A 121,896-nucleotide genomic window follows, 5' to 3' on the forward strand; every position below is an offset into this window, starting at 1 on the left:
CACTAAGTAACCTACTGTTCACACACTATTTTGCCAGTTACTTTGGTTGTGTTTGATACAATGAAAATAGTTACAAATATAGTCACAACACAGTTTAATCTTGTGTTGAATAAATCTTTGTGTCTGAACGAATCGGTTTAGTAAATGATTCCGTTATTCACTCATAAAGAAATGTATTTGTCGGCACTCATTGGCTTAACAATGTAAATTACAGAAAGAGTCACTGAAAAATCCCCACCTCTATTCCTGTGTGACGGTCTAGAACACATTAACACAAACAAAGTGACAAAAAGTGAGGCACTCTTGGAATGCTGGCTGACCAATCAAATTCACTGCAAACATTTTAATTAATAATACAAGTAGATAGTCCCAACTTTAAATTCTTCTTACGTGAGCCTGTTCATAGCAACATTTCAAAAACTACAGCATTAATTGTTAATTAATTTGATCAGGTAATGATTATTCTGTGTAGTCTCTCTCATCTCACTCTGCTTTCTATTCATTCTCACAAAATAATATACGGTAATTAAAATAATTATTAAGTGATTCAGCTTTATTTTAAATATTTTGTATCACACTAGTGCTCGAAAGATTAATTTTACTGTGACCTAATGGGATAATCCAATTTCTGAGCATTGATACTGTGTTGCTGGCTGGGAGCAACAGGGTGTCATAAAATCAGCCCACCCTTTCCAAAGACACATTACTAAGGACCATGTGATTAGATTTGCCAATTTAATGAACAAATTAGTCAGTGGTGTGTACTTTCATTCTCATTCCTGGCATTTACGAATAATTCCAAAATGATATCCTACATTACCATCATTTGCCACAAGTGCTGAAGTCAGAGGACATTAACATTTATTAATTTGTGCCTTCATTGAGTAAAAAGTGTGGATTACTGTAAACACACACACAAAACACACTAACATTCCGGGCTAATGAGTGCTTCTCTGTGAAAGGGGAAGACACTGTAGGTTGTTTATTCCTTTAGCTGACATTTTTCTAAATGCCACGTATCCACATGGTTTTGGCAATGACTAATCTGCAATATGTTAATATCAACGTCCATATCATCGTACAAATTAGCCATTAAATATCATGTGCCTCATAATTAGGGCCTGTTGCACATATTGGGTCATCTTGGGGAAAAGACCATGAATGAATAATGGTGTAATGAATAATTCCTTCCTTTTATTATCCAGCTGTGGATTACAATATCCTCCGTACATTAGACACAAAGTTGCTTAATTAATGATGTGGTTGCTTCTGACTAAATTGTCTATTGTGGATATAGTTACTGTATGCATTATACCTTAGATTGTCTTTATAATTAGAATAATTATCTTGGGTATGACTAAAATAGTGGGGTATAACTTAACTAATGCCAGGAAAATGCCATTTCATACTGTCTACTTCAGCACCATACAGCCAGGATTTGACTATTTTCGGAAGCCACAGGTGCAATGCCACACACAGAGCCTCGAAAAACCATTACCTTTCCACACAGTCCCAGCGCCCACCCTTCCTGCCCCCAACAATAAAGCCTGGCTAAATGAACCAATCATCTCTACTGGAGGCATCAGTCAGAGAATGATAACCGCCACGTATATCACTATCCCCCATATGGTTAAAGTAGTCAAACCCAAACCAATCGCTGCTTGCCAATTTGTCACGGTGAAGCAAGACATGATTAAATAGTTCCGTGGATCGCTTGGAAGCTGAAAGTGTCTTTGAACACTCAGACGGTCATCTCCTCCAGAGATTGAAGGTGGTGGTAACAGCTGCTGGAAGCACCTTGTTTCATTCCAGTATATATATATATATATATATATATATATATATATATATATATAGATATACTGTATATTGTTTTTTTTTCTGTAGCTGCAGGCACACAGTGTTTTTTTTTTTTTTTTTTTTTTTTTTTTGGAATGCATTTATAAAGACAAATACAGGCAGTAGTTCACACCAAACCAAAATATGTCTTAAGATTAAACAGAAACTACTTGATATAAATCTAGCTTTAAACGTTATTTTAAAGTGTTATTTCATTGCGAGCAGCAGCAGCACTGATTTTGGCTGATGTTTTGTGACTGTAATAGGTGTGTAAGCACTGACAAGGTCCATTCATCTGAAAAAGAAAACATTGTCAATTTCCCTCAAATTTAGAGGACATCAAAGTTCAGTGCTAACATGCTTTTTGCCTGTGACCTTCACAGTTTGTGTGTATCATCTCCAACCCTCCAGCTCATCAAATTTTCTCTGACTGTCAAGAACATGATTAAAATGGCTCTTGGAGGACTGCAGACTAGGACGAGTTCAATCTAGATTTGACATATTTTTTCATGCCAAAAATGCAAAACTCGAATGAAATCTATTAGAAATAAATCATAAAAAGATTGACTGCAAATTAATATGATTGTCCCATAGCACAAAGCCTTGAAAATGAATGCAGTCAGGCTAATCGTGCTGAATGAATTACGCAGCATAGTAATAAGGGAACTAGCATCGAGAATACTGTATGGAAATTTCCATTTGTTTTTTGAGCTTCTTACAGATGGATTCCACTGTGCAATGTTCACACATTATCCCATACTGGTTTATGGGGATCCAAATCAATAGGAAGTGCTAGACAGCAAACAGGGACTCCAATATTTCCACTGACTTCATCATTATTACTCTGATTGCTACTTCAGCGCTTGGCCTGAAAATTCACAGATTCTCAGTGAGTGTATTTATTTTTAATACTAGAGTATGGCTGTGAGAAAGGAGTTGATGATCTTCAGATAATGGTCTTTAGATCCTTGGCTCGAATGAAATAAGCTTTTTCAATGTGATCTCTCTTTTTTATTTTCTGGAATTATATCTGATAATATGCCGTAGTTAAAATACGGATGTACAAGCTCATTTCATACATACTGAATAGCATAAGGTGCATTTAAATCTTGGCAAGGTGCACAGAAGCGCATCAGCATATCTTTAAAGTGATAATATTGCAATTTCCTAATAAAGTGCTGCCTGCACTTTTTTTTTTCTAATGTTCTAAAAGACCGTTTAACCCATGTTGGAAATTAAAAGCTTTTATTAACCTTTAGTCTATAGTGAATTCAAGTTTAATTGATGAGCACAGAAATATATTGGTGTGTTACAGTATGTATGTCATTGTATGCTTTATTACAATTAATGAAGAAAATGCAAAAATGAAAATGAGACCACAGGATGTGATATTCAACATAGCCCTGAAGTGATGAAAAAGTCTTAATGAGTGCTAGAACTGCCGATCAGCTCTCCACAATAATTGTGCATGCTGTAAAAGTGTTTGCGGATAAATTTATATGCACTATAACTACCTTCGATAATGACGAAATTAGCCACTCTCATGTTTACTTTTATTTCAGAACCCTGCAGACTATAATCATAATATATATTGTACAACAAAGCATACAGTATATGTTTAATGAAAATGTCCTTTTAGTGAACCGTGAGTCATTTCTTTCTCTAAATTATATTCAGCCAGAATCAAACATAGTTTTCTAAAGAGAGAGTCAATGCAGAAGCAATTGTCACACACCTACACACACCAAGAAAATACCGTAATGTTACTGTGAATAAAGGATAAACAACCCTGTACAGAACATTTAAACTAAGAACCTTGTATTAGTAAGATGTTGCTGTTTCAGTCTTTTTCTTTCTTGCACTTTATAAATCACTTGTCAGGGACAATTTCTGTGCCACTGAACTAAAAAAAAATTGCACAATTAATCAGTGGCAGCTATATAAAATGGTCAAATTAACTTTGGTAATTACAGGTCAGTTGACATACAGTAGAACACTGTGGTTCTTTTACTTTTAGTGCACAAATATTTTTCATAAAAACATCTTTCTTCCAAACAGTTTAAAGCATTTTGTGGCCATAGCGACAATCTGATTATTAACATTCGACTATTGTTTCATGTTGACCCTTTGCGATCTCTTGCACTGTGTTTAGCCATGTAGTGGTATGGGAAATACTTTGACAAGAACTAGTTATATAATTTTGTGTTGTTCGCAAACAGAGTTTTACCATGACCTTAATTTCTTAAAATTTCAGATTAACAATACAGTCACTTTGCTGTTACCAAAACTTCTGCTCTATATCTATAACTCACAGGTATGAATGTATAAATCTCAGGCAGCATTTTAAGGAGTAGTTCACCCAAAAATTTCAATTTGCAGAAACATATTTAGAGAAATGTAGAATTCACTTGTTCACCAATGGATCATCAGCAGTGAATGGGTGCCATCAGAATGAGACTTCAAACAGCTGATAAAAACATTACAATAATACACAAGTAAACAAATAAACCATATGACTCCAGTCCATCAGTTGATGTGAAGTGGCATGTTTCTTTAGATCCCTGTTGGACTGTTTTTGCTTGTAAATGGAGCTTGATCTATGCATATTGCAACTTTTCACTGGAGAAAGCAATTCAGTATTATGCTAGTATTTTAAGTTTAAAATGTCTTAATGATGGATTTGTTTATTACAAATACAAAGCTTTTTCTCAAGATGTTAACTGATGGACTCTCATTCTGAAGGCACCCATTCATTAGGATCCTTTAGTGAGCAAGTGATGTTAAATATTCCCCAAATCTGTTCCAAATGAAGAAACTGTACATCTTGATTAGCCTGAGGGGGAGTAAAATCAGTTGTTTTGCATGCTAAGTATATTTTTGTATTGAGCTAAATAATTGTGACAACCATCCCAAGTGGTGCCAGAACAAATGGCTTTGAATGAGCTCTTCCATTGAAGATTGCTTCAGACAATCCATGGACTACATTGTGCCACTACAGCCGCCCTCCTTCTCCGCTTGGCTCTGCCATTCATGTAAATACCATCACCTTGAGGTCCTTTCATCAGGGCAGAGTGTTACATCAGTGTTGAGATACCCAACTCTAGTAGGGATGTAGGGATGTAGGGAAGTAGGGATGCATCTGCTGACACTAAGTGCAATGATTAAAGATTTACCTCTTGTCATCTGAGAGATATGGCCCCTTAAAAAGCCTTACTTAACGCTTTAGACCAGATAAATAGATTAAGTGTGGTGGAGCTTAGAAGTTCAGCATATTATTGAAAACCAGTTTGCTGGATCACAGGGTAAATTGGGGAACATGCTTCATATCAGAGATTCCTGGGTGTCAAATAGGCTGTGTATAGGATTAAGATTTGCTTCAGCAGATTTTCATTTCCAAAACATATGTCAGTACTTAAGCCTGGTGTAAATAGAAACTGTGGACTGGTTTTATCAGTTTTGGAACAGACTTCATGTTTACAATTCTGTAAGCAGTTCAGTTGCATACGCTGGTCACAGGCAGTTAAAACATTGCTATCACCTAGACATAATGGAAAATGTAAACAATCATAAGCAAATCCTAGCACAAAAACAAAAACTATGAGACAAAACTATGGAGGAAATGGAAACTGGGGAATGAACTCAAGAAGAATGTGCTCGAATGAGAGGCATTTAGTTCAGTGCTATAGGTTGTGTTAAAGCATCTGCGGCTTAGAGGTGTTTTAATGTGTTCAGTGCCCGTGGAGAGTCAGGGAGTCTTCCATCTGTTTCTACTCCAGTTTAAGGCCAGAGACGGTAAATCATCTTCTCTCCTGACCATTCACATCTGTTGCTCATATTCATTGTTGAATAGGCACAGCATCATAGACATTCAGGGGCACTGCTGGCAAATTGGGTGCCCTAAGCAGAATTGCTTATATATATATATATATATATATATATATATATATATATATATATATATATATGTATACAGTACAGACCAAAAGTTTGGACACACCTTCTCATTCAAAGAGTTTTCTTTATTTTCATGACTATGAAAATTGTAGATTCTGATTGTTTTGTTTCTTTACACGTCAATGTATCATCACAAACTATCCCTTTAATTTGTCCAATTTTGAAATAGTCATTAAATATTAAAATACAAATATTAAATATTATGTAAGGCAGGGAACTGTTTTGCCAGAACAACCCAATTTGAAATAACCTTTAATTTATTATTTCAACAATTGCAACAGGTCATGCTTGTTAACAGTTTTCTAATATTGATTAATGAAAAAAATTCAAATTCAAAATAAAGTTTATTTAAAAATTATTTATTTAAATGATTTAATTAATTACTAGCTTTTCACTATTTCACTAACACCCTGCAGTTCCCTCACAAACCCCAGTTTGGGAAACAATATTTTTTCTAGCAATTTAACATGATACTGTATTAAAAAAAATGATGTGCAGAAATTAGCATTAACCTAGATTAATGTGAAGTTTAGTTCCTTTGCTAGTCCATAATACCTAATACGTTAACTAATTTTAATGAGTTACTGTATATCTTATTGTAAAGGTTTTTTACTATCATTTCTTATAGGAGAAAAAAAAAATGGGTCTATATATGACAGAATGTGGATTTGTACCATTATATTGTGATTATAGAGTACAATAGTTCCATTATGTTGAAAGAAAAGGCCTTTATCTGCGTTAACTGTCGGTAGCAGTAATTTGTCCATATGTTTTAGATATCTTTTCAAATCAAGAGTAACAACCATGGCGGTCTATTACAGCATGTAAACATAATGGTTCTCCCTCTCTCATGAAATACTGAGAGTGAATAGCTGAAATAGAACTCAGAATGTACTGATACAAGGCTAATTATGCACCTCTACTCAGGGTGCCTGTGTCCAAGACTAATGTAATGTGTTATTTAAATTAGGTTAGGAAGTTACATAAGGGCAATCAAATAGCAAAGCCATCAAACAAATGAGTTCTCAAGGACTTAGCAGTACCTCGGTGATTAACTGGAATAAAATATGACAAATCAAAGTCTTTCCATTTGCAACACTCTATTTCATGCATTTTTTTCCTTTTTATTTTATATTAATACAGAGTTGTCAAGTTCTGTTATTAGTGGAGAGTTGTTACATGCTCGTATCCTAAACAGATGTGACATGACAAGCAATAAAAGTTATCTTTAATCTGAGTTTTTGTTTTGTGGGGGTTCATACAGATGTGCAGCGACCAAAGTCATTCATTTTCAGTGGAGGATGTGATTTCTGGTGATATGTACAACAGTGACTCCAGAAGCTTATGCTATTTGGAGACTATCATTGAAAGTGTCAGACAGTGGAGCTCACATGATCCATCTCCTGCGAGATGCTGCAGTCAAGTACAAGATGGAGGGAAAGTTCATTTCACTATTCTGTATGATGTCTCTCTGTATGATGTGTCTCTTCCCACATGCAGGGAGATAATGGTGCATGGTAAACCGTGTGGGAAACTGTCAGCATCCTTGGTGAGTTTCATTGGAGCGCTGATAAGTGTTCACCTTGTTCATGATATGATGCATTATGCACTGCTGCAATTTATTTACAAAAGGTTTTCCTTGCAGAATGTTCATTTGTAGCAACAAGAAAATGTATTTTTTTACCAATATATCTGACTAGTGGCCAACTATACTGTGACCACGTTTGTATTTCTGTGGCATTGCGCTATAGCCCCGCCCACTAAGAAATCTTATTGGTCCATAATTACCACTTCACATTAAATACATTTTGATTGTCACACAGCAGTTGCACGTTCAAGTTGGACAGAAAAATGGCTTGTACCTGGAATCTTATCGCATGTCTGTCGAAGTGGTATAAAGAAATCGTTAAATTTTGAAAATGTTACATTTACCCAAAATATTAGAAACATGCACATTCCCTTTGTCAGTGATTCTCAAAGGGACTGTCTGTTTTAAATGAGATTAAACTTGACTCTTCCAAACAAAAAAGACTTTTACGCCCTTGCAGGCTTTTCTGGTTGCATTGATAACAAGAAAACAAATTTAATTCATTTCATTCAGGCTAACTGATATCCACTCTTGACTTTGACTGACATCCACATAAAAACTGTAAATTAGTCAGTTCTATAAATATGTCCATCATTTATTATATAGATGAATGATAATGAATCAAAGCATGCACTCAAACCTAGTTTTACTGCCAAGGCAGAGAAGAATTATTAGGCTTGCTTTAATACAAAAGTTATTTGGTTGGATGCAGTGCAGGTGAGGATATAATATTGCTTTTTGAAAAGACCCAGTGCAATGCAAATTATTTTTTGTTAAACATGATTTGTCTGTTCCTTCTGTTTTTTACTTTATCCATCTGCACAGATACAAAGTTGATTCCAGCATATTTTCATTGAATGGTGAGCTCTATTTTGTTTGTGACAGAAAATATCACAATTTTATGCGATTACTAACAGTTTTCGATTTTTGCATGCATAGAAATGACTAAGAAAAATAAGAATATTTATTTTAAGCAATACTCCTGTCAGGAGTATCTCAAACTGCAAAGTGCAGCCCTCAATTTGTCTCTGGATAACTCACTTTAAAAGACTCAATTACTAAATCCACTACAGTCAGCAAAATGAAAATGAGGATCTTAGCATCTCAGTCTCACCTATAAGAAAATGTATTACAAAATGCAGGGCAAAAGTGTTGAGTTTGAAAGGAAAAGCCATAAAAGCCATGGAAAGCCATGCATTTTGTCATAAACAAATTAAAGCTGTTTAAAAATAATGTTTTCTTTTAGGGTTTTAAGTGAATAACTGTCATGTTTGTTTAGTTTGTGCAGGTGTTAATTCGGCAGCTTCATGTGGTGTGTTTGTGACTTACATAATACAAAGCGAGTAAGATAAGATTCCAGCCGCTGTGATTTAAACCACAGATGTTCTGTTCTTGGTTGCACCATTGACGAGCAGATCAGATCAGATGTAAAAGTGAATTTTGCATAATAGGTGCCCTTGAAAGAGTTTGAAATCATAAGCAACCTGGCAAGATTAGCAGGTTAATTCCTCGGTCCACACGTTCCACCTGTCACGTGTTTTAATAAGCTCATCATTAGTCATTAAGTTATTGATGATTCTTGCTCAGAGATATTCATAAAGTTAAAGTGTGTAATTCTGTCCAACTAACATCACCAAATAGATACATACAAATGATTTTATAAAACAATATTGATATGATTGTGATATTGTTATTTATGCATATTTAGCATAAATATTTTTATAATTTTTATAAAAATTCACAATTGTACAACTAGGCCTATGTGATCAGATTTACATTCATATATTCAGATATACCTGAATATGTAGTTTTTTTATTTATTTATTTATTTAAGTTGAACTCATCTTGTTGTTTTTCTCAGAACTATTTTAGTTTCAGAAATTGTGTCCAGAAAATATGCTCCTCTTTTCCAGTTAAATATTTACTTTCTCAGAGTAGCGAACATCCTTTATAGTCATACTAATAGCAATGCCTTGGATGTTTTACTGACAGTAGTGACTTTTTGATACTTACAAATGTGACCCTGGACCACAAAACCAGTCTTAAGTGCCATTTTTTCAAAATTGAGATTTAGACATCATCTAAAAGCTGAATAAATTATATGTACATTGATGTATGATTTGTTAGGATAGGACAATAATTGGCTATGATACAACTGTGAAGTTGAATGAGGTTCTTAGCGAAGTTTTTTATATATTTATTGTAGGAAATTTACATAATATATTAATGGAACATGATATTTATTTAATACATCCTAATGATTTTCGACATAACTGAAAAATTGATTTTTTTTTTTTTTTTTTTTTTTGGGTGGGGGGGGTGTTATTGCTAAAAATCCCCCCCAGCGACTTGGTTTTGTGCTCCAGGGTCACAAATATAAGTAAGCCTAAAGCTCAAATGAAACAATTTAAAGTGGAAAGTGCAGACTAAGCCAGTATATATAACTTAATACAGAGTTTTAAAGAGCTGTACCTTTGTTTACTCCAAATGTTTGTTCGTCATCAGTCTAAAACTATCAATAGCATTTCTCACGGTTAAAGATAGATTTACATGTGAAATTGGCTTTTCAATAATATGAGTCTTTGCCAGAGGAGTTATTATGTATATTGAAGTAATTAAGAGGGTATTTTCTGTAAAAAAAAAAAAAAAAAAAAAAAAACTTGTATTAGACATTTAGCAGCATTGATAGAAGCCCAGTGAGAATTCATAGCATGTAAAGCAGAAGAAATCTGCATGTTTAACTGACATCCACACAGCCCAAGGATATGGCAACCTTGGTAAAGAGTCCATTTGCCAGGATGGAGAGAGACTTGTGAAAGTCAAACACCTACTTCTGAGACAAAGGTGCGTGCCAGCTGACATGAAAAATCTGGTGCCTGGCCTAAGGGCAGGGTGGGGTGTTGATAGTGAAGGCAGTGAGAGTTTGGATTTCTTCCTGGATCCCGCAGCGCTCGGCATGAGGAGCCATAACTACAAGGGCTTGGACATTCGCTGTGACCTCTGGACACTGCTCATGTAGAAAGAAATATTTATTATTTTGACTCTCATCAGTGTGGTACACCATGTAGAATATGACGGATATTTCAAAGACTTCAGATAAGTATTTTCATCATTCTGCCTTTCATTTCATCAAAAAAATTATGCTTTGATTATGAGTTATAAATCGTTTAAAACCCATGCAAAATTATTATGAAAAATGTATATATTTTTAAATGTTATTTTATATTTTTATTTAACATATATATGTTGAAAATATATATTTTTTTAAACCTTCATATGATAAAATGTACTTTTAGGGCAAGAAATTACATTTCCAAGTATTTGGGTGAATAATATAGATATATTTACATTGAATATATTTATCCTATCAAAATTTATTTATGTAAATATACACTATAATAACTTCAATTTTAACAATATTTTTTTAACTATTTTGAAATATTTAATTATTTTTGGATCAGTTTGGGTCGGATTATATATGTTTGTCTATTTGAGTTATAATGACTGTAGAGTCATTTAAAAATATAAAATTATGTTATTTCCAAACCTATTAATCTTAAAATAAAGATGTAATCTGTGTAGAAGCTGGAAGCGTGCCGTCCTGCAGTGTGAAGTTCTCCGAGTATAAAGTAGTAAGTCAAGAGGCAGGTGAGATAAAAGTCAATAAAGTCATTATTCTATTTTGAACTACATCCCTAATTAAAACGACCAAATTACCCCTCTACTCATTCTCAGGTGACATTAAATTAAGAGTGTATTGCAGTAAAAGTTAATACTCTGCTTTAACAAAAAGAGAGAGAGAGAGAGAGAAGATTTGAATGCTCAAATGCCTGCATTAAAATTATTAACTCAGTTTCTGGGCTAATCTAGCTATGTGGATACATTGACCCATAGCCTCTATACTGTATTTTGTGTTTGTACAAATATAATTAACACTCATATTGATTTGCAGTGCCATCTACTTTTTAAGACATGTTTGGGGAAAACATGTCAATTGGATTTAGTAAAACATTTAAAGTTAATAGTTTGTGATTGCACTCTGAGGGCCCTTGGAGATAAAGTCTCAACGTTGTTATTTTCTTTCATTTTTATGTGACAGACCACCTTTACAAACCTACATGATGGTGAAAAAGAGTTGCTATTCATATTGCTGCAATGCACTTTCATACAATAACAATAACACTAAGGAAGTGGGAGAAAATACTTTTGCATTATGGCTGCCTAGATAATTTCTGAGATCTGCTTTTTCTGGTTCTATGAATATTTAATCACATTATGAATTGGGAAAAGAAATACAATTACCAAAGTAAATACACCTGTCCCACCATGCAAGAAATTGCAAAAATCCCACAGCGCACAGCTTTCTTCCCTCAAGGTAAGGAGCGGGAGACGATTGCGCTAACTTTGAGATTTGCAATACTGTAATCCTTGACTCTATTTATTCGTTTTCCAGCATGCCGGTTTAAAGATTCTCCGTTGAGACTGAATCAGTGTTAGCCCTCAAATATTTATTGACTCGCTTTGCTTGCTCTATGAAATCTAATACAATTAGACAGACCTTGGGGCCAGACTGTACCTGTATTTGTCTCTCAGACCTACATTTTGTCTTGAACATCAAGGAATCTAATAAAGAAACATGATTCATAGAGCTCTCTTAATAACAATGCCTATAAGACTTTAATTGCAATCAGTTCAATTAAAAATTCTCCATCTGAATGCATTTATTTATTAGTTTAGTGAAAGATGCTTGTTAATCTTGCCTTGTCATTTCTTTCATCTGATGTAAAATTGTAATATTCAGCCTTGTGTGTGTGAACTGGACAAATGAAAAACACTTCTATCACTGCTCATGAGATTCATAATCGCATAAGAGATTAACAATGATAATAATAATAATGCATTTTATTTATAATGCGCTTTTCTTAGACCCAAAGCACTACAGCAAATATAGTACAAAATACATCCAGAACGGAGAAACCGAGGAGGCATGTATGGAGTAACTAAATCACATATGTATGAAGGAGCAGTTCCTTGCACAGCTTTGAATGTTAAAGTAAGAATTTTAAAATAAATTTGAGCCTGGACCGGAAGCCAACTGAAATATGAATTATGTTTATTTTCCTCTCCTGCATACGGTAGAGGAACACAGCAAAATGTATTCTGTGGTTAATAGGTTCACTTTTGTTGGCCAGAGATGAGCTCTTCATCTTCCTATACTTGCCCTTAATTATATGACCAGCTGACACCATCCCAGTCCTATAGAAACAGTATTCTCTCGTAGTGGTCTCTGCTGGCAGTGTGTGTGGGTGTCTTTTGTGAATCTTTGACAGAAGCAGCCTTGGCAATAGAAAAGAAAAGAGGAGAAGAGAAGAGGAGGCTCTTGTGCTATGTAGTTGAATAGGAGAGCAAAGCTTCATCCTGAGCAAATGAAACTCCGTTTGCAATCAGAAAACAATGTGTTTAATATTCACGTTTCAATAAATTTGAGAGAAATTAACAGTTCAGAGAGGAACTTAAGTTAGCATTCTTTCATGAGAGGCATGATAATGTCTGGCATTGGCAAACATGTGTTTGCAGATGGCAAGTAGCTGAAGGATTTCTCTGAAACTGCGTGGCTGTGTCTGTCTGTGTTCCCATTAATTAACAACACAAACATGTGGTTTACATAACCAACAGTGGAAATAATGATGATGAGCTTGATAGAACTGAAAAATATTATTATTGTGCATTAAGGTGAAAACCTTGGTTGAAAAGGAAGTGTTAGGTTCATAGTTATGCTTTATTTGTCTGATTGGAAACAAGAAATAAGTAAATCAACCTTTTTTGTTTTTTGTTTAACTGGAAGTGTATGTCACCCTACTGTATCTCCTTGATTTCATCTTCTGTACTGGCTGAGTGTTTCACATTGTTGTGTGTGTGTGTGTGTGTTGGCTTTTTCAGTGTCATTTCTGTTCTCTGAAGTGTTGTTTGTTTTATTTTTATAGCTCAGAAAGCCTTCCTATGCTGTCCCGAGTGCTGCTGGGTTGGAATGCCTCTCAATGGGAGCTCCACTCTTCTGTTGAAACAGATTTACAGATGAGTTATGCAAGATGAAAATGCCAGTGAAACTGTAAAGATTTAGTCAAGCTGGTTGCAAAAACCTGGCTGACACTGGCTGTACAAATATTAGCCTAAAACACTAATTTGTCACCATTTTATTGATTGAGCACCGTGAAGAGACCTTTATTATTTATTGTAATTTCCAGTATGGGCCACCACAAGCTTTCACATTCATCTTCTAGTAAAAGAAATATTAAGTGCTCATCAGGTCTTATTTTTCAAGTCAGGGTCAAATTTCTCCAAACGTCTTGGGTCAAACTCGAAACGATATAAGGCAAGGGTCTTCAACCGGGGGTTTGCAGGGGTGCTGCAGGTTGTATACACACAGTGTATACAAAGGTTTTCATTATGCAATGTAGATAACTATTTTAATTTTAATAGAAAGTTGTGAGATCGCGAAGGGGTCCTTGCCCTGAAAAACGTTGAAGACCCCTGATATATGGTATGCAAGCACCTCAAATCTTTGCTTACATCTTGAGATCAACTGGAAATTCTGCCATTGCTGTAAGAGAAGTGTTATAACAGAAGCTATAGGTTATAAACATCACAGATATTATCCATTATCCACAGACTCCAAGTGCAGACCTCAATAAAATAACTGCTATCATATTATGCAGAATGTTTTTCACAATGATTTTGTTGGTCAACATTCATATCATCAGAAAAGTACACTGTTATACAATTAATTATTAAATATAGTTCCAAATTCCAAAGTTACTTAAAAGCAAAAAGCAAAGGAAAGCAGAGTGTATTCTCCTGAGCTTAACTCTGTTTTAGTTAACCTGAAACCCTCATAGACATTTCCAGATGTGACTGTGTTACCTACTGATAATAGTATAGCAGAATAACAGTAACTTTAGTCTTTAAATGACCTTGAAAGAAGAGACAGAACAGAAATAGAAATAATCTGGGACACTAATAATGTTCACATCAGCATCATCTCCTTTCACCTATGAATGTCAGGACATCTGCTTTGTGTAGAGAAATAAGTTATTCCATCCCATCTAAAAGAGGAGCCCTCCCTCTTGATCAGGTTCCCAAATTACTAGTGGAAAGAAAGTTTGGCTCTTTAGATCCCAGTGAGAGGAACTTCTGGGTGGAAGAAGCTTTCCAAAGAAGATTACCTTCACTCCAGCTACAGTTATGGAGAATAGCCCTTACTTCAGCAGTGAACAAGGGCTTTGCAGAGATGTGAGTATTACATGTGAGCTTTTTATGTGACAGAAATCTAGAAAGTAAAAGTCTAGTCTAGGAGTCTCAAAATCTTAATATGCATATGAATGATGATTCTCTCTGTAATGTATACATCTAAAATAATTAACTAAATTATCTTTTCTGTATTTAAAAAAAATGCTTAAATGCTGTATTTAAAAAAAATGCTTAAAAGGTTCGGTAAAGAGGATTTGACAAGTGGAAGATCTCAAATTGATCCTTAATTTGTGTTAAACTGCTCTTTTCTAAGGTTGTGACGTGAATGTCAGGTGGGGTAAAATGATCATTATTTCTGACTGCAAGTCTTTTTGGATGTTTAAATGTTTTCTGTGTTCCTTGCTTTCACCCTGTGCCTTTTCTCCAGCTGAGCGTTGCGCTGCACGGCTGTATGGCTAGACGTTTACTACTGTGCAAATTATTCCACATGACTTACAATTAAGTAATCGAGATCATTTTCTCAGCATCGTTGAGATTTTGTTTCAAAAATAATGTAATAACAGAGAATTATTAATTTACCCTTTCAGAGCAGCAGAGCTGGTGAAGATAAATATAGATTTGAGCAATTGTACAACAGTCTGCAATTTATTTTAAGAAGAGAGATCTCCATCGCAATCATTGAAGTGAAATAACAGACATTACGGGGGATTGTTCCCGTTTTATCCATTCAGATACAGGCTCTGTTTTTCTTCCTTTTCTCTTATTCTCTCTCTCCCTCCACCTTTCTTTCAACTTCTTTCCCTTTGCTCTCTCATCTCTCCGTCTCTTTTCTGGCACCCTCCCTCCAGCTCTACCTCTCTCTTTCTCCTCTTCACCCTTCCTCACTCACTTTCATCAGCAGGGGGCCCTCGGCTCCCTTTATCACCATAGACTCAGACTCGATCCCGCTACAGCAGAATTGCCTGGCTGGTTCTTAACCTTAAACCGGTTTAATACTGTTTTGCTGGCAGCCGTCGGTATATTTTCAGAGCCATTTGTATTCTGAGCAGATGGAAATTTGTCCTCCAGTCAAGTTTCCACTGCTTATGCAGCCTCTGGATTTCAGCTCTGTCTCTTTTCACATTTTTGCTTCATGCAAGGGAAAATTCATCATTACAGGAATTTCAGGCTTCTCTAATTGTTTGTCCTCCTGTTTCCCATCATGCGTAGTGAGAGGGTTTAAACCTTGATGTTTTCAACAGGGTGCTCATGACAAACTCAATGTGTCTTATTCAGCGCATTTATGTGAGCATATTTTTTTCAAGAATATATATATATATGTATTAATAAATTGTTCAGAAAAAATATCTACAATGACATGGTCTATTTCCTGTCTTAAACTGTGTGATAAAGTCACTACCAATGGCAATATTGAGGGTGGGCTTCTGGGATTTAAACCCTGAATGTTTTTTATCACCTTGTCACAAATTAAATTATTCAGAGCTGCAGACTGCTATATAAATCAGATGTGGTCTCACAAGCCACATTTTGACTGTTTTGCATAAAGTCTGCCTCATTTTGTTATTCATTCTGTCACAAAGTGAAATAAATGATGGCGCCACTTTCCGTTCTACAGACCTCACCAAAGTAATCAGAAAAAAAAACTGTGTTGACTTTGGTCCGGCCAGATGTTTTGGCAAAGTAGAAAACTTTAATTACTCAGAAGTGTTAATAATAATAACCTGCTAACTTGTAAAGAACACTTGCCGACTCATGTGCTTCGAACTATAAAAAGCCAAAAGGAAGAAATAAATTGTCACTCACATTTTAAAAGTACAATACATACAGTTGAACCTCTGAACTTCAGGAGGTTATTGGGACGTTTTCAGTTGTATATTTAAAGATTTATTTCATTTTAATGAGAACTAACACCAACATTTCAACATTATTATTATAATAAAGTGCATTCTTCAGTATTTCATCAAAGCATGAAACCATGCATTCATAGACGCCTAGGTTATAAGCTTTAAAAATCCACTGCCCCCTGGTCACCACTGCTATTTCTGTTCTTTAAGCTTCTCTTCTTCGGTAAGAGACGTTGGCTAATTGAAGCTTGTTCCTCCATATTCGATAATTGTGATTGGCCGTGTCCTGAGAGATAGTGGAGCACTACACTGAGAATAGTAAGCATTTAGACTCTCCCTCCTGGAACTCAGCCGGAACAAAAGGCTCTTTTTATTAATTTGCAGCCATAAGCTGCGGGAATTTAATCAGACAAACTTTTAATTTCAATAAATGTGACCTTTTGTTCTGATCTCGGAAGAATTCAAATTGCCTATGTGATTATTTCTTTCTTAATTCAGCAATTGTGGTGCATAAAATATGAAATGTGTAAAACCTGTACATGTAATCACAGCATTTAAATATAGAAATGCATGATAAAATGACTGTTTTCTATAGGTTGAGCTGGGGAAAGAGAAGGAAAGAAAGGCCAGGTATCGTGCTTACCAGTGTGCCGCCATCATTCTGAGTGTAGTATTCCTGATATTGGCTTTCTGTATCTTCAGTCTGAGATATATATGGAGCCCAAGCCCTGGGAAGGTAAGAAAAAAATCTAAATCTATTGTGGAGACCAAGAGATATTATTGAGCATGGTGCATGGCTGTGGATTAATTAGGAAATGATTAGAATAACAATTGTGGAATGGAAATGAAAGACACAGAAACATCTGCACACACTGTTTAGTATTCTTGGAACTGACTGAATCCAGTCTTGATTTCCTTGGCATAAACAATAACATCACAGAGTTGGAAAAAATGGTAGATTGAATACATCGTTTTTTTTATAAGATTGCAACAATAACCGGAACTGCAAAACATAGATATTATTCATTATAGTTTCTCAGTTCTTGTTGATACCCGGAAATTGGCAGCGTGTAAGTAATTGTCAATACCACAGTGTCAACAGACATGCAAACCTTATATACTATGTTATGCATAAATTTTTCCACAGGTTGTAACTCGTTTAACAGCCAATACTTTTAACGTGTTTGCGGTGGCTCCGGTCAATTTTTTGCATCAGATATTTCATGCTCCTGCTTGAGGAATCATCACTTTGAGCTGTTGAAGCAGTGAAGATTCTCACAGGGCATGTAATGGGCTTAATGGCACTGGAAGCTGGAGTTCGAGAGCAAGTGATCACACTCAAACTGCTGTGGTTGGCTAACTAAAGGCCTGTGTATTCGCTGATATCCAGCAATAAGCAGAATAATGGTGCTTCAAAACACAATAATAGGCCCAACTGTTAGGGCGTCTCTTCTCAACAGCAGTCGGGGGGAAAATAAGGGAAGCAATGTGTGTGTGTGTGTGTGTTTTACACACACACACACACACACACACACACACACTATGCCTCAAGTGCTGACATCCACAATGAAACCTGAATGTGCAACTATTGCAGCTTCAAGTATCACAATTCGGTAGCTTAGATATGAATATTTTAAACCAACACTGCATATTTCATAAGCTCCGCCTCCCCTTATTTAAACTAAATTTCTCACTTGTTTCTCGCTTTCCTAATTTTTCTAGGTAAGACATCAATTATTCCCATGCTCTTAAAAGGTACAGCTTCTGACAAACTAATTATAAGTCAATACATCAATAGAGCAGGAGATTGGCTTTGTCAGTACCTCCATGTGGCAGCAAGAAGAGGCAAAGCGGTCTCCTGTGGAAAGGTAAAGTGCTGTTGAAAGGTAATTTGCTCACCATATTGTATTTCAATATGACATAGTAACCGCTTGGAAACTTCTTTTAATTACTTACAAACATATGTTGTTACAGAAGCCCAGGGAATAGTTAGCCATCATTCTCTACGCTACTATGTGTTTAAGATGGGCGCACCTGCATCTTAACTGTGCAACTGCATGTTGTCCAACATCACCATCATGTTTTCCAGGTCCTAATTATTGTTCTACTGGTTCCTATGGGATTAGATGCCTGTCGTATCACCTAATATAGCCAAATTTAAAGCAAATGCCTTAAAATGACAAAAAATATCCGCTGCAGTAAGCTGATGTCATCTATTTTTCTGACCTTTCTGAATGTCTCTTAAGGAACCGTGGTTGACAGACACACATGCAGCACCCAAGCCGTCTTCTTTCAGACTACCTTATCAGGCCCGAACCACGGGTGTCTGTCATACTGGCCACAGTTTTGGTTAACATCATGAATAGATCACACGAACAGCGACGAAGAGGTGCTGTGAAATTGCTTTCGTGCGCACATGTCTGTCAGGCTCACGAGATGCCCCCCATAATTCAAGCTGAAATTACTTCACTCACCTTGTTGCTATGTTGTGTTTGCAAGGCAGCCTTGCAAAATGTGCCCCCAACCGGCTCTTTAGGACTTCTGTGTCCTGATGTGTATCTAATGAACACAGTTGCACCTGCTCTCCAGTAATAGTGGCAGGTGGCAGGCAAGGAACGACCCCCGGGTTGGGCTGTCATGTCGGTTTCCTTGCAGGAAGCAGACTGGATAGACTCCAGTAAGGCTTGATGGCAGTGTTGTTTGCTTTATGAAAGCAGTCCTAAAATAGGCCAAATCTTTGTTTGCCCCTTTTCTCTCTCTGTGTCGAAAATCCTCAGGTCTTCAGGTCTTGAGGGGAAATAATTACAGCAATGAAGCAGACCAGCCAATCCGAGCAGCTGCTTCTAGAATTCCCTCCAGACGGGTGGTGCTTTCGGGTCTGCAATATTCTTTTATTTCACTCATCAGACTCATTTATTCACTTACGAGCTCGTGTTTTTACCGAGCTGATGCAATAGACTCTGACCTCCACCTGGCTGAAGCAAACTGTTCCCTTGTAAAGCAGAGGCAGGGGAACATGACACATCCGCTCTACCCAGTCAGGGGCTCTCAGGTGGACTGTAAACGCCTGTAGAACTGTTTTATATGTTTTCAGGTGCTCCTTAAGATTCCGGTGAATTATTATGAACAGACAAATGAGAGCCTGTGCAAAAATAATAAGTTTGTAGCCATTTTTTTATGTTTATATCAGGAACAATAACCTCACAGAGAAAGACAAAATTAAAATAAATAAATAAACAGAACAACTGAAATAAATCCTATTTGCATAATTATTAATTCATAAACAAAAAGCCATGTAGTGGATTCTGTCAACAGCTTCACTCCAAACAACAAACATGGCTGTGTGCTATTCACAAATCGAGGATGCAGAATTGACCTATTGGTAAGCCCCGCCCCCCTTACTTACTGTTGCGAACTCAGACATACAAACAGAGTTTGACAGCTGTCACTGCGAAAACCTATATATTTTTTATAAATTTTGGACACAGAAGGACCACCATTTAAGTGGGACTTAAATATGCTATTGAGGGATATATACAAGATTTTAAAATAAACATTGTTGGTATTAATTTGGAATCAAGGATTTACAGATCACAATGCAAGTGGGAGTAGTCTAATGTTCATCACTGTTCATATATCGCAGGGTACGATTAAATTAGTTTACATTTAACCAGTTTAACATGAAGAGACAGTGAAATGTAGACCTTCGTCTATGTGTTTTTGCCCTACACTGTACATGATGTGAGAACAGTTCTCTATTTAGGTTTGTAATAGCATTAAATAACTAACATTGCACGTTAACTAGTTTTAGCTTGCTGAAACGCAAGATGGCTAACGTTCTGCTTAAGCAGATGAAAATTGTAACTTAATGAGAGCGTGACAACCAGAAAATTTACGTTTTTGTCTTCATTGGGATTGGGGTTGAATGCTTAGGGATATTTTTCTCTGTTTTGTTTGGGTTTAGGAAATGTAATAACATAAATTATAATGCCTATCCTCTCAGGATACCTGGAATCAGTGTTACAAGTACCACAGGCACATCGTTTTTCCATTTTTATAACATAAACACCATCAAACCAATGAAAGCTTCAGATCCTCCTATGTTTCTCTATGACACTGAAATCTAAAGATGTCCAAGTTCTGCTCCCCATGCAACTGATACTCGACTGCCATTGGCTCATCTGCGTTTGAGGGGAGGGGCTTACAGATAAGTCAGTTGTGATTTAAATTTGAACATAATGAACATAATTCATTAATTCATGACAAAGCCTTTAGTTTGAAGATTTAAAAGCTTTTCAGAGAGAAATTAATTTCCTTGAATGGATTACTCTGATTATCTTTGAACTACAATAATTCAAATTCAGTAAATTACTCTTATTGTTATTCAATTCAAATTAATCTTCAAAATTTAAGTATAATAACAATTAAATAATGATTTGGGTCACCATTATTAATTTTATTACATATCCTGTGTATAATTCAGTAGACATTTTCCCATATTTATTATGATTCACATCTATTTCACATATGCCAAAAAGAAAAAAAGAGGGGAGAATAATTGCATGATGTCACCGGTCATTCGTTGCTCTGGCAACAGTCGGATTGGAATCTACACATAGATAACCAGCCACTCCATAGCAAAGTTATATTAGCATCAGTAAATTTTGGGAAATCTCAGATAGATAGACAAATACAGATTCACAATGATGTACTTGGTCTTTGCAAGCAGCACGCATTAAATATTCTCTACTTCATTATGGATGTGCTGCCCATTTTCCTTACCCTCCATTGTTTCTTCCTCTTATCCATCAAAACGTCGACCCCTGAAAATCGGAGGACAGAACAGAGATCAGTTCTCTTTCTCTTGCACAATTTAGATTCTGATTGAGCTTTCACATCCTGTTTCGATTCTACACAGGGTGCCAAAAACTAGTCCTGCCACACAGCTCTCTCACATAAGAGTAGATTTCATCAGATTAATTTTCTGAAACTGTTCTTAACACTATCCAGATCCACAGAATGTGCCTAATTATTTCAAATGGATTAATGGTAAAAATTGTCAGCCAGATATGGAGTTAAATTCACAGTCATTGAGGTGTGAATAATAGTCTAGGTGAATTTCCCATTATGTTATGAGATCAGTCTCTGAATTTTAACAATTTAACAAGTTTAAAAACTCAGTCACCCATCAATGTGATGATATTACTGGACTGATCCAGTTGTTTTTTGTTTTGTTTTTTTGCTTCAGTGTGCCACTTATCAAAAGTAGATTCCCAGCATACCCCAGCAGATGTGCTTCTGTTAGTCAGTCAGTGTTAATAGCCCTTTGGGAGACCTGGCTTGATTCAGTGATAAAATATTAAACTCAAAGATGATTGGCATCTCCTAGGGAGCTGAAAGATTTCCAATGAGAGAGGCAATGCATGCAAAATATTGACCTGCGTACTAGTTGGGGGCTGGAATGTTGTTAAGCATCATGTCTTTTAAATTATCAGCATCAAAATCATAGCATAATATCATTGGCAAAATAACGGAATTTTCATGACCTGCTGAAAGCAGGATATTTGTATGGTACCGAGAAAAACAAAACAGACATCATCAAAGACGACAGTGGACCCAGTCTGTAAATAAAGCATCACATAGCTAGCCTTTTCAATTGAAATGGTAGCAATCCAACAGACACCTTGAAATTGATCAGTGTTCAACATATTCGGTGTGCCACAGCGACTGTCAATCACAAAACTTCTTAAATTTATTTTTAATGTTTTAAGAAACTGGAATATGTTCATATTGTTTCGAAGACACAACCACAATGTTAAACAATGGTAACACTTTATAATAACTTTCATTAATAAATCATTAGCACACATTATATAATACTTAATGGATCATTAGCAGTGTTGGGAAGTAAGTTACATGTAAATTAGTTATGTAATTTAATTACAAAATAAATATAACTGTAATCTGTTACAGTTACTGAAATTTGTTATTAAATCACAAATGTTAACAATTACAAAGGGGATCGCATCTGAATATTTTCATACACATGCAATCTTTTTTGCTATCTTAGTGAAGACTTCAATTGATTTTATATACAGTAAGGTTAATGATATTTTCTAGCTATCCCCCTACCTCTAAACCTACCCCTCACAGAAACATATTCTGAACACTAGATTTGAATGAACTCAACTCATATGTAAGCCTTTTTAACTAGAGGAGCAGTAAAATGTCATGAACTTTCACTATATAAATTACATTTAGTCCTCACAAATACAGAGTTATGGCATGAAACTCTAGATGGTGCAATGCGATAGGTCGAACTAAATCTGACCTAATAACATCATTATCATATGGCACAGCTGATTGGTTCTCTCTGTATTGGTATTCAATGAGCTCGCTGCTCACTGTTCACATATATGACTAGGGCCTAACATAGCAGTTGCAGCTTGCTTCAGAAACCCTCCACCTTCCCCAGCTCCACCTGTATAGATCTGGTATGAGATGATTCATGTATGCTATATGGTGGCTATTTCATGTATATTTGCAGCAGCACCACCATATTAAGAAAAATATACACCTTAAACAAAGACATATGTAATCAAATATAAACAAAACATTAAAGATGGAGTGAGGGAATAAAACAGTGAAGCTATCCATTCAACTCTTAAAAAGATACATAAGCAAGCGGCCCCATATTCAATTTTCCTATTTTTTTTTTTTGAAGCATCATTCTTATTAAAGTGAATACTTTTGATGGCGGCAAGACCAAATACACTGTTATCTACATTTCCATGCCAGTCCCTCCAAGAGTTGTCATGACAGAAGTAGTTATACCAGTACACACACATGCATTGACTGTTCTAAAATATAACACAACAATGTTTAAGAAGTTTAGGACACAGAATAGGACACATGTGTATTAAATAACTTTATTTGATAGCTTCATTTTTCAAGATGTACTATTTTTTTTTCCAAGGCAATGTTAGATGCCAGTGTTTCCTGACATATTTGCTATGCAAAGATTTGATTATAAAAACAGTATCATAGCTGTTAAAATAAATCTAGTTTATCTCAAAGTAAAAATATGTGCTAAAGTCTGATTTTGTTCTGGCTGTGCTTTACAATTTTATTTTTATCATCTTACTTTATGAGGATTTTATTGAAAAAAAAATAAAAGGATTACACCACAACATATTAACAAAGCATTTGACAATTTTTTGAAGAAAACAGTCTGAAAAGTCTAACTGTTTAAGTTGAATCAGTATATATAAATGTTTAAATAATTAAAAATATATATATATATTTTGCATGTTCTTCTAATTATTAAATGTTAGACGCTATTTTATTCAAATGAATGAATATGAAAAAGAAATTATTAAATGAAAAATATATTTTCATCACAAGGCAAAAAAAAAAAATTAGACTAAACAAAAAAACAGCAAACTTTAGGTCACTAGACAAATCTTTTTTTTTTAACCACTGACCACTAGCCTAGACAGGAAATAGAATCATGCAAAAGGTGTGGCATCTTGTCAAAACCTTGAACTTGCTTCAGAAAACACAAATAGACAAATAATAACATAGTATCATTTTTGCATCCTAATAAGCTATATAAAGTAGTCAAAATGCACAAAAAGCTTAATTAGCCCATTATCAATTTAATTAAACATGTCAATCTTTGATCTCACTCCTCACCACTGAGCTTTCAGGGGAATGGGGAATTCGATTTGTGGAACAGCATGGATGAGGTACATTGAATAGCACCAATGACCTTGCAGATATTTTCAAAAGCTGTTGAAATGTGAAATGATTTTCATCAGCGATGTGGAGCTCATTCATCTAATGACACAGCCAAAGTCTGTAAGAAAAGTAAACACAAGGTGTTGATTCACTCGTGCTCAACCTAGGTCTATAATTTTGCTTTCTGCTTATAGAGGCATTGATGGCACAACGCAAAATCAAGTCAATTTAGCTCTTGAAAGAAAGTAATAAAAAAATAAAAAAAACTCAGACAGTGTCGCTATTTGCAGTAAACAGATGTATTCTACATGAAAAATTTACAGCTGAATAAAACTCTCCAGAAAGCTTGGCTGAGAGTATTAGCTTATTTTCAAGAAACTTTAAACACACTTTGAAACTCTTCATCACTTAATAACTGGGCACATCATTTACAGATTTTAATGGGGCAAAATGATGAAACATTAAAATATAATTGATTGCATTGGGAACGTGAAAAATAGCTGCATGCATGTGTTATGTGAAAGAGCGACATTCAGAGAGCTCTCTGCTTCCTTGTCCACTTGAAATCCCCAGTAAATGCAAGACTGTGTTTGCATTTACACACCAAAGGTTAACACAATTTTGCCGCTGATAACTTTTTTTGTTGACACAATCCTCCAAACTCTGAATCTACTTGCTCTGCATGATACAAAAAAATACTGGAAAAATTAGCTACCGACAGAGGCACGCGCCAATAGCGAGGGAGAAATAGCAAGAGCAAAAATACTTGATCATCATCATTGGAGAGATATGTTCTTAAACTTCATTCAGGGAGGCCTGTGATATACGTCATGCATTGCATAGTCAGTATATGAGAAATCACAGCTATTACAAAAAAGGTAAAACATACGAATAAAAGGGAGTGACATTTATGGATGCATCATACTTACTGGGTTGTGTACTTGATCATGCTGCATAGTAATGCTACATATACCATGTTTTACTAAAAACATGCATCAATAAGGAAATGACTTTAATTTAGTATAATTTTGGTAATATTAACTCTAGAAACTTATATTTTTATAGCAATAGCAGATTCTTACAGATTTGCTTATCAGTTTTGTTTATCTAATCGTGGTAATGAGGGAATGCTTTTACAAGTGACCTTAGTACAAGATAAAATATAGTTAATATGCAAGAAAGTAGAAAAACTTTGAAGGCTCCTCAGTTGGCTACATTAGGAGCTTATGATAATAACTTGTAACTAATACCTTGACATATTCTGTCACAGGATTTAGATTTTTATTCTGTCCACTACTAAGCTAATCCTTCGGATCACAACTTTTGGTGCATTGGCGTTTAAAGCTTTAGTTGGAAAACTTGGCAAGCTTTGGTTCCCATGCTTTTTATGTAGATCTATGTCTTGAGCTGGGCTTTAGAGACCAAAATAAACTGGTGCCCCTCCGTTCACCCAAGGCAAAAGCACATGCAGAGACCAGAATGTTGTTACTATGTGAGCAATACATGATGACTCCCATCACTGGGGCTTTGCAGCAGCAGTAATGCCTGAAAAACACTTTAACAACAGAGCGATGCTAAAGCTCTTTCTGGTCTCAACGCTTGCCTCAGGTCTCCCTGCTTGCCACATTGCAGGATGGAGTGTCAGATAAGTAATATTCTGCTTTCAAGACAAGAGCTCCTGTGAGATCTTCTATGAATGAACCGAGGCTTCGAAAATAAATGTTTTTAGGAGGGAAATGGTTGTCTAAACACAATTTTCCATTGTCTGCCCCTAAAAGTTCAAGATTGTTCTGTTAGATTTAGTCAAGCTTGTGTGAACTATACATAGCAGAGTTATTTTGCATTTGTTATGCACCTTTTCATACACATTAGTGAACTAAAATGGTCATTCACTCAGAAAACCTCTAGTTTCTGGACCCTCCTCAAATGAAATAGCTCCTTAATAGTTCTCCCCAGCCAAGCTACATTTCTCTTCTCATTAGCAGCTAATGCGGTTAATCAAATTATCCCGTGCATCTGAAAGCTTGAAAACACAGTGTTTGCACTCACAAGCAGTCTGAATGCCACTTAGGAGTATTGAATGTCTTCAGTCAATTTAGTCATTTTTAGTGAGTATGAGTAACAATCGGGGTCATCACATTCTCTCCCACAGCAGGGGAGGTTATTTCCTCTGTGGCTACATGGTTCTGAATCCACCTCTTCGATGGGCATTTAGCTCCATATTTTTCATGTGAAATCTGTTTTACATTCACAAAGAAATACCAGAGTGTGCCAGCATTTTGAACAGTGTTTGATGAATTTTTCATGCAGTATCCTGTACCCTATTATGACGGAAGATTGGACTGCATTCTTACACTGCAAGGCCATTCAGAGGAACAATCAATTACAGGAATCATTGTGTTTTTCACTCAAATAGCAGTCACTCAAATCCCGCAAAGGAATAATAGAAAGAAGAGGAGGGGAAAAAAACTGTGATACTCCCCAGTATTCTTGGGAAAGGTCTTTTGTCACCTTTTGGAGGTTTTATTTATAAACTCCACATCAGTTGTTTCCACCCTTCAGCACAGAGATATCAATCACGTTTGCGAGAGCAGAAGCTTGGGAGTGTTGCATCACCCAATGTCCTGAAAATGTTCTTTCGTCCTGTTGAAAGGGCTTTATATATTTCCTATGGGACAACTGTTGGAAACTTCAGTGCAAAGAAAAATATATGTTTCTCTCCTTGCAAAGAGTAACTATCTCCTAAAAAAACTTTCAAATATGCAAGCTGATCTCTTTCAACCTATGTGATGCCCAAATATAACACAAAAATGCATGATTCATGTTTCTGATATCACTTTTTTTTGCCAGCTCTGTGAGTTAACCCAACCAGAAGGGTATTAAACGACACTTGCTTGTTAATTTTCAACAGATCATAAAAGCAAACAATGATTGAAAATGCAATGTCCCAGTCCCTGAGCCTGCTGTACAACTGCGTGCTGACATAGGGAGAAAACGCAATTGCTCCCAATGCTCCGCGGTTACCCTCCCTCCTGAACATAGCTCTATTACCCACACAGTAGCTCGGATCAAAGTGATTTATTGCCAGTGAGAGCTCAAATTGTTTAAAATGGTTGGTGAGATTAGTCAAGTATGCATTGGCTGTGAAGAAAGGCCCAAGCAAATTAAAAGCAGCTGCAATTGCGAGTCAACCACAGCAAGGTGGTCATATTTGGCAAACGACATAGACTTGCAGGGGATCCAGGCAGAGAAACTGGGTCATTGTGCTCCCCTCATGGAGAGACCCTCGCCTGTGAAGGAATTCTCAGTGAACCTCTGGAGTATAAATATAAAGGAATGAGATTGCAGAGTTACTGAAATTCCTTCTCTATAATTGCTTGCAATTATGCATTTAAAATTCCACTGAGAGTCCAGATCTTGATATAAAGAGGCATTTTTAGTCAACTGAACAATTTCTGGTGCCTAGGATGTGAAGTATGGCATGTGAGTTATTACATTTGTATTGTTGCATCAAAGTGCACACAGCATTAAGAAATATGTTCTGCATTATTGCATCACTCTACGTCCACTAATGTGATTTTTGCTGCGATGAGTGCCTGCCCACTCTCTATTGTTTATTTTTTGTGGTGCACATTAAACATAGCTGCTTATAGACAAGCAGTGATTCATACCCCTTCTGTTCTGCATCAAAAATGTCCGCAAGGGAGCTCACTGCTATTTTTAATATGTAGCTGAGGCTTTCTGGTGAAGTAAAAGTTTTAACTGATTTTAACTCTGCTGTTGACAGAGCTATAATAAGAACTGAAAGAGGCACAAAAGAGCCCTAGAAAACAAGATGCTCTTGGCCTCGGTTCCTTATGTAAACGATTGTAATTAAACATCCCATAATAACAAGCTTGTACATTTCCACGGCATGTGTTCTAAAATCTCATCTGAGGTTGCTATTATTTTCAGATGTTCCTTTGATGCTGTTTCTTTCATTTTAACAAACGTGACCTTTGTGGGTTAGCGTAGCTGCTAGATTACAAAGATATTGAGACCTCAAAATTTAGACAGATGTATACCAAGTTCTGGAGGTCTTTCAAAAGCTATAAACTATAACCTGACAGTGATTTGGATGGTGCAAAAGCCCAAACTCCTTGAGGAACAAATGCCACTGTAAAGCAATATTGGCTAGTGAACCATCGTTCTTCCCATTTTCAAAACAGACGACTGTTCGGGAAAGCAATCACATGTCTTCATCGGACATCTCCAGATGCTGTTCTAAATGCATCTGGCAGCCCTGAAAGCATTCCCTTTGTATTCATCTTAACTGTAATGGTCATACAGCCTGACAAGCCTTGTCATCGCTGTCTGCTTCCATAATTCCTTTGTCTCAGAACAGCAAAAAAATGTAATAAATATTTGCGTTTGTCCCCACACTAAACACAAACATAGTGAGCGGTCTGCGGGTAATACCTGATATCTGATGCTTTTGAAGGGAGAAATAAATGGAACAGGAAAACCATTTGCATTTCATAGAGATGAACCTGTGATGGAAATGAACCGGCTGTTATCTTCACCATTCAGGGCAGATAAAATGGAGTCAGCCCAGATCAGAGCAGTAATGAAGAGCCCATCAATGGGCGAATTGTTATCTTTAGTGCACGTTGAAATGAGAATATCATTTAATTCCTAGAATAATAACTACACAGTAGCTCACACAGTGGCTTGTGACATGCATTGAGCACATGTGAATGCCATCTGCACCGCTGTCTCCAACTGATCTGGAGAAGTTATTTCCTGAGGGGATCTTCATTTTACAGCATATACCCAGGAGGTTTTTTTCTTCTTCTTTCTTTCTCTTTTTTTTTTTTTTTTAGAAAATCCAGCTTTCATTATAAAGACTAGTGTCCTTGCATCTTTTCTATTTCTATGAGATGAAAGCCAAGCTGTCGATCAAATAAAGGGTGTCTTTAATTTTCCTAATGGCAGAAGTTGTAAAAGTGGCAGTGTTGCTGTGGGTGCTGCTGTGACAGTTCCAGCTGTGTTGTTTTGAATCTGTAAGAAAAATTTATTTCTTTTTCACCCCAAATAAAGGGAAAAATGTGGAAAATAGAGATAGGGAAGTCAGAGAAGGAAGGACAAAAAAAAACACATATAACATTTCAGAGGGGAGCTCAACCCCGGGGAGGAATTTGCTGTGTTCACGTGACTACACATGTGAATAGTACTTGTTAAATCATCATTCGTAGGAGTGCAGGGAGTGTGTGGAGATCAGTGTTGCTGGAGAGAAGCAGAGGGGAAGAGACGACCGCACACCCTGCAGGTGATTCCCGTATTAGAACCAAACCAGAGTTAAATCGACAGCTGTACTCACACTTCCGGCATCAAAGTGCTATATTTTAGTGGCAACTGAAAGCTAGATAGTACTTATTTCGTTGGGTGGCATCTGTCAGCCCTCGAGTCTGATGGATTTTTTCACTCACTTTGTACTCCTAAAACAACAAGAAACCCATAAACACAGAAATAAAAAAGTAGTTCTGAGAGGAATATGGATATTCTTGAGGCCCATGCTGAAAAACAAGTCAATTACCAGAGTTTATCACACTCCTCCATAGTAAGGCTGGCAACATAGCGGTGCTGCTGACACTGGCACATCTCAGGTCTTCCTCTCAACAGGGTAAGGACACAAGTGAAGCCATTGTCTCAATTCTAAATGACAGCCATCATGTTGCGCTCTGATGGGCACTCGTATCTTTAGGACCTAAAGGACAACGAGGTGACACACTGTCATTTGCATACTAGCCTCTCTCCTCCACTCACCTGTGACTGTGTCTAGACGACCTTTCACGTACGTCCTCAGGGGACCAGTAGGGCACGGTGATGCAAACCACTCTCAGACTTCATTGGCTTCCTTGTCTGTTATTAATTCTCCTCGGGGTGGGTCTCTCCTGAGAGTCTCCGTATGCTGGGCCACCTAAGAGATCAGACATGCAGTAGATGAAAAGAAGTAAATAAGAGAACTCTGAAAACCTCTCCACATGTTATCTGTCATGAGTACTTGAAGTATATTGAAGCCAGGTGGCATCACCAGGAAGTAGATTGTGGGTAATCTACTTGAATTCTCAATGCGTAGATTGTCGTAAGTCTGAAAGGCTCCTGTGGTGGTAACATGACATACCTGCAAAAATGTTAACAAAAGAAAGACTATGCTTCTCAAATGCCTCTTTTATAAAGTAACGAGTTTGGCAGGTATTGAGAGCTCAAGGCCTAGTCACTTGGGACAGTTTTAACAATATATCTTGAGCAGACTCTGAATTTGCCAGTACATTCTTATGATCTCTGAGGGATACAATATTACATCTTCTCTGTCCTGTAATACAGCTATTTTTCACTGTTTTGAGACCAACTAAGCGAAACAATATTGCAAGCAAAAAGAAATGTCCAGGAAATTGTGACATGAAGAACAAAAGAAGTTGAAATATATTTTAAAAATAGGGCTGTCAGTTGATTTAAAAGTTGATATATGTATTAAAAATATATATCATAATTTAACTTGTCCCCTCAACAACTGTTGTACAAATGGAGAACAGTTCTTGAACCGTCTGTAATCATAAAATTAAATCACAGTTAATTATTTTATACTATCGATTTTATACTATTGAAGTATCAGAGAAAAATACATGTGGGCAGCCTTGCAGTCTAAAAGTTGAGAATCACTGGTATATGTCAACATTTGCTAAGAAAAATGGCAGATAATTCAAAGACATTAGATTGTGGCAAATTAAAGTTTTACATTTAAAAAAAAATTATTTATTATATTTATCTTAAAGTAGATAAAGTTTACGTAAGGTCGGCATTTTTTATGTAATTAAAACAACTGTTTGTCAGTTTTGTGTGCGCGCTCCTCAGGTGTATGTGCTCAGAAAAAGTGCATGTCAGAAAAGAATTTAAATTAAAATTTTAACTGGCAAGGCTTTAAAGCACGTGCACATAATGTACTTTTGTGATTGCAAATAATTGCAGTGTCCTGTGAGTGCGCCAGAATTGCAACATAATGATATAACATGGGGAGCCATTTTAATCATCCACGATCAAAAATCATGATATTACACACCCCTTCCTTAAACTAACACCTTTAAAACTGTTATTTCCATTTAATAATTTAATAATGTCCATAATCACTTTAAATTGCAATAAGTTTAATATGTTGTGTGAAAATTCTAGCATTCTAGCATTACAATGGTAAAAAAAAAAAATATGTATATATATATATATATATATATATATACATATATATATATACATATATTAAATCAAAACAAATTGTATTTAAAAATCACGTTTAAAATCAGCCTTGGTTGGCCAAAGTGCTGTACTTAGCTAACAGTAAAAAACAAAAAATAAAAACAGGAAACGCAGTAGAATTACAAAGGTTGAAAGCACAAGAGTAAATATTAGTTTTAAGCATGGTTTTAAATTCAGCTTATGCAGAAGCAGTTCAAACAAGTAGTGGTGAGTTGTTCCACGACGAGATCGTGGGACAGAAAAAAATATATAGATTTTTTGATCAACGTGATCTAGATTGGTTGTGAGTGACAAATAGGTCAGAGAGATTTGGGGGCTGGATTGAAATCAGATTTTTAAATGATAACTAAAAATGTACAAACAATTTGATATCAGACTGGCAACTAGAGCAAGTAGAATTGGAGTATTTATTTCACAGCTGCATTTTGGACCATTCGGAGACAAGAAATCGAGGACAGAGTTAGTCAGAGTAGCATTTACACCACTGGGTGGATGAAATTTGAAATAGCAAACACTGTCACATGGATCAATGCAATGCTCAAGTGATCTTAAATATGAATACATTTCTCTGTGTTTTGCCTTGAACTCCATTACTCTCTCAGCTAATTTACTTTCATTATCATTATTTCTTTGTAATATCTAGACATTTTGTCATCTATTCAGGTTACTTGGATAAAGGAATGCACAGAGTAGACAAAATTCGTTAGGTTAAATATGCTAAAGGGGAGGGGGAATCTTTTGTGGTTTGTCATAATACAGGAGAGCAACAACAAGAAAATTGAACAGGGAATGAGGATTTAAAAAGCTCTGCAATTTTAATCAATAAGAATGCCTGCAGTAGCTTCAAGCTGTATTGACACTGACAAGGTCTTCACAGGACACCCAGTTCATTAACTCTTCATCACGTTCTTAAAGAGATAGTTTCCCCAAAATGAAAACTGTCATTATATACTCAACCTCATGTAGTTCCAAACCCGTATTACTTTCTTCTGTGGAATGCAAAAGGTGAATTTCTGGATATTTTCAACTGCTCATTTCTATATAGTGAATGCAAATGGAGACCAGGGCTGTAACATTTAAAAAAGGATGCAAAAGTAACTTTTGAAGTCATATGATACAGTAGCTTTGTGTGAAGAACAGACTGACTGAAAGTCACTTCAATCAATATTGCATCGACAGAACAAATTACCCCTCAAACTGCAGGAATAAACAAAGCACGAATAAAAACACTAATAAAAACATATCTCTCCACTTCTTCTCAGTAATGGAATATTCTATATTTCATTCTCTTTACAACTCACTGTAGTCATATCAGTTCTGCCATCGCCACAGTCATACACTCACGTCTTTACATACATTCTTCTTTATTTATGGATGAATACAAACGCAGATCCGTGCAGAAGTTACTTCCAAGCTAATTTCAATACATTACAATCTCTGCAACAGAGCTGACAAACAAGTCGATATTAAATGATGTGTTTTCTGCTCTATGCAACACTGCATAAATTACTTTAATAATCAGAAAACACGTAGATTTTTGACATTCATCTTAATGTAGTATTATATTTGTGTGTGTGCATCTTTTGCCTTATGTCTAAGCATAACATATTAATCAGAATTGCTACTGAGACAGATGAGGGTGAGCTCAGCAGTGTAATTTCTCATCATAACACAACACATACATAAATATTAATAGCATGGTTTTTGGCTGGTGGGCATGAATCATTTCTGTAGACAGAGAAGAGCCACCCATGCATGGCCAAAAACAGCATTTAAGAAAGTGCTGAGATAAACAGCAAAGCCTGGCAATGGGAAAAAACATATATGCTTCTGAGACCTCAGACAATCAGACAAATCAGAGTCTACTTGAAGCGTACTTACAGCAACTAAAGGCAGCTGCCAGTTCATATTCATTAATAGAGTTGGTAGTCATGCTGCCCATCAGCCTGAGCAAACTGAATGGCTTTGACAAAGATATAATTCTTGTGTTTATAAGCAACCAGGACAGTTTCATAAAGTGTGTTCATATAAATGCGATTGTTCACCAGAAAATGTAAAAAATAAAAAATCCTGTCATGATTTACAGAATGATGTCATGTCATCCCAAACCTGTTTTACTTACTTACTTCTGTGGAATTCTGAAAACTCTTTTTGTCCATACATTGAAATTGTTTTTCAAAATGTCTTCTTTTGAGAGGCAATTATAAGGGGGGTGATAAGCACTGGATAGCTGTTCCTAGGTCCAGCATCATATTTTGGACACCTGCATTATACAGTATAATAATAATAAAAAAAGCAAAACAAATCCAATTAATTGAAGCAAAATGTTTCACAAAAGGTTTCAATGACAAGTATGATGTTAAAAAGTAGGGATGCATTGGTATAAGGCACCGTTACTGCACGTATTAGTTCTCGTAAAAATGCCCAGATATCAGAGAGTGTGAACAGAGTGGTGTCCGGTAAAAAAAAGAAACAGTGACAACAGAACAGCAAAGAGCAAAATTGAGTTATTAGAGATTAAGGGTATCTATTAAGTACATGTAATTAATATATTGTTAAACATTCAATTTTCAGGCCTGTAAGGATGAGTGCGAGCTGATAAGCAGAGCGCGCTGAGTGGATTGAGCGTGTGGTGGCACAGATGCCACTGGAAAATTTGTAATTCGGTCGGTTATGTCAAAAGCAAGCAAGCAAACTGCACAAGTTACTAAAGTTATCTGACGGTAGGTAGAGAGCGAGAGAGAGAGATTATCAGTTATCCATGCATTCATTACCACACGTCTTGACTATTGTAGTTCACTTTATTATGGAGCTAATAGTTCATCTATTGGGCATTTACAGCTTGTTCAGAACGCTGCTGCTAGGCTTTCCTCCTTGCCGGTGGCAAAAAAAAAAAAAAAAAAAAAAAAATTGTTAGTGTTCAAAGTTTTAGTCTTCATTTACAAATGTTTAGATGACTTAGCTCCAGCCTACCTTTCTGTTTTGGTACTCCCTCATAACCCAGATTAAGTCACTTAGGTCTGCGATCTTGGATTAGGCTACTCTCTTTGTGTAGGACTAAACTTAAACATAGAGGGGGCAGAGCCTTTATAAGGGTTGGCCTCAAACTATGGAACAGCCTACCAGTGTCAATTCGAACGGTATCAACTCTTTCTATGTTTAAATCAAAAGTTTAAATCTTTTTTTTTTTATCTATGCCTTTTAACAACAAATAATTTTTACTTTGTGTATTTTACTTTGCTGTTTGAAGTTCTCCCTTTAAGTAATGTACAGCACTTTGGTCAACCTTGTGGTGAACTAACTTCATGCATCCACTAAAAATGACCTTAGTTGACTTTAACTCTTTCTATGTTTAAATCAAAAGTTTAAATCTTTTTTTTTTTTTTTTTTCTATGCCATTCAACAACAAATGATTTTTACTTTGTGTATTTTACTTTGCTGTTTGAAGTTCTCTTTTTATGTAATGTACAGCATTTTGGTCAACCGTGTGGTTATTTTTTTATTATTTCTTTTTCTAACTAACTAAAATGTGCGTTTCCCTGCATTATTTTAGGAAAATTTTTTGTGATTATAATATTGAGCTGCTGCAGTGGAGCAAAAATGACAAATGCTATGAAAATACAGGTATCGGTATCGGCGAATACCAAAAATTAAATTTTGAACTTCTGACTTTTTCTGAAAAAAATGGTATCGGTGCATCCCTATTAAAACAATTATTTAATTATTATTTAATTATTAAAGTATTAATAATACACACTAGTTACTATCAAATATTGGTGTAACATGTTAACATCACATTAATGCGATGAACTGCAAATGTAGTTATTCTACTAGTATACCGGTGTGAACTTGAGGGGAACTAACTTCATGCATCCACAAAAAATGACCTTAGTTGACTTCAATTTTTTTTTTTTTTTTTTAAGTCTTTATTTATTTTTATTTTTTTAAATCTTGATATTTTATCTCATGCAAGGAAATCCAGTCAGTTTTAAATGGAACATGCTATTGATACAGATTGGATATTCTAGTGTCACTTTTTGTTTTTAATTCGTTATGTTGCGTTGTATGTGTCTGAACAGGTATATGATCATCAGTATAAAGCCTTACTGGATGGACTGGAGACTGAGAGCATGATGGAAATCTATCCAGCACAACGCATCGAGATCTTCAGGATGGGAAAGGGCACTAATGAGGTCCTAGAGTTGCATGACTTCAAAAATGTAAGGGTTTATGACATACATGTGAAATATTTTTATTGTTATGTGAGAGATTCAGCTCAGAGTCTCAGCCTAGGAACTGCTGTTAAAATACAGACAGAGCATTTTTCTTTTTCTCTCAGACTGATGATATTGAATCTCTTTGAAAAGCACTGTGCTAAGCAAAAGCAAACTGGCAGCGATGACATCTCACATCAGCATTCAGACACACTTGTTGCTGGCACCATCTTCTTTCTAAATTACTATGGTCAGTGGAGCAAAGCCACAAAAGAGATTAGTTTCATTCAAGGCATTGCCATGGGAAACCAGAAAACAAGTGAATAGGTAAAATCATTCAAATCACATGTTGATGTAAATGAAAAGGGAGTTCGAGTACCGAGTCCTCTTCGGCACTTCTTGCAACTTCTGGCTCAGGGCAGACTTTGGAATTGATTTTTGTGAAGGAGGGATGTTGCAAGTCATTAAACACACTAAAACTACAAACCATCTCCACAGAGCCTGAAGGCTACAGCCCATGAATGGAAATGCAGTGGAAATGCCAACAGAAACACAAGCAAAATCCTTTCTCTACTCTTTTAGACAAGTACTCTGAGTGTCCTCCAGAAACTTAAAAGTAATAATGAAAATTCCACAGCAGCTTATAGGGAAAGCCAAGGAGACACGTAATATATTTTTTTACTGCAGTGCAAGGTAGAGTACCAGTAAATTTCCATTGTATTTATTTATTTATTGTCCAGGAATAACTGCATGAACTGTACTGCATGCACTGTATTGTTGCATATCACTCAAAAGCTTAGGGTCTTTAATATTTTTTTAGTCAGTTATTATTAATATTAATTTTAAATTAATAATTTTATTCTACAGTGTGGCATTAAATTCTTCAGAAGTGACAGTGAAGACCTGTATTGTCACAAAACATTTTATTTCAATAAACAGTCACATGTCTTGTGACGGCCGCTTTCTGTGCACATGACTCAGATGTGTGTGCTCAGAAAACCGTATATCAGAAGTTTAAACGGATATGATATAGACATGATAATTTAAACCAAACAGATGTTTTGTTTTGGCAGAGTATCCAAGGCAAAAGCTGTTAAGGCACAGCCCTGTTCTGGAAAAGTGGGCAGGGAACAGCAGCTCATTTTCATTTAAAGATACATGTACGAAAACGGCACGTTTTTGCTTCCACTCAAAATGGGAATTATAAAAGTGGTATAATCAATTATCAGTGGGGTATTTTGAGCTGAAATTTCACAGACACACTCTGGGGACACCTGAGACTTACATCTTACACTTACAATAGGAGCCCTTAAAAAAAAAATTGAAAGTATCAAGGTTTCCACAAAAATATTAAGCAGCATGATTAAAGGGGGGGTGGAATGCTCTTTTTCACTCAATATCCTGTTAATCTTGAGTACCTATAGACTAGTACTGCATCCTTCATAATTCCAAAAAGTCTTTAGTTTCATTATATTTATAAGAGAAAGATAGTCTGTTCCGTTTTTTCCCGGAAAAACATGAGCGGCTGGAGGCGTGACGTGTGGGCGGAGCTAAAGAATCACAAGCGCGAGTATGCTTTTGCGTTGAGAGCATCTGGAAACTGACATTACCGTGAGGAAAAAAACATCATCCAAAACAAACCATGGCTAACAGTCAGATTCAGCCGTTTATTTATGATCCAGAATCAGATCCAGAGGCTGAAATTTAACAAGAGCAGCAGCAGCAACGACTACAGCAGGACGTCTCTATGTAGTATGTATTGAAACTGTATATATTTGCTTAGCGGTTTTGGAAAATTACTAAGTTCCACTTTATGTCGTCTCTTTTTTTTTTTTTTAAGGTGTACATGTGGTAAGTGCAGTTTGATGCCAACATCGCATGTTGTTTACTTGATGTGCTTACGCGCCGATAGCTAAGTTAACAACACAGGGATATTTGAAGCAGTTTTACTCACCGCCTGCGGTTCCAACACACGATCGTGACCCTTTTTCGTTGGGACTGCATTATCCTTAAGAAATAAACGATATGCAAATCCGGCGTCAAACTGGGCCTTGTTTGTAAAACAAGCATCTTCGAAATGCAGGGAACAAACAAAAACACTTGCACAACTCCGTTGATGCTCTGTAAAAATAAACTCCATCCACTGGTCCCTTAATGCTGTTTTTTTTTTTTTTGTAATCTGTGCCAATCATTTCGGTCTCTCGCTCTGATCAGTGAATGTCTGTGCTCTGCTATACGGGAGCGCGCGCTCTTCCGGGAGAAGTGCCCTTAGGACCCATATAAGGAAATTCCGCTCCATCTAACGTCACACAGACCCATACTCGAAAAAAACTTTCCGAAACTTGTGACAAACCGGAAGGAGTATTTTTGGAACAAAAATCAGTATGCATGAAATAGCATTTCACCCCCCCTTTAACTTAATAATAGAAGTAAGAAATAGAAGTAAGATCATAGTAAGTAATGTTTCTTGAGCACCAAAATATTCTTTCAATGACAATTAAATATATTTCATACCCCTAAATGTTTGAATGGTTGCTTATGCATGTGCTACTCTGTATCTCGCAATTGTACAACTTTGTTTCTTATAACTTTGACTTTGTCAGTGTGACAGTAGTAAAGTGCAAAAGAGCTAGAAAAAGGCACGTTTTTCTCCAGTGTCTGTAGTCAGTAAAGATGCAGGGAGAATTTCTTAACAAAGTCAAAGTCTGTTTCTAACATCCTAATACAGAAACAGTATACTGCCAGGGCCAGTTTCAAAGACACAGGTTAAGTCTGATCTTAGTTCTAGTAATGCTGTTAAGAGCGATTCCTCAGTGCTAAATCAGTTTACCACCAGCACTTGTCTTCACCTGCATCTATGAAGCAGTATTTGTTGTCTCTCAAACCAATAACTGGCAGAAACAGGTGTGGGCATCTACATGCAAGTAATGTGCCAATTATTGGAGCAGAGCTCCTTTGCCCTCTCTGCCAATTGCATCATTCAGTGCTTCCCTTCGAATAATTGTCTCAGACCATGCACACATTTAATCTGGCTAATGGCAAAGCTGTACTTCAACAGTCTTTCTTAAATGACATCCTTTTCCTATTTTTTATCCATGTAATGAAGAGTCTCTCCATTTTCCAGTTGACCAGGCTCAGCAATAAATGCATTTCATCAGAAGATTGGTCCTTCTTGTGTGCAAAAGCAAACCATTACCAGAAATTGAAGAGCAATTTGTCGCAATGATTTTCAGCACAAACAATGCACTTTTCACTCCTCTCATGACAGTTTCTTTACTAATGGGTGAGCTTAGATGAGCATAACAAATTTGTTACTATGCAGTCTAACAGTAGTTATAAGAGCACAGAACACATTAATTTATGATGCTTCCTTTAATACTGCAGAAATAATTCAGCTCCGACAGTAAACTACTCACTCTCACTTTCCTGATGATACAACTGCAAAATGAGAGCAACTGTGGATTACTCAATGTATTCCCGAATGCAGGGAGATATTGTTTTTATCCTTCCACATGAAGAGTCTGTAACGCGATAGCCTTTATTTCCCTTCAAAGACTGCTTTCAGACAGTAAAGAACTATCCATAGACGCTCCTGCTTAAATGTTTTTTTTTCTCTTTTCAAGTGTAAAGCAACACATTCTGTATGGCAGACCATCAGCTGTGGCTTTCAGAAAAAAAGCTCCTCACTTCACCAAACAGATTAGCTTCGCAACACAGACCAAAAGTGCTGCAAATCAATGGGCTTTGCCTACATATAATCATGGCTTCGGCGGTATTCCTCTCTACTGGCTGGGGATGTAGACTAATAATCTTGAATTGGCTTGGAAATGATTCCCGTTGCTTTAGCTATATAACATTTGCTATATCTGTGCTGCACTGAAAAGGCTTTGGGGTGTTTTTGTGAGAGTATTTGGAGGTCAAATGCTTTTTTCAAATCATGGAATAAACAGTCAATCTCATTAATATCTATGTCTTTAAAGGGCATCACGGGCATTCGTTTTGCCAAGCACCAGAGATGCTACATCAGGGCTCAAACCAAGGAGCTACCCAAGATGGACTCAAAGACTATTGACGTAGAGGTATTCTAATCTCATCAAATACATCTTTCGGTGATCTGCTTCCTTTAAACAGGATGAAAAAAAAACAACAACATGAATTTTAAACATCAGACTGGGAATAATGAAACTTGCTTCAACCATCACAATTTATCTGAAATTTAGCTAACCAGCAAACCCACGCCAACTCCCCGACCCACCTCCACCATCTCATCATCCCCTCCAGCGTTTTCCACAAAAGTATAAATTTGGGTCTCCTGTGGCCGTGAATCCATCCGAAAGTCCACAATCCCATAACCCCTTTGTGGCACACATCAAATGGTGTTTGCCGTCAATCCTGAACTAATATTAATTTTTAATCATCTCCTCTGAAGCCTCAGCCCAAATAGCCTTAAGGAGAGAGAGAGAGAGGGGTCCTTGGGAAAGGTAAGCCATTAAAATGGTATTTGAAGATGTTTGCTCCATAAATTTCACTTGACTCAGGGCTGAAGTGATTCATCTCTGTTCTCCTGCTCTAATGGCTGTCTGTGATGCTCAGCAAGAGTGATGGGTGAAATTCTATCAATCAAGCATCCAATTTATGGGTGTCATGGAGAATGGCAGGCGGTTTCGAAAGCGCTAAACTCTCTTTCCGTGGCAGTTCATATCGAAATAGAGGAGTGCAGCAAAGTGTTGTGCCTCTCCGATTTGTATTGAAAACACAGTGATCTATTGCTGTCTCAAGTTCCCAGACATCCTCTTTGACTTTTGGAACAGAAGGTATTATAGGCAGAAACAGCCTGCATGTTCTCTCCCTCATCGTTTTAATGTCTAATCCATGTTTACAGATACTAATTGCGAAGCAAACGCCATATGTCACTGCTATTTCTCTCTTTTTTTTGCTAAATTGTGAAACCTAATTAGATTTTTCGGCTAAGCTTTGTTTCACAGATGTGAAATCAATCAGAGTTGGCCAGGGCTGAAGCGAGAGGGTAGACGGAAAGACAGTCGAGGGGGGACAGGGACTCATGGTGCAAGATGGAGCAAGCTGTTCCTACCGTTAAGACGCAGCTAACCAGGAGAACATTCACACAAATGATCTAAAGAGTGTAAAATGCCAAAAATGCAAGCTGGGAGCTTCACATGGAGGTGACAGAATTATTTAGGCTTGCTAACTGCCTATTTACATTCCTGCTTTCTCTAAATCTTTGATTATATACATACCAGCATGGAGACCTGAGATAAATCAGGATGCTATTGAAAACAAAGACTGCTTGAGTGTGGACGCTAGTGAGAGCAAGAGAGAGAGCAGCAGGACATTCTTTCCACGGTTGTAAGCATGTAAAGGAAGCAGAGGTTAAAATCCACATTATTAGCTCCAAGTGCAGCTGAGCCGCAGGGCATGCGACTGGGGTCCCAGAGCAAGCTGCCTTAACACGCTTCACCACAAAACAATGCTGGCTGAGAAGAAACTGCATGCCACTGATAAGGAAATAAAGCAGCCTGCGAGCACAACCAGGTGACAAGCACAAATTGTATGCTGCCAGTTTGTTTACCATTTTCAATTTATTCAGTCTGGGAAATGATGAAAGCGGTAATCCCTGAACTTCCCACTGGTCTCCAACTGCCCAAATGTCTCCGATGAAATCACGGCCTGTCTTTCCGCACAGCCCTTGAGTCTGAGGATACATTTGGTAACTACCTCTGTGCACCCTCTCTTTCCAACTTTTGCCATTGCTATTTATACTAAAGATGTTTACATGTAGTCAGGAATTAAAGCTGCAGTAGGTAACTTTTGTAAAAATATATTTTTTACATATTTGTTAAACCTGTCATTATGTCCTGACAGTAGAATATGAGAAAGATAATCTGTGAAAAAATCAAGCTCCTCTGGCTCCTCCCAGTGGTCCAATTGCCATTTGCAGTTATGGACCGCTCCCGGTAAGAAAACAACCAATCAGAGCTGCGGTGCGTAACTTTGTTTGTGTTCAAAATGTAGAACAATTTATATAATAGGCGAGTACACCATGAATCCATTTTCCAAACCATGTTTTTAGCTTGTCCTGAATCACTAGGGTGCACCTATAATAAGTGTTTATATTCGGACTATTTTAGATTGCTTCGGGGGTACAGCGGCGGAGTAACCCAGTACCTTTGTGATTCTTCATAGACATACACAGAGAGAAGTAGTTCTGGCTACGATGTTCTTCCGCAAGACGCAAGCAGTTCTGTTTATTAACCGCTAGAGCGTCAAAAGTTACCAACTGCAGCTTTAATTGCATTAGTGTAAAATTTATTATTTATTATACAATTATTCTGCCTAGTCTAAAGTGTTTAAAACGAAGATGCTGGATGCAAGGATGCAGAGTTAGTAGAAAATAAATGTTACATATATATATATTTATATATATATACATTTTTACAGTATTATCCTGCTATCCTGCATTTTCAAGAGAAAACAGCACAGCTGTTGTATATTCTAGAAAGAGCGATCATTGCAAGTGAATCATCCTATTTGGCGATAAAATTCTTGGATCCATTAAGGCATACATAAAAAAATTAAATAAAAAAAGACTAGAAAAATATCTGTTAGCATTCCTATTCATCTCTAAGGCAAGAACGTGCTTTAAATTCTGCATTTTAGTCATGGGTACTCATAGGGCTGTAGTACTCGAGTCCGGTCTTGGACTCGAGTCCGGACTCGAGACATTTTTCTGTCGTCTCGGACTTGTCTCGGACTCGTTGAATTTGCACTCGGACTTGTCTCGGACTTGGCCATTGGACTCGCCAAGTCTTCTAGTTGGTCTCGACCGAGTCCAGCAAAAAAATAAAATAAAAAATGTCTCCTTCAAAACAAAACCACATTTGCATGATGTCGCGACTGAAAACGTGTGGAAAACACTAGGCGCGCCGCTCTCCTTATTTCCAAAGCACTCTGTAATCTGCGCTCGCGCTCCAGTGGCGTCTGCTGTTGCTGGGCAACCATGACCCGCTCTCCATGATGACGCAGAAGTTTCAGCAAAGAATAAATGGATTTCCAGCACTAAACATCCCTTGCAGTAGCTCTGCTAATAGATTCATTTAAAAAATGGCTATCCTTGAACAACTATGATCATCTGTTTCTCCATCTTAGCTTTCAGTATTGTTCCGGGAAAGGATGTGCATGACCAGTGGTGCATTTACTGCGACCTGAAAAGTTTAGATGTTTCTAATTTAATTTTCTACCTGTTAGATTGTGTTTTACCTACACCTAGATAGCCTTTTTTTTATCAATAAACGCGTATTAATGTATAGCCTTATGCAACAATTAGTACATATGTACATTTTAAAAACTTTATATATGACATTACATATTTACATTTTCATGTAACAGCCAGTATTTGTATCTGTAACAATCACAATTTTTTTCCTATCTGCATTCGGATACAACATCGTACAGTTACTTGATAAGACTGTTATGACTTTTTATATATTTTTTCGTAGTTATCACTGAACAAGTATGTCGTGTTAAACTGAAATAATTATTAATTTCATGACATGTCATGACAAACGTTTAGTGATCATTTGAACACGACTGAATCCATTCAATGCACACATTCTCATTACGCAGAACACTTTGAGCGAGTCTTAATGTTAATGAACTTCACTAAACAGATGTGTGTGTTCCGCGCAAACCAGCAAAAGGTAAATATGCAAACATGTAGGACAAGTAGACAATGTATCCGTATCGAAGCTGATTATTAGCCTACTCTTGAGAGAGAACTGATTTGGTTTTTGAGAGACTGAGATGCGCAGCGCGGCTGTTTGATTGGCGAGCGCGCTGTGCTTATTCCATTCATTCGTATCATGGAAGCCTAAGCTTTCAATATTTGCCTTTTAAATATATGCAAATAATATAACGTGTAGCTATGATGTATTATTATAGGTAAAATTACTCTTGCAACGCTCTGATTTCTGAGAGATAAACAGAGAGGTGACAACAATGCGGTGTTTGATTTGCGCTCTTTTCACTCATAAAGTTTACATTCATTCACTTCTGGCGCTGATGCCCTGGCTCACCTGTTATCTAGCAAACACCAGACTCTGTCAGCTTTAGCCGAGTATTCAGGCAGAATTATTCCTTGAGCGTTATTCGTTTTTTAAGCCATTATCCGTGCCATTCCGAATAAGGTATTCGGCTTCAGGCACAACCCTAATTATTACATTACATATTTTATTTTTACATGCAACATAAATAAGGTCATATAGTAACAGCTCCACGCAATATTGTAATTCTAAAATTCACGTGGTACTTGCAATCACTTTGTATTCATTATGGTTAATGCATGCTGGAGTAGTCGATTGTTTCCGACAGTGCTCGACTAGTCTATGCAAGCACTAGTATAGTATGACAAAAAATTCGCTGTATTTATGTGCGCATGTCCAGTAGAGCCAAACGTATCCCTTCTAGCCTTGCTGCGCGCATTTGTCATATCCCGAGCTTTGCGTGTGTCTGTGCACTGTGCCAAGGCATCTGTCATATACATTTTTGACCACAGATATAATGTCAACAAAAAATAAAGTACATAAAAATTATTTGACCTTACAGTTCCAAACTTTGTTCTTTTATCCAAGTTTAGCTCCCAGGGTCGGACTGGGGGTAAAACCAGTACTCATTAGCAAGGCCCCAAAGGAAGAGAGGGCCCTTGAAAAGTATGAATCTGAAATATATATTTTTTACCTGGATATTTTCATGGGTGGGGGCCATGGGGGCCCATCAGGACTGCCTATGCATAGGGCCCAGGATCTTGTTTAACGCCCCTGTTAGCTTTAACCCTAATTATACACACTTGAACCTAATCAAGCTCTTACTAGACACACTAATCTTCCAGGTGTTTTAAGGCCAGTTGGAGCTAAACTTTTCAGGACATTGGCCATCCAGGATGTAGTTTGGAGACCCCTGTCCTACAGAGTTGTTACTTTGCACATGCTTTTTGATCATTACAAATAATAATGTAAAATTATTTTCTTAGAATAGGAGATATGCTTTCTCTCGCATCACAAACATTATCAGTAGTTAAGTATGTGGTCTTGAAGAGGACCCTTTTTTCTTTCATTTGGACTCGGTCTTGGACTTGGACTCGAAACTTTTGGACTTGGACTTGACTTGGACTCGAACCTCTTTGGACTCGGTCTTGACTCGGTCTCGACTAGTCCTGGACTTGGACTTGACTTGGACTCGACAAAGCCGGACTTGACTACAGCTCTAGGTACTCAACTGTTTTGAGCTAGTCACCTGAGGCATACATAACTGTTCAGTAGACAGTACTTTTAAAAATCTTACTGACCCCAAACATTTGGTACTGTAGATACCATGATTACTTTGAAACCACAGAGAGCAGAACATATATATATATATATATATATATATATATAATGTGTGTGTGTGTTATATTTGTAATATTTAATTTATTATTATTTATTATTATTATTTATGCTTGGTTAAAGTATGGCCATCAATGAAAAAAAGGCATTTTAATGGTGCCAAACCTTGCCAAACCAGCCAAACCTTGACTCCTTGGTCAAGACATAACTCAGCTTGGCTCTTATCCCTTCAGTGTCTGTTCCGCAGGCTTTAGATGTCTCAAGAGAACTCTCCCAAACTTATCTGGCTAATTTCATGAAATGCTGTAGGATCAGTGCCCTAACCTTTGTTTACTCGTATGAAAGACACGCTTTGCTTGAGCAGTCAATATGGCAAATTAAAGCAGTCTACTTGCACCACTGGCCCTCGTTTTAATTTTAGGCTAAAACAGCAACCTTCACCGCTTGAGTCATGCAGGCTGTCCTCCTAGTCATCATTAGTTCAGCGTGATTTGATGGAAATGGGGCTGGAGGCGCAAAGAGTGAAGCTTTTAATAAGGTGGAACTGGAACCGCTACAGGTCAGTGCTGTGTCACTTCCCAACAAAACAAGAAAAGGCACCAAAAATGACTTCTAATAAAACAAGAGCAGCGAGATGAAAATCAGAGGGCTGAGAGAGAGAGCAAATGGAAAAGAAAGAGGGGGATCTAATATAAATGATAGTAGCTCAGACAATAGCCTCAGGATTCTAAATCAAACTTAACCAATGTGCAATTAAGCTTTAGACTGGGAGAAAATCACCTTGTGGAAATATTTGTCATGTGAGCCATTTCTCTGGTCTCTGCACTAATTAACAAGGGAATGAAGCAGAGTTTGTTTGTACTTCTATTTACACAAAACTACAAGCACAACAAACATATACCTTGTGAATACATTACCCAAAGATGCTTTCTAGATCTCAATTAGATGAAACTGACATACAATCACTATCATTAAGCAATAATAATTTACTTAACAGCTCATGAACTGGAGAACTAACAAATTAAGTACACTATGCTTATCAATTGTATAATTAGTTATATAATGGTTGATGGGGTGGATGCACCAATTTAATATTCCTAGAGGTCTGAATAACACGTGCATCAGTCCTTCCTCAGACCAACACAGCAGACAGACTTTAAGGTCATCTTAAAGTCAGATATATATTTGTACTCCTATTGCTGTACAAATTAAAATGCAACCCCACCAGTGCCTGCAGAAAAGGGCTTTTTGTTTTGTTTTTCAGCTAGGGAAGAAATAAGTGTGTTTCACAAGAAGGTACAGCTGTGGTCTTTTAAGATAGGTCAAATTAAATATATAAGCCATGGTCAGCAGTTAGTTCTCTGCTCCCTGCAGAGTAAGAGTGAAATGATCCAAGGCAACAACTTTAAAAAGAGACTCCAGCTTTATCTTGTTTGGACTGTGGAAAGGAGACAGGATGCCTGTATGTGCAATAAACTGATAAACAGAAATGTGTTTGGAGGGTACGGAAAGAACTGAGTCCATTTCAATCAAACCAAATGAGCTTCTGAAAACACAACTGAAGTATAAATACTTTACCCTTGATCCCCACATACAAAATATTGATCCTAAGTGTTTTGTTAAAATAGTAGTTTTATTACTTTTTTAATGCATAAAAAAGAATTTGAAGTGAAAATATGAACTGTGTTAGCAAGTTGTGTAAGATAAGATTTGTTTCTCATCATTTCTCATCTTACCATGCACAGAACTGCTGAAAGACACAAGAAGCCAGTTGCAAACTGCTCACACTGCTGACACTTCACTCAAGTTCATTTAAACAGAGACTGCAGTGCTATCCAGAGGCTGTGACAAAGACACATCATTCACATTAAAGCGGAAATGTTATTTATAATGGGTCTGTGTTTAATGATTCCGATTATTTAAATGTTAAAATTGATTGCATATTTGTAGTTAAAAACAGAAGTCTGATCATTTGCAGTTAAGCAATTTGGCTATAACATTTCTATCCTCATGTGTCATTAAAACAATGTGTAATAAAAGCATGCATGATCCCTTTAAAATTTAGCTTCAGTGGCCATCTGACCTCTGGTGCAATGCAGTGTATGGAAATTGTGAGAAGATTTAGAACATATTGAAATCTTGGGGAAGCAATATCGATACCATGCAAGTATTGAAAAAGTTATGGAACTCATTTCTATGCTTTAATATACTAAAATGTAATGTTTACTATTATATAATGATATATAATACTATATGATTGACTATTATTAGAAATATTGGCTATACTGGCCTTCAAACAGTGTCAGATCAGCCATCCATATCTATGACCCAGCACAAATGCTTTTGTGTAGGCATTAAAATGTACATTATTTTCACAGGTGAGCGAGACTGGTGAATTGGATATGCAGATGGTGGACTCTCAGATATGGATCCCTGCTGAAGACCCAATCTCCAACAAAACATTCCTGTTGAATTCCAAGATCTGGGAGATTTGCCAAGACCTGCCCATCCACTGGATCCACCCATCTCCTCTCAGAGGTTAACAAACAGTGCTTCACCCACTCGAAATCCATTTCAACCCTAGTAATAAGGTTTCAGAATAGCCTAAGAGTCAAGTCTGTAATTTCCTTTTCTCTCCACTGTTTGCTTGTACTTCCCTTCAATGGGAATTTCATGGTTAATGATCTTGCAATGTTCTAAAAAAATCACTGATTAACTAATCAACGACACAATACACCATGTTTAAAGAATACTTTTGCGACAAACCAACTTTTTTCCAAATGAGGGAACTATAGTACTGGAGGGTTTTATGTTCTTTGAGGAAATTTTCTACCAATTTACTCACCCCCATATCATCCGGAATGTTCATGTCTTTCTTCAGTCGCAAAGGAATAAAGGTTTTTAAGGAAAAATTCCAGTTTCAATGCCACTTTAAAAGGCACCACACAATCCCAGCTGAGTAATAAGGGTCTTATAATCTAGAAAAACATTCTGTCATTTTCTCAAAAACTTTAATTTCTTTGCAACTGAGGACAGCAAGACCTTAACATCTTGGATGACACGGGGGTGAGTAAATTATCAGGGAATTTTTACTCTGGAAGTGAACTAATATTTTAAGGAAGATCAAAGAGGCCTTTCGTGATATTCATTATTAAGTAGCAAGTTTTCAGCATTACTGTCTTTTCTCCTGTGGTACAGATGAGTTCCACGATGTAGAGGATGTGGAGGAGACCCCAGAGCTGGAGGCGAGAGGTCCACGTCAGGCCAGGGACGTCATGGACCAGGTACCAGTAAACGACTATGTAAGTATGAACCTGAAGTTCATTACCAAAAGATGTGTTCAGACTGCAGTTGAGCCAGATAGTCATGCTCTCTTTTTGGTATAAATCGTTTATTAAATCGATGTTCCCTTTCCGGACTTAAAACAGACCATGTGGACCACAGGGTATTGAAATTGCTCTATATATCTGCTTAAATCAGGCCAGACTCCCTTAATGTTTTACAGCTAATGGAGAGGAATATTTAGCCTTTAAAGGAAGCAAGTTTGCCTTGCACAATTTTTCCTTGCATCTCTTACGTAGTTAGTGATGTACAAAGTCGGTCTCCCAAGGTCACTCATTAATGAATAGATAAATTTATTAAATCATGCTTTAATTATCAAAGCATGGAGAATCAAGCAGCCAAAGAGTGTCCTTTACTGCGTTCATGAAGTGAAGCATATGTTCAATGTTTAATTATCCTGAAATCACATGCACTAATGCTTCGCACACCTACGATATACACCTCCCCGACTAGAATGTGACTTCTAGCCTCCAAGCACAAGGATGAGAAGACTGAGAAAAGAAAGAACTATGGGGTGGAGGGAAAAAGGCACATTTATCTGCAGAGAACCAGGAACGTTTTGCCTGCCCACCTCATCCAGCAACTCCGACTGCAACATACTGTATAATTAAAGCGGACCCAGATGAAACCACCTTCCCCTTTTGAAATCCTCTCTTTCTATCAGCTGGTTAATACGCACCAATCCAGCCAATTCCAAGGCTAAGCACAGACGGGCTGAGTTTGTGGGCAGAGCGATAACAAAGGCTTTAGTGAACGTCAGAGGGGATGTGGCTCTCTGTAATTGGAGTCTGGAGTCATGTCGATTCTGCTGGGAAGCCAGATATCCCAGACCTTTCAGAGGATCCTAGACCCAAGCCCTTCTTTAGCTCTCCAACCGGCAGAAGTCTGCAGCTGGAGGAGGGAATTCATATTTTGCTACAGGTCTCTTCCTGTTGTGCACTTTTTATAAATAATCATCAAAATTCCTGTGACAGAAGGCCTGAGATATATGAGGCTGACCTTTCCCCAATCCTGCCACGCTGATACGTTGCTTGCCAGCACAGCTCTGGATATCTTTCAAACTGAATAACTATCATCTGGCTGTGCTGAGAAATTGCATCATGGTCCTTGACCTTCATTGGAAGGATGAGACTCTGATGATTGGGTCCAGTCAAATCTCAGACTTGTGTGCCTGCCACAGTTGTTGATGGTAAGCATCATGACCCCACGTCCTAGCTGAAAGCATTCTGGCTTGCAGATCGCCGATTGAACCTGCCTCCCCACGTCTGTCTGAACTTAAGATGCACTGTCCAGTCAAGTACCCGAAGCAGATTAATTCACTTTTAACTTAGGTTACTGAAATGTAAAAAGACTTCGTTTCAAGTGTCTTTTTAAATTTGTAATTTAAAAACAAACACTTTAAAAAAACACGTAGAATACAGTTTTTTAATTAAATAACAGGCATGTGTGTTATATTGTTTACCTGGCTGTTTATGCTATACAAACCCCAGAAATAAGTGCTGTACATGCATACTGTATATAAAAAACCACATACTATATTATGCTATAACTACACTACCATTCAAAAGTTTGGCAGCGGTAAGTCTCATGCTTCCAAAGACTGAATTTATTTGATTAAAAAAAAAACAGTAATGTTGTAAAATATTACTACAATTGAAAATAGGTTTTTCTAATTAAACATCTATTTAAAACGGAATTCATTCCTGTGAGGGCAAAGGCATTACTCATGTCTTCAGTGTTACATGATCCTTCAGAAATTATTCTATTAGAATATTCTAAATTAATATCAATGTTGAAAGCTGTTGTGCTGCTAAATATTTGTGTCAACCATGATGCATTCTTTGACAAATATAAACAACATACAGCAAATAAACATACAGCATATATAATATAAAGAACAGCATTGGTCTGAAATAGAAATCTTTTGTAACATTATAAATGTCAGCATTGCTGAATACAGTATAAGTTATTTAATATATATATATATATATATATATATATATATAAATTACTGACCCCAAAATTTTGTACAATGGTGAATATCAAAACACCCAGGAAATGCAAATCTGAAATAACTTTCCTCACATCTCACAAGCATTCCTCCACAGGTTTCGCATTAAGTCTTTGATGAATGTTCAGCTTCAACGATAATTAAATTCCACCACACAATGCATACAAATGATTTACCTTTGTTGTAAATGGGATATCTAGATTTGATTCATAAGTAATCTGTAAAAGAGCTCTTTCTCCATCATTTACTGATGAACAGATCTTCCACAAGAGACGTTTTTGTGTTTGTGTGCACTCCGATCCATTCCAATCTGCTCCAGATGTCCCAATCAGTTTTTAGAACAAAACAAAATAAAGCATGTATAATGTCAAACTAAATAAAACGCACTCAAATAAACAAACAAACATTGTGTTAAACCTAACACAATGAAACATTAATGAGTTAACTTTGACAGTCCTGAGAAAAAAAAAAAAAAGATAATAATTTGATGCATGAAGATATTTACTCTAAATGTATTTATAATCAATAAAACTCTTTTGGGAAATAGTGTTGCTCTAGCGTCTTGATCATGAAGTTTAAAATAATTTATCCCTTCGGTAATTGTGGTTTATGAAGTTAATCCACAGGGTGTGAAGCGGAGAATCAACTGTATGATGTGCCACACCATAATAAATTAGTTTTTGTGCTTTCTTGCGTTAAATGCTACTACATCACTCTTTACAGGCTGTAACACTGAACATAACCGAGAAACTGACAGGCTTTGTGAGGCTACTACAAAACTCTACAGTCAGCTATAGGCACCTGTTCTTAATTACTCTTACTAATTTAGGCATGACTGACATCATGTCCCAGAGTACTTCACTTCTTCTCACTGACATATAAAGTCTCAAACATGAACTCACTTTCTCACTGCAGCAGTATAATCAGTTTGATTAATATACCTCCGCGGAACAATACCATACGTAGTCTGTTTGTTTTATCCTAATCACACATCATTTCACTCGAAAGAAAAAAAACTCGTATTTTTCCAAATAACATCCACCTTTCATGTCGGCAGGGGGTTTTCTGTGACAGTCTTATAAAACAAACAGTGCTACACTGACAGGCTTTGTGCTGTTTCCAAAAAGAATTGTTGTCTCAACACTCTTGACCCTAAACTTGAAAAACATTATGAATCAGTAATTGTCTTTGTGCATTTCTGAGAGTAATAAATCAAAGACTACAAGCATCACCCTGCTTTCTCTTACACTAGTCTAATCATTAGGAGAATGCAATTTTCACTCCATTCATCATTGCATAGTGAGCTCATGAAAACTCATGCATGCCTTGTTTATGCAGAACATAACGAGAGATGGGATTCCAGAGGAGAAACGCACAGGCATATTATAATTCACTGCACTTCATCTCAAACCTAAAAAGATCAATAATGATAATAATATACCTGTTTACTCTATACAAACACCACAAATGACCGTTCTTAAATGCCATTTTCAACCACACTTCAACACATTTCAGTGCAATTTTCTCCCTTCGCATTCTTTTGCATCATTTCCCAAAAGGAAGTCTGAATCGTTGCCAGACAACTTGGAGAGATACGGCTTCATCTGCCAATCTAATTCAGATCAACAGAGGTGACTAGGTCCATGACAGTTTTTTTTTTTTATTCAGACAGATAACGTCATATTGTCTGCGTTGTAAGCTTGGAGAAACCAAAATGCAGTCAAATGCAACAGTGCGAGTCGAGGGTGCTATCTGCTCCAACAGTTAAGGGAAACCAAAAGTTAAGTGGCACTTCTCAGAACCCATCTCATTGTAACGACTGATCAAAGGCATGGCACTCAGCCCTGGGTAATCTGGAGAGGGCACACATACACAATTACAATGGCGAGGGCCAAGGGCCATTAATTCTACCCAATTTACCTTTCACTCCACTTTTATTTAGCCTTTACACCAATTCACACCCTGCCTGCGAGAGCGAATAAACCGATCCTTGTTGGGCGATCATTACCCTGCTAATTGCTGTATGAACGTGCCATTCGCTTTATGCCAAAGTCAAAGGAGGGCATGAAAGTGCATGGGGGAGGGTTCTCATTTCTGAGCTGAAATGAGGCCGGGGTCGCTACTCGGACTGAGGCGCCAATGCTATGCTTTAATGGGAGTGGGAGGGCTGGCATGACAGAAATAGTGTAATTATCTCAGTGGCTGCCAGTGTCAAACTCGCTGTGACTGAGAAAGGACAGGCAACAGGGTTAAGGGACTGAATCAGAGATGCTAAAGCCAAGCGATGTCACCAGCAGCGTAATGGAAAGGTCAAGGGCAATATATCATATCTGATACCCTGGCTTGGCATATCAAAACCATCTCATTTCAGTGCCACTCTGATCCTTGTGACATATCCGAGCATGACAGGGTTTTTTGTCATCACGTGTCTACACCCCATAATCACTCTTCAATTCCCCTTCAGAACACTGCACCTCTTTATTGCTAAAATCAACCCATCAGACATGGGCCATATGGTGAGATTGCAGGTATTGTTTGGCTGCAGTTCTGACCCTGTTGACAAACTCTCTTTGCAGAGAGAAGCTGGGATGGAGCTGGACAACAGCCTAGATGAGCAGGGCTACTGCTGCCAGTACTGTCGTCGGGGGTACCGTTACTGTAGACGATATCACGAGCCCCTGGGCGGCTTTTGGCCATATCCCTACTATTACCAGGGAGGACGGGTCATCTGTCAGATTGTCATGCCCTGCAACTGGTGGATAGCAAGAATGCTGGGACGAATTTGAAGATGCCGGAGGGAACCATTGGTGCTATGCTGCTCAGGGGTGCACGTAGACCAGCTTCATTTGTACGAAATGTCACAAATACACTCAAATCTTTTTCCATTCTTTGTGTGAAAAAAAATATTTTAAAATAAGGCAAGACATTAGCTCATCCTCATTGACCATGTCACAGTCATAATTATTTTTTATATTATGGGTAGTTGATGGATAACAATCAAGATTATAGGTTAAACTGTATATAAAAACAGGGAAATTGCATATTTTAGGGGATATTTTTTCCAGAATTTCACCTTTGTGTTTTTTCACAATTTAATCTGTGGTAATACAAATGTTATTTTGAACAGTGTATTTATCTGTCCTTGACCTGATGTTGATACTGGAAGTAGAACAGAAACAAGTGCTTTGGAAATGGTCGGTTACTGTAGTTACAGATTTCCTGCAGTCCTTTCAAAACAATAGTGTAGTCTTGTTTATATGAGAGGCATTATAAGAAACCAGGTTAACATAAATTTACAGTCATTTGCATGTTTATATTTTGAAATATTGTTTTAATGCATTTACTGTACGCTTAACCAAGTCCCTGTAGAACTTTGAAAATTAGCCTATGTGAATTTTATTCAGTGTCGAACAGCACTGTACACATATCACATGACTATATTTAAGTAGCACCATAATTGCAGGTCAGGGAATGTTTCAATCAATTCTTTCATCCAAGCAAATGTGTGCTCTATAAATTGCATTTACGTAATCTAACGCTCCTTTGTGTTTTTTCCAGCAACTTCCTTCTGAATAAAACTGGTAAAAGTTTAATTGTCTGCTACTAATTTACTGCTGCATATAAACGTGTGCTAAGGGGCCTAAAAAGTCAATTAAAGGTGCCTTAGGAGATCTTAGATAATGCTATGAATGCAAGAATTCATTTTGTAAATGCTCGTTTAACTTTTGAGTTCAGACCCTGAAGACTTAAAGTGACAGAAGCTGCTAATAAAGCTGCTGTCCCCATTTGTGTCAATAATGTTAATCGAACATCAGAAAGAAAATCATTTACTGCCCTTGACTGAATCACTTTTGTAAAATAAATAAGAATGAATGTTGAATTTATAGTGAAAACTATATCTTTTATATTTGATTACTTTATACAACATAATATTATTTCAAGTAGGTCGATTCCATATGTGCCTTTGTTCTATTGCTATTTGTGACTCTTGTCATCAGTAATCTTGAGATTCTTTTCTTAAACTACTGTTATTTTTGTGATATTGAAATTGGTCACAAGAATCATGAAATTTTAGTGGCATTAAATTTTGATATGATAAAAATCGTATTAAAAGTAATATAACTTGAGGTAGCTTTAAGGTACGCTATTTTCTTAATTGTATATTGTAAAGGAATTGGCAACTGTTATTCTGAACGATTCTAGATGATATTAATGTAAAACAACTTCAGCAGTGTTGGTGACCTAAAGTGGGGGGTGCTGCAGTAACTCATTAATGCAGCCCTGCATATGACAGTCAAAAGTCATCATTCACTGATATACTGTATGATAATCCGACAATAAAAAAATAAAAATAATAATAATAATCGCCATCCGAATCCATGAGTTTTATCACTGAGTGATATGTAAACTTATTTTTACATAGGTCCACATGAGAAACAATTACCAACCGAATCGGACTTAAGTCTTTCATGAAGTTCATATTGTAGAACATTACGTATCTTGGCACAGTCAAATCTAACAAGTCCAGCAGCTTTCAAGAATATATCAATCTGGATTTATGATCATATAGTCTATATAGAGAGAGATATAAATAGATTTTGAATAAAAAATTTAAGTTGCAGTGATATTAAAGCCTTCATGTCATCTCTCCCTCAACAGGTGTAATTCATGTTTTGAGAGTGAAAACACAGCTCTTTACCATGTAACTCATATTTAGGCATAATGATTACTCATACAGTTCATACATTTTAAATTAGATCCATTATCGCTTAAAACCCGTCACTCATGAATCATATCTGTATAATGTTGTGATGACTGTTTGGTTGCAGTTTATGCACACTTGGGCTTGTTTGTTAGCCAGTTAGCCAATACAATTTTTGTGTTTGAAAACCTGCCAAACTGACCAAAAATCAGCCCAAATTTCGTCCACCCGCCAGAGCCCATTTTTACCCGCAGGATCAAATTCAAAACCGCCCAATCTGGCAACACTGCACATGTTCCACCTTCCCTGCAATCGCTGTCCAAAGCCATTCCCCCTGAGCGTATACGCACATCAGACAACCAGAGACAACAGGTGAGTTCGACTTCATGCAGCACTGCGCAAACCGATCACAATCTGACTTGAAGCAGTGCATGCCGGTTAGAATTGTTGTCCAATTTGAGGCAGCACCAGTGTTGCCAGACATACGATAATATTATCATATTTGTACAATAATTATCGTATTTATACAATAATTTTTACCTCTGTACGATGTATGATCAGTAATGAAAAAAATCCCGTAATGTACGATAATCGCAGAATTTTATGAAAATTGAAATTATGGTAGTGGCAGTCATAGGGCTTCTTTACTCATACACGAAATCGGCTTATTACAGACACTCTAAATGCGTTTGTGTGCACCTCAGGGTGTGTTAAGAATGCAGGAGAGTGCCCTGCTTTAAAGCCAACGAGCACTGTTGCTGTCCATGACAGCAAGAAGCCCTTCAACATCAGGCAACACGCAGTCTTTCCGGTGACATCAGCTCAGATTATAACTGCACCACGCAGCAACAGCTAAATTATTCCATACTGGACGCGACAAAGCAAGTGTTAAATATCATTTTAATATGTTTTAATATGTGCCGCGATGCAGACAGTCACTGAAAATAATGGGATAGTACTGTCGCAATGCTTCTGTCCAACCATACGCCTAGTTACTATTGTGGTAATTTGCAGGTCGTGCTAAAATGTTGTTGGTTTAGAATAGATAAATAAATCTTTTGACTTGTGCATGATAATTTTCTTCCAAATACGATAATTTCTGGTACGATACTTGGACATTTCCAATCTGGCAACACTGGACGGCACATACGCCATGACTGTCACATGTGGCATCAAAGTACAGCGAGTGCATTTCGAGAGCAGCCAGCTGCATTTTTATATATGCAGTATATATATATATATATATATATATATACACACACACACACACAATACAAACATTAAAACATTAAGATTCACTTAAAATCATAAAGACAAAAAAAAAAAAAAGATTATACAAACAGATTTGTTGCCAGGGAAACAACAACAAAAACAAGTTAATAAAATTTAATTTTAAGAAGACACAAATGATGAATATAAAGAGATTGTTTTCATAGCTTTCAAATTAAAAGAACATTGGATAGTTTCCACATACATTTCTAAGTCCACTTTGAATAAAGAAAAAAGAGGTTTAGAGCCAGTAAACTTTTGTTTATGAACATTAAATTTAGCTAAGAGGAAACATAAAATAATGGTGTAATATTTTCCAGTTTTCTCTTTTGAATAGTCAAACAATCCAAAGAAAGCATCATTAAACAAAAAGAGAAGTCACTTACAGAATAAGACTTTTTCAGTGTAGGATCATTGCCAAAATAAATGAATGAAGTCTTCTTCAGAAGAATGACAAAAACAGCAATTCACTTCAATGTCTGATTTATATTTCCCAAGAAACGCTTTAGTTGGGTAAAATTTGTGAATCAACTTAAATGTTATTTATTTTACTTTATTGGTAAGCAAACCTATGAGGCAGAATGTTATTTCAATAAGGAATTGTGTAAGGAATTGTTATTCTCTCTTTATAAAAAAAGAGCTCTAATTTTATAGTTATTTTGTTGTTGTTGATCTGAAGAAAAGCAAACAGTTCCACTCATTGTGTCAGTTAAATTCAGAGTGTTAAGTACATGGCCACTGAAATGAAGTACCTTGCAAAAGAAACGACACGCTAGAGGGAATGGCATTAAAAACAACAGCATATTCATCAGCAGATAGGGAATATTTTATTTCTGTAAGAAATCTGAGTAGTTGTAAACTCTGCCTTGTCAGAGCCACTAGTAAATTGTTATTTTGTTTAGTTTTCTAATCTTTTTTTCTTTAGAATTCTTAGAGAATCGTGATCTCCAATTTATATATATAACATGATTCTCAATTTATCCAGAACAGTGCAGCTCTAGTTTACATGTTGTTTATTGCTGCATTTAATTCATTAAGATAGAAGTAACATTTCATCACCCCCTTCGAAATACTTATAAACAAATGTATTGACTTAATGATCGCTATCGGGATGTGAAGAGACTTTCAACCAGCATAACAAAAAACATTTCTGAAGACAATAACCTATTGCACCTTTAAATGTACGCCTTCAGATTTTTTAGTTTGTGTTGAAGACAAACACAATGACCTTGACATTATTATGCTCTTCCAGGTCAGCTCCAATAAGACCAGACACATGACTGCACTAAATGAAACCTAATAAGACAGGCAGACACAGTATATTATTTTAAATTATCATATGGGAAACCTTGAAAGACATTACAGTGAAAGCATACAAAATGCATCTATTCTGAGAAACTAACAAAAGAGCAAAAACAGAGCTTTCATCTTAAAAGAAAAAAAAGATGCCACATCTGTGCCAAATAACCACACAAAGCATTCCATGGAGGAAGTTAAAACTCACCTTGATGTTTATCTCTTTCGCATCCATGGTCAGTTTTACAAATGTAATTTTCTTCAGCCATATCTTTTTTCATAAAGATTGCTTCCTTCTGCAATACTACGATTTAATTCACTAGAAGCCTGAGGTAAATGATCAAAGCACAAACTCAAAATACCCCATAGAAATCTTATTATAATGGATCTTTTATCACAATACACTGAAATGATCTGAGACACCAGCACTTATCTTGATGCGATACAAGAGGAAGTCACCTCAAACATTAACAGAAATAAACGTATATTTTTAACTATACTATCATTTCGTATAGTGGGGAAAATATCAGTAATTCCAAAAATATTTTTTATCCATTCAATATTAACAATTACAGTTACATAAATGCTACAAACATATTATTATTAATATTCAATTTATTAAATTATAAAAATTTATAAATTCAATTATTACAATTATTACTCTAATTCTTCATATAGCCTTATAGGTAAAAAACATCAATCTACTTTCTCACCCTCTTGTTGTTCAAACTTATATGACAAAGAAAACTGGAACAACCTCGGAGCCTCTTTTATCTATACAGTGAAAAAAAAGGACAAAATGCACTACAAAAACCACCATAAATGACACAGAATAAAAGAAGACAAAGAGCAAGAGAAGTATAAGTTGTAATTGTCGACCAGGCTGTTTACAATGTGCCTTATGATATATGCCATATTCATATAGCCTACCTGTGTTTTCATTTCTAGACAAATACCTGCACAGGTGTATTTCCATGTCAGCTATGACAAGTAACTTTATATATATATATATATAAGTCATGAATAAGTTATTCATGACTTTAAATTGAATGAACTCTAGAATAGCACCTACGCACATATATCATACTGAGACGTGTCTAACGATTTCAGATTTAAAACAACCTATTTTCAACTGTGAAAGCTCCGAGCTGCTTGTATTTCATTGCCAGGACGCAGAAAAGGAACAGTGACTGCATGAGACTGAGGGCGAACATCGAGTGAGTCTCGAGCTGTGCGAGGACTGCAGACTGCTCAGGTACAGAACGCGTGTGAACTCATTCCTTTTGTTAGCACATCAAAAGTGCATTGTAATTTACCTCCAAGTTTTAGTTCCCAGCATTTAACTCGCCGGTTCGTGTACGTGGAGTACTGTGTAGATTCTGTTTTTTAACAGGCAGACTTTCTGCTTTAAAGCAGTACACGATGTACACGAAGAGGGAGTAAATTGTTGGTTAAATGTATTTCACTGAGGTGTGTCACTACTGCCCTCCAGTGGTGCCGTATGGATATGACTTTATTCTCCTGTATTAAGGTGATAAAAGCAAGGAGATTTACAATACCTGGACATTCCTCTTCATCTTGCTGGAAGTTTTACGGCTGGTGTAGGACTCCTCCGATGAACACGATATAAAATCTGGCTTCTTTGCTAATAACATATATATTAAAACACGGTGACCATTTTTTAGTTTTCCAAAAAGAGGACCGCGTGTGGGGTGGGTGTGAGGGGTTAAAAGTATACGTAGAAATGGTTTTGTGTGTGTGTGTGTGTGTGTGTGTCATGTTTTTATAATAAATAAAAAGAAAACAAGTAGATGGACTAGAAAAAGAATAGGCAATGCTAGTGCTGGTGGGTAATTTTTCAATAAAAATAAAACAAATCTGTGGAACAGAAAAAATAATATGTGTAATATGACAATGCTTGTATTAAGGTCATTATTTATAATAAATACAAATAAATTAAGTAGAAAGAATAGAGAATGCTTGTCTTCTTTTATTTATTTTTATATTAAACAAGGTAGAAAAGAAACTGAATAGAGAGTACAAATGTTAGAGGGTCCAATTTCTTTAATAAAAAAAAAAAAACAGGCAGATAAAATGTGAGTTAGCATTATAATAGAGTCAAATGCAGATGAAAGAGATGTGTTTTCAGCTGTTACATATGTAGCTCAGCACATAAGGAAATGTAAATAATACATTTACTGACTTGATTGTAATTTTCAATGACAATAATTTTATAGAAAATGTTATGTCGAGTTTAAAACGGAAAATATGCTGTTTTGTAAAATAATTATGCGACGGATAGGATATATTTACGGCACTGTGCTCATTTCAGTAGCCACCGGCAAGAGTTAGTAATTGTTGCAAAGCGTGCTATATCTATGGAAGGACTCTTCAGACAGGCAGAAAATAAGTAGGCTATAATAAATAAATAGTATAAAAAAAACTGTCTAATCAAATTTAAACTACGAATACTTGATTGTAAATTATTTAATCTGAATTTTTGCTTCATGACATAAGATTTGAATATAAGTATGTATGAAGGATTGTTTTAGATCACTATATTATGAAAAATATTAAAATATATTCAATAATTCAGGCTGTCCTTGTGTGCGTGTGTGTGTCTTTTTAAATGTTTAACTACTTTATATTATTTAAACAATTTAAAATCACACACATCTACAGTGCAGAACATCTACTTAAATATAGCCTAATTATTTCCATATATTTCATTTTTGCTACATCTATATAGCCAGAAAGTAGATCTTTCTGAATGGCTATCAATGGAGAAGAAAGATGTGTTTTTCTGCCTGATGATGTAGTTATAGCATCCACCAGCAGGAGCTAATGGGGCCATAATAATCAGCCAAACCTTGACTCTATGGTTATGACCCGGGAAATCTAAAAATTATAGTTATTGTTTCATTTGTCAGTGGAAGCATTTTATCAATTCAGGCAGTTGAGGGATGTAGGGTGAGAAGTTTAATAGCTGTAAGTGGATTGCTTTTAGCTTCTATAAATTCCTGCTGTGAGACTGCTGCTGCTTTAAAAAATTGATGTAAATATAAAGTGATGAACAAAGGACGACAATTGGACTGGATGTTATTAGTCTTAAGTTCAGTAACAGAACAAAACCATTGTTTAGCTTAGCATTTGTGTGTGTGTGTGTGTGTGTGTGTCAGCACCCTGGTGCATCAGTAATCTTAACGCAGCCCCTGACTGGAGGCACATTTCTAATGACCGCCATCCCTCAGCCGCCCCACAACTCCTCACTAGTGGGACGCCGTGATGCAATAAACACTCACTGTCTTCAGGCATGTCACTGGCCCCCAGCTACTCGTCATTTTGCTTTAAAAATAGTATGTTCCTTGAGCTGATTTTGTCCAGCTGTGTTGATGTAAAGACTCGGTTTGACACTAGTGAACCACAGCTGTCTAGAAATTCAGCTTTAATTTGAAAACCTTTTTTAAAACTGTACAAGGGTTATTTTGGTTTAGAAGTTTATGATTCATCATAGATTCTATGACATTCCGCAGTGAAACACTGATCACTGCAAGCTGTTCTGTTTATTCTTTTTTTAATGCTGCTTGACATGAGTATTAATAGGGAGACAACATGCCTTTCAAATAGCTACATGTGTTTCCTGTGCCATGACATGCTATACTTCATCTTAATTTTGAAAGTTTTCTCATTCTTGTATAATTATTATATTACCAGTTATAACTGCATAGTAACTGTAAGATTACAAATTGTATTACTTTAGTACTTTAAAAAATGTATCTGCCACTTTTAAGAGTCAAAAGGTGACTGAAATGGTGAAAAACCTGAAATGATGACCAGGGCTAGTTGTCACAAAGTAACCATGATTTAGAATTTGTTGATGCATTTTCTCTAACAGTGTTTTTGTTTGTTAGTTTAAAATATCGGATTACAAAAAGGTTCATTAGTTAACATTAGTTAACTACTTTAGTTAACATTAACTAAGAATGAAAAATAGTTCTTTAGAATTTATTAATCTTAGTTAATGGTTATTTCTAACAACTACATTAAGGTAGATTTTAAATTATTATAAAGTTGTCTGATTTAAAATTATTTTATTAAAGTCGGGTCAGGGCAAGATGATTTTATTTTTTTAAATGTATTACAAAAACAAAACTTTTTTGCATTACCGTTTACTGCTTTATGATTTTATTTTATTTTTTTATTGAAAAATTAAAAGGCCTATAATTGGTTGTTTCATGGCACATTCCCATTGTGACAGCATGGCTCTTGGGAAGATCAGTTAGTTTTTTTGGAGCTTTTTTGTTCCTTTCTTAAGGGGAAAGGTGGAAATATCCAGTTGCATTTTTGTTTAACTTAAGACTTTAACGTATGTTCCAGAAATTGACTTTCAAAAATAAATCCAACTTAAGACATTTTTGCTCTACTGGTCTCCCTCTGTCCTCTAATTAAAATTAAACACACAGACCTGATATTGGAAATGAAAAAGTTCATATCTATGGATTTGTTATATCTTCTCCAGTAACATTTGAAGTGGTGTGATAAAATATCTTCCCATTCTCACAAGACATGTTAACACAAGTCGTTTTAACAACCACCTTTAGTTGACATTTTGTTTTGCCCATTCTTGTGGCTACAGTTGCCTTTAACAGCTCTGGTACTGTGTTTTTCTGGATGTTATTGGTTTATTTTTCAGTGTTGCCTGTAGGGTTCACAGTGCTGGGTAATCTGCAGCTGTGTGTGAATAGTAGACTTGGGGGTTAGAGCTCCAGCATGTACCAGCTGCCAGATGGCTCCATCAGCAGACACACACACACACACACACACACACCCCACCGTACAACACCATTGAAAGCCTATCCAATCCTGTGCCAGTGAGTAATCACACACACAATCATTTCTATCCTCACCACAAGTCCGGCTCAGAGAGCTGCAGGTGTGAAAACTATTATGGGTCCTCTCACAGTCTGTGTCAGTTGTTTAAAGATTATTTTTCCACAAGACAGACAGGGGAAAAAAATATTTCATGAAGTCATTAAGAGTGGATATGTTAAAGGGGTTCTGTTATGCTTTTGCAAAGTCTTGATTTTGTTTTGTCATTATTTTTCAAATATTTTACATTATTACACTTCTCTTCCCAGTCAGAATATCTGAATAGTTCCTGTATCAAATGAAATCCCGCCTTCTGAAATACGAAATGTGCTGTGATTGGTTAGCTGGGACAGTGTGTGTGTTGTGATTGCAGCACTTGGCGCCTGGTCCGGAAATGTCACGTCCTTTACCATAGCTGCCTGCTGCGAGCTTCAGTTTAAATATTGCGTCAAAATCAAATCAATTTGCGCTCTATTATAACTCGGATAATTGTAACCACTCTAAGTTTGTCTGCCTTGGGAAAGTGTCTGCGACATAATGATGCAGCTCAACCAGGTCTCATCCCATTCATCGTTATTTGTGAAATCACAAATCCCAGAAAATATGTGTTGTAGTCCAAACGAGTCGTTCGTTGTAGTTTTTGAAGAGGGATTTCTGTTGAGTAAAATATCTACTTTTGAAGTGGACTTTGAGCTTTGTAACTTTGCAGATCTTTTTTAAGCTTAAACAGCAACATTACAGACTAACTAAAGCTGAAAAAGTGAAAAAGCATAATATGACTCCTTTAAACAAATAATAAAATGAGAATTCCATCATTATCTCTCATGTTGTTCCAGTCGTGTATGTTGTCTTTTCCACGTGACAGTTCATAAAGACCACAGGCTGTCAAACTCCAAAAAGGGCTAATTACACTTAAAAAAGCACCATTTAAACAACCTGTGGCATAGTCTTATTTTTTTGTTTTTTAACCTTTTCAATGACTTTTTGGAGTTTGAAATTCATTTATGTACAATTGTTGTTGTGCATAAAAATGTGAAAAAATAGTTTTTTTGTGTGTGTGTGCGTTTCATAAACTAAATATATAACCGGTTTGAAACTGCATGAGGGTAATTTTATGACCAGGTTTAAAAATGCTAATGCTCTTTTTCACCCACTCAACCGAGGGAACCATGCCTAATTGTTCAATAACTCTTTTTGACGCTTTGCTTCCTGTAGTTAACAGATTGCACTCACTCCAGCCTCGCCGAAGTTGCTGTGGTGCTCTGTAGTCTCCAGAAGGAGCAGATGAGCTGAACGAGAGCACATATGGCTGGAAACAAAGCTCCCCGCAGCAGCCTCGATTCACAGCAAGATGTTGCGAGATACCTGAGAGTGCATCTGAACTCTGTTAATTCACGCTAACAGAGGAAACGCACGAGGAGATGCACAGGGAGGTGTACTTGTTTTAATACAGTGGAACAATGATAGCATCTGCCTTGTGGGCTTTGTGTTGTTTACCCACAGCCCAGTTAGTCTGTGATCATGAGTTTTAATTTCCACAACAAAGAGGGAAAGGAGATCACATTCATGTTAAGGCAAAATTGTTTTTATTAAATTTATTTTCTTTTGGTTCTCTCTCTTTATTTATTTCTTATTTTTTTAGAAAAAAAAAATCTAGTCTACTATATGACAAATAGAAAAAAAAGGAAAGCCCCATGAAAAGGCGAGATTAAATTAAAGCAAGAGCACTGGCATACCTTTACCCAAAAACTACAGAGCATAAAGCCTGTGGTCAACAAAGATTTCAAACAAGACCAGGTCTGAAAATGACATGGTGGCTAGAAGGACATTTTTCTTCTATTATGAAGGAGGTCACTGATTGTATAACTGATGTAATATTGCATAATACAAGTTGTAGCCATGATTGTCAGAGCAGCACCAAAACTCTGGTGTTAGTCGAAACTAAATTTAAGGCAAAAGCCTGCTGCCCATGATCAGCATCTGGTCTTCAGAGAGTCCAGTCACCATTTACCTTCAACAACTTCAGTCACTTCTTCCAATTTAGCACAAATTTAGTTTGTCTGCTGCATCCACTCTGGTTGCTATTAAGAGACTGTGCTCTAGATAAATTGAATATAAATGAGGCGAGGAAGGAACGGAGGCCATGGACAGATGACTACATCAACTACAAATAAATACATTTTAAAAATCTACCGAAATGTCACAGAGAGCGTCTGAGACACAATCTGTGATCTAAAAAAAAACAGTCATGTAAGGCATCAGTCAAACGATATGTGGTCGATATAGGGTAAAAGTATGACAGCGTAAAGGCAGAAACCAAAGGACATCACATTTATAGCACATACGCTCTCTAAAAATGGCTTTAAACACATCACAGTGAATAAGAACAGCTTGATAGCTCAATCTCATAAAGCTAAATTCAGATCCCCTTATATTGAAAAATAGATAAAATATGAAAGATGTGCGGATTACATGGAATGCTTTAAATTGAAAAAATACAACATTAAACACACATTCTGGATTCTTAAGGGTAAAATTAGCTCTACATACTGCATATTTTCCCTCATTTTTGCATTTGTTTAAAAAAGACTTTTTTTACACAGAATTTAGAAATTCAGAAAATAAATAAATTTGTGGCCATAAATTGAATCTTAGTTGTATATTATATATTTATATATGTATACTGCATTCCATTTCATATGAACAAGATTATAATGGGGAAATACTTTGCAGCTGATTTTGGAATTTGTCACTATATTCTCTGGTCTGTTACTACAGTATATACAAACAACGTCTACTAGAACTGTCTCTTTGGACAGGCAATGCCCATTTCCATAAAAGCACAGTGCTTTTAAATTTGTGTGTGATGAAAAATTATAACCTCTTCAGTTCTGATGGTATGAGGGGGGTGAGATAATGTCATAATTCTGTATTGAAAACAGAGTGAATCATTCAATCTTCCCCTTAAAAGCATCACTTCCAAAACAAAGCATTAACCACCTGGACACTCTTTCAGTCTTATTCCAATAGGCATCCTTTTGAAGTGCCAGAAGATGGCTACAAAAAAAAAAAAAAAAAGTCCTTTTATGTCCTAAGCAACTGTGTGTGTTTTTTAAATCCTAAAGTCAATGGTGTGTTGTTGGTTTCTTTTTGGCTAACCACCAACTCCTTTTGGTCCCTCTGCTGGATAAAGTCTTTGGATTTGTCTGTGGAGATGAGAAGAGACAGAAACATCTCAACTGGCACATATGGTGGGAATATCCCTGGTTGGAGAATGGCTGCTCTCCTGTTGGGAGTTTGGAAGTAACAGAGAGCAAACCAAAGAGCTTTCATCATGACATCATAGTCGGTATCCCTCAAGGTTCCAATTTAGGCACAATATAACTTTGAATAAACAGCAGTCTTCGGGTCAACACCCATTCTAAACATTGGTTGATTGGGTCCACATTCCCCTGCTTTAGCTGAAAGTTTAGGTCTCAGCCGGTTCCGCCTTGACTTGGATGAAGTGGGATGCGGGTATCTGGATTGTGCCCTGCAATTCTTGCAGACCTTGAGAGCCCTCTAACAGCTCTTTAGCCTCAGGCTCCGGATGCAGAGCCACTTCTCCCCTCACTTCTAGCTCCTCCACAGGGGTCAGGCCCTCACTAGGGCTGCTGGCCAGCTGCGAGCCCATGTCCGAGTGTCCGTTGAGGGTCTGGCACAGCTCCTGACCTGCACTGTTGATGATCACAGTTCTGTAGCTCAGCTCTGCCACTCCTTCCTCAAGCTCTTCTTTGCCATATGAGGTCACACTTGGGTTGCTGTTGACCAGAGATTGGAGGTACTGGGGATCTAGGATCTCCTCCTTCACCTGCAGGCCTTGAAGTTCACTGGGCTTCAGGACAGTGGCGATGACCGTTCCAGGCTGCTGGGCCACTACGGGCTGCCCATTGGCATTGAGAGTGACGAGGCGGGTGATGCCATTAAGAGATCCGGCTTGCTGTGGTGTGGTACTGATGACCCCTCCACTGGATGAACCCAGAGTGGACACAAGGAGCTGCTGGGACTGGATGCTGTCTGTCGTCAGAGAGGCAGTCTGGATGGTGAGCACATCTTTACTGCCAGGGCTGGTGGAAGGCACAGTGTGGAGAATCACCCGAGGTGGCGAGGCATGTGTGGAGGAATCCCCATTGGTCAGAACAGAGGACAGAGGCAAGGGCTGCAGGGTGACTGAACCACCTCCTTGAGCTCCTGACGTGAGGACCATGGGAACAGAGCCTGGCATATTTATAGTCCTGAGAGAGATAGAGGGGCATACGGTTATAAAGCAAGAGCGCTTTAGCTCCACTATAAGGAGAAGCAAAAATTATATGGCGGCTTTGAATTATTAGAGCCAACTGTTTTACAGATAAGCTGTGGAACACGCAAAATATAATTTTTTTAAGCTCAAGAAACTAAATGCATGATGCCATTGTTCTTAGATTTTTAAATTCTTAAAATTAAGAACATTTTAAGACAGATAATTAATTTGTGGCCATGTTGTACTAATTTGTTCCCTTTTAGTTAAATTGTGGCCACAACTATGCCCTCTTGTTTTAATTTAGTTCAATCGTGGCCAATTTGTACAACAATCCCTTGTTAAAACATGGCCAAGTTGTACTAATTCATTCCCTTGTTTTAATGTAGTCAAATCATGGTCACGCTGTACCATAATTAACTAAAATGAGGAGAAAAATTCTTATTTTGTGGCCACAATATCTTGTTTTTTTTCCCCACACCATTTACAAGGCTCTGTAATTCGTATTCCAGCCTAGAAAAAAGGGTTACAAATGGCTCCCTTATAAGGTCTATTTTGGTTGTGATGCTGCTACTTAAGAATGTAGCTACCTATGCAGGCAGCAAAGACAACAGATTTGTGAAAAGAGCTTTCAACAGTGGTTTTAAAATTCACACCTGCTTGTGTGTGTGGCTGTCTATGTATGTATTCATTAGTGCACACAAAAACGCTCCTCACCGTAAGGAGTGTGTAGACACTGGGACAGCAGCTCCTTGATTTGGCTGAAGAACATGGACTGTCTGCATCAGCTGTTCTGCTTGTCTTCCATTACCGTTCAGCCCGGGACTCATCTCTCTCTTCACCGACTTCACTTGCGCGCTCTTACCCTGCGCACGTGACGAACCGCGGGACACTGCCCGTCCATGAGGAGCGGACCGTTGCCCTCCATAGCCAGAACCGCCGTTGTCCCCTTGGCTATCATCCTCATCAATAATGACCAGATCTGAGGGCATCTCCTTAAACTGGTAAACAAGCCTCTGTCCTTCAACCTTGGCCAATATACCCCTCTGGTAATAGTACCTGAAAGAGAGCAAGCAGAAAAGGGAGGTCAGGAAAAGCAATTCCTCTGGCATGATTGGTCCCTCTGAGTGAAGTCTTTGTAACCACTGGCTCACCTGAGCGCTCTCCCCATGGTTTCGTAGTTCATATCAGGCTTGTTTTTGTGCTTGCCCCACAGCTTGGAGACGGCCTTGGAGTCCACCAGCTTAAAAATGCCCTTCTCTCTCTGTGTCCATTTGATGTATTTGGGACAGGTGTTTTTGTCTTGCAGCAAAGCCAGGAGGAACTCCCACAGGTAGATAGTGTTACCTACAAGAACAAGGGTCTTTTATATTCCTCTGTCGTCTCATTAAAAATGTAGACTTATAAAAAGCGTAAACCCACTTCATACACGATTCCACAGGTCTTATTTAACAAGCCGAATTGGCACAGGTGCAATTATTGTATTCTTCCTCATAAGCTTAATAAATCAATTGTCCCTTCACGGTAGCCCTACGCCAGGCTGGAAATTAATTAGAGGGGCCTGGCACTAGATTATTCTTGTTTGTCGTGTGCTTTGGCCAGAAGTGGTTAAAAACAGCTACCCGGGCAGTGGGAGTCGGAGAGAGAACAGACCGGCGTGTCAAGGTGATGTATATGTATGTAGCCAACCTCCTCTCTGAGCTGGGAACAGGACGCATGCATAAGGGGCCTCTATCAGGACAGCATCGATGTGCCCTCCAGCCCACCATCACTTTTAGTTCCCTCACAAACGCAGTGCTTTGAGAGCACCTCATCAATTAAGCAGCCACAGCACTACCAGCAAAGGCCCGGTAAGAGCAACTCATGATGCATGCAGGAGACAGAGAAGCGATAGTTTCCAACTGTTCTCCTTTCCGAGGTCATGCTTACCTTTGCCCTCTTTGCTCTTTTTCTTCAATGGGAGAGTTGGATTGGTGATTGGAGAGCAGGGCCGCACTGGTCTTGGTTTGCGCGCTACAGGGTGATTGCAAGAGAATAGTTACCTCTCAGACTGTCAGAGTAACTAAATATGTAAATGAATTCAAAAATAAAATAATCTTCATAAAAAAAAAATAAAAAAAAAAGTCTGATGTATTTGGTTATCTTTTGAACATTTTTTACATTCTCACATTAACACTGAGGTGTACACTGCCTTCTACTGGAGGATTTTGGTACCTTTGCTTTTCCTGACGGGCTTGGAAAGGTTCTTTTGAGGAATCTCATCCATGGAGGATGTCTCATCATCCAGGGGAACATCCATGCAGCCGTTTGAGAGCTGTTCTGGACGCAGGGAAATGTAGGTGAGGTCTGATTCCAGGATATTCCCGTATGTGTGAACTACAGAAGGACAGAGGTCAAGTATGAGTATATGTTTATAGTTCGGTTTGATTAAACACATGCAGAGCTGAAAAGAGAACTAGTATCAGTATGTGCAAACTGACTGAAGTATGCTGCGTTTTTTAAGAAGTCTCCCCACAAACATAAAAAAAAAAACCCAGCACCATATAAACCGAAAGCGAGTCATCACATACTCATGCGTTTCTCATCCAGGATGTTATTGGGAGATTCCATGTTCAGTAGGGCTTCAGCCGCCTCGATGGTCTCCATATTGTCCTCTCCACTTGAGACAGGGGTCTCTACTATGGACAGAACATATTTCCATCATCTAACAAACACTAAGCTAGTGTTTCACTAAAATGGCTTTCACTTAAAATGTGCTTGGCAGTAGTTTTCTGGGAAAATTTTAAAGAACAAATAGAAAAAGTGATTTGTGAAGCTGTCCATTATGGCTACACAAAAAGATTTTGAAATCGGTACTTTTATATAGGATGCATTAAATTGATTAAAAGTGACCGTAAAGACATCTATTATATTACAAAATATATCTATTTCAAATAAACACTCATTCTTAAAAAGTAATGGATGCTGCAAATTTCAGTTTTACCACTGCATGGAAAAATTACATCTTATAATAAATATATTCAAATAGAAAACCGTTATTTTATTTTTACTTTGAATATTTGGCTATATTACTGTTTTATGGTATTTTGATTCAATAAATGCAACCTTGATGAGCAGAAGAGACTTCTTTCAAAAACACCTCAAACTTTTGAACAGTACTGCATATATACTGTAGAAACAGTGTTGTGGATTGTTTCAGGTGCAATGCATATCCACCCAAAAAAACATCATGCCACCTATAATTATGATCACTTATTGGACTCACCAGAGAGCCCCACATCTCCCATCATGCTCTCTTCCACCACATCCTGAATGGCATCCACCATGATGCCATTAGTCACCTCATCTGCCTCCAGTCCAGAGTACACCTGCATGAGGTCGGCAGCGGGCACCTGCTCCACGATCACCGCTGGGAACACTGAGGGGTCGTCCAGCTGTGGGAGAACAAACAGAGAGATAAATGCGCCATTGATCTAAAATCAACCGTTGGGCGATGCTTTTAGTGGAAAGGCAGTAAAGTGCACCATAATTGCTTTAAAACACATAAATTTGCCCCTTCCCTGCAGATGAAAGCGTATAATCCACAATCGTCCAGGTTACTTATTTCTCACAGAGGCTGCAACTAATGGCCCATTCATAATGGCTTTAACCTGAACTGGTTCAGTCACTTGGTTGGACTCTCAATATGTGACGGCATAACAATAAGGCCTGAGACGAGCCTGTGTGGTATCATGTGAGTAAATTACACAAATGCAAACGTTCCACAGCAGTTCCAGTAAGGTCTCATACACATGACACCGTTTGCTCCCAGGGTCATGAGCTTCATGCCAAAAACACCATTTCAGGCTTCCTCATTTCCACCAGCATTCCTAAGCGAGGGTGGAGATCACATGGGGGGGGAAAGAGGAAATAGTTGATGCTGGACTCTTAAGCCACAAGAGACTGCTCCTCATCCCCCACCAACAGTCAACACAGCCAAAATATACTATCATACTTAATAAACAATGTCTTTTTTCTGCCCTTTCTATTTCCCTACTCTTAAATGTGGTCTAGATAAGCAATTTCTAAAAAAGAAAAAGAAAACAATAAAATACATTTCCAGGGGAAACTAGTGTTGAAGACAGCATCACTGAGTAAGGGAAGCTGTGTGTGTGTGTGTGAGAAGAGATACGTAGAAACCACACTTGTTAGAGGACCGCTTAAATAATACAACTGGTCATCGTGAGCTTGACAGGTGACTGGCTTTCCTTAAGGACTACATTTCACAATTTATTCTGAAATTTTTTTAAATGACTGAGAACAGGTGTGTTTGTTGTGTTGAGTAACCACTAGATGGTAGCAGAATGCAGTTTGTCACCTTTCCAGTTGCGCAACAGTGTGAAGACGAGCAAAACAAGAACAACATGCAAAAACCACTGAGTAAGGGACACGATAATCTCACACACGCACAAAAATGAATGATATTTAACAATAACTGATCAGTGCACGACAGTACTTCAGGAATGCTTGAAATATTGTCTCTTTGCAAACAAGTTTGTGAAACACATAAGCCATTTTACATCTTCCTTTGGCAAGAATTTCTTATTTTGTTCCATCATCCTTGGACTATTTACTGTTGTTATGGCATTTCCCGCAGAGACTCCATGGGTCTGGCTTTTCAAATCTCAGTTCAAGGCCAGAATAATTTATTGAGTACATTTTAACACAAACTCTAAACTACTAGAAACGGATGCAATTATTACACTTGGAATTAGCTAGGGGTTTAATTTGGATATACACCACCATTCAAAAGTTTATTTTTTATTTTTTTTTATGTTTTTAAAAGAAAAATTCTCTTATGTTTACTAATGCTGCATTTATTTGATTAAATGAACAAAAATAAATATAATAATAATAATAATAACAACAATAATAATAATACAAATATTTTAAAATAATGTTGCAATCTAAAACAAGTTTTTGGTTTACTGGCCATCTAGCCCAATAACCTACACAGGGTGCAGATAGTAAAGAAAGTAAATAGTAAAATGTAATTTATTGCTGTGATGGAAAAGCTGAATTTTTTGAATCAGAATCAGTGTCACATGATAATTCAGAAATTATTCTAACATGCTGATTTGCTGCTAACAAAGCATTTAATAATATCAGTGTGGATAGTTCTGCTTAACGTTTTTGTGGATTTTTTTTCCAGGATTCTTTGATAAATAGGAAGTTCAAAATAACAGCACTAATTTAAAATAGAAATATTTTGTAACATTATAATGTCACTTTTGATCAATTTAATACATTCCTTACTCAATAAAAGTATACAAAAAGAAACCTACTGACCCCAAACATTTAAAGAGTTGTGTACATCAAATAAACTTTAGATTTCAATGTGCGTCTTTCATCTGTGTACTAAGAGAAGAGTTTTAACTTGGCTAGACAGGCACTCTGTGAATGTCACAAGCCCCGACTGCTTAGTAAGCAGGAAATTTAGTCTTGCTCTGTGCATCTGTCCATGTCCTCCCTCACGTCCTGCCATACTGGGGAACTACAGACATCAGATATCAGGATTATGCCAAAAAACGGTTTACATATTCTCTCTTGTACTGCCGGACAAGTCAATAAAAAATAGCAGAACATATCTGTATGAGTCTATACAAAGTTAAAATTCAGAATTTCTAGCATAAAATCCATGCTATTTGTCATCAGACCAATTTATGATGTAATAAACATGCCATAAAAATCAGCTGAACAGCTCTGTCCTCATAAATGTAAGATCTGAATACTAACTCTGCTCTTCATATGCCAATGTCTCAGTCTTGCACATTAGTAAAAAAAAAAAAAGTAAAGACTGCCATAAACCTGTAACATCCTTTTTTTTCCCCCACAATAATCAACCACATTTCTAAAAGGGAAACATTCCGTGTTCCTACTGTATGCATAAAGCCGATAGCATGCGGTGTGTTCCACAGTTACACTCTCTTCTGCTTTACCAGACATCAGTCGTGATACTAACCCACTGACTGCATCTGACTAAGATAATCATTTGCAATGTCGGAGACAAGTTCTTGGATGATTTTCAAACGCTGTGAACTAAGCAGGCGTCATGCGACAGGTTTTTAGCAATAAGTAATTAGTCTTTTGACCACTATAGAAAATACAGAAAAAGCTGATTTCATATACTGTGTGGACGCACCAATACAGTTGATTCCTTGATAACATTCAAGTTGATATAGTGATTTTTTTGTGAATCTTTCAGAAATTATTCTAATATGCTGATTTGGTAGTCAAGAGACTTTTCTTATTATTATCAATGTTGAAAACTGTTTTGTTGCAAACCATGATTCTTTTTGGGGGGTTTTCAGAATTCATGAATATAAAAGTGCAAAAGAGCACTATTCATTTGAAATAAAAAATATTTTGTAATATTATAAATGTCTTTACTGTTTATTTATTTAAAAGTTATGCTTGTTTATACAGTAGCAGTGAGATGTTTGATTACAGTAAACAAAAGCTCTAGGTTTTTATACACAAAAAGACTTAAGTAGGAGTTGTCCGTGTTTACTAAACTAATTATGCCAACTGATACGATTCCTATGTCTGGTATCTCTCACCCAATATATTTTAATTCTTTAAAAAAAAATATTAGAAGAAAGTGTTAATCATGTATTTTAACTTTAAAATACTATGGTGATCAGTAGCATCCTGTATCTGATATAATCACTAGTGGAATTAAAGGTTTATTCAAATTTAAATACTTCCCTCAAATTATAGTCTCATTGAAAAATTAGAGCATTACTAATTTTGAGCATTACTAAAAATACAAGTATCGGTATCAGTGAGAACCAAAATCAAGTGGCAATATTTGCACTCAGTCTCTAAAAATATTACATGTGCATCCTTACTTTATACAACCCTACAAATAATTAAGCTTACATGCACAATAATTTACAGATCAGCCCATTCTGAAAACCTGATGATGCAAGAAAACCTGGTTCATGCAGAAATTCTTTTGTTTTGACATCAACAGTCCTTCACATGAGACATGCGCATACTGAACTAGAATATAAGTAAAGGTGTTTACATACCGAGTGATTAGCTGTGCCACTTGTTTTTTTTTTTTTTTTTTTTTTTTTCTTAAAAAGTTTGCAAACTTTAGCAGACGTTTGTAAAATGTTATTCTATATTAGGTTAATAAGATAATCAGTGTAAGTATGCGCACTCAGTGACAACTCGGACATGGTGGCTTAATATAATTTCACTCACGACTTGAATTATGGGAGTAATTATTTACTCTAGGTCCAGCACAGCTAATCATTACAATCCACACAAGCAGCTAGACACATTTCACAGCCCTGCACAAGCAGTGAGAAGCGTCAAGGTCTGTTTTGCACAGTCTCCCAAAAAGCAACTCTATTATTATAAGTGGGTGACAAAAGATATCTGAAGACTGTCCGGCGACTGGTAGAGCTTATTTATGATGGTGTGCTAATAGAGTGGGGGGATTTAGGGAGTGACGTAGAAGCCAGTGTCATTTCAAAACAATAGTAGATTTCTTGGTGGAACAGGACTTGTCTCCTACGCTGCAACGAGTTGAGCAGGTTAGGCCTGAATCTAGCTTTCAGTACTCTTTCAGTCTGTAAGAGACGAGGCATGGGATTCGATAGTGACCTGTCGCACCTGAGCCATTCACATGACTGTACAAACACACTTGATGAAGATCAGAATTCTGGAGTCATCTGAACTCAAGACAGAATATACACAGAACAAACCAAAACACAAAAGCATGACAGCATGCTTGTATCCGCACATACTGTAGAGTGGCCTAAAAAGTATTTGCATAATTAAAATTCTATGAATGTGTGTGCAGAAATTATGAAAAAAAAAATGTAGCACAAGCACATCACAAAAAACTTTGTTGGGTTTCCAAATATTGATTGATACATACTTTTTTTTTTTTTTTTTTTATTAGTACTTTTAAATCAATAAGGACACAAATCAATCATATTTAAATGATCAATGTTGTTTAAACTTTTGATTTATGAAAGAAAAAAAATTATCAGTTTCCATGAAAAACACCACAAATACTTTAAGCAACCTTAATAATAAGAAATGCATCTTGACACCAAAAATCAGCAAATTAGAATGACTTTTGAAGGATCAAGTGACACTGAAGACTGGAGTGCAATTGTGTATGTATGTTTGATTTAATAAATGCAACCTTGATGAGTAGAAGAGACTTCTTTCAAAAACAAAAAATCTTACCACAGTGTATATTGTTCACAGACATTGGCTGTTTCCTGTTCATCAAGCTTTGCGGAACACGATTACTGTGAGAACTTCAAGAGAACGGACATGACTTAAAGCACAGCTTGACTTCGAACAGTGACCTCAGCACCAGGCAGTAAAAAAATAGTTTAAAAAGTGGCTCAGAAATGTGAAGCTCTAAAATAGCTCCAGCAGCATTTGTTTGCAGATGCCTCTTTATTTGATATATTGAATCTGGTGCAATAAAATTCAATAATGCATTTAAAATGCAATAAAATAAAAGTGTTCAGATACTTTTTGGGGTCACTGTATGTAACATAATTAGGCTTCCTGAGGCTCAAATTCTACCTTTTTTCCCAACCAGATTTTCATAAAAGAATACAAACAAACTGAGTTCATTCTGACTGGCTATTCCTACATCTCAGTCTTTCCATCTGGGCCATGCCAGCAACCCACACAGTCATCTCTCAACCCTCTCCATGCACTCTTAATTTTCCACCTTCCTCCCTCCCTTCCCTTCATGCCCGACACCTCCAAAAATCCATATCCCCTTCTTGAGACCTGGCCTGTGAAGCTGGAAGGACAAAGACACGACCTAAACATAAAGAAACTACACATTTATGTGCCTTATTACAAAGATTTTCTGCTGTTTTTATGGTTTTCAGGTCAACAATGAAGGGTGGTTCGTAGTCTGATCAAACAGAAAACAACATGTGACTGTGATGTACCTGATTGATTTCATCCATCCCATTACTGGCAAACTCAAAGACAAGCTCGCTGGACTGGACCACAGTGGTCATGGTGTTGTAGGGAGAGAAAGGGTAGGACACGGGCTGACAGGCGAAGGGTTCCTACCCCTCCACACACTCCCCAGGGCACAGGAAGCTCTCTGAGACAGGAACACTGCTGAGGTAAATCTGCTGCTTTCACAAAATGAGAGGCACTGTTAGGCAAAAACAGAGTTCCCTTTTTTGGCCCTGCAAGCTTCTGTTTTTTGTTTTTTTTCTCTCTCCAGATGACGGACAGAGTGGCGGAGGACTGCGTGATGGAGGAGGATTCTTCTCACTCCAACTGGGTCTGGGGCATCTAAACCTTCAAGAGAGAAACAGAGGAAAAGAAACATTAGGAAACTGCGACTGTGCAAAATGGGCTGTGTCACATCATCAGAGAGAGAGCGAGAGAGGGCGGGGATGGGCGGGCGAGCCAGAGATGGTACCGTTGGGACTGAGGCAAGGAGCTAATTTTCTGACTCTATATGAATCATTCGCTCACTGCTGGAGAGACTTTCTGCTCACCAATCCCATTCTTGGCTTCAAACGTGCAAAGCTGCCACAAAGTCATACTCTGAGAATGTCTGGCCAGGCATAATGAAAATAGGCGAATGGAAAACACAATCCACTTCCCAGCAAAATTCATCAGTGGCCACTTAACTTTTTCTCACTTTGACTCCAGTTTACCCTCTGAGATCACAACAATACAACTGTTGAATTGCTCTGCCACTCTCTATTCCCTAAGGGTAAACAATATATCAAGTGTTTTCAGTTCAGTATTCAGTTATCATTCATTTAAAAAAAAAAAAAAAAAAAAAAAAACTAAATATATATATATATATATATATATATATATATATATATATATATATATATATATATATATATATATATATATATATATTATATTTAAAATACAATAATTAAAATTAAATACTTAAATACATTATAACTATATGACGCTGATAATTAAAATAATATTAAATATATTTTTTAAACATTATTTAAAATTTTATATATATATATATATATATATATATATATATATATATATATATATATATATCCCTAAAATACACACACATGACACTTAATCTCACAATTATTTTATTTTCTTTCCACTTTACAGATATAGGATAGAATTTCAATATTGTGATAGTAATAATACCATTCATACTATTCTTTCTGCAGAAAATCAACATAAATCAACAAAAGCTATGAGACCGCTGGTCTACTCTACTGTCATTTTGAATGCCTGGTTTAATTCGTCAAGGTTCAGATGTAATGAGTGAAGCTCTTCAGTGGCAGCGTGGGGGGAGGGGCATGGACTGCCACAGGATATGAGATCAGCCAGCCTGATCAAAGGGGTACTGTAAACAAGGCTGGTTATCAGTCACTTGAGTAAAAAAAAAAAAAAAAAAGGAAAACAACGTCACAAAACACTCCCTCATCCAAAGTCCACATCCACTCCTCACACTGGAGCCAGCTAAACTACAGAAACTCAAAAACACAAGAATCATAGGCTGTTGAGAGAAAAGAGTACCCTGTGTCTGGCCCTGAGGCGGCAATGAGGAACAGGAGGGCCGGCAGTCTGGTTAAAGATTAAACGAGGGCAGTGGGGAGAGGAGAGGTGGTTTGGCCAAACCACTGAAGGGGGTGTAAAACGACAGCGGAGTAGCCCATGTCTCCTCTGTGGCAGGGTGGGGCATGTTTGCTCTGAAAGGACAGTGTGCGTGTCAACAAGTGCATACCAGGTTGAATGGTGTCTGGGGGGTTAGGGCTGCTTGGGTGGGTGGGTAAAGGGTATAATGGGGGCAGATAAAGAGAATAGGAAAGATAGGGCTGTGTGGTTAGCAGGGAGGTCAAACAAATGTTCTGTTTAGTTCGGACTGTGCCCAAGACCCCTGTAACAACTTGAGTCCCAATACTCAACATGCGGCCTCGTCTCTCCAGGAGAGTGTGGAACAGGACGAGGTATGCCAGACAGGCCCAGCCTGTTATTACCACTAACCAGACGGCGCCCCCCAAGAGCCCTTCGGCCCTGCCTCCCTTCCCACAGCATGGGGCCAACATCTGGAGCACCCTGCTGAAGGTTCCCTCTCCCTGCTTTGGTCAAGACAAGCTCCTTGAAACAAACATTTATTTTCTTGCCTCCACAATTCTCTTGGAGTTGCCACGTGGTTGCTAGGTCATTCTGGATGGTTGCTAGGGGTTTACGTCAAATCAAAAGAGCCATTTATCAAGTCTTTTTGATGATCTGGTAGGGTATATTAAAAGAGATTACAATTCTAGAAGTCTCTACAGTTAAAATAGTAATATATTGTTGAATATTATTACTATTTGTAACTGTTTTCTATTTTAATATATTAAAAAATATCTATAATTTATTACAACTTTCAGCATTCACATGTCATGATCCTTCAGAAATCAGTCTAATATGCTTATTTCATGCTCAACAAACATTTTTTTTTTTGTTATTATAAATGCTGAAAACAGTTGTGTTTAATAGTTTTGTGGAAACTTTGATAATTCTTTGATGCATAGAAAGTTCAAAAGAATAGCACTTCTTTGAAATGGAAATCTTTCGTAACATTATAGATGCCTTCTACCATCACCTTTGACCAATTTAATGCACCCTTGCTAAATAAAAAATTTGAACGGTAGTGTAGACCCATTACAATAACTAGAAAAAAATATATATATTATCTAATCAGCTGATGCATCATGTATCCCTATATTATTATTTTTTTCTGGATGCTCAGTTGTCTAAAGTAAATCTATGGTGTATTTAAGAGCATTTTATATATAACAATTTGTGGTATTGACCATATCTGTAGCATCAAAAGTGCTAGATATGATAATCACAACTACAGTGATAACCCTGGCAAAATAAGACCACACACAGAGCGGGTCATGCCTACCTCTGCAGTCTGGGAAAGCACTCGCCCATGAGGTCTCTGTAGCGTTAAACAGGGGTCAGGAGTCGCCAAGTGAGAGCATGGCCGAGTTCTGCCTCCTCCTTTACAAACAAGCTCAAAATGGCCTCATGTCATTCTCAGTTCTTCTTTTCAATTCAAAAAGCTCTCTGTACCTCAAACTGCAGCTGTGTACGCCGCAGCCAAAGCTCGCAGCTTGAAATTCTATTAGACAATCTTGCCATGGTCTACAGCCCTGCTATTGGGTAATGAAGTCATTCACACCATTTGACGGTGATATGCAGGCAAATGAAAGCGTGATATGGGATTGATGGAAACATTTCACACAGAGAGAGGAGCCTGGTGGGGAGCAAAATCATGCACATTTGTGATTGCAAGCATCATGCTGCTCTCCACGCTGATTCCCAGCGGTATATAACGAGACCTCGTGCCGGGCACATGGCGAGTGATCAAGGGCCTGGGAATGATACAAGTGAATGTGACAACACTTGCCTTGTCCCAACACATGCACATGCTAATGGGCCAAAACAAGGGCCTGCCACACGTCATCCAGAGGCGCCAAGAGGGATGGACTGTTACTCATTACTCAAGACTTCAGTAAGCAAACGCTCTCCAGGGTAGGGCTCGCATGGAATCACTCCATGGCTGAGGTCTGTCAAGAACAAACGCTCAGCAAGCAAGGTAAAACTATGAAGTGTACATGAAAAACATCCGTTCAAGTCTCTAATTGTCCTGATGCAGCAGCTGGTATGGATCTGGCAAAGTGCCTTGTCTGTATTGTCAAAACACGTAAAGATATAGCAAGACACTGACTAAAATGTTAAATGGAATAACCAGTTTTAAGGGAACAAATACATCGTACCCTGTTGACCCTGTCGACCCACCCGCCCCCGTAGAGTCCTCAGCTGAGCTCAGTGTTGACCATGAAAGGAGGTAATTTAAGCCAACCGAATGTCTAAGCCATGAGTCACCCTGCAATGGAATTTAATCACAGAGCAAGCGAATCCAAACATGAATGATCAACTCACATAGGCGAGTGGTTTGAAGGGAATGCTCATGGATTCAAGATGTGGTATGATCATTGTTGCCATATTCTGATGATGTCACAGGGATGGATGGAGATGGAGGTTTTGGAGAGGGCGAAGTCATCTCTAGTTACATCTCTAGATGGGGAGTGATGTCATGGCAATTATGATGTCAATGCATCTGAGAAAAACTTGTCTAGAGTGCCACTCAAACTAGCTTGGGATACTAGGGCTTTTGGAGAGATACTGACTCAGGGAAAGCGAGAGGAATCTGCTCGGTCAGGAAGGAGGACTGGCATTCCTGGCATTTCGGAACATGCCAGTCTTGAGTGTTTCAGCAAAACCACACTCCACAACCCTGGCTCCACCATATAAATATGACATGAAAACCCCTCCAGTGAGCTAGTGAACATTTATGCTTGTCTTGTGAGACAACTCAAGGCTTGTTCCCACCCTTCAATCAATATGGAGAACAAAGCAACAGGGTCATCTGCTTGACTCAGCACAACATGGGTGTTTTTAGCTTAGTTCCTGTCAGGATATGAAGCTTCATCTTAAGTAAAGTCCTGTAATGCTGCGATTATGAATTTATGGCCGTCAGAGGGATGTGGACAAACTCATCTCTTCAACTATAATATGGTCACAATCGTTTAAGCAGCCCTGACAGAAGCTACCATCCTACTTCTGCTTCATGTCAAAGTGATACCAATTTTATCAAATTTTAAATTGTTAAAAGTAACAATTTTGACTAATATGATAACACTCTTCTTTTGAAAGATTAAATATTTATACACACTACTGTTCTAATATTTGGCCATGGTAAGATTTTTCCTTATGTTCACTAAGGCTGCATATTATGTTTGATCAAATATTATGTTTGAGTCAAATATTGTGAAATATTATAATAATTTAAAATAACTGATTGATACTTTAACATATTTTAAAATAATTCATTCATGTGACAGCAAAGCTGAATTTTCAGCAGCCATTATTTCAATCTTCAGCTTCACATGATCCTTTAGAAAAAATTTGGTGCTCAAAAAATATTGAAACAACTGTGTAAATAAATATTAACAAATTAAATTGCCAACATCAAAACAATGCTACATGTAATAATGAAATAATTTAAGGACAATAATTGGTTTTCTCTTTTTTGTATTAATATAATTGTTCTTTGGACAAATTTAGCAATTTGTTGTCCAATGTGTTGAAAGTCAAATTAGTTGCAACCAACACTATACACATTTATATCTCACCAGGAGGACTATTATTACCAAAAAGTGCATCAGACTGTTCACATACGCACTCGCATTACCGCAGATGTTCTTTAGCCAAGCATGTGTGCAATTATGGATGAGCATCTGAATATGCACGTCCAAAACCAGCCACTTGTCAGAAAAAAAAGCCAAGGTACCAAATGAGTACTGCAGAAAGACTGCGGCAAAAACTAAGGCTATCTTTTCTTTCCCTTCCTCTTCAAGTGATGTGAAAGTATCACCATCACACACCCCTATGTTGGTCACAGAAGTGGAGAAGAGTGCATTATACATTAGGGAGAAAGGTCAAGGACCTGTTAGGCGAATGTTTGCTAATTCAACAGAACAAGAGACTGCAATTAATGAGACTAGCATACAAGTAACTCCCACTGCCACATCAGTCTACAACAACACCACCACTTAGCAGCTTCTGCCACAGTAGTCGACAATTCAGTGTGTATCTTATACAGATTTGAAAAAAAAAAAAGTGTTTTGAGGATAAAATCATAAGCGAGGTAAGATTAAAAAAAAAAAAAGGCTATTTTAAAAACTAGAGCAACCTTTGTGAAGAAAGGGGGGTGAAAGCAAAAGAAAAATGAAGGTGGGAGAGAGACAAACACATTGCTTCGAGAACCGCTAAAACCGAGAGAGAAGAAAGGCTTTACCTTTTGCTACCTTTGCAGAAGATGAAGCAAATTTAATCTCATCTCGCAAGTCTTGTTCTTTTCCACTACGCCTCGAGGTGCTAGAAAAAGTCTAGGGGCCCACACCCATCTCAGACAGGAGCTGTTATCTTTGAGCCTGGAGCTCAGCTCTCCAAATATTAAAGGTTAGAGAGGAGAGACTGAGGCCTGCTTAGGGCAACATCCCTGCTACTAAACACATTAGGGTCAAAAGACACTTTTTTTAAAACCAGTTTTGTTCAAATTTGCTAGATGAAACTTGTTTGAGAAGATGATAGAGAGCATCCACCCTTATGGAAATGTGATTGATGGTTTTCCAAACAATTTTAAGACGATTTCAACTGAATTTAAAATGTCAGACAACCTCCTTTTATCCAGTTTAGCTTGTGCTACAAGTTAGGATTTTTAACTGCGTAATATTATACAACCTCCCTATGAAATTAGTTAGCAGTTGGTCAAACTTTAAGCCACAGTAAAGGAGCCCTATAAACTAAAGAAAAATGAATGCAAAAGGAAAGAGAACAGCCACAACTGACCTGTGAATCTTGCAGTGACAGGAAATGCATCACTGAGCAGTGGGTTTTCTGCTACTTCCTGACTGTTAGACCACAAACAAGTGAACACTTCTCTCTCATTTTGAGAGTGGAAACTTCTTCCCCTTCCTCTTAGACTTAGTATTTCTCACTTTGTGTTTTCGACATGTTCGAATGACATATATTTCTATTTAGTTGGTAACCATTATTAGAAAATGTAAAATAAAATAATAATAATTTTGTATTAACAATACCAGCATGGCACACATCTTACACAAAATTGGTATATTTTCTCACAAAAAAAAAAAAAAGATTCTAAATGCCCCCTACTTTTACACGGAACCCCCTCTTCATCACTCTTAGATCATGCCACCCTTCAGTGGTTTGCTTCTGAGAAGAACAAAACAAGTCTGGTTCTCAGAATTCTAAAAACGCATCTCAGACACCTTCAAAAAGCTTCACTTATCATCCCAGATATCATCTCAGATATCATTCTACTGTGCTGAAACCACCACACACAATCAAACATGATATTATCAACTAAAATCATCAAATCAAGACCTCACAAACACAACACCAAGCACACGATTCAAAAATACAAACATTTAATGACTTTAAGTCAAAAGAGTAACCAACTTCCATTTAGTATGGGTGTTGTAGACTGAGGTTAATTACTGAGAAAACAACATGAGGAACAGAACTTGGTGCACCCTTACTCACTTCCTCTCTCGCACATCTCACTCTCAGGGTTCATCTCCTGCTACTAAACGCTTAGCTATTTCCTCTATGTGAATGTTGTGTCCTCAGGCATTTGTACAGATGCTGATGGGCAAGAGAAGGGCTGATGTTTAAAAATGTAAGCAGAATATATCTTACCAGCTGCGAGCTGACCCCAACTGATGGACCTCTTAAAAGGCACATGGTATGTGCTACAAAATGTTAAAAATGTTCTTCCTTGTGATCTGTTTCTACTATGTGGCAACAGGCCGCACACCACAGATAGGAAGACACGTCAGACTTGTGAAAACAGGACAGGAAATTGCCACAGGGGCTAACAAAGACAAACGTTTGTGTTGCACTTCAAACTTCGAGGCCCAAAATGTAAAAGTTATCCATTTCTAAATTCTGTCACCAACAACTGCCAGTACTTGCGAAATGGTATAGTGGCATTGGAATGATATTTGGGATTCGCTGATGTTAAAATTCTGTTCAGTACCACCAATTGGATAATTATTTTCATGTTAGGGCTGATGATAGACAAATGGCTGATATTAAAATTAAATATGTTGTCTAGATAAGTAAAAAGTAAAACACTAAAAACTAAAATCAGTTACTAAGATACTACAAGTGAATTTAGGTACCACAACATTACAATGTGAAAAATGTATATTGAGGTTTTTTTAGGTTTCTTAAGTTTAAGTGAGTGTTGGATGATGGAAAAAGTTAACGTCAATGTAAAAATAGAGAAAATAAGCAAGCAAAACTTAAAATAACATAGTAATGCCAATAAAAAAAAAAATCTAATATTAGGTTTTTGATTGGGAAAATGATCTATTATGGTAAATTAATAGTGCTGACTGCATGCACAGCGGTTTCAATATAACGTGCTGGCTGAAGAACCTTCCATAACTTATTTGTTAGGATCTTTGCACAGTCTCTGCGCTGCCTCCAGCTGCATATGCAATATGAAAAACATTTCAGATATTTCGGTACAAGATAAAATGTTTTGACTTATACACAGGAACAATTCAGAGCATGACAAGACTGGAGAAGCTCAGGGCTTTCAGTCTAATACTGACTGCAAACTCAAGCGTATGAACCTCCATCTGAATCACAATCATCTGACCATGATTACATTCTGTAAAACCTGTAACACATTAAGCATAAAACCCCAATCTTTGCTAAAAAGCTCATTCTGTTTTACTCTATAAATTATTCAGTTTCTAAAACAACATATATCTCACACTTGGGTGAATAAAAGTCAACTAACTTCAATATACACACTGACTCAATGCCAGTACTGCTGAGCCTGGCAGAAATCAAGGCTCGTTCACTGATAATGCTGCCTTTGATAAATGGGGATGTTCCAGCTCTCCTGAGACTGTATTTATCATGCTTTTGTCTATGGCGACATATGCAATGTTGTGAAATAGCGCCACCCCCGCCATCTTGACTCACCCATCTCCGATGTGTTTACACTCATACCAATACCGACATGTCACAGCATATGTCTGCACAAGGAGGGAAAAATGTACCCTGAATACAACAGCAAAACACGCCTGCCTTGCACCCCCACACTTCGAAATAAAATTCTGGGAAACCCTAAACAGCCAGTGATGACAGTCATGACACGGCTTGCATTCTACCTTTGAAAAGCCCCTAAGCATCACAAGGTTTTTGCTCACTGAGCAAAACAGTAGAATTCAAAATTTACTTTATACCTCACGGTCAGTGAAAGAGAAACTAACTGCACTTGTAGAATACTTTAAGTTCCTTTCTAGGCACTCAAGGACAAAAAGCATACATGAGAATCAAATCACTTGTCTGAAATCATAGCTAAACATCTACAAGCTAGGGACAGAAAGAAACTGAAGCTGGCTTTTAAATTGAAATAGCATTCCAAACAGGTCTGGACACAAACTGTGTGAGTTGTCCACATGGCCAAAAGCTGCACTGGCACTCCTTGAATATAATGCAGCGTAAAATACTTTATGGCTAACACAATTGGCCCAAAATAAAAGACATTCATAGCATTTATCATAAGTTATGTAAGGTTTGCCTTTGTGCAATATGTGGCGTAGTTTTCACGTCATGTTGTCTCGGCTATGACGGGCTGTGAGACGGGCTGCAACATGAAAGGAGGTCACTTACATTTCCATAAAGTGATTACATATCAGTTAAATGGGATAAAGCTGCAGATTAATAAACGTCAGTAATAAACACACTAAGAAATAACTGGGACTTAACAGACTCTTCATTATGAAATGAGACCCAGTATATACCCAGGTCTGAAATTAACACATAATCTAACCAGACGAAAAAGGCACTGGTTTATTAAACTTCCACAAACTTATTTCTCTTACCAACATGTTGTGATATTGTTCATAAGGCCCTTCAATCTAAATGTGGTAATACAAGCTGTAATTATTCTGCGAGATCGAGGCTGACACAGTACTGTAAGTGATATGTTTAGACAGCTTTCAGATCCATGCTGGCTAATAAAACCCATGGCGAGGGTGTACAGGAGGACCTCTCTTTTTACCAACTACTGACTGCAGCCTAATTGCATATCATTTTTCTACCAATGACCCAACTCTCCAGCTACTGTTGCAAAAGTGACATTTTCAGGTGCTGAACCAGAATTGTGTTCTCAATGTTATGAGCTATATTACATACATCAATCATTTTCTTAATTACATGGACACCATGTACTCTTGATACGGTACTCATTTACTGCTGGAAATGTTTGCATGAGCTGTTGTGAATGTGTGCCTGGGCTTTACCTGTGCAGCTCATAACCTGCAAAAAAAAAAAGGACAAAGCAAACACCACCACAATAAAAACACTTTACAATAAAATAACCCTCCCCTTCCCCCATCCCTCTATTCAAATCTCTCAATACAAGAAACCAGAGAGGAATGGAGTGATAAAGAATAGCTCTAATGACTTTCAGAGCTCAGTGATGGGAGAGGAATCACGTGTTGCCATTTTGTTGTGGTTGTTTTTCAGATTCGTGACGAGGCGGGATACAGATGCTGGTGGTTGGGTTTTATTCAGGTCAATATTTGAGAAGGAACGCTAGCCTTTGTAGGGTTTCGTTTGCTCATGATAGCAACGAGATGAGAAAAGCCAACAATAATATGGGAGGCTGTAAATGAACGAGCTTAAAAAGTAGTAGTTATCTTCTCAAATCTACTTAAGCAGATAGTGACAATATCCTGAAGTGAGCTGAGAACTAAAAAACAAACAAACGAGTGAAACGTGGTTATCCATCAAATCAGCAGAATCTGATTCTCAGCATCTGGGCTCAGTACAAGGTACCAATAACAAGGCATGAATTTGTGCGTATGCAATAGGCAGAATATCTCTTGACGACTGTGAACACTAAATGAGACTCACAATGCCAATGTAAACAAGGAGTGGCTGTTGCTAAGAAACGGGTTGTGAGGTGACCTAAAGCATGTCGAGTGATATGACACAGATACAAGAGTAGTTGACATTTAAACATGAAAAATAAAGCCAGAAAACAAGATATGAAGTGTACAACATTAAGCGCGTGTACATATATTGTGAACATACAAACAAATAAATATTAGTCTACTGAAATAGAAATGATCTAATATAAGTGTTTTAATTATTGTTGTTGATCGATGACTTCTCTATTAATGTCTTGTAATTGCAAATAATAAATTTAACAAACTCAAATTTCTAACGCTTATGCCAGAAGGTTTTTTTTTTTATTTCACACCAAATAAGTTTCCATTTCAACGGACAGTAACCAGTGAATAGAGTTATTTTTCAAACAAGTAGGTCAATATGTGGCCTGAACTGAAACAAACTGGTATCCTCGTAGCAAACCCACTGTCACATGGTAAAGCGCCTTTTAATTTAAGATCTTACAAAAGTTTCCAAATGACATGCAATACAGAACTTCCATGAGTTTTATGTTATACAGTCATCTCAAAAGGTGCTATATATGTATGTATGTATGTATGTATGTATGTATATATACTAAAATCATTAAAACAATAACTGCCCTTAAATTAATGCCGTAAACACAACTTTTTGGATGTGGGGGAATGCCGTAAACACAACTTTTTGGATGTGGGGGTGGTAAATGTCTGTAGAGTTTCCATGGGTCTCCAGGGTTCTGGGATTTCAATTTTCCACAGCTAACATATGACACTACTGCAACCACCTTCCAACCTCACTCAGTTAAACACATATTCAGGTTTTTAAGGGATTATTTTAGTCATTTTACAAAAAGAATATTGGTCACCCCCATAGTTTGTGATGTAACTACAGAATTTGTGAGTTAACTTTCCTCTGGCTGATGTAATGTGTGACTAACTGAGGATGCTGTGTTCCTAAACTGGACACATTTGGACCCATTTACCATCCAATTACACTACACCACCAACTTTCATGAACCTTAGCCATTGTCATTTAAATGTTGTATCAATATACTAGCCTCAAAAATGCCTTTTTTAATAATTTAGTTAGAATCTCTTAAAGAAAATATATAATGTATACAAATATCTGTGCTTGGAGATTTCCAACAGCTTGAGCTTCCTTCATTGATGATATGATGCTGTACACAAGAACCTTAGTTTATATCATGACCACAATCCTAATTTTAAAACTCACATTAAGCCATCAGAAACTAACACATTTTCATTAGCAAGTCTTTTTAGAGCTGTGACTTGTGGTTTAATGTTCTCTCAAACGCAACCGCCCACAGCTTGTTCAAAGCCTGCGTGTGTTTCTCTAAAATGTTAGATACTTGCTTAGGTGCTCACCACACGTGTTGCTTTAGCGCTTGCAAAATGGTCGCTTCTATTCACATCTTTGAAACTGTGAAGCTCTTTGTTTTTCGGAGGCTTTGTGAGCCTGAATTGCATGTAATTGCATTTTAAGGCTGGTATGTGCCCTGAGCTGTTCCTTCAAAACGCACTGAATTGTCATGACGATAACCAGTCACATGTCTGAACTGTGTATCCGTTGTTTACAAGACATACTAGAATATTAGACACAGGGGCTGCCCCTTCTCTGTAGTTATGGGAGGTGACCACGTGTTCTCATCTGGTCGATCTCCTAAGTACTTGTTAGCAACATACACCTGTGCAAGTAAAGCTCTAGATGAAAACAACTATTCAACTTAATGTCTGGGGCCAAGCATCCAGGACTTCGATACTCAACACTAAATTAGTGTCAGCAATAAACGTTTTTATTGCATGGTGCAAATGGGAATATGTCAACCATGTCGCTTTGAGCCTGGAATTCCTCTTAAATGAGAACGCCAGGCACCTGACTTGACTCAAGAGTGGCGGTACAGCAGGTTACAAACAGACAGAGGCCCTTGTATCAAAAGAGGAACTTGCAACTGCTTTAACAAAATAAAGGAGTTCTGGAAAACATGGTGTTTGCAATGAATGGTTTCATAAGATTGATTTCAAAACAGTCTTTAAATGGGCTATTTTGGTTGTTTAGTTATTTTGTAGCCCTTTGTCATGAGACGCTTGACTATGTGATGTTTTTGTGACAAATTTAGTGAATACACTCCAAGCAAAAAGATTAAATTATGTGGTTTACATGGGAAGTGGTCTGGTATCAGTCATCTTTGAACATGTGACGTGTAGATCATCTCTGGTGAGATACAACAATGATAATGAGAGAAGTGATATTCATTTTTTGACGCCAACATGCTTGAATAATAAAAAGACAGATTTGATGTTTAAAAAAAAAACATTTTGCCATTCTAATTTTCAACAAAGTCCTCAACTTTAGAAATGTTCTTCTGTTAGTATATTTGTGGACCTTAAAGATTCTGAAGTTTCTGTAGAAATGCCTTCTAGATTCTCAACCAATTCCTGTTCTTACTAAAAGGCATATACTATTTGGTTATATATGACCAAAGTGAAACCCGGTATTGTCTATGCCCTGGGAAATAGGATGTAATGGACAGTCTCGACTCTAGAACAACAGAAAGAACCCATTCAGTGGGCAGTTTCAGTGGAACATCGCCCACCAAAGCTGGAGACAAAAACAAAACGGGGGTAGCAGGTGGGTGGGAGTCATTAACTTCTTCAACAAAAGGGCATTTCCAAGATGAGATTGCAGGCCACTCTTCCTTATTATATCAAGACCATGGGTTTCTTTTGGCTTAACTGACTGACCATTTGTTCCGCTTTCTTTCCTAAACCATGATGTTATATGTTTTGGACAAAATAAATATTATCTCTAGTTCTTTGCTTCAGTCAAACACAAAAGAACTGATCTTCTCAATATATTTTCTTATTTTCTTCAAATTGATACCGAATAATCTATTATGTAATCATCTGTGATAGCGAATCTGTCAGTAGTCTATATCTAGTACCTGAGAACCGAGGCATGCCAGTCTGAGCTTGTTTCAGGAATCAAGACAGTTTCAACACTGAGAATGTGTGTTGCTCATTGGAAATGGGGAGAGCAGTATGAAAACATGATGCAAATCTGCCCGAGCAGTCAACAACATATTGACAAAGGAATGACAACCTAGACTATTTCAATAGAACACTACTGCTTTGAGTAAAAATTCAAACATACCCAACGGCGAAATTATTGTTATCACATTTAGTGATCTTATGAAACTTATAAATAGTTTTTTTTTTTTTTTTTTTTTTTTGCATACTGGAGTCATGGTCACATAAGATTATATTTAAACTGAAGACAAAAATTTCTTAGAGTATTGTTATACTGACAAACTAGCTCAATGACGATAGCTGCACATTCTCTATGATCTCTGCGCTAAGATCTTTCTAGTTCAAGAATCCTCTAAAGCTGAAATATGAAGTGCCATGAACGAAGAAACCTCAGAGATGTCCTCAAAACCTTCAGTTAGCTACCAATCCGGCAGATTCTACAATCTACCATGTTATAACTAATTTCAAAAACTTAATCACTGAAAGAACTGAAAGGCTAACAATCCATAATCTGCAATATGAGGAGCAACAGCTCTCAAACCATCAGACAATACTATGACAGGACGAGGACAAAGATTCTTTCTCAAGCCCAGCCCTCTTCTGTTCTCTACGCTAGACCAGCTAGATCAGTTTGGTCCACCCCTCCTTCTCAGCAGGACCTTATGATCCAATTACAAGCAGGGACTTGTTGACGCTATTTTATGTGAAGAGCCAACCTGACACTACCAGCGTGACTGCCAACTGTGACAGAAACTCAGGCCCTAAGAGAAGCCCCAAACAAAGCAATCCATAGCAAAGGGGCCTGTGTTTGACTACTACCCAACTCCAGGTGCCCTGGTTCATTTACAATACAAATCAGGAACGGCCGGGTGGGAGCATAATGGTGTGAGTGGTGTTAGTATCTCCAGCCTAACGGGGTCTGACAAGATAACAAGGCTATTAAAGTAAAATCTGACATCATGATGAACACCTGAGGTCATATGGCATAGCATGTGTTGAGTTGGGGAAAATTCCCTAGAAGTCCAAGTTTCTGACCTCCACCAAAACACTTTCACATGTGAATTTGATTGAACTGAAAGGATGCTTTAAAAGTGTAATGTACTTGGTACCGTTCTTGCATTAAAAAGACCTCAAAAACTTAAACTGGAGTATTACCAAAACATGAATTTTATGGTACAAGCAATGGCATTGCCTTAAAAAAGGGCATTCAGAATAATGCCCATGTGACATCTGTAACTTCAGCCAAGATATTCATTTGCATAAAACTCTTTCAACATCACTCTTGGCCACATGCTTGAACGTAATCATGTCAAAATAAATTACTGTTTTCTCTATAAGACTGGTTGCCCTGCTACTTACAGACTTGTCTCAGCGCATACCATGGAGATGACATAAAGTTACTATAGTAAGTATGGTGTCAGGCATAATAACACGTGGTAAACTCAGGCAAAATTACGTTCTTTGAGGATTATATTTTAAAAAAGGAAAACAAAAAAGGAGCAAAAAATAGGTGCTCCGGGACAGAGTTGTTTATCTCTCTCTTCTCAATGAAATACTGAGTTTTTTTAGCAAAACAGGATGAGTACCATTCAGACCAGGTTTGATGGCAATGTTGAGGCCTGATAAGCCAGTCTAAAAATCAAACTGAAATCTACAAGCCCACGTAATGGAATCAATGACACACTTTAACAGCAAAACCATCACTTACGTGAAAAAAGCACATTGGCGGTAAGGTTATTTGTATGCATTCTGCATTGTCGGCAACTTTTTAAGCATATAGCTAAAACAGGCAAAGATGAAATCGAAAATATTAATTTGACACTGCAACCCACTCTAACCGTCGTATGGGCTTGGTCAATAGACTTACAAAACATGATTGCCTACCTCATTCTCGGTACCCATATAAGTCAATGATACTATGCAAAACATGTGACTATAAACTTTTAAACCACACATAATATAATAAATACATTTTGTTAGATTTGAATGATTGCAAAATGGTCTTTCATGTAGGGAAAATGGCGCTAAATCTGTTTTCGCACACATCTGCAGCAATTTATTATATAACTGTCAATCATGCGACCAATAGGTGATTATTAAAAATAAACCAAATGCACAGATATTTAATTGTTTAGCTGTATTGTAATGAAGGCTGTATATAAATACAGTGTTTAAATGATGACTTAAAAACAAAAACAAAAATCAAACAATGTAACTTCATAATCAACACAATCTATATTGCATATACGGGTATGTAATAAACAACAAAAAATGCTTACAAAGTGAAGAATGCAGACAACAGACACTTGATGCTAGCAGACCTAGAAGTGAATACTATTACATCAAAAACAGACAAAATGGTCACTAACCTTAAAGGTTCAGCGGTTTCATGTCAAACTCCATGGTTACGGTGGAAAACATATCAAAATCTTGGGAAAATGACAGATAAAAAGAAATAAACTTGAAAAAAAAACAAATGGAGAGAGATAGATTATGTTGACGGGAGTAAAAAAAAAAAAAAAAAAAAAAAATTATAATCCAAGGGTGTGTCTAAAGCGAATCAAATGGCATGTTCAAGGTGCTGAACACTGACCTGCCCCTCTGCCTCTCCCACTTACTTTAGTGGTAGATAGAGCGAAAATGAGAACAGAATATGGGAGGGCAATGGCAGCGGCTTGTAATCTTTAAAAAAAGAGAAGTACTGCAAAGCAAATCTCTCTCACTGTGACTCATCCCCCAAGGAACCACTGACAAACAGGCTGTAAAACAGAACTTCAGCATGGGACCAATCAGCTGCAAGGGTAGAGCTAATATGCAAACACATTCAGGTGAGCCCAAGCTGTTCGATTGGCTAGCAAGCGCAGCGGGGGAGGGGAAACCTGGACAAAGTAACAATCAGACTACACCTTAAGCTATGTGAGACGGGAAACACAAGACTGGGTAAGAGAGTAAAGGTTTTTAATCAACTTGACGTAGACGTGGCAAGAGTAACGCAAGCTTGGGGGATTTTACCAACATGAAATGCTATTTTAAGGAGAGAAAAGCTAAATTCATATCAACTGACTAGATCTCTCTGTAGTTCTTGTTTTGAGTGGTGCCAGAGCTTTTATTTGAGAAGGTGAAATGGGAGTGGCCCTAGAGGCTATTTGACACCCCTTAAAGCAGGCTTTATGTTTGATATGAGGCATGAAAAAGGTCATGCGTTATAAAACTGGAAGAGCCGCCCCATCTGGTTGCACTGTTGAAAAGAACACCGACAAGAAACACTTCCAATTCATCAGAGGCCCTACCACTGATTTCTACATCACCACGTTCTTACAACCAAAGGGAAAGTACAGCGTGTGACTCTGCTGCTTGGTTCAGCAGTATTCCAATATTTGAGCAATAAAGTGTTAGGTCACCCTAAAATGAAAATGCTGTCATCATTTACTCACCGTTATGTTGTTCCAAACCGGTATTAATTTCTTCTGCGGAACACACACACCAAAAAAACATTATTTGAAGACCTGAAGAAGTGTTTTTTAGCATACATTGAAACTCAATGGGCTCCAAAACCATGATGAATTGCACAAATAAACAGCAATACATTTTTCTAAATATCTTTTACGTTCCACAGAAGAAAGAAAGTCTCATAGGATTGGGAAAACATGAGAGTGAATCCTCTGTGCCAAACATCCTTATTGTGAAGAGACCAAGATACCAAATTAACGTCAATCTCCCATTAGGTTTCTTCACCCTATCTTTGAGCATATGGAGCCATAACCCTCGTCAAGCAATTTTATCTGAGACAATCCAGCTGACAAACAGGAAGCCAGGGTCTGTGGCATTTCGTAGCTAAGTGAAAAGCGCTGAAATGCAGTTTTGTCTACGCACCATTCAGACAAATAAATGAGACGGTGAATGCACTCTAAACAGACAAAAACAGTCACTTAATTGATACTTTGCCAACTACAACTTCAGTTACGTTAGGGCTTGCCAGCAACTACAGTACCTGCCTCTTTCTGAGAAAACCTTAACTGTACCAGTGAACTGCTGGGGAGTAAAAAAAAAGCAGTCAGGCCTCTTGGGCAACCTTTAGTCTAGTGGGTGTATTCTCAACTTGCATAAAAATATGAAGCCATAGTTTATATATTTATGTATTGCATACACACCATCCTTTACAGACTTAAGAGGATTACAAGAAAAGTTAAGAAAAGGGAGAAAAATATACACCATTAGATGGAGTGCTAGGTATTATGTTCAATTTAGTGCTGAGAACATCATGGAAAGTGTGCAAACACATGGCACGCACCTGCCCCTCTATACCAACAACACGTATGACATGAAGCAATGATATAGAAACCGTCTGTGACATCAAGCGGGGCACATTAAAACAAGTCCAACAGGCTCCACATCACTGAAATAAATGCACAAAGAAACGGGATTTGCATAGAATATCAGTGTTTCCCTAGAAAAGGAAGAGAACAAATACATAATGCATTGCAGTAAAATTATAATCATAATAACAGTAAAATTGTTTCTTAAAACACATTTCAATTGTCTGTTTTGCTTGCATGTATGAAATAATAGATCAACAGGTCATTATGCAGTGTGAGGAATGTAATTCAAACGACATAAATAAAAAGCAAAAGAAATGAATGAAGAAAAACTGTTTTCCTCTTCAGAGAGAGTTGAGAGAATTCAGTTGCCTTTACAGCAACCAGACCCCGATCACATGTCTTTGCTCACAAAGTTCAAAGACACACCTTTCCTATACAGCCTAAAAATAAAACCAGCCCAATAGCGCTGCATGACTGAGTCGAAGCTTAAAAAAAACAACGTCGAGCCACAAGGCCTCATTTTTCTGCTGTGTCGGTTTTAAAATGTAGATGGCACACTTTGGTTTTGCCCATATCCGGAGTAGATCTTTTTTTTTGCCGCCTCCTATAAATTTACTTCAAATGAATTGCTGACAAAAATTTAACTGTGGCTTGAATGCTCTCATGAATGCTAATGTGCACTCATTCCTAGGTTAAAGTCAATTTTGCTCTAACCAACTGATACATTCTGTCCTGATATGAAATCTTTACAATTCTTAGTGAGATCATTAAGAAACGTGTAAATGTCTTATTATCAGTAATGCAACGGAACTCCACGGTGCCATTTATAATATTACTTACATCACCGTGAGATGGAAAACAGTGGCATATTAGAACAGATCCAAATATAGGCATATAGCCTTGAGATAATCGACAAAGACAAAGCACTTTTCAGGGCTGGTCGTGTTGTTTGTGAGAAACTGAGGTCAGGTGCTGACTGCTTCAAGAGGCTTTGTGAACAAAGAAAAGCCCTCCCTCCACAGAATCCCAGTTAAGGGCTGTCCTCAAAGGACCAAGGGGCAAGAGAAAAAGGCAGTGAAGCATTCTAATTAAATCCAGACAGAAGGACCATGGAGTCAATATATGAGAAAGATGCACAAATCTGGTGTTCATCTGGCTTTAAATGGACATAAACATGCCTGCATGTGCATAAAAAACAAGGTTTTGCTGGGTTTAAATTAGCTTTACCAACAATTTTCACCACAAACATGACCTTCTGAAGTCCTTGGTGACCAGAATTCAGTTCATTACATGCTTCAACACACTGACAAAGTAAAGGTTAATTGAATGCCGCGCCACAATCGGAAGGATTCCAACATAACAGCTTTTGTAAATACGAATGTGGACCAAAAGATTACATCTGGTCAACCTTGAGAAATCCCATCAGCTAAGAATGACAAGAGATGTGGGATTATGAACAGATACAACATTCCTGACCTCAGTAAGAAATGAGTGCATGTGAACTGGGATGGGGGAGTTTCAAAGGAAAATCTGTTACTGCGCTAAGGTGCTGAGTCATTCCTTCCATGACCCACATTATGTGATACAGTGTCCACGTCTCTAACAGGTAAATAAAGACACTCCTACTGACTTCCATTACAAATTTAATATATGAACCCTCAGCTCCACAGTTAAGATTTGATTTTGCTGTAATTTTGTACAATTCTAACTACTGATTAGGTAATAATTCACCATAATAGGTGGAATTAAGCAAGACAATCTTGACTGTCAAAAAAACAGAACAGCTGATAATTCTGAACAGTTAGAACTGGTTGATTTAAATTAAGAATTAAAATTCTGTCATCATTTACTCACATGTATTCAAGTTGTTCAGAAACCTACAGTCGTGGCCAGAATTATTGACACCCTTGGTAAATATGAACAAAGAAGGGAATTTGGCCTTTGTGTTCCGTCATATTTATATTCCTGTGAAACAGGAAACCATGGCTGGACAAATTCATGTTTGTAGTCACTCTGGTGTGCTAAATATGCATGGGAATATACTTTAGAAATATGTAACTTATAATAATTTCTAATTGTGTAAATAATTGTTACCATTTGAGAAATCTTTTATTTAATTTAGATTAGAAATGTCCCCCTTTTTCAGGATTTTTTGTGAAAGAACAGGTTCCTTTTTTCAGATTTACCAATTAGGTGTCAATAATTCTGGCCATGACTGTAACTTTCTTTCATCTGTGGAACACAAGAAATTTTAAAGAATTTAAAGAATGTCATAAGGGCTATTTTTCAAAGTCCAAATTAAACCAAATACATTTAAAAGCTACAGCGGAGAGCAAGTTTATTCGAAATATTTCTTTTTGGGTTCAACAGACAAAATGTAAGTTATACAGGTTTCAATACAATCAGGTATGCACGAAAACAAACTATGAGTTTACACCACAAAAGTAACAATGGCGTCAAACCATCAATTATCTTCTTCTCTATCTCTTTATGATATGAGGGGAATATTATTTGGTCTGCACAAGAACGTTACCATCCCTTACCAGACAGTATACAATCCTCACAAAACCTCAACCAATTAAACATTAGACAAAGAGCAAGGCCAACATTCCAGAAAGTGCCTTTCACTCACATCATAGTGAAATACAACAGAAGCGGAGCTGCTATTGATGGCTGTGAGGTCTGTTTTAGAGCTCAAATGGTCGAACGGTATGTTTTCTCTCTGAAGAACAGACACTGGAAAGCATTATGCTAGATGAATACCTAATGTCTCAGTCTATTTAAATTATTTAAATCCAAGCCTGAGGGAGGAGAGACCAACTGTTCTGCAATTGCCTTTACAAATATAAACAAAATGAATAAGTAAACAGGCACAGTATTTGCTTTATTTTATCCCTGTCTAGCGAGACATCCGCTAAATGAACATTTTACTGGCGATTATGTACAGTACTAACATACTCTCATTTAATGTGCCGTGGTACAGTTTTTACATTCAAGTCTAAATCAGCTGGATGAATTAAGTCACATCTGCCTCTTTAATGGACCATCTAAACACATTTATTCAACATTCCATATACTTTTATATGGAATGACTTTTAATAAAAAACAAAAGTTAAAATGCCATTTGAGGTCTACTGAAACACTAAGTTTCGGGACCTGAAAACCTTAATGTAAAATCGAATTTAAAGCCACCACATAAAACGGTCTCTTAACTATATTAGAAGTTAAGGAGCAAGCCTTCCACCTCTTATGAACTTCAGCTATCAGCAAGATGTGCCTGCTTAAAAATAACCAAACTTTCCATATTTGTCTTTCTGCAGTCAAAACAAAGGCAGTCGGCCTTGTATCTCTATAATGCCTTACTTAATAAGATTCAAAGATATTTGGCTGCCATCTGAACAGCAGGGTTACAGCAGCATAACATTACACTAACCTAAATATTAATCTAATGTGAAAGCAAACAGAGGACAATATTACTTTCTGAATTACAAGGTTGTGCAGTGAGGAAATGCGTAAAAATTACTAGTCTGGAAACACAATAGGTGGGATGTGTGAGAATCACCCGTCTCTCTCTCTTACTTTACTAAGAGAACCATTTCTTAACAATAATTTATATGAGGAACAGTGCAAAAGGTCCCTTACTTCTAAATTTCAGAACTGAATTAATATTCTATAAACTAATATGTTGCACCTTCCCATATATGTAGCAGTATATTATTATTATTTTCTTTTTTATAAAATGCAATTATGACATAACTTATGAAATAACAGAGTGAACAACTTCAGAGTAATCATAGCACTGCTTTAGTTTGTAATATTACAAACAGTGAAACTAATGACTAATATGAAAAGCCTGTTTTGTGTCTACACTACATTATATAATGCATCATATCAAGGTTCAACAATAATGATTTTTTATTTATTCGGCATGATTGATTCTTATTATTTATATACTTGCTAGAGATATTTATATTTTGTTTTATTAAATGGGTTTCATAAGGGGTTTATGTATTTCATTAAAAGTTTGCTAGCATGTCCACTCATCACAAAGAAAGAAATCCAACAAGCAGCATATTCCAAAAATATGTAAACTAGACGATTCATTTACATTTTTTAACCAATGACCTCAATATTTTTTTTTTTTCCCATTTACAACATATCTTAACTGTTGTTGCTTACGAACTGTGTATGTTAGCAAGCTTAATATCATTATCTTGGTGACAAACCAGCAGAATTTGCAACAACTATAGAAAATACATCCCAGAAATCCAAACCTTCAAAAGGAAGGATTAAAAATGAATGTCCAGGATCAATGAATCTATTTCAGTGGCAGGGTCGCACTGGCCCTAAAGGCCCAAAGAGAGCTGTATGAAATGGTCCAAGGCCATCCTTATTGTTCAGCTTAACATATGAACACCACCACCTTGTGGAAGCCTAATGACTTAACGTTTGCCCATCCATTATATGACACAGGCATATCATCTGGTTTGTTCTTGTCAGCATTCTACGACTGAAAGCCATATTTAAAAAGATTTATGCTGACGTTCTGAGGAATTACCCAACAGACAATTACTCAATCCATGCTGTGAGCCATATGACAATGAATGCTTTAGGCTTAAACACTGAAAAACGAGGCGTCATATTATGCACGCTGTCCTAGAACACTCCAGATATCTTTGCTGATGCTTGTAGTCTGTCTGCAAGGAGGCGGCTCATATTGCAGCAAGCTCTCAGCTGATGATGGCCAGGCGATGCAGTTCCTGGATACCGAGTTTATAAAGACTGATGTCTTCAAATGTGGAGACAAATCAATAGCCAGCCCATTAAGTCATATCACATGCGATTTTCTACACACCATCAGGCCAAGGCACAAAGTCAGGAGCAGAGTGGAATGAACTTGGCCAATCTGTCCTAGGGTTTCCTTGACTTGGCTTCGTATTCACATGGGAGTCACCATCACTCCCACGTATTCTAGAGCAAACACTGGGTGTGAGCGCAACAAGCCGACTCACTAGCTTAGGACTTCAGAGTTCTTTTGTACTCAACACAAAACGTCAGTGAATAAAAGTCTTGAATCCAAAGTTCTTCGTTTGACTGTTTAATTACAAATCTTAAAACATAAAAAACGTAGGATATGTACTTTTCTTACAAATTAACTGTGCAGTTTTGCATAGGTCAAAAGACTGTGTTGCTCCAAAAGTCCAGTGGCTTCTGACTGTTTCATAGGGTTCTATTTCTTTCATAATAAATCTAACAGCCAATCAAATTACGTTATACTACATCACTGGCTAACTGTTTACATTCCAATTTCTACGTTTCATTTGCAACACAGGTTTTTCTCAGATTTTACAAAATAAACTCAAAATATTATTACTTCCATAGAAATGGCTTCAACATATCCCGGTCCCTAATTGACTAGGCCTTAACATATCAATTATCAACTTAAATTTTAAACTGAAGTCATTTACACTCTTACATTTAACACTTTGTAAATTCCTTTTAGCAAGAACCTTCTTCTCTTCACAGGAAAGTATGTAAAGGTAAACATTAACTGGTAAGTATAAACAACTAAATACTTCTCACAGACTATTCAACTGATAGTTTCTACTCTATTTAAGTCTTTCTCTTCTTTCTTCAGTCTTCTCCCTGCAACAAACAAAGTTTAGTTATGGGTCTTTGAATGACGCTGGTCTTCGTCCGAACTTCAGCACTTCTGACAATGCCTTTGGCATCGGGCATCACCCTCATAATTCTGCCTAACATCCAGGAGTTTCTTGGCAGGAACGAATCTGCGACGAGGACAACATCTCCAACCTTGAAACTTCTCTTTAAGCCGAGCCATTTTTGCCGCTCTTGCAGAAGCGGTAGGTATTCGTGAGTCCACCTTCGCCAGAACAGATCTGCCATATATTGTATTTGTCTCCAGCGCCGGCGGGCGTAGACATCCTCCTTAGTAAACACACCAGGTGGAAAACTAGGCTGTGTTTTCAACACGAGCAGATGGTTCGGCGTCAGTGGCTCGAGGTCGTTGGGGTGATCTGTGTTTGTGGTTAAAGGTCTCCCATTGATGATGCTCTCAACTTCGCATAAGAGAGTGTGTAGTCCTTCATCTTCTAAGAGTTGTTGCTTCACAACAGAGCTCAGCACTTTTCGCACTGTACGAATTTGACGTTCCCAGATACCGCCGTGGTGAGATGCAGCAGGCGGGTTAAAGATCCATTGCACACCCTTTCTCATCATGACTTCATTAATGCGAGACTGATCCAGCTCTGCCAATGCCTCACGCAGCTCTCGTTCAGCGCCGACAAAGTTGGTGCCATTGTCGGAACGAATAATTGACACTTGGCCTCTTCTGGCTTGAAAACGCCGTATGGCATTAATACATGAATCAGTGTCAAGAGAATGGGCTACTTCTATATGCACTGCCCTAACAGTTAAACATGTAAAGAGCACTCCATAACGCTTAACCTTTGCACGTCCTCTTCTGACCTCAAAAGGTCCAAAATAGTCTACACCCGTGTTGGAAAAGGGTGGTTTATCAGGAAGCAGACGGTCTTGAGGCAAATCCGCCATTTTCTGCTCTCCTGCCTTGGCATGCAGTCTTCTGCAGAGGTTACACTCTGAAATTACTTTTCTTGCTGCTGCATTGGCTCTTGGTATCCAATACCGTTGTCGTAATATGGCTAAGACATGGTTCCTACCTCCATGTCCACACTCTTGATGAATGTGGTGGAGAATGAGGTGAGCTATTCTGTGCTGTTTATGCAGAATGGCAGGATGCTTGGCCTCTTCAGGCATCGCCGATCTGTTCAAACGTCCTCCTACTCTCAACACATCTCCTTGCAAGTATGGATCCAGCTTGAAAATAGAACTGTTCTTTTTCACACGGGAGCCTGCCAGCTGCAAAGCTTGTATCTCCTCCATGTAAGTTTGTTTCTGGCTGTATTTAACAAGTTCAATTTCAGCTCTGGATAGATCTTCCACGGTAAGTATTGTTTTTTCCAGGTTTTTCTTGTACATCACCATTTGCTGTTCAACTATAGATCTGCATTTCTCTGGATCATTCTCATTCTGCTGTATGTTCTGCTCAAACTCTTTTCTCTTCTCGCTCAGGTGCCGCAACGTCCTTCTCAATTGCAAAATCCAGGCTGCTGCCTTTTTTAGCTTATGCCAACTGGAGTAATACTCAAAGAGCTGATTCAGTGGATATGTGCACTCATTTGAGTTTGTGCATGACACTGCAGCGGATGTCTTCACCTCAACATCATCTTCAGTCAGGTAAGGCCGTTGTTCAGGTTGTTTCGGCCATTCAACTTCTTCTCGCAGGAAACTAGGCCCCTGAAACCAGCTCTTACTTTCCATGAAGCTCTGGATCTTTAAACCTCTGGAAGCCTGATCTGCTGGGTTTTGTGAGGTGTTGACATACTTCCACTGAGAAGATGTAGTCGCTTCTCTAATGAAAGAGACACGGTTGGCTACAAACGTTTTGAAACGAAGGGCATCATTCTCAATGTACTTTAGTACTGTTGTACTATCCGTCCAGAAGACTGACTCCATCAGGGGAACTTCAAGTTCTTCTTTCAACATCCGATCGATCTTGACTGCAACCATTGCTGCTGTCAACTCCATTCTCGGGATCGTAATCTGTTTGAGTGGAGCGACTCTGGACTTTCCCATCAAGAATGATACATGTTTCTCACCCCGGTCATTTGACAGCAAGAGATACGACACAACGCCATATCCATCTTGACTAGCATCTGAGAAATTATGAATTTGAGCAGTGTTTGTGGGCCCAAATGCGGCAGGTTTGAAACATCTGTTCAGACGTAGCTCTGAAATCTTGTCTAAGTCTGTCAGCCACTTCATCCATGTCCGACATTCCTTTTCATGGATTTCTTCATCCCAACCTTTCTTCTCTTGGCAGAGATTTCTTAAAATGAGCTTGATGGGTAGTAGGAGTGGTGCCAAAAAACCCATTGGGTCATAAACCGAACTGACTACAGATAAAATGCCCCTTCTTGTACATGGCTTGTCCGGCAGATGTATTTTGAACCTGAAGCTGTCAGAACTCGTGCACCACTGCATGCCTAATGCCCGTTCTACTGGTAACTCATCATGCTCCAAAACGAGATCTTTGACTTCAGCTGCTCGTTCTTGGTCAGGAATGGAACCCAGCAGGGCTTTGCTGTTGCTGACCCACTTGGTCAAATGGAAACCACCACTGGCGCACAACATCATTAGCTCCTTCACAAGAGCAACCGCTTTATCTTCTGTGGCTACCGACTTCAAACAGTCGTCCACATAGAAGTTCTTGAGGACTGTCTGTGTGGCTTCTGGGGTACTCTTTGATGCAGCATCTTCCGCTGTTCTTCTTAATGCATATGATGCACAACTAGGAGATGATGTAGCACCGAACAAATGCACACACATTCTGTACTCTTCTGCTTCCACATTCAGATTACCACCTGGCCACCACAGAAAGCGCAGCATATCCGCGTCCGTGTCTGGAATCCGCACCTGGTAAAACATGGACTCTATATCTGCCATCATGGCTACAGGCTCCAGTCTGAATCTCAACAATACTCCGATGAGGGTGTTAGTTAAGTCAGGCCCTTGCAACAACTGGTCATTTAGCGACACACCTTGGTAAGTTGCCGCACAGTCAAAGACGACTCTGAGTTTCCTCTTTTTTGGATGGTAAACTCCATGGTGTGGAATAAACCATACTCTTCCATCACTGCGAATCAACTGTTCTTCTGGAATCCTTACTGCATAGCCTTTTTCCAGTATGTTGTCCATAAAAGCCTTGTACTCTTGAAAGAAATGTGAATTCCTACTGAACTTCCTCTTCAAAGAGTTAAGCCTCTGTTCAGCAATACCACGGTTGCTTGGCATCTTCACCTTGTCATCCTTCAAAGGCAACTTAATGCAGAAGTGACCGTCCACGAGCTGAGCTGATGTTGTCACCGTATGCATGAACTGTTTGTCATGTTGCGACTGTTCTCGTCTGTCGTCACATTTTCTTTCTGGAAAATCTGCATTATAGTGCTTCATCAACATGTCTTCGACGCTTATCAAAGAAATACGATTGACAAGGAAACTTTGTTTTTTGTCATCATCTGATTCCTGTTCTTGGCATCTGCTGATTGGCCCATTGATGACCCAGCCAAGAGCTGTCTTCACAGCATATGGTCCGTTGTTCTGGCTATTAATAATCTCCCATGGCTCCATTGCTTTGTATGCATTGACACCGATGAGCAGACCAACTTCGGCTTCAAGTTTTGGGAGATGAACTCGACTCAGGTATGACCACTTCTCCAAATCTTTCTTCTGTGGAATGTTGGCCTTTTTTGCAGGTATATCCGGCTGAGTATACACATTGGGAAGCTGAATGTAATTTTGCTCCTCTAAGCCACACACCTCCAGATCGGTAAGTTCATAACTATACACTTTCTGTTCTTGCGCTATAGTACGAAGCAGGAACTCTGTCTTTTTGCCCCGCATATTCAAATTCTTCGCCAATTCTTCAGTGCAGAAAGTCGCTGTACTTCCTTGATCCAGGAAAGCATAGGTCTTGATTATCTTTGTGTCTTTCTTGTGTTTTATCTGCACAGGTACGATGGGAAGAATACACTCACTGTTCCCGGCCCCAGTATGGTCACCTTTTCTGCACCCTGCAGACACGAGAGCACTTGTGACTTCACTCATGCTTTGTGACCTGTCGTCTGCACTGTTGTTCTTTGATGAAGCATCTTCCTTAACAACATGCAAGATAGCTGGGTGCTTGAATGAACAATCTGGACAAGAGGCCCTTTTTTTACAGTCCTTGGACATATGACCTGCCGTCAGACACCCAAAACAAAGGCCGTTCGTTTTCAAAAACTGAATTCTTTCTTTCAGAGGCTGTTCTCGAATCTTGTTGCACGCATTCAGTGCATGGTTCTTCTGGCAGTAAAGACAGGGACTTTGAAAAACATTTGTTGACTTGGATGCAAAAGCTTTCTTCTCTGGTTGGCTTTTACTGACATTATTTTCGGTAGCAGACACATTAACAGCAAAGCTACTTCTTTTAGACTCACTTTTTCTAAGGCTTGGTTGCTTTTTTGAGCTTTTCGGATTACTTGAAGTGGAGTCCAGAATATCTCCAAACAGTGGGTCATTGGCAACCTTTGCTTGCCGGTACACATATTCCACTAAATCAGGAAATCTGGCTCTTCTTCTTGTTCTTTCTTGAATGTCATAAGCATAACTTCTCCATTTTTCTTTCAGTTTGAATGGAAGTTTGGATAAAATGGTCTTCATGTTGGTAGGATTGTTCATTTCGTCCATGTAGTCCACATCATTTATTGTGTTACAACATCCAACCAAGAACAAAGCAAAAGCATTCAATCCTTTTCTGTCTTCCGGCCTTATCTGAGGCCATTCCATAGCCTTCTTGATATAAGCTGTAGCGATGGTAATTTCATCTCCATAGTGACGATCAAGCAGTTCTCTGGCTTCTTTATAAGCTCTGTCGGGTTTCATGTGCTCACAGCTCCGAATGAGATCAAGTGGTTCTCCACTCGTGAACTGTTCAAGGTAGTACAGCCGGTCCTGATGACTGTCGGTTTTACTGTCGATAGCATGCTCGAATGCCCTTATGAAAGATCTGTAAGTCAGAGGATCTCCTGTAAATGTTGATATGTCTCTTTGAGGGAGTTGAGACAAATTCTGTTGTTTAATGAGCATCTCAGTGACTTCGTTTTGACGCTGTAACACTTCGTGCAGGCTATCTGTAGAAAAATCAGTGTGATCATGATGATTAAGATGTGGCGTGCTGCTGACAGCATCATACCTTGACGATGACTTTCTTCTTACTGAAGCACCAACTTGAGTGGCTGGCTTTGGATTGAATGTAAGGGGTGTTTTACCAGCTCCACGATGCATGTAATCATCTACACTGTGTTTTTCTGGTTTACACATCAGAGATTCAGATCTGGGTCCTGAAGGTAGCACTGATAAATCATGTTTAGATTCATGAACATCTTCAAATTCTTCGTATACCTTCAGTTTGGCATCTGAAGCAGCAAGCTCAGTTTCAAGCTCCAATTGCTCTTTTCTAATTCTCAAGCGAGTTTCTTCCTGTTCTATTGCTTCTCTCTTTTTCAATGCTGCAGCTCTTGTCAACAGTGCTTCACGTTCAGCTTTAATTCTCAGCCTTGCAGAAGTAGTACTGGAAGTCTGGCTTACCACGGAGTTAGCTTTGGATACACTATCATGTGGCCTAATATCATCTTCCTCATCTTTTAGAACATCTGCAATCCATTTATTTGTGTCTTCTATAAACTGCTGAAATTCCGAAAATCTGTTCTCATAAGCATCTTGATCTGCTTTCTTATCATCTTCATCTATTAACTCACACAACTCTTCATTAATCCGTGCATACTGTTTTAAGCATCTTTCGAACCGCAACAATTCTTCATCTTTAATTAAATTAACATTTTGTTCATTTTCCTTCAATTTGGCTAAATGATTCTTCTGTTTGGTTATTTGTGCCAGCTTTCCCTTGCGTTCTCCTTTCAGCCTGTGTATTTTCTCCTCTACAGCCTTTTCTGTGGGCTTTGGCGCCCTCTTTTGGTCATCACACGCAGCTGCGCTTTCATCTGCCATGTCTTGTCACTTTTAAATCTTCACACAAAACTGTCACAATTCTTAATATTCTCCACAGCTTCTAATCTTATTAAAAACACTCATTTAGAAGAGTCACTGATGTGCAGGATTTATGTCAAGCTCTATGACTTTCAGTATGAAATCCAGTGAACACACTTGGCTGTCACTTTTAGACGATGAATAGAGTCATGAAGAAAATATCAGACCTGTTCCAGGGAATGTCTCATTCAGGCGACGACTTACTCTCGGCTATCTCTGACTTCCTTTCTGTATTCTTTTTTCTGCAACGAAGTTTTGGTCCGAAATGGTCTATCGTATTTGATAGCAGCCGCTAACAGGTTTTCCTCAGAGCCGCTCGATCGATTAGTTCGCCGTCATCACGGGTGACTTTTTTCTTTAGCGATCTTCTCACACGGCTCGTCTTTCGGCTTCCTCAAGCAATCTTCTGAATTTACTCGATATTTTGACTATGTCGAGCAGTCTTTTGACTTTATATGTGAGCGCAACAAGCCGACTCACTAGCTTAGGACTTCAGAGTTCTTTTGTACTCAACACAAAACGTCAGTGAATAAAAGTCTTGAATCCAAAGTTCTTCGTTTGACTGTTTAATTACAAATCTTAAAACATAAAAAACGTAGGATATGTACTTTTCTTACAAATTAACTGTGCAGTTTTGCATAGGTCAAAAGACTGTGTTGCTCCAAAAGTCCAGTGGCTTCTGACTGTTTCATAGGGTTCTATTTCTTTCATAATAAATCTAACAGCCAATCAAATTACGTTATACTACATCACTGGCTAACTGTTTACATTCCAATTTCTACGTTTCATTTGCAACACAGGTTTTTCTCAGATTTTACAAAATAAACTCAAAATATTATTACTTCCATAGAAATGGCTTCAACACTGGGGATGTTTCCTAGACAGAGACTTCCCACATGCCTTTCGTTGTCATTCCGGGATATCTCAAGCCACGTGCCTCATCTGCTAAGAGAGCATCTGAGAGCTTCTGGTAATCCAGTTCAAAGGCACAATAGGTAACTGGGCATGAGTTCTGAGACACAAAGTCATAACAAGAAAAGGAGGAGTACCAAGGACTGTATTTCTGAAAGAGGAAGGGGGGATATTTAGAGCCTCTCATTGAGGATAATTAGGCTCAGAAGACTGGAATTTCCAGCTATCTAAAGGCATCTGGAGTGTGCGAGGGGGGCTGTTGTTATAGGAGGGGGTATCAGAACCAGCTGATAACAGTTTTGGATGAAACGAGCTAACTAATATCACAAACTCCCAAAGCAGGAGAACACAAGTATACTCCCTGACACCAGCACCTCCCAATGTCCAGAATGCTGAGAACACTGCAGCCAAACAGATACTTCAATATCCATGTCTCACAGGGGAGTTTTGTATCCCCTAAAATGTAAACATCTGGCAAACATTTAGACAGTTAGACAATGGGTGAGACATCAGGCCACAAAAAAAGAAAACAAATTAAGACAACATGAAATGAGTTTACGTGCAGCAGCAGATGGATTTGATACTCTGGTACAATATGAAATTAGACACTAATTGCTACATATTATAAGAAGCAAAGTCAGAAATAGGACATTTGCTTGGAACTGAGACTCAAGTCACTTTAACTGTATTACTTGTTTTGTTTTCCCAAGTATTGGCTCATTTCTGATCCTTGGTCACAAGCAGTGAAAAAAACAGTTTTAAAGATAAACATCCACATATAAGTGCTGGTGTGGATGAAAACACTGATGCACCACATGCCCCGGCACTGAGGACTGGATAACTGTTTTCACACTCATATGAAGCCCTTACTGTCTTGACCCACAATGTCTGCCTGAAACAAGAGATTCTCACACTGAATCAGTCATTATAGTCACATGCCTGCAGTCATGCTATGTGCTGGAACAACTCAGTACACAGTTATGAGAGAGGGACACAACAGAGCTGAGGGTCAAAGCTATCCTGGGGGCTATTCAGATCAGAATAGTCATATGAGATCAGAATGAACAACAAATGTTGGATTTATGGAATGTCACCTGGCTCACCATATACCTGAATAAAATAAACAGTGCCTGCACATGCAATAGGCCTACACTGTACATATAACCAGTGACACACAAAGGAAAACTTCTAAAAACCCATCCTAGAGATCTAAAATTCACCAATATGCGATGAGAAATAACTATAACATCTTAAGTAATAGCATTTTCAATGACAAGAACAAGTTAAATAGATATTACAAACTTAAACACTCACCTTCATCTTAACGTGCCATCATTTTACAGGTTTAAAGGTTTAAATGTTAGCGTGTTGTAAGTGATGCACACCCTGTTATGTCATTTAAATGAAACAATTCCTGAGCAATATGTCATCATCTGAATCCTCCCTGGCGATCCAGTCCTGTTTAACTGAAGTAACTTTATCCTCTTTTTGCAAAGACAGAATCTTCTAAAAGCTCCTTGTTTTTAAAGATCTAATCGAGCCTCGCCGTTTTCTCTTGCCTAGCATAAGGTTATACTGTTTTGACTGCGTGGGGAATTCCTTGCGTTCACATTTCCCTCGAAAGCGATTAGTCCAGGGTTCAGCGTCCACACTGCAAAGCGAGCGAAGCGTCAAACTAAACGCTCCCATGTAGTCAGTAAAGTGACGCGTCTTTCAGGGTTGTAGATGAAGATGGGTGACGTCGGCACCTACTCAGCGAATCATAAGACTTGTTTATGTGAGCAGTGTTTACAGTTTTGGCTCATTTTCATGTGACTATAGCACTTGAAAAACGTCTTCAGTTGTTCTACCAGTTAACACTTTTTTTTAACACAGCGCGTTGTGCATAAACAATTTAACCCACAGCCTCATTGCACATCGGATATACAAATAATTTTAGTTAGCGTAATAATGGCAGTAAAAACATCTTTTGCGCCTTTTGTTATTAGACGATCATATCATGTTTGCTGCATAGTGTCCTTGTCCCGCTGGTGAGTGAGCGTGAATTTGTTACATTAAATAAATTGAAACATCCCCTTAATTATACGTTATGATTAATGTCGTGAACGTGAAACGTGAATATGAACGTGAAATGAACGTTAATTTGTGATGTAAAACAAATTCAGATGACCCCTTAATTGCACCGTCAGCGCCGCCCATTATCGGAATAGCCTGTTTGGGGAATTCTATGTTAGTAGTGTTTAGTTGTCATGGGGTTTACTTATTTATAAAGAATTTGATGAAGTGTTTTCAGACTTTTAACGGTAGTATTTTCTCTTTTGATTTTCAACATTTCCACAAAAAAAAAAAAAAAACTACAGTTTTTCCATAAACTACACAAAACATATTTTAGGAACTAAACCTTTAGAGACGTGTTGAAATAAAAAAGACAGAACAATAAAGTGCAAATCAAAGTCGTGAATTATTTCTTTCTTTCTAAAGAAAAAAAGCACATATAGCAACCACATCATCTTTCCTTATAACCTTGAATATCTTTGTTTTTTTTACACAATTGAGTCACACATTTAGTAAGAAGTGTTATTTCGCGAATTTCCCCTCAATGTCAGCAAAAGTCTAAATTTAATTTCTCATTTGTATTTGAAACACTGTTTACTGACCTTATTCGTAACTTTACCCTGTCTGCTCATAACGCTCATCGTATATGTGTGTGTAGATTGACATTGTTATTATTAACACCGTGTAATACACTTAATTAGATTTCCCATAAGCCTGTAGTGTCAAATTGGCACATTTAGACTATCATTGCTATAGTACAAATGGTGAGATATCTTGACCCACTATAAATGATACGGATATACGTATCACACCAGTGCCACGTGATAAAAGCTTGGTTATGTAGATATTTAATCAAATTATTGACTTATTTATTTGTATTTTAATATAATATAAAAAATAAAATAACATCAGTTAATTGGGTTTCTGTTGCATCAGACATTATTTTATTTAACGCCTAATTCTAGCAGTTATATGCTTTATTGATGTTATTTTGTTTTTGTCAGGTTTTCTTCTAATTATCTTGCAGAAATTTTCACATCTTCCACACGTTTGAAGTTTAAAAGAATGCTTCCCATACCGGGAGTCGAACCCGGGCCGCCTGGGTGAAAACCAGGAATCCTAACCGCTAGACCATATGGGACAATATTTACAAGGTCGTTTTTTGGCAATTCATTCATGAGAAATATGTTATGATGAAAATTTTCGGTGTTTTTGCATTTTATTGTTCTTCTCATGGTCATATAAGTGTTCGCAGAGAAAAATGCCCGATCGCTACATTCTCTGAAACTGTGTTAATAGACTTGAGCTTTGTTGTTCTAGTAAAGGCAGGTCTCGATGTGTATTTGCTTTACACAACGGACAGCAGGTGGCAGTGAAGCGCTAACATACGCTGAGCTTCCGCGAGACAGGTCACCGAGACACAGCAACGCTTATTTGTTCCGTTTTTGTTTCTCTCGAAATCTGTATAATTAAGTAGTATAATTCATGATAACTTTTCTGTTTTTTTTTCCTCTGGTTATTTTAACGAAACGGACATTTAATTTTTATCCCATCTGACGCTACTATATATCAGATACCCACTGTGTTTAACGTTAGCCTGTTAGCTTCTCGCATTTCGGTTAGTATTTTTATTAATACGCTTTTGTTGTAGCGTACTCTTTAGTATTCTATCACTCTAAAATGTATTCCTAACATGTGTTAACCTCCTTTTTTAAAGCGTGTAGCAACCTTATATCATCCACGTCTTTTGTTTTTATATGCAAACATAGTGTCTTTCTCTTTTTGTGTGTGCAGAATTAGGAACCAAAGATGACCTCAAAAACGAAAGGTAAAGGTTACTAAAATTCATCTGTTATGAATTCACACTGTTTCTACAAAAACAAAAACGTAATACTATGTTTTAAATAAGTGATGCTATGTCAGTCATTGCATATTTACACAACCACATATTTCTCTGTGTGTGTGCGCGCGTTCGTGCTTTGTGTAATAAATATGAACTAATATGTAGTATTTCAATACCTTTCTCTGCCTCAGTGGGAAAGGTTGGCTCCAAAAGCAAAGTAGATGCTCCTCATGAGCTGGAGAGTCAGTTTGTTCTGCGGCTTCCTCAGGTCAGTTTTTTGTTGTTGTTGTTGTTGTTCATTTTACTCCCCTATATTAGTGCAAACCGGTATTGTATATACACACTCCCTGATCAATTCCATCATTGCATTTAAATAATGAATCACTTTAGATTATTGTTTGATAGTACTCAGAATTATGCATTTTAGAGTAACTCAAGATATAAGATTAGTAACATAATATTATTACACAAGCCACAAATAATTACATACAAATACTGTGTCAGCGATATACACTGTTTATTCCAGTCAAGTCAAATGTTGCTCAACTGTTTTCAATATTGATAATAATAAGATATGTTCTTGAGCACCGAATCAGCATATTAAAATGATTTCTGCATTGTTTTTTTTTAGGAATATGCCTCCACAGTCAGACGGATTGCCCAGTCTAGCAGCATGAACATGAAAGACAGACTTACTATAGAGTTGCATGGTAAGTACTGTACAAGTGAGAAATTCAGATGAACTATAATATACAAAATTACCTCTTTACATTTACTTCAGCATATTTAATTTCAAAAAGCCTCTGAATGTTATCAATGTCTTATCAATGGAATTTGTTACCATATTCCTAGCCGATGGTCGCCATGGGATTGTACGTGTGGATCGTGTCCCTTTAGCGTGTAAATTAGTGGATTTACCCTGCATCCTGGAGTCATTAAAAACGGTTGACAAAAAGACCTTCTATAAGACTGCTGATATCTGTCAGGTAATATTTCAATAGAAGTTTTTGATTCAGGCCTTACACTCTCATCCCCGCACTTTCACGAAGTATTTTTATGCAGCTGTGGCTCTTAATTTAAGACTGATTTCTTAGACAGTCTTAAATTAAATTCAACCATTGCAGTCTTGGGTAACCGAGACAAGTCATTTAATGAGCTTCAGCACATCTACAAGGCCATAACACTATTAGTTCTTCTGCCTTCCTGTTTAAGATGCTGGTATGCACACTGGATGGAGACTTGTACCCCCCTCTAGAGGAGCCCACAGGCACTACAGACCCCAAAAGCAAAAAGAAAGACAAGGACAAAGACAAGAAATTTGTTTGGAACCATGGCAGTAAGTACCTCCCACTCCTGTACTGGACTTTCCCCGTAATTGGTTTGGAGTCAGTGTTGAGACAGCTTATCAGTGCTAGAAAGAAACTCATTTTATATCCAATTACATCTGTCTCCTTCCAGTTACCCTTCCTCTGAAGAACACAAGGAAGAGGCGGTTCAGGAAGACAGCGAAGAAGAAGGTAACCTGATTTGGTTTTCCTCGTGCATTTTGTTGTTGTTGTTTTTTTCTTCCTTGGATTTCTCTGATGATTCTACAGTTCTTTATCATCCCTATAGGGGTGTGCGATATGATTTTGAAGAAATATCAATCATAATGTCATGATTCTGTCAGTGGCCCTTCTCCATCTCCATCTCAATATACAATGTGACATACCTTCACATCAAATGTTAACTCAGCGGTAGAGTTACACTCACGGGACACTACACTTATTCACAATCACAAAAGTACATTATTTGCATGTTCTTTAAAGCCTTGCCAGTTAAACATTTAATTTTCTGACTTGAACACTAAAAAGCCTGTGAAACAGCGTTCTTTCGAGTCTGATTAATCTAATACTGTCAAAAACACAGGTTTGCATATAAACACAGTTGGTTATTTCTTAAGTGAAAGTAAACAGTTTAGAGAAAAACAGATATGTGACTGTATATTAGATATGTGCGGGTCTTAAAGTGACCAAACTAAACATGCTGCCTTTTGTCATTGGTTCCTTTCAAAAATAACATTGTCATTATTTACTCACTCTTATTTTGTTCATTTCTTGATTGTGGTGTATACAAAATAAGATTTTTTGAAGAATGTGGGTAACCGAACAGTTTCTAGTCCCCATTGACTTTGATATTAGGAAAAACAAAATACTATGGATGTGACTGGGGACCAGCAACTATTTGGTTAACCATTTTCTTCAAAATAACTTTTATGTTCAACAGAAGAAAGAAGCTCATTCAGGTTTTAAACAACTTGAGAGTGAGTAAATTATGACAGAATTTTCATTTTTGGTTGTACAACTGCTTTAATGTTAATAAAACAACAAAACACAGTAAAGTAACTCACTGCTCTTGACTGAAGAACTTTAATACAGTTTCTTTAATAATAATTAATGGATGATTTATACAGCGAACCGTATATAGTGTTTTTTTTTTATATTTGTTCATTCAATTTCTTGAATGCTATTGCTAAATACACCTACTGTACCTGGAAAATAAAGCACTTTTTGTTTTATTCGTATATTATGTGTACTTGTAACATGTATCTTTGTTCTTATTTTTTCAAGATTTTTTTTTTTTTAATCTTTGCCCACTTTGCACTTTGTATGTCGTTCTTTTTTTCTTTTTTTTATATTTTGTTGCATTGTTTTTTAAATAGAGAAATAATTTTGGCGGTACTACTCAGACATCTTGCAGAATAGTAAAACCAACATCAAAAGTGTGATTTTTCCAGAAAGAAAATTGTGATATGATATTTTTGCCATATCGCCCACCACTACATCCCTGTTTGGGGGAAAAATGTTTACTCTTGTAGGAAAATGAGTAAATGCTAAAAGCTACAATTTACATAAAAATAAAGCCTTACAGCTGCATTTACCACCAAGGTATGCAGGAAAGCAATCTGCTCTCTCTTTGATTGAAGTGACAGCAGGCGAGTTAGAGGCAGGTTCTTTTTTCTGACTCTTGAATAAATCTCAGCTGCGTTGCAGCTAGCTATTGACTCTGCTTCCTTTTTTTAATCACTAATGTGTTCTCTGGCATGCAGCCAGCCTTTACTGTTAGTACTATGTGTGCCTCTGAATGCGTGCATGCATTTTTTGAGAACATGTTGCTTGGGGCTGAATTCTAACCTGATTTATCCTCCAGTACATTGAGTCTCCTGATGTGGAAAAGGAGATGAAGAGGCTCTTAAGCACAGATGCCGAAGCCGTCAGTGTTCGTATCCTTTATTTCCTGGTTTTGTTTTCCCCTGTTATGTTGTCTCAAACCCAGTGACACAACAAGTCTACATGCAAATGTCATTACTAATGTAGGATTGAGCATTTCTGCCACACTCAAGTCTTGACACTAGGTGGCAGTCTTGATCACAAATTAAATGGAGCAGCTTGGTAAGAAAGTCAGTTAAGCTAAGCATTACAGGAAAAAGTGGCATTAGTCACGTATAAATTTGTGGAGCTCAGCAGCACAGTGATATAACAAACAGCAAAATGGGCTGGTGCCAAATCTCAGAGGATGAAAAGATAAAGGGATTATTGATGTATGAACCTTGACCCTGTGGTCAGGATGGGAGGTGATTGCTGAGGATGAGACCAAAGAACCTGACAACAGCTTTTCTCTGTCCAACTTGGAGTCTTCGCCTGGAACCTCGGGACACAAGGGTCACGGCTCTTCAGGTGGATGATCTCACAAGTCTGACTGCTTTTAATAGCTAAATCTTTCTCTGTCTAAAGTTCTTCTGTTTTTTTCTTCTAATTTAGTCCAACACGACGAGCTACGCGAGATCTTCAATGACATCAGCAGCAGCAGCGAGGATGAGGACGAGGAGGGTGAACGACATGAGGATGAAGACCTTAACATCATGGACACTGAAGACGACATGGTCAGGCAGCTCCATGAGAAACTGAATGAGACAGATGGAGGCAGAGACGAGAATAACCGCACCAGTCAGATCGGTAGGATGGTGGTACACTGGTTGTCTGGTCAATTACAGTGCATCGTCAGGACAGCAGCTCAAGCCTAATTTAAACCTGTAATTCAGAATCACAGGCGGGAAGACCAGCAGACAAACAACAGCCGACCTAGATTAGCATTTGAATGATGAGCCTGCTGCGGTATTTAGGTCAGATGGGTGTACCGGTTGTCTGGTGGTGTTTTTACCCATGCCAGTGTGTGACAGACATGCCTGACCTTGGCATCATCCTGCAGCCCTTTATCTGTCAACTGGGAGGGTGCATTCATCATCACAAATGAACCATGCTGCTTAGAGCTGTGGCACCTTGTGTTTCGTTTAGTTGTAGAATTACCTTTTTTAGTTGGATGTCTTTTCAAGAGTTTTCAGAGTGTTTAAAAAAAATTATATTCCAGTCACCTATAATAAGATGGCATTTACTTTTTTTTTAAATAGAATAAGTAATTTAAGAAAAAAAAAAGCAATATTAATACTGCTTCATAGACGTGTTAAAAATGTGTCAGTGATGCCTAAAAATGCTGTCTAGGTAGGCAGCTTAATTGGATTTAGAAAAAAAAGCTGTATTCTCATGATAACATTTATTATAAATAGTATATATTTTACCATGTAGGTCAATGTCCAAATTCCCCAATATTAGATTCCTGATGATGGACAGAATATCATTAAGTGCTTATAGACCCTTTTTCAGTAAGTAAACACTGACGGGTTTTTTTATTTTTAGGTGGAGGCAGAAAGATTCCCCTGACTGCTTCACTAACTTTAGCAAACAGGTTTTTAGTCTTTAGATGTCTATAACTATGTACTAACAGTGGCAATTATAAGCAAATGCAACTACTTTAACACACACCTGACACACAACATGGGCCTTCACTGTTGTTGAAAGCGAGACGACACAAACGGTTTTCTTTATGTTTAGTCTTTAGTTGTTAGTTAACTTGTTTCCCAATTTCTGATTAGGTGGGCATGCATAAGAAATCTTTAGACTCATAACCAAACCATAATCCATAAAAGACAACATTTTGTTTAACCTTAACTGATATTAAGTATGTGCTGCAAACGCAAGAATTTATAATGATCGTTTCAGTCCAGTCTCCTTGTTTTATTGCTTTTAACCACAGCTGTTGTGGCAGCAGGTATGCTATAAGATTTTTAATTGGAGCCAGTACTCCATCCATTCTGAGAGCTCCTTATGCTGCTGACTCTGCTGGTTTTTATTGGCCGCCTCCAGTTATTCCTTTGTTTTGCCTCCAGCTAATACTGTGACGTAATTGTGACGTCAGCACTAAAAGGGTCTATATGCCGTTTTCTCAATATGTTGGTACGTATGCCCACAATGGAAATATGACTTTGAATTCTCAGTCTCTGAGAGTGCAGAAGGTATGAAGTGGTGTTCAGTATTTATTAATTCTTGCACAGTTAGTGTGTGAAAGATTTGCAGATAATTGGGACCTTATATTACATGAGTATTTGCATATTAACTAGCTCTCAAAGGTAAAAGAGAGCTCAATGTTACATCAGGGCCTATGACTAAACTGTAGGCATGTTAACTAGGGCTCACAATCTCTTTTTGATCTGCAGTAATGGAGTACCAGGTACAGATCAACAATTTGAAGGCCAAGCTTCAGGAAACACGTGCCCGCAAGAAGCAACAGGAAAAATTGATAATGGAGGTGGAAAATCAAGCCTTGAGGGTGAGTTTCATTTACCTGCACTAAATATGTAGCATGCCACTTTGGCACGGTACATCATGCAAACACATAGCCTGGGTGACACTGCTTTGTGCAGTACAGCCCTTTAAAATGGCCTTGAATAAACCTGAGAAGGCACGTTTTTGCTGTCTTTTTAAGGCATAAATATTACATTCTGCCTTTAGCTGCTTTTACATAACTGACAAAAAAAAAGCATAAAATGCATTGCTCTGGCAGCCGCTCCATTGGGAGGAGGTAAAGGCTGTGGAACGGGGTTGGACGTGTGGTTTAACACTGTCACTTCGGCTGGCCTGTGTGCACTATGCTGGCTAAATTTGTCCACGGTTATTACAGTCACCGGAGACAGGGAAAGGTCATGCGTGTCTGAGATCCTTTCACAGGGCCACAAATCAAATACAAATGTGTACAAGCGGTTAAGACATTCACAAACGGCCAGCATCAAAACAGCATACTGTCAACTAGATAAAGTCTATCTCTCTCTCTCTCCCCTTTTCTCTCTCTCCTTTTTACAGGATCGCTTCCAGGGTCTTTTGAATGGTATGATTCATCAAGAAGAGCAAGAGATGGAACAGGTGAGTTTGCATACATTATGAACACAAAAGTCTGTACATATATTTCCAACTGGGTAAAAAAAATATTTCCAGTTAATCATTGTTTGAAATATTAATTATTTAAACTACTAAGACTTTACTCCATACCATTGGGACTAGTGTATTTTGATTCACAAACAAATAACTCTTATTAACTGGTCCTTTTAGTAAATCAGAAACATACAATACAACCAGTGTAGTTAGATTCCTGAATGGTTCTTGAACAGGTTCTTTTTAGTGAATAAGAAACATGCAGCACAATTAGCAAATTAAATTCACAAACAAATGACTCTTTTAAATCTGTCCTTTTAATGAATCATTAAAAAAATATAAGCATATCACATGTACCCAGCTGTTAATACCCATATGTTCCCTGTGTAGTTTACAGTGGTAGCTGAGAGAGAATCTTTTTTATATGTATAAAAAAAATTACATTATAATTTAAAATATTCCCAGATGAATTGGAATCAAATCAAATAGGATTGAGGGCTTTTTAATTGGAATCTTGTTTATATCAATCCCTTTAATGCATATAAGATGCCAAATCCATTACTTAATTCCCCATATTCCCATTGCTCTCGTTGAGAGTAATTTTCCATATATAATATTGGTGAGTATAAGAACTAAACACACATACATGACATGCTTTACTGATTCACCATATCCCTTGGCCAATGTCAGTATATGCTGTCAGTGTTTGTTTACGCCTACACTGACAAATGGCTTAATGGAAAAAAGTAACAACGTTGGAGGTGTTGTTGAACATATTGCACTTAGCCTTCAATTATACCCCTACTGCTAGCCATCCATCACTGCTATTCTGTTCCAACAGCTGGCCTCCCTTCAAGAGCAGCTGGACTCACTGATCGAGAAGTGATGTTCACAATTACCAAGATACTGCTATACAAATACTCTAACCAGAGGCGACTGCTGAACACATCACCGGCTTTACTGCATGTATTAGCAGAATTTGAATACCGCATTTGTGTTGTGAGGCTCAAAAAATTGTCAACCAATGGCTCGTCACACAAGTATCTTCTCAATGCAAGATTGTGCATTTGTACTTTTTGTGTCTTTGTCAACAAACATTTAGTATACGGCAGTATTTGTTTAAATAAAATCATGTGTGAAATAGTTTTGTCAGCATATTTCTTCTACTCCGTAAATCTGCAAATTTGCAAACTACTCCTATTATGGTGTTTGACTAACTAGAAAGACTTCTAGATGATTCTGTCTGCTGTAGTTCCCACTGAATTATACTAGCAAACTCTTTCTGGGATTACTGAACTCTACTGGCTTCCTGAATGATCTCAATGGTCTCCATATTCGGGAGTTCTGCTTTCTGGTCACCCATCCCTTCACTTCTTACAGGGGATTAGAGATTCAGGGGGGTTGAAGGATTAGCCAAGGCAGATTAAAGTGGCTATCCTCAACCTGGTAATCCAGCCATCTGTCAGAAAGCAGTCAGGCAACATTGGGCTGCAGGGTGTGATTTGTCTCCCTTCCTCAGCTTGCTAATTAACACTGCAAAGGACCAGCTCTCACAGGCTACAGGACATCAGGGCTGTTTCAATAAAGAAACACTCTTCTTAAGAGTTTAAAATGCAAGAGACATATCTGTTTGACCATCCTGGAGTAAAAGAGGATTCTGCATGGAGGACAAGAACCATTGCCACATTTTCCAAAGTCAATTAAGGTAAGGTGCATATATGGTACTGGTTATAATTTTTTACTGGCCGTTTGTAAGGATGGGTTCATGTCTAACCATTTGCTTTGATTATAAATGGTTGTAGCCTGATTCTGCTGATGATTAAAAAGGTTTTATTATATGACAAAACATTTGGTGCATATAATTGCACAGAAGTTTGGCAACCTATCATTTTGGACAATGGCAAAGGAACACCGTATTTGTGCCAGGTGACTTTTTTCGCCTCTACTTGTCATGCCATATGGCCCTCAATGTGGAGAGAATGACAAACATTTTACATGACAATGCCAGCATTAATCTCTCCATTTACCAGCTGTGCTCTGTATTCAGTCTGTGTGCTCCCATTCAATCAAGGTGCCTATATCAACATGCTTAAAAAAAAAAACTATACATTTAAATGTCTTATAATTCAGGAAAAGTTTGAACAGGAAGCTATTAGGATGGCACGAGGAAAGATAAATTCTGGCCTGCATTTCTCTCCCCAACACACATAAACACGCACAGAGTAGCAAGATGTGAATGGCGTACTAAGCACGAAAAATATCTCTTTTATAACCCTGTTCTTATTCTCTTTTTTCCTTTGCCTTCCTACCCACAAAAATGGTGTTCCACTTTCAGACTCCGTTGGACAACTTTGAAATAACAGTGATAGACGACAGTCACAAAAATAAACGTCCCACATAAATGTTTGTGGTGAAGATGTTCAAGATGGAGGTGTGGGAGGTGCTGTTATAATCTCCATGAGGATCGGAGAGGTGGCAGTCTTGGTGTGATGCTATTGTAGTGTTTGAGATCAAACTAAACCTCCTGTTGTGCCTCCCACATTATTTTTCCCTTCTAATCGCATCCACTTCAATTGGATCTTAATTAATTCTCACATAAGAATGAAAGCGATTGTGTCTGATGTATTATGCACTTTTGGTTGCTTCCTACCTTTTCTATTAACATTTGCATTTGTTGTTTTCCCCAAAAACTCCAAGGAAATTAATCATTCATTCTACAAGTTAAATTAGACTAAAGATTGGTGTGTGATTATTATTTTTTATTTTTTTTATAAGCAGCACATAGGCCTTTATCTTATCATGTCAAAAGGGATAAGACTGGCTGCTCAGAGAAAGGACCTTTCAGAGGGCCAAAAACAAACGTGTGGTATGGGAAACTTGTTTCACTACCATTCGACAGGCTTGTCGAATGGTAGTGAAACATCTCAGTGTGTCAGGTGTATTTCAACAGAGCAAGAAAACAAGCAAATACATGCACAACAACATGCTCATACTCTTATTCTAGTTCCACTTCTCCACCTCCAGCAGATTTCTCACTGCAACCCAAACAGAGCATAACAGAATGTTACACAATCAAGTGCTACACGCCAGGAAAGAAATACTGTTCCCAATTCTTAGACCATGTTTTCAATCCTCGATCAAGCGAGACGAGCACACTCCAATTCTCGGTCTACCTCAGGTGGGCGACCCGTTCTCTTACCAGTGTGAGTGTTGGATGATGGAGAAGGATGAGAAGCTGAAGGTTGTGCCCTCGCTGTATCTTTAGGGTAAAGCAGGGTCAGTTCCGTGAAGCTGCAGAAAAGTACCAAGAGGCGGTGGTTCTGCTGAAAACAGTCCAATCCAAGGTAAAGGAAAAACAAAATGACATTGAGGGTATTAGGGGGCTGTAGAGTAACCAATTAAAAACATTCAAAATTCTGTTAAGTGCACCTGAGTTTGTTTTCCTTCGTCTGTAGGAGAAGCCAGGAGATGAGGACTATATTAATCTGAGTAGGCTTATCATTCCTCTTGTACTGAACTACTGCCAGCGCATGTTAGAGCTGGAGGAATATTAAGAAGTCATACAACAGAGCTCAGCTTGTTATCATAAACCAAATGGTTGAGGTTTTGCTTGTTAGCATGACCCATTTGGCCCCTGCTGGTATTTGCTGTAACTTCACTTTCTTTACCACTTTACCAGTAACCGCTATTAAAAAGTAGCTCTGTACAGAGTGCTGCAAGGAAGACATATACCCTGTGTCCAAAAATGCCCCCATACTCTTTATAGTGGTGTCCAAAACCTTGTTAGTTCTCTTTCAGACATTTAACCATAACTCGATGACTTTGGGATCCCGAAGTGCAAACATAACTTGTTTCTGTTTTTTAGCACTCATTTTTAACTAAATTAACTTGAACTAAATTAAACCATGCATTTAATTTTGTAATAAATTACAAACATGCAATCAAACAACAACTCCCCTAAAAAGTAATTGGACTCAGATGCAATGATAACCAGTGCAAATTAGCGAGTCACGTGACATTTAAGTTGAGGTGATCTACTTTAGACCATCTTGCTATTAACATAACCCATTCCTTATAACATTACTGACCACCATCAGAATTAGTACTTTGCTTTTAAATAAATAATCCATTTGCATTCACATTCATAATTGCACTTGGCAGCACTTGTGGTTTGGGTTTGTTTAAGCTCGGCTGGCTGTATGAGCCCTCCTGAAGCATTTGAAGTGACAGATGTAATGTCTCTCGCGATGACTTCAGAGGCAGTGTGGGTAGCTCTCCTAATGAGCCTTATGTATATGCAAATGGCAAAGTGACTTCAGCCTCTTGCATTTCTTCTTATCGAGGACACTTTCTTCCATTTCCCCATCCCTTCTAATTCTCAGTATTTATTTCATTCTGCCATGCACAATGTGTCACCCACATCTTGTCCGTTTCACTTCAAATTTCACTTCACTTCCACTTCCATCTTTGCTCTCTTTACCATTTCTCTTGTGTGTCACCTAGGGAGCACATCCTTTTGAAATGTGCTCACAGAATCTGTTTTTGCCAAAGGCAGCACTGGCTGAGGGAAGTCTGTTTAAATGTTGGCAGAGTGAAAGATTTAGTAAAGAGCATGATCAAATGAAAGGGGAGGAGTGCTATCAATGGGGAATCGGAAGGCTGCCGGGCCACAACAGAGCAAAGGTTTAGGTATGTGTGCTTTGTGTCCGACTTGGGCTAAGTCAAGAGTGTATGTCAGAGGTGTCCAAAATCAGTCCTGGACAGCCACTGTCCTGAGTTTAGCTCCAACGTGCCTCAACACATCTGCCCAGAAGTTTATAATATGCCTTAATAAGCTGGTTCAGGTGTGTTTAATTGAGGCTGGAGCTAAACTCTGCAGGACACCAGCCCTCTGGGAATAGGATTGACAAGGTTCCTTTTTTCAATGGGGTGAAAAAAAAGTGAAATACTCTGAATTTGTGCCCTGCATTTAACCCATCCATGTGCAGACACAGTAGTGAGCACAACACACAAAGTCTACACTCACCCGGAGCAGTGGGCATCCATATTGCTACGACACCCGGGTAGCAGTTGTGGGTTCAGTGCCTTGCTCAAGGGTCTCACTTTAGGCATGGTACTGAAGGTGGAAAAGAGTGCTGGTTATTTAATTCCTGCCACTGACAACTACTGTCAGATTTGATACTCGAACCTGCAACCTTCGGGTTACAAGTCCAACTCTCTAGGCCACGACTGCCCCAAATGATAGCACTTCTTAAGAATT

At 37.7% G+C, this 121,896-nt stretch overlaps 3 protein-coding genes, 1 long non-coding RNA gene and 1 other non-coding gene across 10 annotated transcripts; 2 read left to right on the forward strand and 3 right to left on the reverse strand.

Moving 5' to 3' along the window:
- The first annotated feature begins 14,544 nt into the window (after positions 1-14,544).
- LOC113075439 (tenomodulin-like) lies at positions 14,545-53,809 on the forward strand. The gene is made up of 7 exons (XM_026248150.1): positions 14,545-14,671; positions 17,069-17,209; positions 35,583-35,723; positions 39,698-39,796; positions 47,494-47,653; positions 48,314-48,417; positions 53,045-53,809. The coding sequence occupies exons 1-7, from the start codon at positions 14,624-14,626 to the stop codon at positions 53,252-53,254; spliced, it is 903 nt and encodes a 300-aa protein (XP_026103935.1). The 5' UTR covers positions 14,545-14,623; the 3' UTR covers positions 53,255-53,809.
- Positions 53,810-60,883: 7,074 nt separating this feature from the next.
- Positions 60,884-108,122, reverse strand: LOC113075440 (ETS-related transcription factor Elf-1-like). 6 transcript variants are annotated; one of them, XM_026248152.1, is made up of 11 exons: positions 92,111-92,244; positions 91,887-91,946; positions 75,862-76,225; positions 70,146-70,314; positions 69,451-69,558; positions 69,095-69,256; positions 68,810-68,893; positions 68,035-68,227; positions 67,598-67,939; positions 66,034-66,878; positions 60,885-60,909 (listed from the first exon to the last, which is right to left on the reverse strand). In XM_026248152.1, the coding sequence occupies exons 3-10, from the start codon at positions 75,931-75,933 to the stop codon at positions 66,074-66,076; spliced, it is 1,935 nt and encodes a 644-aa protein (XP_026103937.1). In that variant the 5' UTR covers positions 75,934-76,225; positions 91,887-91,946; positions 92,111-92,244; the 3' UTR covers positions 60,885-60,909; positions 66,034-66,073. The 6 variants fall into 6 exon arrangements, with proteins under 6 accessions (XP_026103936.1, XP_026103937.1, XP_026103938.1 ...); XM_026248151.1 differs by having other exon boundaries at positions 60,884-60,903; positions 91,887-92,241; XM_026248153.1 differs by lacking the exons at positions 91,887-91,946; positions 92,111-92,244 and adding an exon at positions 107,751-108,122.
- Positions 108,123-109,560: 1,438 nt separating this feature from the next.
- trnae-uuc (transfer RNA glutamic acid (anticodon UUC)) lies at positions 109,561-109,632 on the reverse strand. The gene has a single exon. It is a non-coding gene; the product is annotated as a tRNA-Glu (tRNA).
- A 235-nt stretch (positions 109,633-109,867) lies between these two features.
- Positions 109,868-117,779, forward strand: LOC113075441 (transcription initiation factor TFIID subunit 7-like). The gene is made up of 13 exons (XM_026248157.1): positions 109,868-110,109; positions 110,286-110,319; positions 110,526-110,602; positions 110,966-111,044; positions 111,187-111,320; positions 111,547-111,670; positions 111,793-111,851; positions 113,524-113,596; positions 113,940-114,050; positions 114,135-114,329; positions 115,925-116,037; positions 116,568-116,627; positions 117,478-117,779. Exons 2-13 carry the CDS (start codon positions 110,301-110,303, stop codon positions 117,520-117,522), a joined length of 1,089 nt encoding a protein of 362 aa, XP_026103942.1. The 5' UTR covers positions 109,868-110,109; positions 110,286-110,300; the 3' UTR covers positions 117,523-117,779.
- A 1,722-nt stretch (positions 117,780-119,501) lies between these two features.
- LOC113075442 (uncharacterized) lies at positions 119,502-120,315 on the reverse strand. Its single transcript, XR_003280936.1, has 3 exons — positions 120,066-120,315; positions 119,836-119,959; positions 119,502-119,671 (listed from the first exon to the last, which is right to left on the reverse strand). It is a non-coding gene; the product is annotated as an uncharacterized LOC113075442 (long non-coding RNA).
- Positions 120,316-121,896: the final 1,581 nt, after the last annotated feature.

Source organism: Carassius auratus, unplaced genomic scaffold, assembly GCF_003368295.1.
Source record: "Carassius auratus strain Wakin unplaced genomic scaffold, ASM336829v1 scaf_tig00017060, whole genome shotgun sequence".
NCBI lineage: Eukaryota > Metazoa > Chordata > Actinopteri > Cypriniformes > Cyprinidae > Carassius > Carassius auratus.

Bases quoted from the DNA above. Each gene is read 5' to 3' on its own strand.
- LOC113075440 (XM_026248151.1), bottom strand. From the start codon at position 75,933: ATGACCACTGTGGTCCAGTCCAGCGAGCTTGTCTTTGAGTTTGCCAGT. The intron at 69,257-69,450 runs GTATGTGATGAC...GTCCTTCTGTAG, and splicing joins CCTGGATGAGAAACGCATGA to TTCACACATACGGGAATATC. The intron at 68,228-68,809 runs GTAAGCATGACC...TTGTTCTTGTAG, and splicing joins AAAGAGCAAAGAGGGCAAAG to GTAACACTATCTACCTGTGG.
- LOC113075441 (XM_026248157.1), top strand. The intron at 113,597-113,939 runs GTATCCTTTATT...CCCTGTGGTCAG, and splicing joins TGCCGAAGCCGTCAGTGTTC to GATGGGAGGTGATTGCTGAG. The intron at 114,330-115,924 runs GTAGGATGGTGG...TTTGATCTGCAG, and splicing joins TAACCGCACCAGTCAGATCG to TAATGGAGTACCAGGTACAG.
- LOC113075439 (XM_026248150.1), top strand. From the start codon at position 14,624: ATGGAGAATAGCCCTTACTTCAGCAGTGAACAAGGGCTTTGCAGAGAT. The intron at 35,724-39,697 runs GTAAGGGTTTAT...ATGTCTTTAAAG, and splicing joins AGTTGCATGACTTCAAAAAT to GGCATCACGGGCATTCGTTT. The intron at 47,654-48,313 runs GTTAACAAACAG...CCTGTGGTACAG, and splicing joins CCACCCATCTCCTCTCAGAG to ATGAGTTCCACGATGTAGAG.